The sequence below is a fragment of the Lipophrys pholis genome, assembly GCF_963383615.2.
Source record: "Lipophrys pholis genome assembly, chromosome: 20".
NCBI lineage: Eukaryota > Metazoa > Chordata > Actinopteri > Blenniiformes > Blenniidae > Lipophrys > Lipophrys pholis.
The window spans coordinates 5,049,703-5,171,598 of record NC_137648.1 but is presented as its reverse complement, the minus strand read 5'-3'; the positions used below and the strand labels follow the sequence as shown (position 1 = coordinate 5,171,598).

General features: G+C 41.3%; 6 protein-coding genes across 11 annotated transcripts; 4 read left to right on the top strand and 2 right to left on the bottom strand.

The window, feature by feature from the left end:
* Positions 1-6,224: 6,224 nt before the first annotated feature.
* Positions 6,225-27,234, top strand: cpa6 (carboxypeptidase A6). Its single transcript, XM_080489791.1, has 11 exons — positions 6,225-6,616; positions 10,472-10,547; positions 18,240-18,364; positions 20,815-20,929; positions 22,644-22,745; positions 22,854-22,958; positions 24,114-24,224; positions 24,725-24,815; positions 25,009-25,211; positions 26,004-26,088; positions 26,316-27,234. Exons 1-11 carry the CDS (start codon positions 6,507-6,509, stop codon positions 26,528-26,530), a joined length of 1,338 nt encoding a protein of 445 aa, XP_080345917.1. The 5' UTR covers positions 6,225-6,506; the 3' UTR covers positions 26,531-27,234.
* Positions 27,235-29,544: 2,310 nt separating this feature from the next.
* Positions 29,545-88,859, top strand: arfgef1 (ADP-ribosylation factor guanine nucleotide-exchange factor 1 (brefeldin A-inhibited)). Of its 3 annotated transcripts, none has more exons than XM_080489442.1 (40): positions 29,545-29,863; positions 51,368-51,398; positions 53,994-54,150; positions 54,591-54,737; positions 55,863-56,042; positions 56,712-56,765; positions 58,832-59,189; positions 59,743-59,883; positions 61,355-61,602; positions 61,907-62,040; positions 66,049-66,283; positions 66,959-67,058; positions 67,240-67,379; positions 67,466-67,574; positions 70,259-70,460; positions 70,549-70,660; positions 72,183-72,388; positions 72,470-72,554; positions 72,682-72,847; positions 73,190-73,341; positions 73,782-73,910; positions 74,016-74,174; positions 74,388-74,493; positions 74,676-74,766; positions 75,482-75,522; positions 75,674-75,843; positions 76,750-76,901; positions 78,636-78,808; positions 78,941-79,101; positions 79,536-79,666; positions 80,170-80,299; positions 80,422-80,557; positions 81,399-81,537; positions 81,862-81,934; positions 83,277-83,436; positions 83,681-83,820; positions 83,907-84,081; positions 85,732-85,870; positions 87,282-87,399; positions 87,490-88,859. In XM_080489442.1, the coding sequence occupies exons 1-40, from the start codon at positions 29,740-29,742 to the stop codon at positions 87,727-87,729; spliced, it is 5,844 nt and encodes a 1,947-aa protein (XP_080345568.1). In that variant the 5' UTR covers positions 29,545-29,739; the 3' UTR covers positions 87,730-88,859. The 3 variants fall into 3 exon arrangements, with proteins under 3 accessions (XP_080345568.1, XP_080345567.1, XP_080345569.1); XM_080489441.1 differs by having other exon boundaries at positions 74,388-74,532; XM_080489443.1 differs by lacking the exon at positions 56,712-56,765 and having other exon boundaries at positions 74,388-74,532.
* Positions 88,860-91,836: 2,977 nt separating this feature from the next.
* Positions 91,837-100,551, bottom strand: tm9sf1 (transmembrane 9 superfamily member 1). 2 transcript variants are annotated; one of them, XM_080489366.1, is made up of 10 exons: positions 100,079-100,547; positions 97,899-98,091; positions 96,523-96,724; positions 96,090-96,221; positions 95,410-95,532; positions 94,945-95,303; positions 94,530-94,684; positions 94,231-94,416; positions 93,870-94,143; positions 91,837-93,038 (listed from the first exon to the last, which is right to left on the bottom strand). In XM_080489366.1, the coding sequence occupies exons 3-10, from the start codon at positions 96,682-96,684 to the stop codon at positions 92,645-92,647; spliced, it is 1,785 nt and encodes a 594-aa protein (XP_080345492.1). In that variant the 5' UTR covers positions 96,685-96,724; positions 97,899-98,091; positions 100,079-100,547; the 3' UTR covers positions 91,837-92,644. The 2 variants fall into 2 exon arrangements, with proteins under 2 accessions (XP_080345492.1, XP_080345491.1); XM_080489365.1 differs by lacking the exon at positions 97,899-98,091 and having other exon boundaries at positions 100,079-100,551.
* fen1 (flap structure-specific endonuclease 1) lies at positions 100,258-107,841 on the top strand. 3 transcript variants are annotated; one of them, XM_080489367.1, is made up of 12 exons: positions 100,258-101,049; positions 102,183-102,277; positions 103,301-103,403; positions 103,636-103,738; positions 103,848-103,911; positions 104,358-104,467; positions 105,122-105,258; positions 105,348-105,414; positions 105,780-105,911; positions 105,998-106,149; positions 107,167-107,281; positions 107,351-107,841. In XM_080489367.1, exons 2-12 carry the CDS (start codon positions 102,196-102,198, stop codon positions 107,426-107,428), a joined length of 1,143 nt encoding a protein of 380 aa, XP_080345493.1. In that variant the 5' UTR covers positions 100,258-101,049; positions 102,183-102,195; the 3' UTR covers positions 107,429-107,841. The 3 variants fall into 3 exon arrangements, with proteins under 3 accessions (XP_080345493.1, XP_080345495.1, XP_080345494.1); XM_080489369.1 differs by having other exon boundaries at positions 100,985-101,033; XM_080489368.1 differs by having other exon boundaries at positions 101,022-101,246.
* A 453-nt stretch (positions 107,842-108,294) lies between these two features.
* LOC308125605 (sialic acid-binding Ig-like lectin 6) lies at positions 108,295-113,509 on the top strand. The gene is made up of 9 exons (XM_080489486.1): positions 108,295-108,419; positions 108,660-108,744; positions 108,868-109,245; positions 110,022-110,336; positions 110,417-110,674; positions 110,893-110,977; positions 111,205-111,244; positions 112,170-112,396; positions 112,710-113,509. The coding sequence occupies exons 2-8, from the start codon at positions 108,690-108,692 to the stop codon at positions 112,389-112,391; spliced, it is 1,353 nt and encodes a 450-aa protein (XP_080345612.1). The 5' UTR covers positions 108,295-108,419; positions 108,660-108,689; the 3' UTR covers positions 112,392-112,396; positions 112,710-113,509.
* Positions 113,510-113,909: 400 nt separating this feature from the next.
* Positions 113,910-118,516, bottom strand: LOC308125603 (sialic acid-binding Ig-like lectin 13). Its single transcript, XM_080489484.1, has 8 exons — positions 118,415-118,516; positions 117,920-118,001; positions 117,300-117,677; positions 116,619-116,933; positions 116,275-116,538; positions 116,027-116,105; positions 115,590-115,647; positions 113,910-115,364 (listed from the first exon to the last, which is right to left on the bottom strand). The coding sequence occupies exons 2-8, from the start codon at positions 117,999-118,001 to the stop codon at positions 115,110-115,112; spliced, it is 1,431 nt and encodes a 476-aa protein (XP_080345610.1). The 5' UTR covers positions 118,415-118,516; the 3' UTR covers positions 113,910-115,109.
* Between the last annotated feature and the right edge of the window lie 3,380 nt (positions 118,517-121,896).

Genomic DNA, 121,896 nt, shown 5'->3' with positions numbered 1-121,896 from the left:
TACATATAATATATAAGCTATACGATTGAAAAGAGTCAAACACTCATGGACAAGCCCATTCTCTCAAATCATACATTCGGGAGTCTTTTAAAATGAAAGACCAGTTTCTCAGGTTTCCTCTGGATTCTAGAAAGTGTCTCATTGGGATTTCCTCAGACGGGCAAATCTAATCTTGACAACGTGGACCCCCTGTGAACTCTGGTAACCCACAGATTGAGTCATTACGACAATATGATTCATATAATCATGTTCGGTTATCGAGGATAACAGACACACACACACACACACACACACACACACACACACACACACACACACACACACACACACACACACACACACACACACACACACATACACACACACACACACGCACACACACACACACACACACATGCCATGTGAAAATTTCCCATTCAACTTTATCCACTTACTCTTATTTTCACAAAAGTATTTTTTCTTTTCCTTTGTTTAATCCTTTCATTCTTGCTAAGTCAAAACAAATTCCAAGTGCTTCTGGGAGCTCTGGTCCACAGTCATCTGCATGTTCCTGAGCGTTTCTTTCCAAGGTTACAAACCACTGGCATAACCTGGTAATCCAGGGTGCTCCTGACAGCTTTTCCATTTCCATGCTCTGTAATGTAAGCAGACTTAATGGCTCTCCCAACGAGCGGCACTCTCCAGAAATCCTCTCGCGATCAGGAGACACCTCCCCTGTTCTTTAACCACTCCACTCTTCTGCCAAGGTCCCCGGTAAAGCAAACTGATTTCTATGACTGTGAGCGAGTCTTTGTGCTTTGTAATCAGACAGATGGGAGTCTGTGTGCTGCTGATGGATGCGAGCAAAGCTGCTTGTAACTCGTGCTTCATCTGCGGGTTTGTCTCGGTGAGTGAAGCAGCATCAGTAGGCCAAGATCATTAATTAAAAGTACGTTCTTGTCATTGAGAGGATCTTCTTCTAAATTCATTGTTCATTGTGTGAGTGACAAATTTCTCAGGCTGCCAAATGGCCCATTTTGTGCTGCTTCACGGAGCGTCTTCAACCCCGGCCAAACTCCCTCTTTCACTTCTTCCCTCGGGGGTCAAATGGTCATGGATGTGCACTCACAGCTCCGCTCGGGGTCAGCTTGAAATCTTTCTGATCCTGAAGAGGCCCCATACTCTGTCCAGACCCCCAGACCGCACGCTCATCAAAGAGCTCTTTCACGCGACTCGCTGTATTTTGAGACTCGGGGAGAAAAATGGTGATTTACTGGCCCGGAGTGCCATTCTGAAACGGTCCAGCTTTAGACCTTGAATCGAAAAAAAAAAAAAAAAAGACGCCGGGTCCTTCACCTCCCCGCAGACCGCAGCCCAAAGCAGAACCGCACACACAGAAACCTGCGTTCCTCAGCATTAAAAACAACACCGACTCCTGATGATGATTTTAACTTATATCTCACTACCCGACATGTCGCGCCTGAATTACCAGCCAATGTACCTAACTTTGCTTGGCAATGTTTTTACTTTCCCTACGAGTCCCTGAATATGATATACTAGGATGTGAAGCATGGCTTTTTATGAATATGCTTCTGTGTGCAGCCGTCGAGGTGCTCAGACACACTTCAGCTTCATGGTTTTATGTTATTTCTGAAAAATCACTCTTTCAGAAAAACTCCCTTTTTAACCTTGGCACACTCAATTCAAGACTTGTTGAAATTTTCCAGTGAAGAAGAGGTTTTTTTTATATAACATTTATTTCAAAGAGGTATTCATTCCCTGCATTAAGTTTGACATGTTGACAACACGCTCCTTACACCGAGTCAGAAAAGACTCTGAAATGGAATTAAAGAGTAAATAAGTAATCCATCTTCTATAAATCTTTATTCAGCTCAGGGTCGTCGAGGCTGAAAATGGACATTTACAAAAATATACATTGACACCTGGAGGCAATTGAGAGTCATCATTTAATCTTAAATGTCCCATATTATACAGGTTTCCAACAATTTCAACAATGTTGTATTCAAAGTGTAAATTGTAAGCGTAAATCCAGCCTTTGTCCTGAATTTCAGCCAGTCTAAAAGTCTGTCTAGCGAGTGCTGTTGAGAACAGGTTGTTTCTGTGTCTGTACCTTTAAATGCTAATAAGCTGTGTCTGCCTATGTCAACCCTTTCTGGTAGCATTTGCAGGGAGAAAAAATGGTGTCTGATCATAATTTTAGAGGGCAGAGCTCATCTACGAAAGGGAGTTTCGACCGCTGGAGGGAGTGGTTATTTTCCCGCATGACATCATGAAGGGAAAATCGCCGATTTGCTTGGATGAGCACACGTCCGTGAAAAAGTGGAGAAAGCCAGTGAGTGAGATGACAGACTTTCTTCTCTTCTGGAGCCTCATACACAGGCTAAGATGACACATATTACTGTTAGAAAACCATTACAAAGTGAATTTTGCATATTATGGGACCTTTACATGCATGTTTTTGTCGGGTGAAAAGATACTGGAGGCGTGGAGAAGGAAGATGCTGAACTCCAACGGGCCCAAGATTGAAACTGGTGTGTTTTTTTGGAACTTACACCATTTTGGTGAACCATATTCTGCAGCTGGCGAGATTCTGTTCTCTATAAATGAACTTTTGGAAACATCTCATGACTACGAACTCATGAGTCATGACAATCGCTGCAAAATGAGGAGGAAAAAAAAAAAGCAATAACGGTTTGAAGGATGAGTGTGGGACACCAAACAAAGCGTGAGGTTGAGGAGGAAGTGACATAGCATGTCCAGATGTTAACAGTATGTGGACACCATTTGGTAGAAAACTGGTCGCTGAGAAACAAACAATATCAACAATACAATAAAGCAGGGGTTTTCAGCGTGTGGGAGGATGAGTCTCTCAGCCACATTGCAATCCTACCCCCGCCCAAACTCCCAGACTGTAAATACAGAGTCTCACGCCAAGTAGTAATTAATTTGTTTCACAGCAAGCTGATGGCTGGGATCCATAGGAAATCAAAACGTACATTTCCCCATGATAATAACAGTTGTTTAATTTGAAATATCTGGTCTTTATGGATGACTCTCATGAAGCTTTAATTAGCATGTCCAAGTCCTTTTTGTACAAAAACAACTTTTAATGAATACTATTCTATATTTTCAATCACGAGAAATAAATGTACTGTTCGAATAAATTTCATAATTCGATAATCCATCTTCTATTCCACTCCATCACGGGGGCAAATACACAACCACACACAGTCACTTTCACATCTCGGGGCAATTTAAGGTCATCAATTAACCTCCAATGCATGTTTTGTGACTGTGAGAAGATGAAAACATGCAAAATCCACGACGAAAAGCTCCGGCTGGTATTCCAGCCCAGACCTTGTTTTGAGGCCAGAGCGAACCACAGCTCCACTGTGTGGTTGATTTAATTATAATTTTTATAATCATTTAACAAGTTATATGATCAATACTCATAACTTAAATGTGTCCTGATCCCTTTACTTTTCATTTCAATTCCACTAAGAGTCCTTTTCAGATTAAAAGTAAACAAAAACAAAAGGCCAGTATTGTGTACAAATGCGTGTATTTATATAGAAGTGGTTTCTATGCTGTTTAATAAAATAGAATAATAATAATATAACTCTCTTTTTTCATATTGTGAAAAACTGGATTGTCGATTTTTTGGGTTGTTTGAGTGTGTGAGAACAACGCTTATAAATATTTTGCAACGGTTACACTCATGTAACAAAAGTTAAAGCTTCCAATTTGTAAATAATTAACAATTTTACCCTTTGAATTTTTTCTTTTTATCCTAATTTCTTCTGTGCCTGGAAAAGGCATCCCCCTGACCCCGAGATTGCCCCGCCATAGGCCCACCAAACACTTTAAAACCACAGCAGACTATCTTTAACCTTAAATCCAGGTCTTTGTACTTACTTTATCTCACCGATCGTGAGCAATCGTAGCACAATGCAAGACGAGCAAATCCTTCATGTTTATGGCTCTGTTGTGTGAGAGCAGTTAAGTATCACTCCGTCGACTCATGGCTTCAACCAAAATACACAAAGAGGTCTTTATCTTCCACCTGGTGATTAATCTCAAGTGTGAAACCTTTATGGCTCTGCTCGAGCGCCAATCTGAACGCTTTAAGTGTCACCTGATTCCACCTTTTTTCACATCTCTTGTGTAATGAAGTAAGTGAACACTACTGTACTGTTTGGAGGGAGAGAGGACTGAAGGCCAGCAGGGTGTGTTTCGGGTCTGTTGTACAGTAATTTGTGTAAAACAGGTGGCGCAGTGTTGACGCTGAAGACAAGTATGTGAAAAATGTGCTGCTGCCATGCAATCACAAAGGAAAAAAGGCCGGCGGTTGACTTAGACATTTAATCACTGTGTTGGGTGATCAGCAGAGGATCAAACGGAGGCACGGAAAGCCTAGAATAACAGTGAGAGAGAGAGAGAGAGAGAGAGAGAGAGAGCGAGAGAGAGAAAGAGAGAGAGCGAGCCATCCACAGCTTCACAGAGAATATGTCTGGTGGATTCAGGCCAAGACACTGACAGAGCTGGTAGCGGTAATAAGAGATTCGCAAACTGGAAGCGCAAGATTCAAAGTCTCAGTGGGATCTTAATTTGTCAATGAACAAAGCACCTGTATTGTTTTCTTTTTTGATTTATCACTTCCCTCTTCTCCTGTGGAAACATGTCTTTTACACTTACTGATCAAATTTCACCCAGAGCTGCTTTGAATGGTTCACAATACCACAGCGGATTCTATATGTCCTATTCTAAATATCAGCTTTTTGACTACATTGAACCAGATTATGACTTTTTTGAAAACCTTCATAATGAAAATAGCCTAATGAATGAATTTTAATGATTTTATGAAGAGGTACCAGGTGGAAATAACTAAAGTTGTGGAGTTCTTTCAAAGATGCATACATTTGAACATTTTACACATTTTCAAATATTATGAACATGCATACCAAATCGCTTTGTGTTTGACACTCCTGCCTCAGATAAGCATTTCTTTGCACTGAAGAATGGTTGTCTTATGAGGTTGATTAGATGTATTATATTCCTCTCTACACTCATATCATTTACCCAGTTTAGAAGCTCAACTCAACATTTGTTTACGTTACATCTTTTACAGAATATGCTATATGAATATTGAATAACTCCCTTTTTTGAGATAACTACTGTCACCAAACTTTATTCACTCAGACAAAAACTGGTTAAACTACAATGTTATTTGGGAAATATTTACTTTAATGCGGTGAACTACAACAGTGTAAGCTCGTGGGGCAATAACACAATGAAAATGTGCGCTTTGTGGTTTAATGGATAACTATTGTTAAATATGTTTAATATGACCTAAAATAAATAAGTCAGAAAAGTTTATTTACTAAGCGATGGCTGTCAATCAAATTCCTTACACCAGATTTTCTTGTTTCTATATCGTACATATAGGGTACACGGATAAATCATACAAGTCCCACTGTAAATGTAGATAGAACATAGAGTGTGTTATAAATGTCCCGGGACTACAGTTTGTATCAGTGGAGATATTAATATTTTGTCTTTTTACAAGTTGGTCAGAGATATTGAAAATTACAATACATAAAAGCAAAAGAACATAATTTCTTCCATCCATCTTCTAGACTACTTTTTTTTCTTCTACTTTTGACTGAGTTGATCTCATCTGACTGAGCGAAGACAGGGTCCATCCAGGAGAGGTGGTAATCCATAACAGGTCAAACACAGCATGACCGACACACTCATATTTACACTTACAGCCAATTTGTAAGTCAGAACTTCCAAAGTCCACACAGAAAGGCCAAACAGAGGATATTTAAATGCTCTTCCTCAGCACACCAACGTGTCGCTTAACAATTTAATTTTACACTACCTCCTTAACTTATCTGCCCAGCAATTACATTATTTTTTTCTTAGTATTTCTTTCCCGTGGCAATTTTGGGGGATCGACAAATTCTATATTTGGGCTTTCATTTCATGCTTTTGTCATTTTCGTACTTTATTGACGCTCCCTGCGCCTCCTCTTCCCTGCGTGAACATCGCTATAACTAAGTCGGGTTCAGAAATGTCAGAATAGTTATGTTTCAAAGTAATATTGATGAGAGAAAGTTGTATTTTCTGTATTCCACTCAGACGTTCCCACTCTGGCGCGCATTGGAGGGATCCAGTTACCAACTTCGCCCACACCGGGCCACGTGACTCAGGTCCTCCTTATTTCAAAAAAGAGAGAGCTGCTGCTGCTCCCCTGCAATTTCCCTCCACGGCTTTCAAGTGGTGGTAAATGTCTCTCCTGTGCCAGCTGACCAACTTGGGCACGTTTTCCGGACCAGCATTCCATAAAGCGCAGCGCGTCATAATGACTGTATCCATCTGCTGATGGTCCTGGACCGGCAGACCCTCAAAACTTTACTCTCTCACTTTTTTTTTTTCTTTTTTTTTTAAATTTTCATCTTTCAACGTGTTTCCAGTCTTTGATCTGCTGGCCAAGTTTGGCGATGGACATTAGGAGGACATTTCACGCCTCCGTCTTACTGACTTGTGTGATAATCTGCAATAACGTGCGATGTCCAGTCAGTGCGTATCTGTACAACAACCGCTACGCAGGGTGAGTAGAAAGACCCCCCCCAACCCCCCCAACTTCTCATTGGACTGCTGCTCAGACTCCACTGCACAGACAGAGAGAGGGATGCATGAAAGGTTCACTTATTGTCTGCAGTGCTGTTTGTTTTATGATGAACAAGAAACTCCTTGTTCTTACAATCTTCACCGATGTTGCGCACAGATTTCCCCTCTGAGACGAAACACCGCGCGCAGTTTGCTCTGTGGTCCTGCCAGACTCTGTTTGTTTGCGGATCAAATATGGATAAGATGGTATCTGTTGTGTTTTGCTGCAGAGAAGCATGTAGATTACTCATGATGGGCACAGATGACACGGGGGATGCTTTGCAGTATCAATATTTCACCAACTGTTGTTGGTTGGCAGTAACTCTCAGTCTCTCTCTCTCTGAAGTGACTTTTTCCTCGAAGTCCTGCTTTTATATTCTCAATGAACGCGAGGCAAAGTCCTTCCACTCAGGATTTGACCTTGCCTGCGAAATTTTGGGAGCAATTGAGCAAACAGACCTTTTCCACAGCGGGCTGTCTGATGCTGGGCAAATACTGTATGCAGTAGTAATTTGGGCAAATATGTAGAAGGCATGACAGGGCCATGTAAAGATATTTATAGCCTCTTTCAAAAGAGCGTTTGATGGGGTAGAAGAGGAAGGCCATACCTGCTGGAAAGCCCCCTCCTCTTCTGTCTCCAATGACATATATTTTGGGTTTATTCCAAACATTGAGTTGCAGTGCTCAGTGTGCGCGCTTTGTTTTTCACAGTATGGCTTGTATATTATACATTCCTGACGTAAAGCAGAAGTTCTCAAAGTGCAGAAGGATGGTCCCACCCTCACAGAGACTCCACAAGCTTTTTAATATAACTCTTCATACACAATCTGCAGCTGGTTATGAATCAGTCACACCTATGTAATGGTTTATCTTCCTTTCATGACAAGAAAATCTGTTTGAAAAAAAGTGTTTATTTTTTCTTTTGCTTGGAAAAATGAAAGGAAAAATGATGATGGGACAAGGCTTCCCCCTGACCCCCATGTTTGTCCTCTTTTTCCACCACCTTGAAAAGCTCTTAGAGACAAACTCATGTAATTAAGAGCACCTTCATATATAAAACTTACTCACACAGACCGTGCTTACAAATAAAAGATGAGAGTACAGCACAAATGAAAACGCCAGAAAAACTCAGCTTTCCATCCCGGAGAGAGTGCTGCTGTGAGAATCGCCAGATTGACAACTTAATGTCACGTTTAAATGAGAAAGTAGATGGTGGATGGAGAGTGACATTGAAACAAAGCAATCATCAAGAATCAGTAACGGATGAAGAAATCATTTAGCCTGTGTTGTTCCGTGACATAGAATATGTCAGAAAACTGCTGCTGCTACTTGAAGCTTTCACATGTCTGGAGAAAGGTAATTGTTTACTTCTGTCTGAATCAGCCTACAGGCGTATATTATGAAACTGCTTTGAAACTTGGATTTTGACGGGTTTTAACCTTGTTCAGGAGTTATTAAAACTAATTTCAGGGTTGAATCTATTCAATTGTTTATTAGTGTTATTATATCAGTGTTTAAAAAGGTAATTAAGATTCTTTCAAGTTGTTTTTAAACTCGTTTTTATGTGGTTTTGAGGCAAATTCAGACTCGAGGTTTTTATGTAATAAAACCACCTATGCGAGCACACAGAGAGCAGTCGACATTGATGCTTCGTTAAACTGTCTTTCTTTATCCTTTCAGCCCACTCAGCATCTGCTTGTAAGAATTAGAATCTGTGTTCACATGAGATCGAGAAGATAGTGGAGTAAATGTACACTTTATTAGAGATGTGCTGTTAAATTCAAGAGTGGACGGGGTACTCCGCATTTATTGTTGTTAATAAATCCTTGTGCATGTGCAGAACGTTTCAGAAAGCTTCTGTCTACAAGGAGATGGAGTCAGGGAGTTTTCAAAAAGTTGCGTTTTCAGTGGCTCCAACCACCATTGTCTTGTAAACCGAAGCCCCAAAGCACAAAAAAAAAAAAGTTTTCACTTCTGGGCTGGTTTGAAAATGGTTTCAGATTAGTTTTAGACCAATTCTAGAGTGGTTTTGATAGGTTTTAAAAGATTAAACTCCGTTTTAAATGTTCCAAACTAGTTTCAGGATGATTCTGAAGCGGTCTCAGATGGTGGTGATTGCACGAGGATATTCTCAGATCGGCTTTGAAATTTGAAATTTGACTATTTACACCATTTTAAAATAGTTTTAAATGACATCTTGGGTGGTTTTCAAGTTGTTTCAATGAGTGTTTCGTTTGATTTGTCGTATTTACTAGTTCTTAACTGGTTCAGACTATGTTTTAACCACTTTGGTGCTGTTCAGTTTTAACATTGTAATGTTCACACCTTGTTCAGATGGTTTTAAACTCTTGCTTGGCGAGTTTAAAGTGGCAGGTTGTTATTTGCTTGTTCTGGACATGTTTAAACTACTTTGGACTGGGTTTTTTTTTTGGTGTGGTTTTCACGCTTGTTTTAAACCAGTTTTGGTTGTGTTTTAACTGTTTGTCACTGGTCTAAACTCATTTCTAAATGTTTTAAACTTCTTATATTTTTTCTGAAGCCTCCAAGGATGGAACACATGTGTTTTTCTGATGTTTTATGGAGAGTACCTGAAAGTATTTCTGTTAGTTTCTCTCATCGCCTTTATTCTTCTACCTCCTAAAAGTACTCCCTTTCATTTTCTTTGAAGTCCATCTGTCGCCATAAAAATAGAGGTTTCTGCTTTTTTTTTTTTTTTTTTTTTTGTTATCTGGGTGACTGAAATGAGGTGGCCACTCATGTGGGACACCCGGACCCCTTTTGTTCCTCAAACCTCAGTGTGGCCTTCTGCCACCTTTGTTTAGGGGGGCCCAACTTCCTGTGTTACAGACTGTAAAAAAAAAAAAAAAAAAGAAAAGCCTTTTGGAAGAAGTGAAATGTGCCAGAGAAAGAAAAAGTGGACACAGAGAGAATCTGGAAGACTGGAAGAGAATGTATATAAAAGCAACATGATGAGGATAAATGATGGTCTTTTTTTTTTTTATAAAGGATCCATATAAAGGATTTATTCCTGGTGAGACAATAAATAAATCGGTGCACATGTGAAGAAATTAACTCATTTTCCCCTGCAGACAGCTTGAGTTGTAATATTCTGAAAGTACCTTAATATTGTTTTTTTTTTTTTTTACTATTATCACACATGGCAAGATAAAACTTACAACAAACCATCTGTCTGTGCTGTGATCTGCCCAAACAGACTGCGGCACACCTCATATATTTCACTCCATTCAGTATCTGAATAAAAATGAAACGCCAGTGAGTCACATCTGTAATTTGTCAACCATAATTATTCATTTTTTGCTAATTGATTCACGCCATGTGTAAACGCGTCACATTAGCACACATCTACATTTAGTACTGATTTGCGGTTTGGAAAATGTCAACCAGCTGCAGCTACCGTGTCGACCATCGCCGTGCTCCAGGTGCTACCTGCAGAGCTGGAAAACGATGAAATATAATCCTTTAATGACGTCTCCGGCTGATTGTTTGACTGGGGTTTGACCCTGTCATCTAAGAGCCTCAGAAAGAGGAACCGCCCATTTCGCCAGCAGAACATCTGCTATTAGAAGTGTCGCCTTCAGTTGACACCAAAGACAGTTTCATCACGTGACTCCGTGGCCCAGATGTTTGTGAAATAATGTGCACTTAGCAAAAAAAAAATAAAAAATGGATCAAAGCCATGTCGCGGTGAACTTTGGTTGTTGTAAAAAGCCCCTTTGGCACACCTCAGCTCCGGTTGTAACCCGACTCTCACAAAAGCTCTGTGTTGTTTCTGCAGCGATCAAGTCTTCAGGATAACTCCGGGTAATGAGGAAGAGGTCCAAGCCCTCAAGAGAATTCTGGGACGTATCAAGGTTGGCTGTATTTATTTATTTTTTTCATTTATTGCGTCATTATCCTCCAACACATGCTTACTATTATGTATTGTCTGTATTAAACATATTCGAAGTGGACTATTTTGTCTTTAGCAATGAATCGAAATCCAAACAGTCTGCACACCCCTTCCACCTTCATCCATCTTCAATTAACTTTATTGAGCTTTAGGGTCAAGCTGACCCAAGACAGCTTGCAGGTCCATCAGAGGACAAACATTAACAAACGCACACTCACATCTACGGAAAATGCAGAGACACCAGGCATATGTTTTTTTCCCTGCTGGAAGAGAAAACATGTGAAAAAAGGCCCAACCAGGCATGAACTCTATGAGACGAGACAACCAACCACTACAGCATTGTGTGCATCCCTCTTTCAGGCATTTACACCACCTTTTAAAGTGAAAATGGTGAACTTTGGTTGTGTTTTTTTGTGTCCGTTTACGCGACTACAGCGCTCGGAGCAACTGAAAACACAACTTTTCGAAAACAGCCTTAAACGTTTCTGTCGTTTACGTATAAATGGACATTGCGTTTTAATCTTGAAAAGTTGCCCTGCAAAGGGGAGCCTTATTAGGCTTGAGTTCAATATTGCCTCAAATGTGTACACACAATGAACAATAACTCCAAAATTAAACAAAAAAATTTAAATGCTATTTTATTTAGGGAGTACTTATCTGAACACATACACAAGTAATCCTTGGTGTGCACCGTTGACAAAAAAAGATTCTTTAAAGGTGTTTCAAGGAAAGAATTTTTTCTTTCGGGCAAGCTCCTTCAGGTTGGATGTGGAGGAAGTTTGGTACTGAGGCCAAAAACTTTAATTTAGCTTTTTTTTATGACCAGAAAGTCTTAGTTCTCATCCTCGGAGAGTCCTCAAGGTGCATTTTGGCAAATTCATTGGTTTCCATCTGGCGACATTATCCTCTATCCATCCTCTTTCCCATCCAGCTTTATCCAATTGAAGGTGTTGGACCTGATCCCAGCTGACTATGGGAGACGGCAGGATACACCCTGGACAGGATGTCATTTAACCTCACATTCATGAAACCGGCTCACACAAGGAGAACAACCAAAGTTCACACAAAAAGCATGAATCACTACACCACCATGTTGTCCATCTTGCTTGGATTTATCGTCTCATGAAACGTTCTCCCCTTTCTCCATGGATACCTTGGTGGTCTGTCTTAGAGAACCTCGGGTTTCTCCTGTCTTACCTAATTGTCCACTTCAACCAGGAAATCTTATTTATGAGTTCTTTATATTTATTTTGCTCCTCGTGGCTTAGATTTTGCTCTGGGATGCACTTTTAATGTTTGGACCCTACACGGGTTCATGTTGCCACAGGACAACACCGGTTAAGTTGTACAAACTTCTCAAGCAGTACCCATAAAACAAAATGCACCGTTAATGTAATAATGGACAATAATGTAATAAATAAAATAGTCAGAGGGCTACTTAGCATTTATCCCAAATATGTGAGTGGATCTACTATCCCATCCACTGCACCCATTTGCATAGGCAAACTCTCCCCCCAAACAATTTTCGAAGACGTACTGTCATATTTGTGTATTATTAAAATATAAACTGCCGTTATAAGATTTTAAAAGAGATTTCTGAAATCTTGCTCTCTAAAGTAATAACAATGGCTCAAACATCCTATTGCACTATTGATAAGTTATTACACTATTGACTTTATTTAAAATGTTTAAAATTGTTATGTTATTGACCATTAATAACTTGTTGATTGTTACATCCTCCAGCTCATGTTTGCAGTATCTGTAAAGTAATCAAAGTGTGTAGTCTGTATCGGTTGTTATTCGGCTCGGAGCAGCTCGTGGTCCCGTCGTCTGTCCGTGACACTCGAGCCGGAGTGAAGCCTGATGCTGAGCGGGAAGCGATTCCACACAGCTCCGGGGACAGCGATAGACAAAACAGAGAGACAGCGAGCAGCCGAGTGTGGTCATCCGTCACAGTCAGGACGTATTTCCTGTCTGAGAGGCCGGGATACTGTCGCTTCGGATCTCACTAATCATTTCAATAAGGAACGCCGAGAGAAATATGGTGGAAAACACAAAGGATTGTCTTCTTTTTTTTTCTTTTTTTCTTTTTTCATTATGAGGCTGAATGCTTGGACCTCTTACAATTTACAAACTGTACGACTATTTGTTTTAAACAGACTGAGATCACAGGGGAAACTCCCAGAGGACACAAAGACTTGTTTTTTTTCCCCACACACTCATTTGGAAGTAATTACCAATCACTGTCTGGAGTATCCATGGCCTTCCATTTACATCGGTTTGGTTGTCTAATAGACAGCATGAATTGATTTATTAAATCAGAAAACATATGTAACATGATGTCACTGGAAGGACTGTCCTAAACTAAACATTTTATACAGAAAAAGTTCATGGAAAACTCACTAAACTGTTGATTTAATTTGAGAAAATTGTCTTTTAGGTATCATTGAGAATTAGATATATTCAATTTGGATTTTCTAATATATTTCTACAATATACATATTTTTTACCAAGAAGAATCAAAGTTAAAATTCCTTCGAACAGTCTGTATTCACTCTTTTAATTATTTTTAACAGTTTTTTTTACAGTTTACTCAAAATGCTAGTTATAGAAGTCCAAGCTCATGTTTGTGATGTAGTTATTTAAGTGAAATTGCTTGAATTTATCACAATCAAAAGAATCAGAATCACCTTTATTGTCTTTGTTAAAACAAGGAATTTGTAAATGTGCCACATTAATATCAGTAGAAAATGTAAAAGATGCATTAAAAACTGCATGTGCCACAGCATGCGTCTTTAAAAGGAGGTAGAAGGTTTAAAAGAAAACAATAAAATGCACAAAACACAGACATACAAGATAAAATAGCCAGTTATTGCAATTTAAATTTCAGTGTGAGATTATGTATGTTTTTTATATTTTGATGAGTTTTCTGCAACAGGCTGCTTAGAATAAATAAAGCACACAAAATAATAATGAATAATATTTGATAGAAAATAATCTGATCAAATTGGTTGACGAAGTCCAATATTTCTAAAATACTGCATACAGAGATGGAAGAAGTACCATATCCTTTACGTAAGTGGTACACGAGCATTTCTATTTAAAACTAAAGCTTTCAATCGTTATTGATGTAACTTGATAAGTATTATATTAATAAACTTCTGCAGCTCCAGTGTAAATAATTGTAACCCATCAGCTATCCTTTCTCTGTAACTCATAAATACTCATGCAAAGTACCAATTCCTGAAGTAGAAATACTTAATACTTACTTTCCACTTCTGGTGGCATTCAGTGTGGCAGCTCTCTGAATGAAGCTCCGCTTCAGGTCAAGTGATCCAGGCACAACAAATCAGCGGCCCTCAAAGCATTAAAACGACAGAAGTGACTCCAGAGGATTAAATACATGTTTATGTTTTATAATGAGCGATGCCAGCGGAGAGCCTTGGCCTGGGGTCAATGTTATGGGAGGTGAGTTGACATTGTGCGGCTGTTTGGACAGCTGTGGACGTGTGTTTTCACATGTTTAGTCACACTGCTCTGCCTCCACTATCTGAGTCAAAGCCTCCAGCTTCAGGTTTGGCTTGAGGTCAAACATCACCGTCTATACAGCTCAAACTAAAGCAGGTGAATCAAGAGTCAAATCCATCTTTAGCCACTCATATCCCCAAAGAGAAATCCGTCTGGAGTCTGTGATGATGTATGATGTGAAAACACATAAGCTCTAACCTTATGGGCCCACTTTCTAGGGTTTGTCATTGTATGAGATTGTAAAACCTTGTAAGACATTTAAAATGTTTTTCCACTTTGCGTTTAAGCTGCACGGTGGTAGTAGTTTGCTCTCGCCTCATAGCGAGAGGGTTGTGGGATAGAATCTGAGCCAGGCCTTTCTAAGTATGGGCTTTCTCTGGGTTCTCTGGTTTCCTCCAGTAGTCCAAAAAACATGCACGGCGAGTTAATTGATGAGAATGAGCCGGGATCAGTGGCAGTGCATCGCAAACCCAAACAGAATAAAATGGTGCAGAAGATGGATGGACATGGTGTTCAATAGAGCATCAAGATTTCTGTATCTTGTTTGTCTTTTCGTTGAAATCACTTCGCCTCTGTTTACACAACATTTTCAAGTGAAAACAGTGAACTTTTATTGTGTTTTGGGTATTTGTTTACGCGACAAAGGTGCTTACGTGCACGAGTAGATGTACAATAACAATTGTTTTGTTTTTGAGAAAAAAAAAGTCAATAACAAAAAGAAAGACGAATGGTAAGAACACTTTATGGTTCCCTTCACAGGAACTAAATACTATGGTTACTTTAATAGGGGTTCTTTACGTACATATAAACATATACCTACATATAAAGACTTACAAGATGTTTCATATTGAAAGTATTTAACGAGCAGGATAAGACCTTTGCTTTTAAATGTTTATGGATCACAACAGTCCTTTACAGTTACATCTGTTAAAGTGAAAGCAATTATAAAGCCCAGCACTCAACCGAATATTATTAGACATCAAATGAAACCAAACAAAAAAACCACGGCATCAACATGAGGATCAAGCTTCAGAGAGGGTTCAAGGATTCAAGCTCAGATGTAGTTGTAACTCTGAAAGTTTTACTGTTTTCTGTTAGAATCACCTGGTGTTTGGCAGGTTGTTCCCATGAACCCTGTGGGTAAGTTGATAAAAGAAGTGGGCTTGCGCTCCCAGGAGCAGTTAGCCTAATTGAAATAAAAAAAAAAGCATTTTGCAATTGTGTCATCTCCAGAAACTATCAATAAAACATTGCAGGTTTAAGCAGATGTACTTCATGGGTGCATTAATAAATTGCATTGTCATGTTTTTATGCATTGTTAAGATCATTTGCAGGTTTTTCTTCAGGAAAATCTTGTATTATTTCTTCTCTTCTATGCCTAGCTGTCTCTTAATGTCAACTATTATCACTACTTCAGCTTTTTGCATGACCCGATTGGAGTTCATATCCACGATGGAAATAATGGACAGGATCCGATCAGAAGGTACTGACATCCTTCTCTGGAATCAGTCATTTGTTTTTACTGAGGCTGCACTGGAATGAACTGAAACACCAAGTATTAGTGGCAGCCCGCCCTCACATAAATGTTTAAGATAGTTGAGGGGTTGATTTTTAGGAAACAGATGTGCTCATATCCGAGTTATTGAAGCAGCTTCAGCATTTTACCTCTTCCCTCCACATCCTCCCTCATTACTTGAGTGAAAGTTCTCGCAAAGGGTCGATTTCATTAATTTCTGGCAAACAAAAAAAAACAAAAAACGATATAAAGCAATAAAAATGCAACGTAGCCTTAGTCACTGTACACATGTTGACGAAATAGCTCGACCTTCCTGCTATTTTAATGCTATTGTTTTCATTCGCTGGACATAAACACTGAGACGCAGCTTCACCTCATCTGCTCCGAGGAAGCCCGGCTTTTTATTGAACCGTAACTTTTCCTTTCTTGTACTGCCTGCGCCAGCACCGCATCAACTGAAACAACACAAATTAAATTTATTGCTGCCTTGCATACACAGACACATATTAACAGTCGGGAGATAAAAAGTGCCTTTTAGGCAGAGGTGTTCTGGATTTGTTTGCCTCGGAGGGGAGCGGTGCTGAAACATTTGGGATGCTTAACCATTTGGAAATGCCATAAAAGTGCAGCAGTAGAGAGGCGCTTCGCATTTGAAGGCACCAAACATTCCAGCTGGGGGTTTTGGACCCCTTCGGCACCAAACAAAGTTGAATGAAACTGGTATGCATTCTGTAAACCATTAAACCAATTGACACAAAAACAAGCATGTGTGCAGGCCTGCATGGTTTCTGCAACAAATCGCAGCCGCGTGAGGACATTGCAGACGTGTCTGCAAACATCAAATGTGGATCAGTAAAACCTGATTTGTGACTATTGTGTGGATCGTTTATTCGATGCTGCCCTTCATTGTTGAAGAAAAGAATATTCCATCTGCTCCTCTTCTTTCTTCAGTTGCCGTCACAAAAAAAATGTTTATCTGCGTTTGCAGATTGTGTCTGTGTTTATTTGGTTTGGACTTAAACTGGAACTAACTGCCTCAGTTATCACAGCCTGATAACGAGTGCGGAGATATAACATATTTGTCACCATCAATAGGCGGTCACACGATAGAGAAGAAACCTGAGGGAGAATCATTTATCTGGGACTGTTAATGGGATCCGTCACTGTGTGATTTGCTCCATTAAAGCTGCAGAGTCATTAACATTCCCCACACTGACCTCATCATTCAGGTAAGAGACCGGAGGAACGTGAAACTCTGCAGGTCTCGCCAAGACAATTTAATCATTATCACCAAGTGTTGCACCAACGCTTCCCTTCCTGTAGATAAAGTATTAAGGTCTTTCTTTGAGTTCCGCAATGTTAAATCCAAGGCGTTATGAAAGTCAGTGTTTCCACTATTCCTAACCATAACAGAAATATCCACGGCTCCTCCACCCAACGATTTCATCCTCCTTACTCACGGTGGACCAATGAGGAGATACAATACATGTAATGTGATGCTAAACAAAGCAATGCCACGCAATGCACAACAATTCTGTCGAACCAAATGTCACTTGATGAAAAAACAATACTATGTGATATATTATGATGACATTTAGTTCAATGCTGTTCTAGATCGTGCAAAGTGATTCATTATAACGTGACACTACAATATGATGCAATGCAATGCATTGTGTTTCCACTTAACAAAATGTGGTGGACTACATTACAATATAATGCCATACGATACAATACAGTTCCAATACAGTGCCATATTTTATACTGTGATTCAGTCAGGGGGGACAATGCATTGTGATGCATTCCTGTATGAGACAGTAGTATGATATGAGCTGATACAATGCAACATGGTTAAATACAATACGTTGTCAATCTATCGTCTCTACTGCGGCTTTCTCTAACTCAGGGTGGCAGGTGGATGGAGCTGATCCAAGCTTTCTTTGAGTGTAGGCAAACAGAGAGACTTACACTCATTTTCACACCTAATGGATTTAGATTGACCAATTAATTGTCAGCGCATGTTTTTACAGAAGTTGACAGAAAGTACTCAAATAAAACCCACGCTTCGTAGAAAAAGGCCAAAGTAATGACCTGAACCAGGGATATTCTCACTGTGAGGCAGGAGTGCTAACCACTACACACTAAACAACCCACTGTACAATATTATACGGTACCTTACATACGATGCAATTTGATATGCTGTGATAAAATACAGTATAATACCGTATCAAGTGATCTAACATATTGCGAATATACAGTCTGACACAATCATCATCATGAATCAATGCAACGACATACTGTTTGATAAATACTAGACAATAAAATACGTTTCATATTACAGTACAATATCATACAGATATGATTTGTCTTATGTTCATAGAATACCATATTCTACACTGAGATCTTTATTCTGATAAAAAAAATGTTTGTATAAATTGATGACAGAACTTATTTGTCATCTAACGCTCAGAAAAGCCCTCGTAAAGTGAACCATGAACGAACAGCACAACACACCTACATACAAAACGTAAATCTGTATGTATATAAATATATATAAAGCTTTGGTTTTTGGTGTCATTGTCATCTTTGATTATCTTGATGTGACTCATTTAGGTGGACTTCTGGCAGCCAAACAGTGCTTCTCTGGTCCATCAAAATGCCACCGTGGACGTTCATGTCAGGCGTAATGATACCCAAGGTTTACACGTACGCCTGAAGCAGCAGCGTATCGATTATCGGTAAGTACGAACAATTGCAGCACACTTACATTCTCATATGTACTCCAAAGCATCTTTGCAGAGTTTTTACACTCTGTTAACCGACAGTCAATCACCCCGCCTGTCTCAGACAGCATATATGATTCGCACATGTCGTGGCTGGTAATAGTTTGCATGCAGAAGCCTTCATACTTGCTCAAAGCCAGGACACATGCAGACACACACACAGTACATCAGAGCCCGCGCTCCCAATCTGTTCCAAACAGCAAGTCTTTCATCTCCCAGCACCATCCCTCTTCAAAATTAACGCTGAAATGATGGCATTCTATCAAAGCAACCACAGTCAGCGCCAGAGAGAATTCCATTGTCATCTCGGTCCTCAGGGAGAAATTGTAGTTCTGAGGATGAGAGGTTTTTTTTTTCTACTCTCTGTTGCCTGATTAAGTTTTTTTTTTTTTTTTTGTCATAAATGGTTCACACTGCAGGGGACAGTCTTTGGTCGGTGGTTGAGGTTTTGACAGAGCAATGTGTCAAAAAAAATCTCATTTTAGTCGCAGAGAGATAATCCAGCTTTTTAGTGTCACTGAACAGGATGTGGATAAAAATGGTTTATAAAGGAGCCTTACAATGATGATGAATGTTTTACTGTGACTGTCAATATCGCTGCTTCAAACACTGATCACTTCATCTGTTTTAGTTCATGGTAGAAAGTAAGGGAGCTGATCAGACAAGAGAGGAGGCTATAGTAACACGACGGCGACGGTAATTATGGCTATGTCTGGGGTTTATCTCAGCAGTAGCATAAACACTATAATTTGTGCTGCCAAACATGTGGCGAACTGATATGGAAAAGATGGTACGGATACTGTAAGAGATATCGAGTGAGAGCAGTTGTGTAGTTGGTGTCTGATTTACCACTGTGGTGCGTACAGTAGTAATACAGCTGCATTGGAGTTTGTAGCATCCTACTGTGAACAATAATTGAACAAATTACATGTTGTGTTCCTACACCAAGTAAAACTCGTGGGAGAAAATAGCCAGGATTACTGAGATGTCACAACTGTAGTTTTATTAACTCTGTGAAATATAACCCAACAGTCTCAGTCTTTCCTTGAAGCCAAACCCTGAGTGGACAAGCTCTTTCTCACAAACATTTACAGTACATTCAGGAGTCTTCCGCATGAAAACCACCTTCTATAATGTGTTTTCGTAATTTTCTCAGATGTGTAAATCGAATCTTGACAACTCCAGAGCTGGCAAAGCCTCAGACCCCCCTGTGATCTCTGGTAACACACAGATTGGGTGTCACAGCTGCTACGATATTATTTATACAAACATTTTGAGTTATCAAGGATAGTACATAGGACACACACACACACACACACACACACACTGAGAGAATTTGCAAACTCCACATAGAAAGCCAAGAATCGAACTGAGGATTACGCCACTGTGCTGGTGATGCAATATGATATGACATGAAAGTTGATGCATTCACCATGATACAATAATTAAGGTCCACAGAGAAAGCTCAGTCCAGTGCAAACATACAATATACAACTGCTCCATCTGATATTGGGCTTTTCAAGATGTGGGAGGATGAGTCCTCCCTGACAGGGCTTGAATTACATTCATTTTACCTCCCCTCCTTAAAACATATCATATTTTCTGTTGTGAAATGTGTGTTTTCATCAGATAATTTGCTGTTTTAAGCTTTTCATTAAGATTCTTTCTCAAAAAAAGAAGAGAGACAGATCACGCTAGGAAAAGGCCTCCCCCTGACCGCCAGATGTTCCCTGCTGCCGAAGCTGTCTGGCGCCACCCAGGGGAGGCTGGAGTCACAGTCTGAAAAGCATTGGTGTAACACAGTCGTTCTACTGCTGGGGAGATCTCACATCGTTGTTTAAAATGCGGTCCTTGTAGATGTTGAACTTGTCGTATATGCTGCTAAAATTTAAATGATAAACTTAAAAACAAAATGCAGTCAGCAACTCACGGAGCCAACCAATGGCACAGGATACTATCGGTGCTTGTATCACAGCGTCCCTGCCTGTTGCCTGGTTACTTTCATCCGTCTGTTCTGGGTAAACAGAATTAGTCTTCAGACTAAGGAAACAAAATTAATTCAACATCAGTGCGAACATGTAAATGAATGAAGAAAAACTTTGTAGATGAAACAAATTGTAAACATAGAGGAGTGAGTTGAAATGAAATTGCAGATAAACACTTTTTTTTATTTGAAATCAAGGTTTAAGACATAATTTTAATCATAACATGACATATTCAGTTCCATTTGCTAAACAAAGGCTGATTCACTGTTTACAGCTCATAGGAATTGTGAGATGATGTTTGTGCTTAGATGAATGTCTTCCTGTCACCCGTCAATGACATGTTGAAATGTATTGAGGATGTAACAGTGTCATGTGAGTCATGTGTGTCTGCCCCCCCCCCCCCCCCCCCCCCCCCCACAGGGTGTTTATCTCCAATCTACAGAAGGAAATTGAAAAGCAGACAGGATATCGCTCCTCTCGCAGGCGGAGGTCAGAGTCTCAGTATGACTACGAGGTTTACCACTCTCTGGAAGAGGTAGATGTGAAGCCCCCCATCTACCCACCTGTCTCTCTCTCTCTCTCTCTCTCCCTCCTCCTCCTCCTCCTCCTCTCGCTGGTCTGACTGCACTCACACAAAGTAAACGAGCACAACTCTCTGAGGTGCTCTCGTACTCCCAATTAGTTAGTTCCACAGGTCTCTTTCCCACAGCCTCGTGCTTTCAGACACGTTGCCTCACACTTCACAGCTTCACAGTGTTTATTTTTTTCTGGGTTGATCAGGTTCAGGAATCTGTCAGGCCCTGTAAAGCATCATGAGCTCCACACTCAGCATACGCAAATCATCACTCTGCTCAGCTTTGATCGTCATCTTCACCACCCAATACACACTTAAAGGTTTTCCCGACATGCTGTTAAATATTGTGTGATCGGTCATAAATGTGTGGTTAATGCAAACGTGTCACCTAGATTGACTCTTTTCATTGTCTCTCAGGTGTTGAGTTCCTTGTTTGGATCACAACTGTAGTTGTTCTTGTTTCGTCTCACAAAAAAAAAAACCCTCCTATTCTTGTATCCATCTTCATTCTTTATGGAGCACCCTCTGAGATTGACAGGAAACGAACAGAGGACAGAGTCAAGCAGGCAGGAGTCGAAGATAAGATCAGTCAACATCCAAACAGGAGAGGTTTGATCTCGAGATGTAGAAAGATGAACATGTAAGCCTGAGGGCGACACATGGGGGGTGGAAAGTTAATCAGACACGATCAGGAATTAGCATAGAGGAGCAAGATAGACACATTAAACAGAGATGTACACAGGCATAAAGGTGTGAAACGATAAGCGGTCAAGAGGATTTCTTTGATTGTGGTTTAAAATCTTATGTCTTATGTTGGAAAGTCGCGTTGTCGCAGTTGACTCACTGCGCCAAGATTCTTTCTCTCACCGAACTCCATTCTCAGTTAGGTTTGTTTATTTTAGAAAGACACTGGTGGCCTACATTCTCACAATTTATTCTTGTGTCTTGAGACACGTCGTAGTCATCTTCATCTCCAAATCAGCAGAGAAACACATCATGCAGACCAGCGGACTGTTTGGTCGATTTTAGGAATTCCACTTCACACAGTTTATTGTTAATACAGTTTACACTGCTTAAGTGTCCCTGAAACATAAACCTGACAAGAACCTGGAAACATGAACCATGACAATAAAGTAGAACTGAGGATTATACATGAAGATGTATTTCAACGATATTTCACACTACTTTTTTTTGTGGCTTCCTTGTTAAATATATATTATTATGTTGAAATCACACTCGATCTCACGAATTCCCTTTGTTACATACTATGTTCTTCTTCTACAGTTCTTTAAAAGCGTGTGTTTTAAGTAGAAGGTAAAATGACTTATTGAGTGTGTGCAAGCATTTGTTTGGACGTTATTTGTCTTGTGTGTACAGTGCAAGATCAAACGTGTTAAATTAAAAAACAGACTGTGAATAGCTCGTGTTACAAGAAGTGTAATGTCGAAACGTCCTGTATTTTTTTTTATATTTCAAATTCCCTATACAAGCTACACAGATCTCAATGTTTAGCATCAATATTAATTGACGTACTTGGTAATGACCTGCTATTGTGTAGTTTTAAGGGGTTGAAAATGTGTGCAAACATTTGTGTCCCTGCAAAGCAATTTTTAAAATGTTTGCAAATCCGATCCTCGAGTGAGATTCCTTCTCCTCCACTATTTTCTGCCCTCAGATTCAAAGCTGGATGTTTGAGATGAACAGAACTCAGCCTGACCTGGTTGACATGTTCTCCGTGGGGAAGTCCTATGAAGGAAGGCCGCTTTATGTGCTTCAGGTAGGAGAGAGTGCGTGAGACACGCGCGATAAAAACTAAGACGCGCCTCAGTGCATTCGCGCACGGTCTTGTCTAACTCTGCAACTGACAGCGTCTCTGTCCTGTCAGCTAGGAAAGAGAAGTCGTCCCCAGAAGAAAGCCGTGTGGATCGACTGCGGCGTTCACGCCAGGGAGTGGATCGGTCCTGCCTTTTGTCAGTGGTTTGTCAAAGAGGTATTCTCTTTCGGTGTTTGCATTTTTAAACAGCCCAGATTGTTTTTTGTTTGTTTTTTCTCTTGTGATTTTAGTACCGATGGGGGAAATGTGTAAAGAGAAATCTTGCTGATAGTTCTCATGGTGGCCTGCAGCAAGCAATCTGTGATCGCCTTTTTGGGCTTTTTTTTTTTTTTTTAGCAAAACACCAACATCTGTTCACTTGTCATGCACATTTAAGAAAATAGTCCAAAATATGTTTTGATGTTGGAAATAACCCAGATGCTTGTGCATGCCCCATCACACCTTTTAGGTCTTAGTTTCTGAGCTCTGAGGTGATGACAGATCCAGACCAGATCCACGCTTAAACTGCGAAAACATTTAACGGTTTGTTTTTTTACCACTTTGATACCAGATGAGATGGATTTGTAAACCTGGTCCAACACAATACGTGCCAGAATGTTTGCGACAATGAAGGAAGGTTTATATATGAAATCAGAGCATTAAGCCATTTTTAATGAGTTCCTATTTTATGGGACTTTAAGAAGTGTGGTTCAACAGATGTTCCTAAAAAAAATTGACATTGTAAACGTTTTCTCTGGTTTGGAGGACTGCGGCATTGACAGAACATGATTTGTTGTGCCCTGCAGTCACTCTGCCTGCAGACTCAGCTCACACTTTTCCATGTTTCCTCTATGAGACACGACTTCCTTATGCTGTTCTGCAAGGTTCGTCAAAGAAGCATAAATTACGGGTGGGAAGTAAACAAAGGTTGGAGAGGGAAGATAAACAGCAGCAGGAAATCAGAAACAGCCTGACATTAAACAGAAACAACAAGACGTTTAATGACAGGGGGTTTGAATATTCCGTGATGTAGTAACAGAGGAAGGCCACTGGAGGTCAGGGTGCTCTCTTTGTTCAAGGTCTAAGCACATTAACCTTGGCCTTCCCTGTGTCTGGGTGAAGAGCAGGTACACACAGTATTAGTGCTGCAACCAGATCTCCTCTGTTAAATCCCAGTCAGACGTATTAACCTACTATAGGTAGTGCTTTCAAAGAACTGAAATAATGACCCTGCAGGAAAGCATTGCATATAAACACATCATCAGGGTTTTATTTATTACTCTAAGAACATAAGATCATAGCCTATATTCACAGAGTATATTATTGTTCCAGGCCATCGGCTCCTACCAGTATGACTCTGTGATGACACGGCTACTCAACCAGCTCAACTTCTACATCATGCCTGTCTTCAATGTGGACGGTTACCGATTCAGCTGGACCACGGTACACGCCAGTTACCAGATGTTTTTTTTTTCTCCGCTTAATTGTACAAAATACTTACAGAATTTTCCTTTTTCCTAGTATTATTATGATTATTATGATTATTATGATTATTATTATTATTATTATTATTATTATTATTATTATTATTATTATTATTATTATTATTATTATTATCATGAGGGAAACGACCATATTTTCACATTTATTACATATAAACAAAATGTATATCTGAAAATATTTCATAGCTTCATATGTGTTGTTCCTTTTTTTTTTTTAAATGCATGATCATAACAAGCTTTTCTATTATATTCCTTTTTTTTTTTTTTTTTTAGATGCACATGAACTTCGAAGAAGATAATTCTTGTGATAAATGACCTAACTCACTTTTCTTTCCAGTCTGTAATAAACTCAGCACAGTTTAATGAAATCAGTGAATTATTAGGTTGAGTTTGATGGTCCGTGAACATGTAGTGACAATGTCTTTGTGTTTCCTGCTGCAGGATCGTTTCTGGCGGAAGACACGGTCCAAAAATCACAAGTTTCACTGCAGGGGAGTGGACGCCAACAGGAACTGGAAGGTGAAATGGTGTGGTGAGTTGGATAAGACTGGACTGCACCTAAATCTGCTGAGTCTGCTGCTTGAGAAGGTTTCCGCCCTCTCTTGCCTCAACAGGTGTGAGCTGAGAAAAATATCTGTGAGCTGTGATAGTTTAGTGTATTATATGTAATTTATAATGTGGTGCTTGAAGCATGTGGGGTATTTTTTTTCTCTCTCTTTCCCCAGATGAGGGTGCCTCGTCTCACCCTTGTGACGACACGTACTGCGGCCCCTTCCCCGAGTCAGAACCTGAGGTCAAAGCCGTGGCAAGGTTCCTGCGCAAGCACAAGAAGCGAATCAAAGCGTACATTTCCATTCACGCCTACGCACAAATGCTGCTTTACCCGTATTCCTACAAGTACGCCACAATCCCCAACTTCGACTGTGTGGTAAGACGTTCCGCTTGATATTTAACCAATAAGGAATATATTTAGTTATTTCCGTGTGTACTTTAACGTTTTATTCCCTCCAAGTTGATGCTGCCAACATTTCTTTGTTTTCATTAACACATGTTTCCACGTGAGGTGGGATGAAGTTAGAAACTGAGGTCTGGTTCAGCCCAAATACCAATAAAATACATTTAGAAATGTTTTTTAAAAGCATAAAATACTGTCAAAATGACACATACTACACATTACTGTATGTTTTTAATATTTTGTTGTGCTTTTAAAAATTTTAAGTTGTAACTTTATTAATAATAAAGTATATTTTCATGTAAAATACGACAATTGAAATTCTTTTTAAAAACAATATTTTGGGGAATATTTGTAGATAACATTATCCTCCACATCACTATACACTATCGCTGTTTTCAGGAAATAAATTCTCACCATCAGAACATGATCTCAGGCCGTTTATGGTCACAGCACTGTGGCAACGCCTGTTTACGAATTTAATCCAACTGTACGACATTTGTACTATTGTCATGACTGTTATGATATTTTGTGTCTGAGACAGGCAAAACCACATAATAAGCACACTTAAATACATAGTCACAACATCAAACATGAAAAAATAAACAAACATTAAACCTAAACCACAATATAAACCGTAACGGGGAATTAAACCAAGAACAGAAAAACACCAGAAACCACAGTGGAATACAATGAAAAGCAAGTAAAACAGGCTAAATACAATCCAAAATATGTGCAGTACATCACTGGTCTCTCTCTATGCTTCAGGAGTTGGCGGCTCAAAACGCAGTCACAGCCTTGTATTCTGCATATGGAGTGAGATATCGATATGGACCTGCCTCCACAACCCTGTGTGAGTGGTACTCTTACTTTTTATCATTTGTGTTCAAGGTTTAGAAGTAAACAGAACAGATTAGTTTTTATCGTTGTCAGTTCATTCCGTGTGCCGCCGAGATTTGCTCACCTCTATGTTGCACCTTTATGTTTTAGTCTCACCGAAACGTATCGTCTCAACGCAGAACGAGACGCGTCGCATAAACTCAAAGCTTTTCCTCTCCCCCGTTGTGTCTCGCTGGACAGACGTGAGCTCAGGCAGCTCCATCGACTGGGCTTACAGGAACGGGATCCCCTACGCCTTCGCCTTTGAGCTGAGGGATACGGGATACTTCGGCTTCCTCCTGCCTGAAACGCTCATCAGCCCGACGTGCACCGAGACGATGAGGGCCGTGAAAGCCATCGCATCAGGCCTTCTGAAGAAGTGTGAGACAGACAGGGAAACATTTCCATATATATGAATGCACCCTCGGAGTTACTTATCTTTACACCTAATATTCCTCCCAGATTTCATATTCCTCACAGATGTTATCGAGTGAAGAGCTGAAAAGGAGCATCATAGCCTGAATTTTAATGAGGTTCTTTTTTTTCTTTTTTTTTTCCCCCTTTTTCTTTTCGAGGGTGTCGACCTTATTCTGATGAGAAATGATGATGGCAGTTTTTACATGCAGGTTCATCATGTCTCCTGTGCAGATCCAGTGTTTTTTAGTTCAAACACTGATTCTTATCATCAAATAATTCTGAGGGGAAAAAACGAGAAACATGTACTTATAGCCTTCAATAATCTGTGGTCATGTGAGCACTTGTGATGCTACAGCAGCACTTTTTGTGATGAGCTTCCCGATATCTCAATGCCATCCAAACCCATTGTTATCTTAAACATCTTTTTTTTTTTTAAAGACAAGCTATAAGTGTATTAATGCCTTTATTACTGCAATTTTTGGTGTATATAAGCTATCAACTTAAATATTTCTTTTCTAGTTTCCTTTGAACTTAGGAGAGAACGACGCATCACTTCTGCAGTTCACTGTGTCATTACTCAGGTGTGAACAAATAAACCATGTCAGAAATGTTTACGTGTGACACATCGCGTGTTTAATGTGAGACTTTTAACGAATCGATCATGTTTGACACAAATAAATGGTGCTTTATACCAAGACAGTTTACATGCGTGTTTTTGCTTACTTCTAATGAATTGATTTTAATCTCTGCTGATGGTATCATCAGTCATTAATTTAGAACTTTACTGCAGTCATTATGTTTCCATTAATCTCCCGTTATGCTCTGTTAGAATTGGTACTGACTTTAGCAAGATAATCCAGTATCTCGTTTGTCCTCAGTCCAAGAAAAATATTAATAATTTGATGTGATTATTAATGTGGCCGGGGCTGCAGTTAGAAAATAAACTGGCAGAACTCTGAAACGCAAACTCGACTGAACACAAACTGTAGGTGGCGGTGTGTAATCTTAATGATAATTATTAAAAAAAAAAAAAAAGATCAATCGAATTATGTTTGTACCTTTCATACATAAAATGCAGCTCAAACCGCTTCACAATTGAGAAAGAGAAAGAAACTTTATTAAAATAACATCAGTTAGCAGGGGAAAGTTCAAGACTAGTTTAAAGCAAATAAGATTATAAAACAGGAATAATAAGCAAAACAAATCACAATTTAAAAAACAAAAAAAACTTAAATCTTTCATACTGCATCTTTAAAGAAAAAAGGCCAAATGTCTTCTTTTTTTATTACTAAACAAATTAACAGAACAAAAATAAGGGGTTTCATGGTATTTGTTAAAGCTATGTGGGTTCATGGTTTTGATTTAATAATAACCCAATGTCTGTTTTTATTCTCAATCTTTTAATGACAATTTAAAACAACTTCATGTCTTCCCTTCGCCCCGGTTGCCAGTTTGCAGATAGAGCATCTCTGCTCTTATTTATGGATTCAGAACTGACGAAGGCAACATGCAAGACGGTGCAAATGTGAACGTGAACTCTGCCGCCCACAACTGCCAAATCCGTGTTGTCAAATTGCCAGATTCCCTGCATGTGTTTTCTGTGGGACTGGACTAAATGTTGCTAGGAGCTGAGAAAGGCGGCGCTGGACATGGAGGTGAAGTCTTCAGCAAGGTCATTGTGACGGAGGACACGCAATGACCGACTGAACCTGGTGGAGGGTAATGGTTCGTTTATGAGTAACTAAAGTGGGGAAAAGCCACTTGTTGCCAGAGCATCTGTGCATCCACATAAAAAAAATAGAATTTCCTAATGATACACATGTATTAAAACAGACAAAACCTACCACAGTTCAGACGAAAGCATCCAGACTTCATTAGTATTACCGTAGTAGTGTGCAGAAATGACGATAATATTAATGGTCCAAGCATAATTTCATCAATGTGTTGGCTCATATGAGTGATTATTTCATTCTCATTTATCTGTGGGTATTATTGTGGGTTTATCTTTGAAGGGTGATCTAATAAGCCCTCACTTTGTTTTCATGTGAAATCACCCGATTGGGAAATCAGTCTTCACCAACGGGTAACTTTCCGAGTTCTTAGCTTCAGGAACTCATCATTCAAGAAATGTCTTCTACAAACACTGAAGCATGTCTTCCTGGTGATTTAGGATTCTTATGTATGAGTCAAATAAATCTGTGGGCTTGTACATTAATGTGTGGGGGAAAAATAGAGCTATAAAACCATCAATATGCTCCAGAAGATGTTAAAATACATCGTCTTTAACTGTTCTAATTTTAAAAAGGAAAAAGAATTCCCCTGATCCTAGTTTTAATTATTTTATTGAGGTACATAGATTGAAGAGACAGATGTTTTGTGCAAACAATGAAACTAATTTACATGGTAGTGTTGCATTAATAATAATAATAATAATAATAATAGTAATATTAATAATAATATAATTACTGTTATCATTATTATTTTAAAAAATGGATCTAGTGTTTAGCTTTAGATGTAAAAGGTTGTATTTTAAATTAAATATATTTTTTATCTTCCACTTTTTTTAAATGATCATTTCTGAGGGAACTTAGAAGGAAGAGAAAACGCATGCTGGGAACAGGCGTCCCTCAGACCTGCACTGCTTTATTTCAGATCGTTTTCTACGCTTCACACACATAGAAATAATAGAAATAGTAGTCGGTATTTCTTCGGGAATATCAAAGTTAGTTTGCGTACAAAAGAAAGTGGCATATTCATCCAGGGAGGGAAAAGAGACGCAAACTGAATGAGTTGAGCTTTACATTGTGGTATTTCATGGCTGTGATCAGGACTTTATGTGAGGCTCTAATAAGCTTGTGGGCTCATGTGCATATCCCCCCCCCCCCCCCCCCCCCTCCCTCCCTCTCTCTCTGACCCCCCCCCCCCCCCCCGCGCGCGCTGCCTCACTGCGGCCGTCCTCGAACGTACGTGACGTCGCTTCCTCTCTCCAACATGGCGCAGGAGGCAGGTCGTTAACGGCGTTCTGAGGGATTTACCCCACCTTCTGTGTTTATTTATGTTTGTCTGCTGAGGGTCTCCGCAGCTGACATTTCTGAAGGAATACATCTCCGTTCGAGGCGGCTCCAGCCCCCCCTCTCCCCCCCCCCTCCCACCCTCCTTCCCCCCGGGACCAGGCACATCTCGCTCCCTTTAAAAATTCCGGTGCGACATGTTTGAGGGCAAAAAGACGAAAAACATGTTCCTGACGCGAGCTCTGGAGAAGATCCTGGCCGACAAGGAGGTGAAGAAGGCTCACCACTCACAGCTGCGCAAAGCCTGCGAGGTGGCACTGGGTAAGTTGTGTTGTTTTGTCTCGCACTCATTGATTTAGACACGTCATGGAGCCTTTCACTTATTAAACCTGCAGCAATGTCGCAGCCTTCTTCTTCTTCTTTTTTTTTTTTTTAAAGCAGCACAGACTTTGTGTTTCGTCCACCTCGTGCTACTCTGTATCTCTGTGCCCGTTTAAAATTGACGTGGCACGAGCTCCGTGGAAAAAAAAGATCCCGAGTGAAACACGGAAATGGTGCAGCAGCAGCAGGAGGAGGAGGAGGAGGAGGAGGAGGAGGAGGAGGGTGGGTGTTTGCAACCCTGGCTGGACCGATGCTGCTGAGAGCAGGCCGAAACACCGCACGGAAAACTAAAGTTGCTCCGGTGGTGGTTTATTTTTTCCACACTGCTACACCCTGCACGCGCTTCACCCTCCAAGTGTCTTATCAGACGTGTTTATCCTCATTAGAAAGGTGTTTGCGTCTCTTCCTGGTACACATCAACCCTGCCCGGCCACAGCCGAGGACAGATCTGTGTTTTCCCGCATCTATTATTCATTGACCAGTTTAATCAGTGATTGCACAGGCCTGTCTTCTTCTCTGTTCTGTTGTCAGCTCGTAACAAACATGATAGTTGTCAGTAGCAGCCTCGAATGCTACAACTGAGCCATTGCTCACAGATGGCAAGGTGGAAGGGATGACTTCCGTTTAGAGGCTAAATAAGGCGACCAAACAATGAAGGAAATGAGGCTATTCGAACACAAAAACCAATGCAATCCGTTATTAAATCTCAAATGTCACGAACTAAAACACTTTTCTTTATTTATTACACGTTTTACAATATAAAACAATAGTTCTCCACTAGTAAGAATGCTTTTACCTTGAAATACATGTCACACTTCCGGTTTGAAGTGCCTTACAGGTGTGAGCTTCACACCACTTTGTTAGCAGGTGTATTCTTCAGAAGGAGCTATTGAGCAGCTGACTAGAGGGGTGTCAAACACTTTTTAGTTCAGGGGCCACATGCAGCTCTTGAGTGGGCCGGAAAGAAAAGTAGTGCCACAATAACCTTTAAATTTCAACTTTAACGTATTTCTTGCTTGTGGCACAGTGATGAAAGTGCCTATATTTTTGCAACACCTCACAATTACTTCAGAAAGTTACTACAATCTCAACATAAAGTCAATTTTAATGATACCTTCTGGTGCAATATGCAGTTAAATATCCAAAACACTTGTCCTATAGCTGTGCCATTATGTATATTTTTACAAACTCACCCTGACAACACAAATCATCGTTTTAAATTTGCTTGATGGTTTGGCAGGCCGGATTGGAGCCTCTTGCAGGCCAGTTTTGGCAAACTCACCTTATGTTTGACGCCTTTGGGTTAATAATAGTTCAGACTCCACTAAAAGCACAATTTGATAAGACTAGTATAATGATACAATGATAATCTAAAAGCAACCACACCTCCTGTTTTAATACTTGAGTGTTTTTATACTATTATTATTAATAGTGTGTGCTTGTGCAAATTAAATTCAAATTTTTAAAACCATTTCCTCTATTCATACTCATTATTTAAACTGAATTGTAAATAACTGTTATTTTGGCTCTCTGAATCGACAGAAATATCTAAAATCTGCTCTGCAACATTATTTCTCTTCAGGTTGATGATGGTAAACAGTTGATGCTTCTCAAGACACTCTTAGCGTGCATATTTCACAAATATGCATGCTTTTTTTAAGATTGTTAAAAGTTAAAAGTTAGGTTTTCGCTGTAGTATTTGTGCTGTGCTGTATGTCATCCTACAGGTCAGCTCAACTCCTACGTCTGGCCAGTTTTGGTCTGTGCGCCCTATGCTTGCCCCCACCTTCACTGAGCAACGATCTTTGTTTCTGCAATGCTTTGCGACTGATGAAAAAACTGGTTGCCATGTTTGTTCCAGAAAACCAGACAATTATCGTAATTGTGGCAAAAATATTGGAAGAGCTTGCCAGCCTCCGTGGATGCAGAGTTTACCTGTTTAAACAGTAAACATGGTTTTCTCTCTGTCCTGTGGGTTGGGGACAAGCACTTGGTTTTTATATCCTCAGGGGAGGTAATATGACCCTGCCAGAGGAACAATGAGTCGGTGTTGTTGAGCAGCCAGGCATCCTACCTGTTCCCACAGTGCCGCCTTTATCGATACACTCCACTGCTGCAAGCTTCTGCAATGGACTCGCAGGCTAAAAAACAGCAGCCATGTTTGCTGAGTCTTGCTCTGTTTTTGTGAAGTCAACCCACACGTGTAAATTAAAGATTCTTTATTGTGTTTCTGTCAATAGGTCAAGAGGGGTTAGCACTCATTGGATGAGGGCAACGTGTTGCGTGGGGTTAAAGGGGCAACACAGAATTTGCATACCCCCGTCCGTATGGCCGTCAAGTTATGCGTCTTTACCTTGAAAAAAGAGCTTGATGATATCATCAGATGGCACTGTCTTTCCGTCGTTGGGAATTAGTCACTCACATTGTGGGTTTTGTTGAAATGCAAAGCTCACGACAGTGTGAGGGAAAATAACCATAATTCGCTGACTACATGTACACCATGAGCCATAAAGCAGTCGAACCATCCTCGCTTGTATCTCCGTCGCCTCACCTTCTGTTACCCGCTGTTTTATGGAGCTGCTTCGTTTTTCTTTCTCTGGATAACATCAATCGAGTTTGTGTGTCTGCGCGGCTGATTAAAATTCTCTGGTTAATACAGAATTCTATTTTGGGTTGTCCTTTCTCTTCAAAAGGCACTATTAGTCACACAGTCAGTGGTGGAGGGTTTTTCAGACCAAAGAATTATATTCAGGTAGAACCTCGCAACGGTACAGTGCACAACAGAATTAGTGTAAGCTCAATGTAGGAATATTTTACAGTCTATGATGGTTTTGATATTACAACAGAGCAGAAATAGAATCTACAGAAGCTCTGCAATGAGCGCAATGGTGGTACAGTAGTAGTGCACATCAGAAACGACTGGGTGACCCAGTATACTGAGTGACTTACATAATCCCCTCAAGCTCGTGGGGCTCTGAGACATCTCAGAGAGTGCTTGTGCCGGAGTCTCTTCTATGCTGTCTCTCATTGTCTTTCCTGTTATGTATCAGGCGTCTTTAACAAGAATAAAACCTACTTGTTGTTTAACATTTTCCACCTACAAGGCATGTTGAGTCAGTTGGAAAAACTTTGACAAGGCTACCTTTTACCAGACAGTCCAGCCTCATAGCTCTCGAATTGACCTTCTCCTGCATTATCAAAATGTCACTGCGGTTCCACAAAAAGTACATCACCTCAGTTTCGCGCACACAACCCAAACTGTAGCAGCAGCAGCAGCTGGGCCCTATTATCTTTGGATCACACAGTCGGCTTCTTTTGAGAGGAACTGTCTGATAGCGGAGAACAGAAAGAGGGTAAGACTGACAGGTAACTCAAAATATCAAAAGCCCTCAGGCTGTATCTGCCCAACCACCTCTTTGAAGTACGCGTAGACTTTGGTTCATTGTCGTCACACACTGAGAGTTTCACATGATGCAGGATGTGGATGGCGTCGTCACTCCTAAACCGTCTCTCCAACTTGAGAAGTTCACGTGGTTGAAAAGGATTCAATTTTCAAAACGTGGCGATAGCATTTGTAGCTCTGCTGTACAAAGTACTGCGCTCACAGGATGGAGGACTCATTTCCTGGCTGGTACTTGGTCGAGGAGTTCAGTCAAGCTGAGCACCTCCCTCTCCTGGAGGGACAACCCGGAAACCCTCTGCAGCCGCATTCCTGCTGCCTCCCTTCACTTTTTGTTACTTGAGGTTATTTTGCTCTTTCAACTAAAACACAAAGTCTGCTATGTCTGGTGGCAGTCACTGGTTAGGATTATTGTGATGATAAATCAATCTGGAGGTTATATTCTGATTTACGTATTGGTTATTTTGATTTTCAGAATGTTTGAGGATGCGCAAGAAAGCTTGAACCACATTGAGTGTCCATCTCTCTCCACAACAAAACAGTCCAAAACATGAAGATATGCTGTTTATTATAAGGAAGGACTGAAAGAAACTGATCCATAGCCACAAAATTGACACCTGCTGAACATTTATTCCCACATATACACACACATTGCGTAAGTCGATTTAAAAAAACAAACAAAAACCCCCCCGATCAATTAAACAACATGCACTATTTCCAGCTCCACTTTGTCACCGCACATTAAAGTTACATACTTTTAGAAGTTATGTGGTTTGTACCAGTCTACAGATACACTGATGAAACAACACTTTGAGTTGTTTGGCAGCCTTTCATTGACACTCTTGTTACTTTCAGGCACACTGGCAAGTATTAGTTCATTAAAACAGTTTCAAGTGTGTATAAAATTGATAGTACTTGGATCTGTCATGGCATTAATCAAAAACTTGTGTCGGTCTGGTTGTTGACAGATAGCAAACACACACCCATGGCCACATTCAGTACACACACAGCCCTGACCCCTTACAAAAACCTGTCTTTCAGGAAATGTCGTTTGCTTGATTTCAGATTTGCTTTGTTCGCTTCCTAACTTCTCTATCAGGAACCTGTTGGGTCAATGTTATTATACTGAGCTGCTAAAGTAGCGTTGGCGTCTCTGAGGTTACAAACATGAGAAATCTGGGCTGCTTTTATAATACATTTGGTGAACAAGACCAACAGCATCACCAACGCCAACTAAACAGGAATATTGGGGTGAACCTGGAAATCCAGCAGAGGACACAGCTCATAGAACTACCTTTATGGAAACAATTTAATACATTTTAGAGTAATGTCAAACTATAAAAAAAATTATTCAAACGTAAATATTGTTTCTGCACGACAGCAACAATACACATTTGTCAATGAAAGCTGTGTATCATTCAATCTTCATTCGTAATTCAGCAAAATATAAACGTCCAAGAGAATAAGGACGCGTACTTGATAAAGTAAGTGATAAAATCATGCATGGTGGCTCCATGAGCCTGGCAACGTGCAACACTCGCATCCACAAATGATTCTGCTGAGAGCCCCCTGTCTTAACTGGCAGTGCCAGTAAATACAACATAATCCACTTGTATGTAATATGATGTGTCACAAGTGTAATTACCATTTTCAAGCTTTCCAGTCAAGTTTAACAGAGGCAGCATGCCACAATCAATCTGGTCCCTTCAAATCATTGGTCCCCTCAAAATGTTGTAGTGATTCTTTGGTTGGTTTGTTGAGCTGAGCACAGAAGCTGACTCCAGTTAAAAGACCCTATTTTAGACCCCTAGATTTGTGGCAGATAATCCATGAGCTTCTGTCCTCTCTGAACAAAGCTATGAAAGCTATCCAGTGTGGCGTGATGTATACTGTGTGGCCAGATCATGACTTTATATGCACCATAAGGCCTTTAACCCTCTAAATCCCCTATAAGTCAACACAGTCTTGCGCCATAACTTTGGAGTTTAAGAAAGTGTAAATGCAGAAAATGGTAGATGCAGAGTCTTCAGACACGGTTTAGGCAGTCCTTTCCTAGCATGTATAATGTATTCAATGTACAAGATTTTGAGTTAAACCAGCCTCAAACATCCGTGCCCTCAATACATTTCAAGTTTTGATGTTTAAAAAAAGAATATATTTTTCTGCTTATACCTCCAATATTTGCTCCACTGCAGGATTTAAATTAAACCAAATACAAGCCACATTACTTCAAAGGTTCAACTAATGCCCTTGCAATTGTAGCATTACCGTTGCAAAATATTTTCTTATCAAAGGTTAAAGAACCTTGGAAAGAAACTGTAAACACAAGACAAAATCTGCAGTTTGCGCGCTGTTTGTTTGCTCCGAACTCAGGGACCCTGCCTCCATGAGCCACCTTCTTTTTCAGATTTGGCAGAAAGGCTAACGCGACAAATGTAGCCCTGATCATTAAGGATGGTGAACACATGCTCCTCCACGATAAGCTGCGCCATGGCCACCACATGCTCACCCACGATAACAACCAGGTTATGAATGATCCCGGTTGTTAATTGAGGCTTTTGCCACGACTCCCCAAAGGCCCCACACAGCCTTCCCTGAAATGTGAGGGCTCAGATGTTCGGGCCGTTTCTGAACAATAACGGCCTCACTGATTTGTGTTCTGGACAACCTTTTACCAGCATCCTTCATGTTCCTGGCGGAAATTATGTAACCCACAAGCGCTTCTGATTTCCATGCAGGCGAGGCACTCCAGGTAAAAATCTGATGAGACTGGCAGGCATTGTTGAGGATGAGAAAGTGTAAATGAAGTAGGAGACAGCAGCTGTCAGCCACATAGACGTGTCACTTTTTTTTTAAGGATGTTGTAAGTGTTTATGGCACTGAAGGAGTTCTCCCACTAATGGATGTATATAGATGATCTTTATTTTAAAAGCAGAAATGCATTGTGACTGAACCCAGCTCCTTATAATATGAATACAGCTTGTTTTCGTTTAATGTTAAACTACAGCGGTGTCGTGGTTAACAGTCTTGCCTCACACTGAGACTCGTGATAATTGCGACTATGATTTGCAATAAATACTAATGCTGCGTTTCTTCACTGTGTTGAGCAGTTTCACTTAGTTGTTTTTATCCTAATTTTTGTGCTCCTGACTTCTGCTCTGCGGCCAACAAATATGGATTAAGATGTATTTTTTTGCCTATTTTTTGTAAATTTCCAACTGATTGTCCCGAGTTGTGAATGTGTGTGATTGTCTGTCTCTTGACCTGTGACAGACTAGAAACCCTTTCCATGGTGTAACCCTCCTTCTCTCATAGTTGGTTGGGATTGGCTCGAGCCCCCAGTGACCTTAAGTTGGGTCAAGCCGAATAGAAGATCGATGGATAAATAGACTGTTACCACCTTACATGTACTTAGTCGTTGTCTAACAAAGCCAAGCCCTCCTGCCTTTTGTAAAAAATAAAAAGCCTGACCTCATAACACAAATGATTGTACACAATCACCAAACATAAGTTATGAAAGTACAACCCAAAAGTAGTTGACGTACAAGTAAATCAGCTGATACAGAGTTTCGTTCTGCAGCGTACGTTATAAAACTGGTCACTATTTCAGCCGACTGCTTAAAATACCAGCTGAACCAAGCAAAATGGAGTTCTTAATCCCTTTGGTTCATTGTAACAACTATTTCTGAGATAACTCAATAGAGTAAGTGAAGTTTCACAGAGTATCTCTGTTTTCTGAGCGAAGAAATACTGGAGACGTCTTTTTTTATTTTGATTACACATGATTTTCAAAACATGCAGTCATTCACCCGTCTTCTCTAGTGCTTTATACTATAAGTCGATCCCAGTTCAGTAAGGGTGAAGCAGAGTACACCCTGGAGGAGTCGCCAGCCCAACATACAGACAATCACTCACATTCGCACTCACTCACATGGAGGTCATGCAAAGTCCACACAGAAACATAGGACTTGCACCAGGGATTTTCTTGCAGTGCAAACTGCTACGCCATTGTGTGGCCACATACTGTCATGGAGACTACTTTTGGCCGTTTTTGGCCCACGGGCGTTATGTTTGACACCACTGCTTTAGAGTAAATTAAGTGAAATTGCTGTAAATATGAACAAATAGTGGTTATGTCTAAGTTTTGTATTTTTATTATGAAAAGTAAAGTGAAGGTGTTGAGTTAAGCTCATGATCAAGTTTCATGCAGGTAAAGGAAAGAGAAATGAGAAGCTTCACGCCTGGTTTCTGTCTTCCAGAGGAGGTGCAGGCACTTAAGCTACTTGTAACCCCAAAGGTTGACTGGTATTCAGATAATGAGCAGTGGAGTAGTCAACACTGCACGTCCACTTCTTGCTTTGACAGCATAAATAATCCCTTTATCTGGACTGTGGAGACTGTTTAAAACTGAGAAGGAATAGTGTGTTGTGTTTTTCTTCCCGCTCATGCTTTTATATTTGCTTTCTTACAATGACACGTCCATACATAATACATTATTTCTCTCCACTGATGCCTCCACCAGTCCTGGGACAGGTGATAAATTAATTATACTGCAAACAGATGAGGCAAATGAAGAGAAACCCTCCTCTTGTGTCTGGCTCTCAGTTTCTGTTTCATCTCCTAGTGCTGGTGTTTATTTGTATTATCTATCTTGTATTGATCTATCATCTGTATTCATCTAAGGAAATTTGGTACAGAGCAAATAATACATCATAATTAGAGAGGGAAAGGGAGGGAGGAGGGATGCTTAAAAGACTGGAGGCTTGTGGGTGAGGGAGTGGTTTTTTTGTTGTTGTGAAAAAGCAGGGATTCAGAATTGAAATCCAAAATAATTTGGGATGTTCAGTGTCACTTCTCTTTGTCTTTTATCTCTGTATTTTGGTAAATTGACTTGTGCCGCATCTGTGTGTGTTTGTTGCTACTCCTAGATCACAATGGGGTGTCTGTTGAAGTTACAGAACTCCCTCTTGCTATGATTTAGTTGTAAGTATTTTAAAACTTTCCAAGCAATTTTTTCTGTCTTCAATACGTCTTTATCCAACTTATGAACTTGGTGCCAATCCCTCCCGAATCTTGGACTTGACTTGCAGAATGTTATAACAAAAGACCAAGTATAACAGCATATACAGGGAACATAAAGCTGCCAGAACTTCATGGCACAAATATGTTACTCAGGACACAGACATGAGGGAATACAAATGTGTCTTGGAAATCTGCAGCATCTGCCTGAATCACTCGGCTAACAAGGGTTAACAGTTCTGCTACATCTTCATCTTTTCCAAGAAGTAAGTCCATGTGTCTGTGTGACGGACTAGTTTAGTTTTGTATCGCCTCGTTCTTTTTAAGTGTTGTAATGTGCTGCGTGATGGCCAAGTGCCAAAATGCATTTGACATTTAACAAAGTAAGATTCACTTAAGGGGTTCCACGAGTTGGACCTCTTAATACCCCCGTAAGAGTGCGGCGCGTAAAGTTAACTGCAGCCCGTCCTCTTCATTGAGTGTGAAGCGCATGATGGATGATGTGGCGCGTCAGAAGCAGATTTTCAAGAATGATAACTATCCATCTTTCCACCCGTCTTCCTAATTGCTTTGGCCAAATAGGATCACAGCAGTGAAAGGGAAAGCAGAGAACGACAGCCAGGCTTTTACCTCACAACTTTCTGCTCATCCCTGAGGTTTGGACGACTCGCCCAGCCAACTCAAAGAGTCTGACCCAACATGGGAGGTCGTAGTCCTGTGGGCTGTGCCTCCTTCAACACAAAACAACCAAGTTCACCAACTACCTCAACTGGCTTCTCCGAAAGTCAAAAGAGGACCAACTCTACTTCAAACGACTGTCTCGTTGCTTTGGTTTTTACCTCTTTTTAGTCATTAGATTACAATTCATTAGAGAGTTTTACCCTTTAACCTATGGTGCACTCATGAAGCGAGGAACTGGGATAGTTATGAGGGTTGAAATTCCCCTTTAACCATTTTACAGCATTTGGAAGACAATAACAAACTAAGAGAGATAAAGCTCACATGGTTCCAATTTTAGTTTTTGGCAGATTTTCTGTGTTACGTTTGTTTGGTTTTTGCACGTCTAACAAGAATTATGTCTCTTGTAACAGTAACTATAATGCTTTACAGTAACACACGGAAGTCTGTTTCACTGAATTGGCAATTGGAATTTGTGTTATTCATGTCGATGAGCACAAGTAAAGCTTGTATAAAATAGCTCATTTGTGCAGAGATCGAGTACATTTCTTAACCTTCGACACAACCACTGCCATGTTGACTGCAGTGATTACATTACTGTTGCTGCTTTTCTCAGCATGAACTTGATCCCACAATAATTTCTCATTTGGAGATGTTGTTAGTGAATGAGTGCTAACTTGGCTTACGAATTGCTTTTGAGAGAAGCTCAGAACAGTTTAACCAGAATGACATTTCAAGGTGAAGCATTCAAGAGTCACAATGTTATGGGTTCGAACCCTAACCGGCTTCCCACATCGCCAGGAGCTGCTGCTCTTTACAGCCCATCCTGTTTTTAGTTTGTGAATTATCAGAAAGATGCTTTGGTTCCGTGAAGGTTTTCATGTATGAAAAAGTATGTAGCTGGAGTCTGCTGTACACAAAACATTGGCTGATTGTTCGACACTACATAAATCTTGCCAAGCTTTTTAAGATGGCCTGATTTGTGTTTGCAGATTTATTTAAGTGAACACATGTCAGAAATGTCTCGTCTTTGATTCGGAGGGAAAAGCTGTTTTTGTGCACTCCTAACTACATTTTCCGTCATGAAAAAAAATAAAACAAATGTTACACTATATGTTTATTTACCCTGTGGTAAAACCTAGTTTTTCTTGTTTTTGACAAATGAAGCTGCTTACGACCGTGTTGAATAGTTTTCTAGTAACATTACCTGTTGAAGAAAATGGTGTAACCAAGGGGACAACCGAGGATTGGAGCTGACAGTGTTGATGTTGGCTCTTCACAAAGACAACAACCGTCACCAACAAAACGGTGCAGTTTTGATAAAAAGCTGAAAAAAAGATGTCTGTGTATTAAAACGCTGTGCAGGACTATGCAGCGCTTGATTTGGTAGCAAGCTGAATGTCTTTTTGGGTTGACTCTCAAATGTCGGCAAATCTGAAGGGTTTCAGCTTTACAGGGTCAAAATGTGAAGAGAGCAGGTAACAAGGTCTCACGCGGAGCACTAGAGCGAAGTTATTACTCCTTTGTAGCTCGCTGCTGAGCATGCTCAGACCGGCCGAGAAAGTCAGGTATGATTAGAGGAGTGAACAAAGGTTAAATGAGTTGATATCGTATTTATCATCCACTGACTCGCTGTTTATCTCCAGAATTTGCAGCACAGCCCTGCACAATAATAACCTAATTTCACTGGACAAAAAGTGCAATTTATAACGTTCGAGCAGAAAAGCGCCAAATCATGTGTTCAGTGGAATTATTAAAGATGAATTCATTTGAGCCACAAAGCCAACAGCTGAGTAATCAAGGCCTTGTGGAGGCAGGGCGCTTTGTGACTTTTTATGGCTAGAAATAGAGAGGCTTGATTCAGCCATGGGAGTGAGACTAGTGATTAGACGAGGGCTTATGCAAGTGTGAGCAAGGGGGTTGGCCGGACACACACACACAATACAAGACATGGAGCGCACACACAGACATGCGCACACACACACACGAGTGCACACGCGATTAGGTAGCCCGGACAACCCCTGGCAGTGCGTCCTTCACCCCCCACCTCCAATTTAATTACTGCTGTGCAACCTTTCCTTTCATCGGGGACAATAGATATGTCAGGGGTCTGATTTTTCTCAGGCTCTCATCGGTGGTCGCCGCTGCCCCATGTTTATCTGTTTGTGTGGAGGCGGACACCTACACACTGCTTAATTCTCAGATCCGACAATCCTGGTGGTTTTGTGCGCTTCCAGTTAGTTGAGTTTGCTGACTTTATGTTATCATTAAAAAAAATGCTGTTGTTTGATTAATCAATACACCTGAGATGTAATCATGTTCACAGCCTGGATAATGGGGTCACCGTTGGACTCTGGATGGAGATAAAACTAGAGTTTTACACCTCGAACCATCGTAAAGCCACAATTTATATCTCTTTCAGCCCCAAGGCTCATTTTTGTGTCTCTTCACTTTTTTTTTTTTTTTTTTTTTTTTTTTTTTTTTTACTGCTTTTGTGCCACATTATATTTCTCCTCACCTGTGTGAGCACCCGGCTCCGTCTGTGGTTCTTATCTGGAGGCGCAGTCGCCGGCACCGCCATTGTTTTAAATTAGGAGCAGCCTGGCACTGAGCTGAATATTAGCTGATATCGGTGCATGGTGTGGTCGCTGCCAACCACAGGATCCGTGCCAAATGCAGATAGACGCTGAACTCTTTGAAATGGAAATGGTGCTGCGGGAGGCAGGTTGCCCTTTTTGAGTCTCCGGTTCATCTCACAGGTGATGGAAACTGAGTCAGAGAATGGCCTTTAACCTGAAGTGTGTGTGTGTGTGTGTGTGTGTGTGTGTGTGTGTGCGCAGAGAGAATTTTAGATGCAAATGAAACCAAACAAAACTGTCTTTTGTTATAATTTTGAAGATTATTTATCCAGCCACAGGTCAGAAATTGATTTTGGTGCATTAAAATTCTTTGCCTCCGCTTCTGTATATCTAATATGCTCTACTGAGACCAAACATACTTTTTGATATGAGCACAGGGGCTTGTATTGCACAAAGATGTTTGTGCTAACAGAGTACGCATGCATACGCCTTATTTCTTCTGCAGACGGCCTCACTGCTCTTTACCCCTTTCCTCTCATCGATCTGCATGTGAACCCGCCGTCCCCTCCCAGCGAGCTGTTTTCTTGCTGCTGGTCCTGTGACGTATTGCAGAGCGTCTCTAGAGTCGTCTGTTTATCTCTCTCCCTCCCGCCAGTGTAGCAGCCGTGTGCAGGCTCTGCGGTGTCTTAATTGATGACATGTTAGATGTGTGATTACATGTTTTTTTTGGAGGGGGTTTTGTCTGTACATGATTATAAAACATGTGTACAGTGACTATGTTTGCTTGTGACTTTGTGTGCGCACACCACTTTGATAGACTGTCCACTTATTGAATTAATGTTGATCCAGATTTAGTCAGCAAAAATAGTTGCCCAGGTGAATGCTGCTGCTCTGAAATGTCATTGCATGTTTGTTTTTTTTAATCTGCTGTACACATTCCTGCGGGCAACTCTGAACTGGCATACCTATATAATTTTCTTCACTGTAATTAAACAGAGGAGTTTTTACAATTCAAAAACTGTGAACCGTCTCTTGACGTGTCCACATTGACAGCATGCGTCAGACCCCCGGGGTTGAATGAGTGCTCGCTTTGCCCTAATTGCTGTAGCATTTAGCAGAAGCTTCGTTGTAAAATCTGGATTTGCTGTGGCCGGTAGGGAATTAGAAATCATCTCCTAACCTTTTTCCACAACAGCCCCACATTTCTCTCTTTATACACATTGTGGTAGCATTAGTAATTGGCGCAATGTTGCAGGCGACAATTTTCCTCATAAAGTTATGCTGTATAGCAGATCTCACTGAAATGAAGAGTTTTGATTTGTTATTGATGTGCACCAAATGATGGCGCATATGTCATTACGTGAAAGAACATTTTGAATCAAATCAACAAGACTTTAGAGCATTTTCCATGCAAACAGAATCCTCCACAAGTGATTCATGCAATAAGAGTAATACAACAATGCCCATCCCCTCCCACACAGGGAACAATGATGGACACTGTGCCATGAAATTAGAAGTGCATGCTACAATAGAAATAACATTAAAATGGATTATGTCAATAAAGCCAAAAACATAAAATTCAGTTGAAAATATTATTTTAAACATAGCTTTTCATTCTTCATAATATTAGCTTAGAATTCATTAAAAAAATAAAAATAAATATATATATATATTTTTATTTTTTTAATGAATTCTAAGCTAATATTATGAAGAATGAAAAGCTATGTTTAAAATTAAATATTCTGTTTTGACTATATATATATATATAGTCAAAACAGAATATTTAATAAGCTCAGCCATTTTCTGGTCTTTTAACCAAAAGCCCAATTTTATCACAATTGAAAAGTTAAAACTGCAACAAACATTTTAGTTAGTTCCTTATGGATTAATGACTTTTCAAAAATATTCAGGTTTTCTGTGATGCGCCTGTACAGTTTCAGTGTATGCATGTTTCTAAGTTTATTCAAGTAAAGATCAGACCTAATTTTGTGCGTGTGTCACATTATTTGGCAGCTCCTTCTGCAGCCTATTATCCCTCGCTGACAATGAAAGGGATGGACCCTCTCGGGAGCGACGGCTCCATTCCCCCACAGCCCACTCTTAAACCTTTTAAGCCTATCAACATTGGGTTTACATTCTGACAGTACTTAAAATGACATCTGTTATTTTCTAGACAGATCTTTCAACCCTCCTCATTACACACTCACAGCAGAAGTAACGGATGCTTTTGCTTAATGGGTTGTTGCACAACACACATTACATGAACCCAAACACACCCAAAGGAGGGCTCGGGACCTGTGATTGCAGTGGTAATGGTCCCGGCAAAATGTCGCCCCCGCGGCTGGCAGACACTCCCAGCAGGGCACGGCGCTGCGCTGCCAGCTGAGGAATGCTTTGTCACGGCACTCAGGAGTGGCGGTGCAAAAGGGAAGGAGGAGATTCAAGTTCATCTGCACACAGCTCTCGGCTGCAGTGGGCGACGGAGAGCAGCTCGTTTTCTGGTGCCACGTCTAGAAGCTGCTTGCCCCTGATGTGATGCATGATGAAAGCAGCTCGCACATGTTAATGGGTGTTGTATTTTACAGAACGCATCACCATGCATGGTTGAACCCTGTTACCACATACGGTGGAGTCTTCGCTTCGGACATGGTGGATTTATATGGTTAAAGTTTAATAACCATCAACTTTGTTTATCCAAATCCAGAAATTCGTACTTTGAATAAACACAGGATTTGTTCATTCAGTCTAAGCTCGGTATCATCCTGGTAACTAATTTCTTTGTCAATCAGCAATCTCGCATGGGAAAACATCAGACCAGTACATCAGAAACTCTACATCCAAATGTAGTTCCTCTGTGTGTAATAGTGCCTTATAGGCACCTGACAGCTTTGAATGGATTCAGACTGTGAAAGCAAGGCTCCACAATACTTCACATTTTTGGGGGTTTTAAGCAGGAGGTGTCAGAAAAGTTAGCACAGAGATAACAGGCTTGTGGCGGCCAAGCGTTCAGAGCCATGTCACTGTTTGATCCTTCGATGACGGTTCTTCCTGTCATTGTGAAGCAGAATTCACCAAGCATTGGATTTTTCACCCACTAATAGGGAACGTGGTCTGGGTTTAGATCAGTGTTAGGCATTTGCTATTGCAACAGTAAATAATAATACCAGCTGCATTACACTGTTGTGCCCTGATCTGTCCTCACTGTATCCAGCTAAACTATCTGATTGTAGCCATCTGGGTGCAAACTTACATTCACAAATCAGTCAAGTTATCATACAGAGAACTGACTTATTTGGCGAATACAATAACAATTTCACAACACCTTTCAACAATGTCATCGATCGAACAAATATTTTAATTATTATTAAGACTATTCCAGGAGTTTATAAAAGGAAAACACTCAAAATAGGCCAAATGTAGCACTTTGTATTCAGGCTCAATTTATTCCATTAACACTGCTACCGGGAAAGGAAGTGCGGTTTAGTAGCCCTGACTAGTGGTGGGACAGCTGTAGGATACAAGGCAGCTTTGTACATTATAAAAACACTAATTGGTTTGACCGACTTGTATTTCTGGTGCTGACTAGTGAGGAGGCAGACAAAATGCTTTTGTAGATTCCTACATTTCTATTTTCCGGCCTGTATGGGTGTTTTGAGCTGTTGACCCGACTACGATCCTGCTTCTAACCTTTAGCTCTGGTTTCCTAATACTTCCCTGGCTGACTCATCAGCCTTATCTATTGCAGCTGCATATTTGCATCCGAAGAGGCTGACGACACTATTGTGCAGCTGATATCTAAGCCGTGATCGGCTTTTGCTTCTGCTCAGTGTACGTGTGATTGAAGGGGATGACGGATAAGCCCCTTTTGAAACACATATTACATAAAGCATGCCAGGGACCTGTCTCCGCGCACCGTCAAGTTCAGCGATTGAGCGTGAAGCCGCCGTCTTTCCCTCTGGATCAGGCTGTGCTTATCATGAAATCTCAGGCCATGACACCTGAAGCTGGGAGGCTTTCATCCCTTTACGTCTCAGAATAATTATATGTTGTTTGATTTTTGTAGTATTTACCTGCACTCATGGCAAGCAGTCTCTATTGTTCGCATAAGTACGAACTGCTCTGGAGTGCTGCGTTGCGGCTGTGCCCTGGAAGGGCATTTGGCTGTTTTGCGTGAGCTGACTTCACACCAAGGTGCAAAAGCTTGTCGATGGACATTGCCATTGTCTCATGATCTCATGTATTTTTCACCAACAGACTTGTCATGGAGGTATCACATATCAGACTTTGTGCTGAGGGACCCAGCCTAAATACGTTTGCCTATTTGCCTTTTAACATACGGAACCTTTCCTGTTTTGTTTTTTTCTCACAAGACACAAAGAGCTACAGTTCTATATGTATGGTCATAAGAGGGATAGGTATCATCAATAAATCATGCCGTAATGGCTGCTCGCACTGACTCAGCAACTTGTGTGGGTGTCACTGTGTGTTAGATGATAGCCGAGGTTGTGAAAGGATCAGGGTGCAATCTTTGTATGGATTCCATTAAAATAACAAACTTTACAAGATCAACATTTTACTGGTGCATCGGTTGCAGAGACTTGGTGTCGCTTTCACTTTTGTTTGGAATATCAATACTGAGACATGGGATATATGTGTTCACGTCTTGCCATTAATTTCCCGTGGATCTGCAGTTGAGAACATTATTTTTCATATTTTATGCATAGATCCTCTTATCTCACCTTGTAAATAACACCCGGGAAGTGATGGAGTTCCCCATGAGGGAGCTGTTGATTTAATGGCTCTTAGTGTGGAACTTGTGAAGGGACACTCGTAGTAGGAAAGTACCACGCCAGAGTGTGAGTGTACCTGAGAGCTTTAACAAAGGTGTATTTTGTACTCTTGCCAGCTGTAAGACTTCCCCCACTCTGTCCACCTTTGCCTCTATAGTAGCCCGGAGACGACATTCACTCCAGATCGGAGTGGGGAAATGATTAGCCAACTCCTGACTGACCTTCTCTGCAGCAGAGACGGCTTCAGGGCAGCACTTGAATAGATGACAACCTCAGGGTATATGGGCTCACTCTCAAGTATTGGGAGTGACTGGGCTGGAGTAGGGGGGTTTAATCGAGCCTTTGCGGATCCTGCTGTCCAGACACAGGCAGCCCATCTTAAAAAAAAAAAAAAAGTCCTATGTAAGAATACAGAAGAGGACAAATGAAGTTCCTACATATAGTTGATTGACATATTTTCTGATGATGAAAGAAAAGTGCATTGCAAGCTGAAAAAGCTTGTCTCTATGTTGGAACAATGTCGTCCAGTCATCTAGTGCTGATCTGGGTCAACGTCGGAGTAAGAGGGAAAGAAATTACAGTGAGGACAAAACAAATTCAGGGCCTCAGCGCCTGCTCTCATATGCTTGAGCTCTCAGAAGCTTTCTGCCATAGCTGGTCTGGCCTGTAACTCATCGGAGAGCTCAATGGCTTCCTTTCATGTATTTTGTGTGTGAAAAAGGTGCCTTCTGAGGGCCAGAAGGGCTTGGCAGAGGGAGAAGTGTTTCGGTTTCAGAGTTTCTTCATGGGAGTTTCATGCAGCTTTAATCACAGGAATGCCTCAAAGATAAGATAATAGCTTTCACCAGCTTTGAAGTTACTCAAATGACGAAATTACCGGTACTTGCTAAGTCGAGTTGAATTACTTCATAGGTCACTAAAGCTAAAAACTTTGGAGATGTAACTCGTGTGCTACTTTTAATTTCTCTCAAGTTTTCAAACTTTTGCTTCTTGTTCAGTTGAAGGTGTGTTTCTCTCGTGGACTCATTAGATTTTATAGTGGTAAATCATTCAGTTTAATCTGGATCGCTTTTGTCCTGTTTGACAGCAGCGTGGTTGTGGTTTCTCTCACTTCACTGAACCACTACTACCGCCGATGTTTCTGCTTCGATTACAGCAGAGCCCTGGGACAAAGTAGGGCACGGAAACCGGCGTCCTTAAGGTCGGCCGTGTCTAGTGCTGCAGAGTGAAATTAAAGTGAAAGTTAGGTCGTGAAAATAAGTCACGAAAGGTGAGTCTTCCTGAGCTCAGATTAGCTTGACCAATTACTTTCAGTGAAAGTGAATCAACCCAAGCTGTTTGAAGAGCTTTGTATTTCTTACTGGCTTATCTATTTAAACTAGCCGACTCCCCTCATTCTATTATTGTACTTTACTTAGTGATAGAATCTTTTGTATTGCACTACTGGGCTTTTTTTTTTTTCAGGAAGTATGATTTATTGCTTGTAATCGCTTTGTGGCTCGAAGTGCAATAATAGATAAATATGAGTAATTCTTGCATGCTGTGTCGTGTAGTTAGGTGGTCAACCTCATTAACTTTTATTGATCGGAATATGTACATTCTATTGTAATTTAAAAATAATCGATATTTTATTTGCAGCACGGCACAATTGTTTGACGGATAGCTTGTTTCATCTCAGGAGGGGGCGGGACAGATGTAGTTTTGATTTAATGGCAGTTTAGCACCGTTTACCCAATGGCACATTACATTTGCATTAAATTATTCACCCCTTTGTGAGCTATGTGAACGCAGCTCTCGAGGGTCAAGTTGGGAGACTCCTTCAATATAAGATAATCCACCATGTGATCCTTTCGCAAGAAATAAAGATATAATTTAATGAAAGCAACGACGTAAGCAGGTGCAAACAATAAATTCAGCAGGTAAAATTGAGAAATTAAAAATAATTTAGAAACTTTTCCTCACTCATGCACCTGTTTTTCAAAACTGCCATCACGATGTTCCTCAGCTTTAATTTGCAGCTCACGTTTGCCGTTCTCATGGGGTGAGCGGTCTCCGGCAGTTAAAAAGCTGTTCCTCCTCATCACCGCCGCCCACTGTTGCCATGGTTTCCCCGTTCAAATCCTGGAGTGACAGTTCTTCATCAACGGTCCTGACGCACCAAGTTAATTATCTGACAGTTACTTTCTCAGTCAAATCGACAATCCTCATCCCTCCGATCAGGCCGTCTGCCGGTGTGCCCGCTGTCTGCCCCTGTGTTTCACTTGTGTGCCCATTTGCATCAAACTGATAAACCTCTCCCGCCGTCATATTACGGGAAGTTAGTATTGAAAGCGGTTCAGCCTGGTTTTCACGCATCCTTTGGATAGAAAGCCAAAGTTTGTCAGTAACTTTTATATTTTGGTTGAGCAGAGTTGCTCAGACAATCGGCTCATCTCCCGCCTGTGATGTCTGGCTCCGTCTAGCCCCAAAGTGAAGTGTTAAAAGAGTCAGACTGCAGCGATTCTTCACTCTAGAGAACAAATACACAGGAGATTTTTTTGTCAACAAACATTAATTGAAATCATTGAAATATGGTCAGAAATTGTGCTAGAATAACTTATCAACAGTATGATTGATAGAAAATGTTTATTGATTTAATGTCTTTACTAAAATTACATATTTGATTTTATTCATGTTTTTTTTTTCTGTCCCACAGTCCCTCAAAAAATACTGTAGACAACATTTGTGGTCTTCAATTTAATTAAAATATATTGTTGACCTCTAATTTTCTGATGATCTCTGGCTCTTTTAAATTCTTACACCTTTGATTTTGTCTGGACTTGGTACATTGCTGCTTACGTGAGTTTATTCACAAGATTGTAAATAATATATGCAATTGTATGGGTTTGTCCCAGTAATTTAGTAGTTGTGCATCCGAAATGAGACGACAAAGAAACGATATATTCTTCAAACAAAAAAAAAAAAACCATGACATCCCCAAGAACACAAACAAGGAGAAGCTGTAGTGAGGTTATAGGAGGTGCCTGGTATCACTCAGCACATCCGCTTCCATATCTCTCTCCATTTGTGTCCATCATCTCTTCATTCTGGTTTGTTCCTGTAATATCTGAGGCTTCATAAACACACACAGGATCAGTCGATCATCCTTAGAGGAGTACGCTTGTTATTGGCCATTATAGGCCAAATGGGGTCGAGCACTTCTTCCAACAAGGAGATGAACTTTTCTAAGTTTAGCAAATTGAAGCATGACTTTGAGGATTTTTTTAATGTTTGTGCCTCCTCCAATGTGAACATTATCATATTTGTTTCTGTTCAGTTGTTTCATTGAATCTTGTGTCTAAGAGATTTACCAAGTCAGAACAAGTGACTGTCAGTTTAGATTCTGGGGATTCTTGTGTTGGGCGGCTTTCTTTAATATTCTTGACATTTTCTGGGCAAACAGTGAGTCACATCATCAAGAGAATTAATAATAACCGACACAGATTTTTCACGTCATTGCTCATTTTAATCAGTTTGTGTTTGAGAGTGTTGCATAATAAAACTAGAATTATTCTTCATCAAAGTAAAAACATTTTGGACCTTACTTTTTACACTGTCGAGGGTGTAAACTTTACACCCTCGACAGTGTAAAGGTTCACCTCCCCTAAATTTAACAGCTATGATTTGGTACAATTTAATGCTTCTTTTTGTTTGCTTGGTTTTTTTGAAAGAAAACATCCCTTAAACTTCCAATTTCTCAGTTTTAAAACTGGAAAGTGCTATATGACAGTGAAGTGTAGGCGGATGGTTCATCATTAGCTTTGATTTACTTGGAAGAAAATGAGAATTTCTTTTTTTGAATCTCTTGTCCCAATTTGAAATCTTCTTTGCTGGTTGTGACTGCACCTATACGATTATATGAATAACCATATGACAGTTTGTAGAAACAGAAATGTCTGTTTTGCTTCTTCTCCGCTTCATCATGTATAGCAGTGAAATGTGGCTGAAACCAACTTTAATTTAATTCCACGGAGTGTTATGTGCTAAATATTGTGGCCAAATAGATTTCTTTGAAATGGTTGTTAGCCTTCCAGCAGTGAAATAATTGAGCTGTCATTGCGTTACTGGGGTTTTTCCCAACTATTGCTGGGTGGTGCTAATCAGGGAGGGCTTTGCAGATTGCCACTGTGTTTATAAAAGCTTCCTCATTGAAAGTTCCCCTTCAATGTCTAGTACCAATTGGCCTCTCTTTTGCACTCTATAGCTCTATTTCTGTCTCTGCCTCTCTCATCCCTCCCCCTTTATATGTCTGCCTCATTTTTTTTAATTCCTTCTCGTCTGTGTCAGCACTCGGCAAGTTCCTAATACCGCTCTCGTGCCTGGAGATATGTGAAATAAACACGAATGTTGGCCTGGCTCACGGACACAGAGGCAGTCAGGATTATATTTTTGGTGGCCCCGCCGCCCCGAGGCATTACACTAACCAGGCTCCTTTCTGCGTGGCATCAGGAGATGTAAACAAGTCCCATCGCCATGACGACACAGGGGCATTCATGCAACAAAAGCAAGCCGCACGATGAACACGTCAAGTCGAATACTTCTGATGTTAGAGTGTAAGAGTGCCTGCAAAAAGTGTGTGGTAACGTTTGTTGTAACTGCATGAAGCCCAATCCCTCGGGACTTGGGGGGGAAAAAAAAAAGTGGTGGCTGTGCACACAACTACATCAGGTTCCTAAAAGTCTCTGAGTAACACTGTCTGATCTGATGAAACACTCCAGTTGTGCATTCAGGAAGTTTTTTTTTTTTTCTTTTTTCCTGCACAGATTCTCTAAAAAGCGCCTTCATAAATAAGCGGAATTGTCTGTGTTGCCACCCGCAGATATGTGCTTTGCTCCCCATGGTGTCATTAGACGAGTAAAATACTGCAGAATTGACATTCCCTGAGGCACCTGCTCGACTAATTTAACATGTCCTCTCTTTCTTTCCTTTCTGCTTTCAGAGGAAATCAAGGAAGAATCAGAAAAGTTAAGGTAAGCAACCACCGTCTTCTGTAATCCAGTAATGTAACGACGGTCATTTTAATGTTTTTTTGTAGTAGGTGTTGCTCTGTGAAGGGGATTTTAGAGCATTGTGTGTGTTTTTCTTGACGTACACACATATGTATGCACACCCTCTAGTGTGTTTTTGTTTGTTTCTCTCGGCCTGGTCGGTTCCCAGTAGCCCCTTTTGCCATTCTCATTAATGGTTTTCTTCATGAACCCCGGCCCAGTGCTGAACTTGTGTGTGTGTGTGTGTGTGCGCGCACGCACTCATTGAACCGGCTGCCAAGTAACGTGGGCTTTGGCATGAAACGTGGCGTGAGTGGCACCTCTCCCCTTCCCCCCGTCCTTTCTTCCTCCAATCGGCTCGATTCTATTTCCCTCTCATATTTCTACCTCCCACCACCACACACACACACACACACACACACACACACACACACGCACACACGCACACATAATTTTCTCCCCTGGTTTTCTGCTCGCTCCAGGCGAGCATCAACAGTGACCAATTTCATCCAAATTTCGCCCTCGAGGTTAAGACTTGTAGATCAAAGAAGAATAGATGCGGAGGCTCTCCGCAGCCACACCCAGCTCACACAAATGCCCCTGCTTTGGGTTTCATCTCAGGTACTCCACAGCTCCAGCTCATTTTAAAGGCTTTATACATGCAGCACTTCTAGCTTTTCTTCTTACGAACACAAGTGCTCTCTTTTGTAGCTTGCAATGCTTTTTCAGTTGCATTCATTGTTGCATGTTATGCTATATCGTCTGTGGGAGATTAGTGCCGTCATATGCTGAATTAGGTGTCGCCTTTTATATTAATGCATTTTTTTTATTTTGTGTGTCGAGTCTACTTAAGCATTACAGCAAACATAGTCAATTCAAATAATAGATATACAATAGAAGAAACTCAATGAATTAAAACACCTGAAATAAACTTCAAACCTGCGGACAGCATCTAGAAAGCTAAGCTCCAGTTGAATCTGCAACACGTGACAAAGAATGTGCGAAAGAAGTTAGTTACACTCTGCTGTTGGAAAGTCTGAGTTAGTTCAGGAGTAATGATGCATTTGTTTCAGCAGAAAGAAGGTTTGGTTTGGAAGCGCCTCCACAACAGTTTTCAGAAGACGAAGAAACTAATGGAGACATCATTATCTTATTCATTTTACAACAGAAATTAGTTACTAGTGTAGCTGCTAAAAAAGACAGTTGATAGTGAATGAACTTTAGAATGGAGGATTTCAAAAAGGGAATAAACAAGGTAAAATGTTCAGTGATTTGACTAAACTATGTTGCTAGTTATTGTGGAAGCTCACTTTGATAACCCAGTTTTTAATGCTGCATTTCCTAAGTTCACTAAGTGTCACATGGGTCTGATTAAAAGGAAGGAGCAGGCGAGGTGACGCTGTCGAGGGAGCTCAGAAATAATCCAGAGCAGACGAGCTCCTTGCACATACACATGGTAATATAGGGACTGGAGCAGACGGATTGGATAGTCTTTGCTGAGTCACTTAAATGTAAAAAAACGCTTTTTAAAATGATCCAAGGATTCACATTTTTCTCTTTTTTTTAATTGAAAACATTTATGCAGCCATACATTTTTCCTTGTATAACTGTCTTTAATTTGTGACTCCTAAAATCTGTCCAGTTTGTTTCATGATCCTATTTCTTCGCTGCGTCCTCTCCTCCCAGCCTCCTCCCTTCTGTTTCCTTCTACAGTCTCTTGATCTCTCGAATCCCTCGTTAATTCATGTTCCTTCATGCTAGTTTTCTCCTGTTACGTGTATTTTCTTTTACACATTCTTCATATTATTTCTCCCCTTTCCCCTTACCCTTCCTCTCCTCTTCAGTTTTTCTCTCGTGATCCTGCACTGCTACACTCTGTGAGGTCGTCCCTTTAAAGGCAGAAAAACGCTGAAGTCATCCCTTTTCATTGCCAAGATATAAACAATGCAGCCCCCTCCTTCGCTATCCGTCTCCCTCCCTTCTTCCCTCCCTCCCTCTCTTGCTCTGTTATTCCTCCCTCTTCGCAAGTGCAGTCTGGGTGTGGTGGTTAGTGCTCAGGCATGCTGTAAAGACATGACCGCTGAAAGCGATGGTCCATATTTTATGTCCCCGGTCTTAAAAGATTCAGGAAAAAAATGGCTATATCGTTTGATTTCAGGTAGTCCAAGGCCAGGACATGCTTTGTCAGCATGAACACACGGCTGAGTCTGAGCCTGAATTACAAACCTCTGGCTTCCCGGGGAGAAGTCAAGTGAAAAATGTAAATCTGCCAGACTCCGCTATGTTAAATTCAGTGTAATAAAATTGTGTTGCTTTGCATTTCGTCCCCCCAAGGAACAGGATGCGTGGCAAGATGTTAGCAGCTTTAACATGTTTAACGTCTTGCATTGTAAACACACATTGCTCACACCCACTTCTTCCTGCCAGGATGTCGAGGGAAGTGTGAGTCCGTCGGGATGATTCTTAAACCTCGCTTCTCTTCTTTTGATTCCAGTTGACAGACCGGACCGCATGATCACAGTGTTTATCTCACAGTCTCTTATCTCTTTTTTTTGTTCCCTTCCTAAATTGTTCTAGTCCGCCCAGTGGGGACAGCAAATCGGGTTCCAGCACGTTACCGCCAATCAAATCAAAGACCAACTTTGTTGAAGCCGACAAGTACTTCTTGCCGTTTGAGCTGGCATGTCAGTCCAAATGTCCCCGCATCGTCATCACCTCGCTCGACTGTTTACAGGTCAGTGTCGGGACAAGTAAAACTGTGGACCCCTGAATGGTTTACAAGCATGCTTATTACATATTATAAGCGCCTTTGTCATAGAATTTATTTTAAAATGATAGGACTTTTTTAGCAAAAGTCCTGCAGATCACTGTAATTACTGTGCAAGTCTCTATTTCTCTACTTTCTGGTAGTTTTTGAATGTACCTGATAACATATCCATGTAGGAGGTATGTTTTTGCAAAGTACGCATCCTGGAGCTTGTCATTAGCAAGAGGATAGGAGTGTAACTGTTAAACTATTAAGCCAAATCCTGCTAAGAAGTTGCTTAAAAACATGTATATTTCTGTGCAGAAATCATCCCAACAGTAAAGACAACCAGGTTAGACTCCCATGCGCTGAAGGTTTTGTTTGTAAATGTTTGTTTACACGCGTTGTCGTCTGTATATGCCTTGCAGAAGCTGATAGCGTATGGCCACCTGACAGGCAGTGCCCCGGACAGCACGGCTCCGGGCAAGAAGCTCATTGACAGGATCATCGAGACCATCTGCGCTTGTTTCCAGGGTCCGCAGACTGATGAGGGCGTGCAGCTACAGATTATTAAGGTGTGCTGCTGCTCTCTGAAACATCAGCCCATTACACACATGCTGAGTCAATTCTCGGTTGAGTAATTAGCCTTCAGTTACAATCAGGCCCATTAATATTCGGCCGTTGGCACAACATGTACATCACCACAGGATGTTCAGGAAGTGGAAACTTTCAGATTTAGTTTGAAGGAATTTGCATCCAAATCAGGGATTACAATGCATCTTAAGCCCTATTTGCACGGGATTAGTATTCCCCAGGGACCAATGGTAACCACGTTGACAGATTGAGTTCCAAGTGCAGGCCCCTGGCATGGAGCCGGACGTGGGACCCACGCCGTGCCATCCTCTCCTGAGTGAGCACCCCGGCGTCCAATGGGAATCACCCAACCCGTGGCGGGGGAAGATGGCCAAGCGGGCTGGGGTTCAAAGACGGAGTTGCCTCGGGGCAGCGGGCACCCTCCGCCCGCGTCGGTCATGTGATTAAAAAACAAACAAACAACTGAAATAACCACCAATCACCAAGAAGCAGATTCACAAGACACTAGTATTATCACAGGACATCAGTGTTTGGCAATTTGCAGTGGAATCTTTACTTTACAAATTATAGACATAGCCCTTTCACATGGGATTATAATCACAGACATCCTGTGCAATTATTACAAATTACCAATGGTCCCTAGGGAATACTGATCCAGTGCGAATAGGGTGTCATTTCTTTTTGACCTACATCTTTTTGAATGGACAAACCATTCAAATAAAGTCTCATTAAGTGAATTAATGAGACTTTTGTTTTTTATATGAAAAACTAAACAAATATGGAAAATAAACAATTTCTTCAATAATGTCAGTATGATGATAATAATAGTAATAATAAATTATATTTGAAGGCGCCTTTCAGAACCCTCAACGTCACCTCACAAAATATAAAAACAACGTAAAATTATGTATTTATGATCGCACTTTGAATTACTGAGTTTGCACTCTGTAATCATAAGTACCCGTCTCATCTCCTCACTCCAAAAACTCATGTTTTAAACGTTTCTAAAGTAAAGCTTGTGTACATGCGAGTGAATATGTAACCTTTGGTGCAGAAGGTCAGTCTTTCGCTCTTTTGACACCCTCCTCCTTGACTTTTCCTGGCAGGCCCTGTTGACAGCGGTGACCTCTCAGCACATAGAGATTCATGAGGGCACCGTGCTGCAAGCCGTCCGCACGTGTTATAACATCTACCTGGCCAGCAAGAACCTCATTAACCAGACCACCGCCAAGGCCACGCTCACACAGATGCTCAACGTCATCTTTGCCCGCATGGAGAATCAAGCAGTATGTACAACCTTGTTGATATGTGGACAGACACAGAGGGCCGCTTGTCTGTGTCTGTCTTGCCTGTGAAACTATTTACATTGTTCAGGTGTTTGAGGATTCAGTTAAAAATTAGCCACAATGCTGTCGCAAATATTTTATTTTCTGCTATAAAGTCAGATCAATTACGATATACTGACTTTGACTTAAGTGGGAACTGCTTGATGGTTTTCTCAAACCACCTGATTTACATAAAGATACAGTATGTAAGATTACGTGATGCTACTCCTGTGCACTGGGTGGCAGTAGTGAGTCACTGGCAAGCGCGTTAAGGGCTTGTTGGATTTCTAGTACACCGATACAGAGCTGCTTTTTCTCTTCCTGGCCTAAATTAAAGTGACTCACTGCACCTTCATGTGGTACAAGGTAGTATTACAAGACTGACTAACAGCTTGTTAACTTTAGTAGATTTCCCCATCTAGATTATTTCTAAGTTCCTTTTGGCAAAAAAAAAAAGATTTGACATACTGTACTTTTAACTCTATTGTTTGCTTTGTGTCCAGAAGGACATTTTAGATGTTGCCTTCAGCAAATACAAAAGCTTGCTCTAATGTCATCTTTTTCTTTTTGAATGACACTTTTTCCCCCTCCTCCTCACCTGCTTCCCTCCCTTCCCTTTTGGACACATAGCTTACAAATCACAAGCTATCTTGGTCTCTGGCCTCCAGAAAGCGTGACCGCCAGGTAAAGCGCGCAGGACTGCGGTGACATGCCTGATCAGAACTCTTTAAACTCTTCTCTGTGTATCTGTGTTTGCGCATCGAGCTCGTTCCTCATCCATTCATGCACTCATCCGTTCTCTTCCTTTTGCTCCTACACTTGCACAGGAGCAGATATGTTGTGTACTTCTTCCACCGTGTGCTTGCTGTGGCTTCTGTTCACCTCTCGCTTTCCCCGCACCAGTTTACATTTGAGTTTCTGATCACAGCTGGGCGTGGTGAATGTTTTTATCGCAGGTCAGCCGCGCTCATCTCATCCCCGACAGCTCTCAGTTTTGTTTTGTTCCTCCAAAGGCCAAATATAGTTATTTCAGAACAATCAGGCTGGCGTCGAGTCAGACACCGACAAAGAAATCTAAGGCAGCAGTCAAGGGTAGAGATAGAGAGATGAGGCAGAGGCCTATTGTTTTGTTCTCACTGCCGCACAGGGAGATCCACTTTTTGTATTTGTGTGTAGCTGTGTGGTCCTGACTGCAGCTCAGCATGGTGCTCTCTCTCTCTCTCTCTCTCTCTCTCTCTCTCTCTCTCTCTGTCTCTGTCTCTGTCTCTGTCTCTGTCTCTTTCTCCCTCCCTCTCTCCCACAGCCTTCACTATCTGACTGAGGTGGCATTTAAATAATGAGCTTAGTTTGTTTGCGCTGCCTCGCTTGTCCCCTCCAGTGGAGGTGCGTTTGTCTGGCCCTGTTACCGTTACTCATATTCAATACTAATCATTTCATTCAGAGGGCTGCATCATTGAGTTCTTGTTGGTTACATTTAAATGTGACCCGAGCAGCAGTCTCATTTAATTAGAATTGAGCAGCAGTGGATGGAAGTGTGGGTCTTCAAATAGGCTTTAATAAAAGGGCTAAGTGCAGGTTTTGTTTTGCCTTCCGCAAACAGAATAGGCTTTTAGTGGAAAAATGTCATATAACACTGTATAATTGCATCTCGTGCCAAGGAATAGATATGAGACTACTTTCCTGAAAGAAATTACCATTGGTCATCAGTTTCTTTGCATTTTACTAATTTCCTTTTGTGATAGTCACAGCTGTGTTTTACAAAGCATATCTTGTGTTGTTAGAATTGCCATTTATCACCACTGTTTTGTAAATGTGTCACACTGTTTCATCTGTCCCCTCCAGCTACTCTGCCTTTTAGATTCCAGTCACTTCAACTCTAATTTGTTTTTTGTTGTAACCTTTAATTCTCAGCAAATCTACAAATGCACTTGGATACAAATGCATCTTGGGCTGTTGTTACTTTAGCTTGGTTGAGAGAATTTGCTCCGCTTGTAATTATTTGCTCTCCTCTTTGAAACTTGTGCTGGCGTTTGCTGTGACATAAGCAAGTGTCTAACAGTGCAGATAATTATTTTCCCTCGGCATCCACCAAATTATCGTCAATATTCGACCCCACAAACTAGATATTACCTTCTCTGGAAGATGCGATGTTGGAATTGACTCAGTATTTCAGAACCATGTGCGAATGTCTCTTGACCCACTTTTTACGGCCCCTGACCTGCCAAGCTAAAGCACAGAAAAACTTTCCAGCGTTTTCGATCAGAGGCAGTGTTAACACACGTCAGCCATGACACATCAGCCATCTTCCACTAAGAAATCCCTCCTGCCACCAGTGGATTGAAATACACCCGAGTTCACACGAGCCGGCATGAATTGATTCCACAGCCGTTTGTCTCATTGCTGGTTTTCAGACGCATGCTCTACTTCTCAGTGCGTGCATATTCATATACATCTCCATGAGGACGCACATCTGCTGTATGCTGATGCACTTACAGTCTTTAAGGGATAGTCAAACCTGAATTATGCCGTTTTCTGGGAGGTTGTAGACAGGATCATCAAAGCTTCTGATTGCTGAAGAGTCTGTTTACACCTTCTCAATATATCTCTATCTGTGTGTCTGTTTGTGTGTGTTGCATGTGGCTGTTCTCTCTGAATGCCTTTGCTCTCTATTGTTTTGCATGTCTGTGTTTCTCTGTGTGTGTGTGTGTGTGTGTGTGTGTGTGCGTGTGCGTGTAATGTCCTCGTCACAGTTGCAGGAAGCAAAACAGCAGGAGAGAGAGCGGCACCGGCAGCACTCTCCGGTCACCCAGCACACCGAGCCAGACTCCCCGCAGCTGCACACTAACATGCACCCGCAGGCCAAAGGGTTGCCCCAGGAGGCCAATGGGCCCGTCACCCCTCCCACCCCCAGCATCACCATCCCATCCACCCCATCCACGCCCTCCACGCCGGCCACAGAGCCCGGCAGCAGGTGTGTGTCCGGGGAGCAGGAGGAGCCGGGCGAGCAGGGGCCCCTCTACGAGAACCCCGACCCAGAAAACGGGTCGGATTTCTGCGTGGGTGAAAACGAACAGACTGAAGCAGACCAAGCCACCGCAGCAGCACAACGTAAGTATATTCACAGGAGAGAAGAAGAGGTGGCCATGACTGCATTATAATGCCAACACACCAGTCATTTTGACAAATATACAAAAATGATAGACTTAAGTAAAGAAATTGAATCACTTCTTGTGTGCATGATCCCTCGGGTCTATTTATCCTCTTGTCTGCTCAATTATTGGGGGATTAACTCCAACCCACCGGCCAGAGGTGACAGCTTCTCCACCACCAAACCAAACAACGCAAATAAATACCTTAAAAAATCAAAGTAAAGCAGAGCTTATCACCTCACACACACTAAATCCACACCCACACTCGCTCTGCACAGTGTTTACCTCACACCACCACTTCATTTTAAAAAGAAATGACATTGTTATTAAAAGCTTTTCCGCCGTCTACAGCTAGATATTTACTACTTTGTTTGCTTTTGAAAACTCCTTCAATGAGAGTAACAGCAAGTTGAACCAATGCATTTTAATGACATTGTAACTTCAAATGTTTTGGAACAGAAAACAAAACAAAAAAAAACCTGTCTTATTAAAGCTATACATGTGTGGTTTAGATGCGGCAGCTCAGCACCGTGCAGAGGCGGTTGAGGAGGAGGAAGAGGAGGAGGAAGAGGCTGACACCCCAAACTATGAGGAGAAAGCCCAGGAAATAGTCCAGAGCATTCTGCAGGAGGTGGTCAATACTGTCGCGGGAGGTGAGGCCATTTTTATTTTAATTTCATTTCATTGTGGTTTCGGATGGAGCAGTTTGTTTCCAGCATGTGGTGCTGGATATTTAAACATTCAGAAGATGCACTTTTCCACAAAGTTGGTAAGGTTTTAGAAAAACATTTCAGTTTGTTTTTTTTTTCCTATACTTGGGTTTTATTTAAATTTGATTGTGTGCGATGTCTGTGGTTGCATGAACTCGGAATGCTTATTTGTCTCCGACTTACACAAATGTTGAACTCATTGAGGAGTCACTCCCTGCAGCGTTCTCTGTAATTTGTCCTGGGCTGCACATTTCAGTTTGCTCACAGTTTCAGTTTGCTGAAGAAGAGATCTCAAAACGCTCATTTCCACGCTAAATACCTGTGCATATTTGCATCTGCTTGAGCCAGCCAACAATCTTTTAATACCTGGCTGACCCCTCCAGGTTTAGTGACCCAGCAGAATGTGGCTCAGTCAAAGAATCTCCCTATTATTTATTATTTTTTGCTCTGAATACTCACACAATCTTTTCTTGCGTGCATATTGGAAAGCAGCGAGGTGCACTTTACTTATTCTGCACATTGCATTCCACATGGCGTGTAGCGCATGCTCCTAGGCTGTTTTATAAACATTGTTGTTGGACGATGCTGTATGATTTCAGACTCCCTGATGTTGCTGACATAAAGAAGGCACAGCACTCGCTCTTTGTGTTAAGCAGCCACTATTTTTCTGTGGCAGCACAAAAAGAGTGTTATTCACTTGTGCACTAAAAAAGAACGGGCTTTTTTTTCCTCCCCCAAATGCACTTGTACCCTGTGGGCACTGATTTTGCTAAATAGACGTTAAAGGTTGGAAGTAAGACTGAGCAGAAATACAGTCTAGTATACTTTTATAACCTAAGACATCAATCTAATTTGATATGTTTTCAATATTCAATCTCAATAAAGCTGCATCAGAAAAAAAATTTTTCCTTAAATTTGGAATTCAGACAGTGTTTATTGCAATATTTTTGTGTGTTGTTCTTCATAATATCATAAGTCCTGGGATTCAAATTATGAGAATGCATCATGATCAATGTTTTTCTTCTTTTTTTTTTTTTTTTTTTTAAATCAACTGGTCTACATCTATGTGTACATGAACTTAATCATGAGCAATGAAAGAGGTCATGCTTGATCTTGTAGCATAGTTCCAAATAACTGCAGCTTCATGATGAACAATTGCTTTCGTCAGCTGCGTTGGTCTTTTTTACTGTCATTTTTGAAGCATCTTCAAAAAGTTATGAAAAGAAAAGAGCTGGTATGAAAGAGAAAATGATTGCTTTTTAAAAATGTAGCGAGTAAAAGTAGTGATTCTCTCCCAAAAGCACAAAAACCTGAAAAATCAACTGAAGTACAGCTGTGAAGTACAGATTTACTTGCCGCCCGTAGAAAGCAGTGACCTGTCCGTCACCTCCTCGCTGCTCCATCCTCACTACAGGCCACTGCCTGGACCCAGCAAACCTCTGCTCTGACACCAAGGAGTCGGGCGGCGAGGGCGAGCAGGTCGAGTCGGAGCCGGCCGAAGCGGTGACAGAGGGCACACAGAGCTCCCTGGAGGATGAGGGCAACCTGGGGAGTGATGGCGAGCACGTCCACGCCAACGGCATTCCCGGCACACCTATTTCTGCCAGCTTCACTCCCTCGCTGCCTGATGACAGGCTGTCGGTCTCATCCAACGACACTCAGGTGAGGCGTGGACCAGAGCTGCAAATGTCTCCTCTTCTGCATAACATATTCGTTTTGTATCCAAAGGGTTCACTATTTGTATTGTGGGATTTCACTTTGGTCTTAAATATATTCAATTGAACTCTTTGATGTGGAAAAACATAATCACCTCTCTAAAAGTCTCATATGATCATCGATTCTCTGACTGTTTATGACCTCTTTATTATGTTTGAATGCACTCAATGGCACACACGCCTTATAATCAACAGTGGTGTGAAATGACACGAAATGCATGTTTTTACTTGGCTTGTTTTTGTTTCTGCAGGAATCCGGAGCAGCACCGGGTCAGCCGCCGGCTGCTAAATTCTCCCACATCCTCCAGAAAGATGCCTTTCTTGTTTTTCGCTCACTCTGCAAGCTGTCGATGAAGCCACTGTCAGATGGGCCACCAGATCCAAAGTAAGATTTGCATCCCTATTGATTTCTTTGTTGTTAAAATACAGTTTTTGTCTTGATATGCTTATTCTAAGACATCCCTGTTGTACAGTAAAAATGAAGGGAATGTTGCAGAGGACAATCACAACCGCAGGCGCATCTAAAATTAGAGCGTCGTCAAAAAAGTTTCGTTTTTTGGTTTTTTGAGAGTCAACTGAAAGGGTTGAACACATTTTTCTGTTTTTAATTGTGTTAATTACAGCATTTTGTTAAGAGAAAGAGGGTACCAAACAAAAAACCATCTAATCTCATAATACAGAGTTTTTTTTATTTTTCAGAACAACAAAGCATAAAATAATTACATTTATAAAATTCTGGAAAGTTTTCTGTTATTTGTCATACAATTAAAAATAACTGACAAAACAATTAACTGTATGCACCACTTGGGTTCGGCGTCTGTTACTCTCCTGTGTTTGTGTATGAAGAACAAACATGCGTCTTCTCCATCTTTCGGCTGATGATGTGCCTCCATCTCACCCTGCTTCCTCTACTTTTAAACCAACCATCTTCATGTGCTCATTCATTACACCATTTTTCTTCCTCTTTTCCTCCTGCCGGGCAGCTCCATTTCCCCTATCCTTTGTCTTCTCATCAGCACATGTCCAAACTTACTCAGCTTGGCCTCTTCAGCTTTATCTCTGAACTGCTCGAGCCCGGCCGTCCCTCTGATCCGTTCATTTTTAATCCTCTCCATCCGTTCACTCAAATATAAATTTCAGCAACTTCTCCTTTAGACATTGCCACTATCAAACCATACAACATAGCAGGTGTGCCTTCTGTCTTCTAAGCCTTCCTTTCAATGCTTGCTGTTGTCCTTCAGCCACTCCATCCTGCCTCTTCACCTGTTTTGTTGTTCTGTCCATTGATCCTGGTGTTTGACCTCAGGCACTTGAACGCCTCTCCTCTGGTCCACCAGCTTCCTGCTTATTCACACACATGTATTCTGTCTGGTCTATTAATGACCTTCATTCCCGTTCGCTCCACTGCAGACCTCCACCTCTCTGGGCTCTTTAAGAATATACCTGAGTCATGTTTTAAAAGGAGAGTTCACTCCAGATCACGGTGGTGTTTTCTTGGTGATAAAGGAGACAATGAGGCCTCACTCTGCTTTTTGTGAATCACTTAGTGATTTTATGAGCCACAGAATCACCCCACCCCCCCACCTCTTTTTTCTTTTATTGTAGCTTCCCTCTTTGTAAGAGAGCCAGAAAAGGAGAACTAATCAGATTTTCTTCTTTCATTTGATATATATCTTCTGACCACGCTCTGGTTCATCCAAACGGAGGCATCTGATTGGCTTGTCCTGGTATCTGGTGAAACGGGATTTCCTGTGTCTGCTTCCTGTCAGTTCAGTGTCGGCTGTGGCAGCTGTGATATTTGATGTTTTTAAACTCATCTTTGGCCCATTTATAATGCGATCTTTCTTCTTTTTGTAGCTTTTGTAATGAGCGAGTTCAATGGAGGTGTTTGCGTGTGTTGTGTGTGTGATGAAGGCCACGTCAATTACCCCGGCACTGATGTGTCATGTCAGTGTCAGACAATAAACCTTTTTAACAAGGCTCTCCTGCCTGATGTTTCACTCTCTGGCATACTCGCACAACTCAGCGTGCACACTAAACCGTCATGTTCAAATGCTCACTCTGCAACAGAATTAAAGCGTTTTCCTCATTTTCTTTTACATCAGTATTGTCTCATTGCGTTTCCTCAGTGATTGTACAATAGTAGTATATAATATTTCGTGATATTTCTTTGCTTTCTGGTAGTTTTAGAATTTTTCAAATATCATAAACGGTCTCCGAGTTACAGTTATACAAAGTACACATGCCAAACCCTGTCAGCAATGATGGGAAGGGAACAGAAAGGTTAAAGACATCCATATTTCCCTGCAAACGTTTTGTTTTCTGTTGTCCCACATAAATCCTACTTTGTCTGCTTGCCAGAGATGGAACACAATGCAGACGAGCAGCCAAACTCGGCATATAAAGTAGCTGAAAAGTATGAATTTTCAAATCTGTTTTTCTCTGCCCTGCTGCTGCAGAGAAACATTTGGGACAAGTCGAGGCTCCACGGGCTGAGGCACTTTGAGTTAGTCGCCGAAGCATTTCTTTGAAGGCTGGTGGAGATTTTAAGGCTCCCAATACAGAGATCTCTTCTCACTGTGTGTTTCCTCTGGGTGTAGCTCAGCTTGAAGAACATTATAATTTCAGTCATTCATATTGCTGATTGTATTGTGCAAATGAAATGGTAATCTTCATAAAATAGAAGGGGCTGTTTGAGGAGTTCTTGAGCAGATTGCTGTGGAAGAAAATCAAAACCCTTGAGTTGTTTCACGCAGCATTCGGGCTCGTTCTAAAGAGTCAGGCTCCACACTTCAATACGAGTGCTGAAGACATGAATATACACAGAGACAGTCTTTTCATTCCTAATCTTTTAGTTTCAGCATAATCATCTTATTTGGTGTGAAATAATTATGATTAAAGTCCTATTGTGTATCTGCTTCTTGTCTTAAATACAGTTGAAATGTCACCTCTTCTGAACGCCTTCATTAGTCCTGACGATCCTGAAATCTATACCGTGGAAACCTAGTTCTTGTGTTTTCACTCCTATTTCTGTTTTATATCGTTGACATTCATGGTCATGCATGAGCGATTAAGCTCACCCCATTTGTTTTAGATATGCACAAGTTTGGATACTTACATTTGGATGCTTGATTAAATGGAGTGCAGTATTCAATTCAAGTACTGTACTAATATTTAAAAAAAAAATTGCATCTCTCAAGATATTTCATTTGCTGACACTAACAATTGAAAGTACGCTGTGTTCTTCTAACACATGGCATTGACACACCACTAAAACTCCCAGAAACATAAACACACTGCCCAAACAATCGACTTCTGGGATGTTGCCCCCAGGTGTGGTGCAATAGTCAATAAATGAAGTGAAATGAACGCTTTCAACTTGAGATATTTCACGTTTTAAATGGCCAAGCTTAATACTACCACTGTGTGGGAACCTTCTGTCTGGCCCCGTCTTCTCTGTACAACTTGACACAGATTTAGTCAAAAATACACCTGCTGTGGAGTAAAGAACCAAGCGGCAACAGTCGGTTATCCATGCCTTCAATAATTAATATACAGTCAGACCACCAGTTGGCACAATCCCAGTGCGTAATATGTAGTCAGCTTTGCTTTTGTTGCTGTTTATCCTAAAATATAATCTCCACCCAGCTGACATTGCTCCTCCTTCGCTGTCTGTCACTTCCTTTGAAAAATAAGAATTGTAGCGTGTAATTTTTCATTTTGTTTAAAATAAGAAAAGAGTTGCTCATGTGCCAATGCTTTTTGAGTGTAAACATTGTCGCAGAACTGTTTGTTTGAGGTTGTGAAATGGTTGAGAAACTCATGTGTGCTGTAAAAACAACCGTTGAAAACATGTTGCATTGTATGCTGCTGTCTTGGGGAAAAAAAACAAAAACCTTGGCGTCCTCAAAGTTGTCTCAAAGTTTAAACTTAATGCAGAGTTATTAAAATGAGATCAGAAATTTGTCAAATTAAATTTGACTTAAATGTTCCTTTTATCACGTATTTAACTTAGTATTGATCTATATGCGCTCTTAATTTTATTTTTTTAACTTCTAGAAACTAGTCTCACTCGACTTCTTTGCGGCGACCTTTAGAAAAAGGCATTGAAACTTCAGTAAATGGCAACTGTGGTCAAGTTAAGAGGTGACCTTTAGGCAAGTCAGACTTATTTATGGAGTGCATTTCATACACAGGGCAACGGAGTGTGCTCAACGACAATAGAACTGCACAGGCATTAACACAACAAAGTGTAGGAAAATAATAAAAAAGGTATAAATAAAACCAGCATTAAAAGTGTTTTAAAAGATCTCAATAAGATTTGAGACGTTGGTAGTCCTTTATTACACACAGATTTTTCTGTTCTCATAACTTTTCTCTGTGCCTCCTTCAGGTCCCACGAGCTGCGATCCAAGGTCTTGTCCCTCCAGCTGCTGCTGTCAATCCTACAGAACGCAGGGCCCATCTTCAAGACCAACGAGATGTTCATCAACGCCATCAAGCAGTACCTATGCGTCGCCCTGTCCAAGAACGGCGTCTCCTCTGTGCCTGAGGTCTTTGACCTCTCGCTCTCCATTTTCCTCACGCTGCTCTCCCACTTCAAGACGCACCTCAAGATGCAAATCGAGGTATTTCCTTTCTCTCGGAAACCTTCAAATATTCAAGACTTGCTGTATAAAGCAACTTTTCCTTTAATAAGATATGCTGGGAAAGCCTAAACAAGTTGGCTGGAAACAGTAGCTATATTTATCTCTATATATTTGCACTCCTCTTGTTGATTGTAGATGTTGCAGAGAAAGTCTCTCACACCTTCTCTGACATCTGATGGTCTGTCAGGGAAACAGGAAATTAAGTGAGATGAAGCTGAACGCAAGTGAGAACAAGAAGAATAGTTGTGACGTATCATTGCACCAGCTCCTAAAAAAGAAAATGTTATTTGTGTGTTTCTGGCACTTATTTTCACAACAGAAGTGGCTGTCAACATCAATCCGTTTCTCTTCTAAGCACCGCATAGTGTAATCTCTGATGCTGACACTATTTGTCAGTGTAGCAGGCAGCTGACACAAATGATAAATGGGATTTTTCTCGCAGAGTGCTGTGAGAACCTCAGTCGAGCCGCGTCCATTTACCTACAGTTTGTCGTTCTGTCTGAGGTGGTTCAAACCTTTTAGCGCTCGGCTTCCCACTCCTATGTTTGTTGTCGACTCAGCGTATCTCATGAGGGCTTCTGTTGATGTTCACGTTACGCAGGTAGTTCCTGGTGTTTGTGTTTCCTGCTGTTTACACGTGAACTTTCTGCACAGGTGTTTTTCAAAGAGATTTTCCTGTATATCCTTGAAACCTCCACAAGTTCCTATGACCACAAGTGGATGGTCATTAAGACCCTCACCAGAATATGTGCAGGTCTGTTTCTCTATTTTCAATTTAGATTAGTAGTGTCTCTTCACATTTGTGGTAAAATTACAACAATGTATTTGATACTTGTAATTATCCCTTGAACTTAAGATTTCTATCTGACTGCATGGAAGAGATGTGCACTGTTTGTGTTTTATATTTCCGCTGACCCTCAGTCTGCCTGTTCCAGATGCCCAGAGTGTTGTGGACATCTACGTGAACTATGATTGTGACTTGAATGCTGCTAACATATTTGAGCGGTTGGTCAACGACCTCTCTAAAATTGCACAGGGTCGTGCAGGACATGAGCTCGGCACAACACCCCTGCAGGTAACTTAGTTTCACATTCATTCAGTCATTGATTCATTCATTCATTTGCATGTATTGAATTCTGCATTGGAACAACCTTTTTCCAGGAGCTGACTCTGAGAAAGAAAGGCCTTGAATGTCTCGTGTCCATCCTGAAGTGTATGGTCGAGTGGAGTAAAGACCAATACGTCAACCCCAATTCTCAGACCAGCCTAGGTGAGCCACTGATGCAATTTGTTAACCTGTCTGACAGTCCGCATACCTGATCTGAATACAAAATCCTAAATAAGGACCTTTCCCATCATTCAAAGTCTCCACAGTAAGAAAATGGTGGATCCCTAGACGTGTCATTGCCAGAATTAATGATTGTCCCACCGAGCAAGCCATGTGTGATTGTCCATGTTCTGGAAGTTCATTGATGGCCAACATTCGACAATTCCCTAATCCGTAATTTGGATGTGCTTTGACCAATACTGTCGACAGAAGACATTAGTGTTAACAGTTTTAAGATAAATGTCCTCTGACAGCCGGAAATACTTAAGAATATTCAGTCAGGCCATCATTTAAGCACGCTTTCATGCCCAGCGTTCACTTGACAGACGACATACAGCAAAGCTGATGTGCACTGTTAGAATCAGTTGAGCAAACATACTAGGCTATAATTTGTGATATCATTTGATTTGTGAGTCATGTTTTGGTCTTCAAGGTATTGAGCTTGATCGTGTCCTGGATGTCCACTGACGTTTAGAGTTTGCTTACAGAAGATGTCTGGCCTGTCTTGATTTGAGATATTCATTGATGGGAAACATCAGCCAAGGAATGTCCGCAGCTTGGCATCATTTGGACATGAGTGGACGTCCAGGAAAAGACATTTCGATTAGTCATAATAGGAATAGCCAGTGACAGTCAGAGTTGAAGCTCATTTATGTTACGTGTATGCTCGAAAATAAATTGGCAGTTTCAAATGTTATCATTTCTGACATTAACTTCTACATGTGCTTTACGTTGCAATTTAACAAGTATTCTAATCATTGCTGCTTCAAATCAAAATTTCAAGTGAAGTGATGGGATGGGAACATTCTTCTGATTATCTCTCCTTTTCTAAAATGTATTGGATCTTTATTTACAGTTTAAATGGAAATTATACTTACTACAACTGCTTATGTCTCTGCTGTTCTATGCTTTTTTTTGCTCTTTCCCCCCATATAAGATCTCTTTTGTTGCTTTCTCTGTCGTCTGTGTGTGAAACAGTCAAGGTTATAAGTAATCTTTCCTTTATCGGGCAGGTTTTGGCAGCAGTTAATCATTGGGGTTAACCAGGTTTTGTGATAAAGCTCGTCTCCACTGCAGTCAGTTGTACGACTGACGGCTGCCATACATCAGCGCAGCTGCTGCTTTAAGATGGAAAGTGTGCATCCATCAGCTTGGCACTAGCCAGAGGAGGCAGCGAGATAACACCCAGGGGCCAGGTAGAGGAGCTAATCCAGGAGGTTTAGTCCTAAAAGGAGCGATACCTCAGGCCCAACTGGGATGAAGCCCCCCATCTAAAACACACAGAGCACATCCTGTGTGTGAGGCTGTCCCCCGGGCCTTCTCCGTTCAGCGGGGTTTTTGTTGTTTGCCGAAGGAGGAGCTCAAACTGAGGAGAAGGGCAACTTTGTGAAAGGTCTAGAAAGAGTTCCCTCAATGCCCCTGGAACTACCCACAAACCAGCCTCAGGCTAAGCTGTCAAGGCTAACCAGCAGAGGCAGCTGTGTTCACTCACTGGGAAGTAATTTTGCCAAAACTCATAACAACTGATTAGCAGTCCAGCAGCAGCTTGGAGCTTCCCATTTCTATTCTGAATGTTATATTTTCACCGCTGGCTGCCGGAGATTTCGGATGACGACTTTTCTCTCACCATCATATTGACGAGCAGCTGATAATTTGTGGCTACAAAGCATTAAATTGTTTTTTGTTTCGCACCATTCAATTCTTGCTTATTGTGTTATTTTCTTCCCTGTCTGTGGATGACTTCGAAGCACGAGCAGGTAATGGTAAAGAATATGGAGTGTTGACTTAGATGGTGCTGTGTTAATGTAAATTGCTTGTTTAAAACCTGTTGTGTCCATAGCTTTAGGCAGTTTTGCACTAGTGTTGCATTATACAACTTGTGTTTGTAGGGTTTCGTGTTACACACTCACCCCCATTGTTGGCAACCATGTTTGGATTGGCTTGAACTAATGAAAGAAGGTTTGCATTTCTAAACTAAATGGAATGAAATGGGTAAAATTCCTTATTTATCTTAACAGAAATGTTATAAACTGATCGTCACTCACCTGTCCTGCATCTCTACTTCTCCTTTTTAAGTCAGACAGTGGGAAGTTCATTACCAGCTCACATTACTGTGACACAGTCCTGAATGTTTTAAAGAGTTTCCAGTGGGTAATTAGATGCCGGGCTGCAGCACAGGGTTACAAGGTGGATTCATTCGAGCACCAGTGGCAGATCCCAAAGTTCCCCTGAGTAGTCTCGCCAAACGTTTTCGTTTTTCACTTCCTGGAGCATTCGAGATAACCCACATTTAATATTACCACCCTGCCTTGCCTTTACTTATTACATCTGTGTGAATAAGTGCCTGGCATTAATTCAGCTGCATCATGTATGCACGTGACAAATGGCAAAATTCTTCTGAAGGCGTCTTTTATTCAGTTACTGAAATTCATCTCACACTGCACTGGCTTAACGCTCATTGTTCAAGCCCCCGGGTTAAAGTTGTTGCTGAGTTTCAGTTAAACCCCTCACATACATGACGGTTTCAAGGGGGTGTCTTCTTGCAGTAGCAAATGAATACAAGGTTAAACCCCCCTCATCTAACTACCCTTCTTGGTTGCCTTATCTTTTCTTCTCTCCTTCCTTAGGCCAAGAGAAACCATCAGAGCAGGAGAGCACAGAGACCAAGGCGCCGGAGACCATAAACCGCTACGGGAGTATTAACTCTCTGGACTCCACAGCTTCATCAGGCATCGGAAGCTACAGCACACAGATGTCAGGCACTGACAACCCGGAGCAATTTGAAGTCCTGAAACAGCAGAAAGAGATCATCGAGCAGGGCATCGACCTGTAAGCTTTGCTGGAAACCAATCCGTTCATCCTCTGATTATGACAGTGTCTACACATTGTTTTTCTTTCATATGCCGTTTATCTACAGGTTCAACAAGAAACCAAAGAGAGGAATCCAGTACCTTCAAGAGCAAGGCATGCTGGGTACAACCCCAGAGGACCTCGCTCAGTTCTTGCACCAGGAGGAGAGGCTTGATTCGGTTAGATATTGTTCTGTTGTTCTTCTGTTTCACACTGTCACAGGAGATGCTGCACAGCTCGAACCACGACACTAATTCTGTTACAGACTGACTGCACGTTGATGTGAAAGCACACAAACTACAGATTTGGTCTCAGATCAGGTGTCATGATCACAGAATTATTCTAAAACTGCATCAGATTAAAGTAAAATGACACAACGATATCTGTGCAACTGTTGGGGCCTTTACACCAGCAACAAGGAAGGTTATAGCAAGGAATAAACATCTTCATTAATCCATCAATTTTTATGCTGAAATTCAACATTTTACATTCTGGACTCAATCCTAAATGATAACTGTAAATCATTTGTTCTAAAGGTTCACAATGTTTTTTTTTGCATTATAAGACATTATCATTAACAGCTGTTGAATCCATAAGCTATAAAATAATACATTTTCTCCTTGCTAGATGAGATGTATTTTGATATAATCTGGTAGTATCACAAATGTTACACTTGGAATAGATTCTGCTTAAGAAAATGCACATTTTAATAAAATCTGTTGTCTTTATTATGATTTCCTCTCAAGATCACAAGGAGAAACAATATTCTGGGACAAACATCCATATTCTACCTGCTGCTGCATGAATCTGTTCAGCCCAGTTCACACCGTTAAAACCACTTAGTTAGGTTTGTAGAAATTAATATTTAATGTTCTCTAGGTTTTCTATTCAAAGGCAGCCTAATAAATTGTATATAAATAAATTCAGATCCAGATTGGAAGGACTCCTTCTGCCTCGACTCTAAATCCAAAGTAAATAAGTCACTCACATCTGTCACAATTATTAGTTTTTAGATATCATGCTCAGCAAGAAATTCACAAATAACCTAAAGGCCAATCCTCGTTGCCAAATCTGCACACTTCCTCATTCATTATTACAATTCAGATATATACGCCACCAAAAGCAGCACATTTATCTCAAGGCACTTTTACAGGGAAAAACCCAATTATTATAAGCATCAGCAATAATGGAAAGAAAAAAATCTCTTACTAAGAAGTCTACAGAACTGGGCTCAGAGGCCACACCATGATGACATATTTGTCTACCGAGCATTAAAACAGCGACCCAACCACTCTAACCTCGAGTCCTACACGCAGCGAAAGTGTTGACTAATGAGGAGCACACTCTGCCTTGATTTGGAGCCTCTGGGGTGTTTCTGCATGGCGGTAATCAGCATTTAAGAGTGTTCATAACATCTGGTTAGAAACAAGGGCCCTTAGCTGCAGTGGCCCCATAGAAGTGAAGAGCAGAGTGGATAAATGTGCAACAGTAACACGTAGTTATCTAATCCACACTGAGTGGATGGTGCTGCTTTAGAGAGAGGAAACCGTCGCACGATCGTAAGAAGCCAGACGAGTACTGCCTCCCTTTGGAAATATTGGCTGAAGACGAGCTGGCAGCCATGCTTGTAGTGAGAAGAGTTCAGAACGTCTTTTTCTGTTTCGTACCTAACTGTGTTGGGATTGACCTCTGTCTCCTCAGACTCAAGTGGGAGAATTCCTCGGGGATAATGACCGATTTAATAAAGAGGTGATGTACGCCTATGTGGATCAGATGGACTTCCAGGGCAAAGACTTTGTATCTGCGCTGAGGATATTCCTGGAGGGCTTCCGGCTCCCTGGAGAGGCCCAGAAGATTGATCGGCTCATGGAGAAATTTGCTGCAAGATATCTCGAATGCAATCAGGGGTGAGATCTCCGGATGAATGTCCTAACTTGATTTTCTGTGGCCCGCCAACAAGTGGCACTAATCTGCCTTCACTTTTTCAGGCAAACCCTCTTTGCCAGCGCTGACACTGCGTACGTCCTCGCCTACTCCATCATTATGCTGACAACAGACCTTCATAGTCCACAGGTGAGCACTCAGTCTGTCGGGGATGTGTTCAGACTGCATCTGAGTCCCTCCAGCATCAGTAGAACATGAATCAAAGAGGTTCCATAAGCATCTTTCTGACCTGCTTGCTTGCTTGTAACCTGCACAGGTGAAGAATAAAATGACAAAGGAGCAATATATCAAAATGAACCGCGGCATCAATGACAGTAAGGACTTGCCCGAGGAATACCTCTCGGCCATCTACGACGAGATTGCAGGAAAGAAGATTGCCATGAAGGAGACAAAAGAGCTCACCATGAAATCAAACAAGCAAAGTGAGTGTTTATACCACAAGAAGTCTTGGGATGTAATGAATGCTCACATTGGCTATACTATCAAGTGCCATTTACTTCATATCTTTGTTGCTGTGAAGGATTTGGAGACCTGCAGCTATTTGCTGTCAATGAAAAGCCACTTATAACTTAAGGAGGCATGACGAGTCGTATTGTCACAGAAATTTTTATTTTTTTTTCTTTGGCACCTTGCAGCACTTGTTAAACGAGAAGCAGGAGTGTTTGTCATTACCGGAGTGTTTTTAGTTTGCTGACAAAAGCTCGTGATGAGATGTTTTTTTGTCTTTCTGTATCCGTGACTCTTCAGTGTTGATTCTCTCATAGGTGTGGCCAGTGAGAAGCAGAGGCGTCTGCTTTACAACGTGGAAATGGAGCAGATGGCCAAGACGGCCAAAGCTCTGATGGAGGCCGTCAGCCACGTTCAGGCTCCCTTCACTAGCGCCACACATCTTGAGCACGTCAGGCCCATGTTTAAGGTACAAAAAACAACCCAGCAGAGGTATATCTTTAGGGGGAGGGGGGGGGGATTGCAGTCGTAGTAGATCCTGTATTGTTGGGTTTTAATACTTAGAAGCTAAAATATGGCTTGTTAGGTTTCCAGGAAGAACTGATGTTGTTTTGGGGGCACAGGTTGGTCATACTAAATACTGCTTCTTTCTCTCTTCGTTCAATTTGCATTTTGTTAAGTGATAAAAAATAAATATTAACACTTCCATTTTTAAAGTTTTCTTACTTTGCATATTTTATTCACTTTTGCCTGAAACCTTTTTCACAGTATTATTCAAATTAGTATCTTGTATTTTTCCCTACATTTATGGCCTTGACTTGCTTCACTTGTTATACACACACACACACACACACACACACACACACACACACACACACTGACTGCATCGTGCCTGTTGTTCTTCCTCAGCTGGCCTGGACACCGTTCTTGGCTGCCTTCAGCGTGGGTCTTCAGGACTGTGACGACACTGAAGTGGCCTCGCTGTGCCTTGAAGGAATCCGCTACGCCATCAGAATAGCATGCATCTTCTGCATACAGGTACTGCAGTCTCAAACGGGAGAGACGTTTCTGTCTGTGTGTGTGTGTGTCTCTTCCTTGGTTGAGTTCTGAACCAGGGTCTTTTTTGTGTCTTTGTGTTAACAGTTGGAGAGAGATGCGTATGTGCAGGCCTTGGCAAGATTCACCCTGCTGACAGCCAGCTCTGGGATTGCAGAAATGAAGCAGAAGAACATTGACACCATTAAGACCCTTATCACTGTGGCCCACACGGATGGCAACTACCTGGGCAACTCCTGGCATGAGGTCTGCTCTTCTCATTCCAGTTAAAACTGATTTTTACTCTTGTCATTTCTGTACAGGAGTCTTGTTTTTTCTTACCCAATGTCTTACCTTTCTTTCATCATTTTACTAATTTGCTCTTTTAACCCATCTTTCCCATTTCTCCACAGTCTTTTCCATTTCCCCTGCAGCCATCACTGTTTCTATTAAATATGCCACTCTTGTGTTTTTCCCCAGATCATGAAGTGCATCAGTCAGTTGGAGCTGGCTCAGCTGATTGGCACAGGGGTGAAGGCACGCTACATCTCAGGGACGGTGCGGGGAAAAGAGGGCTTCATTGCAAGTACGAAGGAGCAGAGCAACGACGAGTACTTGGGTCTAGGTCAGCGGGAATGTCCATATTAATCCTTCCCTCCCTCTCTTATCTTTTCCACTTGAGCTGTGGTTATAATACATCGGTCAAAAGATATATATTTTCCAACAGTAAATAGTTTTGTTGAGACGTCACGGTTCTTTCTTCTGTAGTTGGAGGGACGGTGGATCGTAAGCAGATCGCCAGCATTCAGGAGTCCATCGGCGAGACCAGCTCTCAGAGTGTGGTGGTGGCTGTGGACAGGTACTCTATCTTTAAACTACTATCTTTAAAGCAGAGTTTTTCAAACTGTAGGAGGACAAGCCTCCTTCTCCCAGCAGATCTTTCCCATCATAAGAAATTTGTCAGTCAAGTTTTTATTCCAGAAAACTTTTTAAAAAAAATGCGTAAATAAATAAAACATTTCCAGTCATTGCACCAAAAATAGTTTACAACACTTTACAAGCACTCCACAATCTAACCTCTATGTAACAAGGCATTTTGTATAAATATCTGTCAATATCTAACTCGTAAAGTTTCCCTGCAGTAGCACAGATGCATTTTTATATTTTATGTACAATTAATTCAGTTAAAAAATGTATTTCTTGATAAAATAATCAATTAATTCTACCCTCCAAATATTTGTGATCACAATAATTATTTGGATAGTACTGTGCATACTATTTAGTCGCCTTTTTGTAGTCTGAACCTGTTGAATAAGTCACGCTGTGAAAAGGCCCAGATCCTCACATTTATCCTGTTTCTGCCCTCTTTTGAAGCTCAGTGGCGCCCCCCAGGGGAGCTCCGCCAACACACTTTGAAATCCTCCGCATTAAACCGAATAAAAAGTGTTCATATTCATTATTCAGTTGCTGGGTTCATTTCTCCACATACACAAGTCACAATTATTTTTCTTTCATGCTCAAATGCTTCAAATGATTACTTCTCTCCATCTTCATCCTGCACTTTTCCTCTCCAGGATATTCACTGGTTCCACCAGGCTGGACGGTAACGCAATAGGTGAGTCTGGCTGATGCAGCCACACTCTGGTTTTATCTTTCCACCAAGGACGGGTACAGTCGAGCTATTTTTCGATTGAAGTGACTCACCCTGTTTGTAAGAAAAACAACTTTCTTCACTCATTTGCCAACATGTTGTGCCCATTTGTCAGTCGATTTCGTACGCTGGCTGTGTGCTGTGTCCATGGATGAGCTGGCCTCGCCCACGCACCCACGTATGTTCAGCCTGCAGAAAATAGTGGAGATCTCCTACTACAACATGGGCCGCATCAGGCTGCAGTGGTCCAGGATCTGGGAAGTGATTGGAGACCACTTCAACAAGGTAAAAGATGCACATTTTCACAATGTAAATGTGTTTATTTTGTAGAAGTGCAATATATTTAGTTTGCATATTTTTGCATAAATTGTTGGGTTTTTTTTTTTCAAATTGGTTTGATATTATCATTAACACAGAAAAACCTGACATATGTTTTTCAATATAAACCAACTTAAACTAGAGTTGATGAAAACGTGTGTTTTTGCTAAATAGCTGGTGTTAATTAATGATAACTTGGATGGCAGCAGCTCTTTTTTTTTTTTTTTTTTTATAATTCCCCTTCTGGGAAGAAACAACTTGAGCCGTACAAGATTGTTTTCCTTCTCCACCTTCTGTTTTACAGTATGATTTCAGTCACTATAAAAACACAACTTATTGCCAAATAGACAGTTTGGTATTCAAGGACACATCTATTGCCAAGCTTGTTCTCACTGAGCAGCTGCAAGCTGGGTTTGGAGTGTGTGAGAAGTCCTCTGAGAAGTTATTTTTCGTGGAAAGTTTCTTTCAAGAGACATTCTTTACCTCCTGGAGGATGAACTGTTTCTCCACGGCACTGAGACGTTTGTTTTTGTTGTTGTTATTCTGAGATATCCTTGAATTTCAGACAAAGACAAAGGCAAGAGTCCAAAACCAGAACAGTAACGAGTGCCACAATTAGAGAAATATTGTACATAGTGAGATGTTTTTCCTTTCTTTTATTGCAAATATCTTTATATGTGAGCAAAGAGTTTTACTTTGAGAAATTCGTTGTACTGTACAGATGTGAAATGTTGCTACCAATAGTCTTTCAATTTGAAATTATAATAATATAGGAGGAAGTCAGAGGGATGCACAATGACGTTAGTGTTGTTCACACTTTTGCCCCGTAACGAGAATGTTTTCAGTGTTTACAGGTTGCATTTGTCTTCATAGGTTGGCTGCAATTCCAATGAAGATGTGGCCATTTTTGCCGTGGACTCCCTCAGACAGCTGTCCATGAAGTTTCTGGAGAAGGGGGAGTTGGCCAACTTCAGGTTTCAGAAAGACTTTCTGAGGCCGTTTGAGCACATCATGAAAAAGAACAGGTAAAGAAACGGCAACATTCTGTCTGTGAGCGAGCGCTCGCACTGCTGCGTCCATGTAAATCCGTCCCGGGCAATGCAAAGACATGTTATGCATTGTAGTCGTGAGTGGTTACTATTTCTGGGCTGCGTCTCACACACTGACTGAAGTTACACTCCCGATCCTCGCTTTAACTTCTGTAGCAGCTCTGTGCCTCGTCTCTCTCGCTCTCTCTCCCCCTCAGCAGCGAGTGAGCATATTGTTTGCTTTTTCACTCAGAGACAAGCAGCAAGCCAACATTCAGCTGACCCACTTCAGTCTCTTTGCGTTACCTGTTCAGTGGATTCACATGAAAAGCCCTTCCTTCTATCTTTCTTTTTTTTTATTTTATTATTATTATTATTTTTTGTTTTGTTTGCTCCAGATCTGTCCTGAAATAGAATTGAAACAGCTCTTGTTTGTAAATGAGACAGATTCTTATAAACACTGCGATGGAGTGTGACACCTCAAAAAGGCAAGCTGTTTCGCTGCAGCACACTTTTCATTGATAGGAACTGGGAGTAGCAGTGTAAGTCTGAATCCACCCACAGATTGAACAGGCTGAGAGGAGATGGCAAGCGGCCATGTAAACCCTGCAGCGCTCTGTGTCCATTAGGCTCACTCACTGCCTTCCCCCGTGCTGGTGTGTGTGTAATGGTAAGTGGAAGTGGAGGGTTTGTTTTTTTTCCTCATTCATAACTACAGAGCAATTAGGAATGCTCTTTACTATGGCAACAGTCCCTGTTAAAAAAAAAGAGAAAGAAAGAAACCATTCATGCCGACAGAAGCCGGAGCCAAAAAAATCACTCTGCCTCAAAAAAGGGCATGAGGGTGTTATCCAGAGTATTAAAGGATAATTGACATCAATAAAGAGATTCATTTTCCTCTCTTTAATGCAGGGGTGTCAAACAGGAGGCTTGTGGGCCAAAACCAGCGTGCAACCGGCTCCAGTCTGGCCAAGACAAGTGAATTATAAACATTTCAATGAAAACATTGATATTTTTACCAAATTTCTTAAGACTAGTGGACACCTTACAATACTGAGACCAAGCATAGATATCGGTGATGCTGCCATGAAAACTAGCATTAGCCTCAAAGCCATGCTGTCAGGGTGAGTTTGTAAAAACACCCATGATGCAACAGCTGCAGGAGAAATTTTTGGCGCATTTCACTTTATTTAGCACCAGAATGTTTAAAAAATTTAATTAAATTGGCTTTATGATGAGATTGGAGTCATGTTCCACAGTATTAGTTTGGTTTTGGAAACAAATAGACATTTTCATCACGTATAATCGGAGTCACAACAAAGAAAAACTTTACATTTAAATGTTATTGTTTTACTCGTCTGGTCCACTCAAGATAAAATTAGACTGTAGATGGCCCCTGAACTAAAATATGTTTGATAACCCTGCTTTAATGGATTAACTGTTTTGCTGACTACTTATCTCCACACACATCGTATCTTTAACCTTATAATAGCTGGAATTATATTCAAGGCGCCTGATTTAATGCAGCCGCCTCCATGTGAATGGGTGAAAGTGATTAACAATGTAAAGTGCTTTGATACTGCTCAAGCGTTTGAAAGGGCAATTTTTGAATCCTCTCAGTATCACAAATTATTCTTTCATCTTCTTCTCTCCTTCCGAGGACATGAGCCGCCACCCGGATGTTCCCTCTATTTCTTCCTCCTCACTTCTAACTCCATGTCCCCTCTCCAGGTCTCCCACCATCAGAGACATGGTCGTGCGCTGTATAGCCCAGATGGTAAACTCGCAGGCTGCCAACATCCGATCCGGCTGGAAGAACATCTTCTCCGTCTTCCACCTGGCCGCCTCCGACCAGGACGAGAGCATCGTGGAGCTGGCCTTCCAGACCACGGGCCATATCGTCAGTGAGTCCAACAAACACAGCACTTCTTGATTTATATTGTTCACCAGTCACTTCATTGATTACTCTTGGAATGTTGTCTCACGCTTGCCGTCTTCTGCCCTCCTTTGTTGTTGTCCCTCTGTCTGTCCCCCAGCGAATGTATTTGAAAAGCACTTTGCAGCCACAATCGACTCCTTCCAGGACGCCGTTAAGTGTCTATCAGAGTTTGCCTGCAACGCCTCTTTCCCAGACACCAGCATGGAAGCCATCCGCCTCATCCGACACTGCGCCAAATACGTCTCGGAGAGGCCACAGGTCAATATCAACCCAATAACCTATTGGCCAACCTAATTCTGTACTGTGAGATCTAACCATTTTCATTGATTATGAGGAAATTATTAAATACAAAATGCTCACAATTTTCGATTATGTAAAATCTAATTTCTGTCGATGAGTTTTGATGTTGTAGTTTGTTGCGTTTACATTGCAACCTGGAAAATACAGAATAAAAGACATTGTATTGTTCCTCCTGCCTTTAATAGCATTACATGCGATTTAATGCCATGTACCTTATGAACATGTGCTGCAATGCCCTTTTCTTATCCCTCACATTAAAACAAGGCAGAGAGCTTAGTGCCTGTCATGGGCACAAGCTGCATGTATGGGAATGTGCATTTGTGTGGGAGGGTTAATTCTCTCCCGTGGCAGAGATCGTACGCTGGTGATCACGGCTCTTGTTTCGCTGGCAGGCCTTCAAAGACTACACCAGTGACGATATGAATGTAGCGCCTGAGGACCGAGTGTGGGTGCGGGGGTGGTTCCCCATCTTATTCGAGCTCTCCTGCATCATCAACAGGTGTAAATTGGATGTCAGGACCAGGTAGGCGGGCTTCACCTTTAGCTTTCCATTTCAGCGCTCGGTGTCACCATTAAAGATGAAGAATCTATTCATATTCTCTCTCATTGAAAATTTTATGATAAAGAGAAGATCTATGCAGTGCTGTTGAAACATTCAGGGTGCTTTCACACCTGTGAGTGCAGAACGATGTATAAACATTGTAGGTGGTTAGGGTTCCCATTGATGACTACAAGACGTACGCCATGTCTACGTGTGCTTCTGACTTAACGAAAGAAGCTCTGAAGAGACGTTGGGAATAGTTAACAGTTGAGTCATGTGTCCTATTGTCAGACATTTCTCCAGAACTTTAAACACACAAAGTTCCTGTGATGGTTATTCGTTTTTCCTGTGGTCACATTCAGGCTCGGTGACAAAGTCTGAGAGCATCTTTAATCTTGGAAAGTTTTATCTTTTGAGATAGTAAAGACTCTTGTTCCTGAAAATATATGTCGGACACGCCATTGAGAAGTGTTTGCATCTTTCAGGGGGCTGACGGTAATGTTCGAAGTGATGAAAACCTACGGGCACACCTTTGAAAAACACTGGTGGCAGGACCTGTTCAGAATCGTCTTCAGGATCTTTGACAACATGAAGCTGCCGGAGCAGCAGACTGAAGTATGTGAGAATTGTTGTTACCGTCTGCAGCCTCAGAATTCAATCTCTGATCTTCCTCTGTCGAGTTGTTTTGTTTGCTTGTTGGTGCAATTGTTCTCACTGAGGCTGTGTCGCGCCCTCAGAAAGCAGAGTGGATGACCACCACCTGCAACCATGCACTTTACGCCATCTGCGACGTGTTCACCCAATACTTTGAGTCTCTCAACGCCGTCCTGTTGGATGACATCCTGGCTCAGCTCTACTGGTGTGTGCAGCAAGGTGAGCGTGAAGCCAAAGACTTCCCTGACACTTACCTGGCACCACATTAAAATCAAATATTACACCAGGATTAAATGCACTACTGAGTGGAAATACATCTATACTTAATAAAAGATGAAAAACTATATGAATGAAATACACCATATGAGATTAAATCAATTGAAATTGGTGTATGAATGTGATCAACGATGTAAAACGCTTTGAGATAACTCAAGCAGTTGAAAAGCGCTATATAAGTGAAATCCATTTGCCATTTACACTTTTGCCAATATGGACAGACTAAATGAATGGAAATGAACACAGATTTACCTTTTATAATAAAGAAATATGTACCAATATATAATCGTTTTAAACATTTCTCACCATATACAGGTAGAAACCAAAAAACATGTATATTATAAAGACTAAACGCAGTAAATAGCATCAACATATTTACAGTATGTCTAAAAAAGAACAGAGTTACTATTGTACCGTATACAGAAAGAATACATGCAACAAATATCAATATATACAGTGTAGATGACCTGAAATGACTACATTCAGTGGAAAGAAGGGTAAATGCTCAGTGAGGATGGAGAGAAGAAAGAGGGAGAGAAAGTTTCCTCCATGCAGGTTTAGGAATCCAGAGCAGCTCCAGACAACAGAGCAGTGACTGGCATGAGCCTCAGCTGCTGGCGATTGCCTCTGAGCTTTGTTCATGTTGCATCAATCGTTTGCAGAAGACATTTAATCTCAGCAGACACAATTAACGCATATTAACACTGTTCTTCTCCTTTTTAATTTTCTCCTCCTCCTCCTCCTCCTCCTCCTCCTCCTCCTCCTCCTCTCTGTGTGTGTGTAGATAATGAGCAGCTCGCCCGTTCAGGCACCAACTGTCTGGAGAACGTGGTCATCCTGAATGGAGAGAAGTTTTCCCCGGAGACCTGGGATAAGACGTGTAACTGCATGCTGGACATCTTCAAGACCACGATCCCTCACGCGTAAGCCGCCGCTCTGAATCTCAAGCAGCCCCTAAACACACGAATCACCGGTAGAATCATGAGATGCTGCTCTCGCTGTGGTTGTTCAGTAATTACAGATGCATCAGTTAATGAGTGTGGTGGATAAAAATTACAAGAGAATCCAAGTTATAATTGTGTTTTTCCATCATCCACGTTATTCTTTGAAACAAAAGGAATGATTACTCACTGACTTCACATAATTTGTTTTCACCTTAATCATTTATCTTTGGTAATTGCCTCACTCTGAAGCTGGTATCCATTTGTCACTTGGTATTGGAAAAAGATTTATATTTTTTTTCTCAGGCTTTTAACCTGGAGACCTGCAGGATCAGAGGGAGAAAACCTGACGACACAGAGCCTGTCTGACAAACAGCTGGTGAGAAAATACACGGTTTTATAAAAGAAGGGCAGCTGGAAAGTTTTCAGAAATCAAAAAGGAAATAACTTAAGTTTTTTTTAAGACGAACGTCGACCCGGATTATTCTAGAGAGTTAGAAGATGTGATCCAAATAATGAGTAAAGCATGTGACTACGAAATATACGAATAGTATCATCACTTTATAAAGGACTGAAATTATGCGCAAACACAAAATTAAATATATTAAAGGAAAATGAGCTTCAAGTAATAATTACAGATGAGGATTGGCCGAGGATAGGATGTGGGAAATGGAACATTCGACCACCAACTCACAAATTCTCCTGGAAGAATCTGATTCACTTCTTTATGCAGAATAAATAAAAACAAGTAAACCAAGTATGCTGGTGAGACTGGACATTGTGATCTGGATCATTCTCACATTTTTTTGGAAATGTAAAATACCAGTGTTTTGGGAAAGTGTGAGTGAAGAACTAATGTAAATATTCAGATATGAAAATGGATTTTAAACAAGACTGAAAATGACAGTACAGGATGATGAACAATGACAAATTGATCAATCTTTCTAAGGCTAGAACAATATTAAGATATTTTCCAAGTGGTTTTGGTTGTATTTTAGTTCACCATTTAGAAAATGTGTTCTTTTTTCAATCAGTATATAAAAGGCTTTATTTGAACGTTTGCATTGGGGTCAGAAACAGGACACGTTTGACCCGAACCCAATTTCATATGTTATGTGTGAGGCATGGTCTTGCTCAGCTTTGAATGGTTTCGGCAGTGTAGGAGGACGAGCCCACTCTCTTCCAATTATTACCCCGGGCATGCTTTGTCCAGCACCAAGGAGAAATGTATGAGACTTCCTTATATTTCTCATAACGTAGGACGTTAACGTAACGTACTTTATGCATTAAAGCCGAATAGTTTTACTCTTTACCTATTTCATGCCATCATTTCTTCTCAATAATTAAGGAATGCTGACAAAGGGCATCGCCTTTAATACACAATAGCTCTCTTTATAATTCTATGTTATTATGATCCTATTGAGCCTTGACACATGAGCGTTACAAATAATGAAGCCTATTATCCTCTGTTCTGAAATGAACCATACTTGACTGGATTTCTTTTCTTTTTTCTTCCGTTTTTCTTTAAAGAAGAAAAAAACCCTTTAATAACACATTTTTGTGGTGGAAAAAAGCCAAAATTGTTATAATTAAATAAAAAAAAATAGTCTCACTTTCCTTGTTATGAAGTAACTTATGAAAACCTTTTAATGATATTCCACCACAAAATAAGCCGCTTCCGCCATATAATGTTGTAGTAACTCTGCCCTGTTTGCTCTCAGGACTCAATTTCCCAGAAGTCCGTGGACATTCAGTCCCGCTCCGACGACCAGAACTCCGTCAGCAGCGCCGACAGGGCCGCGCTGGAGAACCGCCGGCAGAGTCAGTACAGCACGGCTTCAGGGGTGAACGAGGACGGCGCCCGAGGCCGCATGCCCACAAGTGAGCGGGACTCTCAACTCTCTCTCCAGAGTGTCAACACTTTCTGGTTCTTCAAGTTTGCTTCACACTTTAGTGTTTTATAATGCTCCAAACTGTGATCCTGAGACATTTCCTCTATATGGTCTCAAAGATAACTCCCAACAATATTCCTTCCTGGTCTTATCTTGAGATTTTTACCTCAGAAAACCTTTTTTTTTTTTCCAGCTGAACTTTAAATGATCCCATTTACCGTTGCTTTCCACAGAGGTGCAGGAGCAGCGCTTGTTCTCGGCTCTGCTGATAAAGTGCGTGGTGCAGCTGGAGCTGATCCAGACCATCGATAACATCGTGTTCTTTCCCGCCACCAGTAAGAAGGAAGACGCTGAGAACTTTGCAGCCGCGCAGGTACAAACAGCTGTGGTTTGTTGACAGCGCAGGTCATTAATCGGCGCTTTAAAGTCGGTGGTAATTCAGAGTTTATTTGTCTGCAGCGGGACGGAGCGTTTGCAGCAGACGTCCCCGTGGAGACCCAGGACCACCAGGGCATGTATCGCTACCTGACCTCTGAGCAGCTCTTCAAGCTGCTGGACTGCCTGTTGGAGTCGCACGGCTTCGCCAAGGCGTTCAACTCCAACAATGAGCAGAGGACCTTACTATGGAAAGCAGGTAGGGCAAGAAGCCCAGCATCTCATCTGATCCGAGATAACTAGATATAAACCTTATTGTCCTCATGTGGGAAGTTCATTCTTAGATGTGAACAAATCAATGTTTGATGCAAGTCTTCAAGCTTTGTCAGCAAATCATTTTAAAACATTATAAAATAGATTAAACTGTTGCTGATCCTAAAAATAAGGATATTTTTTTTTTACATTTTAAGCTGTTATTTATATATGAAATACGTAATGTAATATAGCAATAATTAATGAACAAAATGATCAGTTTTATACTTTTTGGAGTCTTTTTTTGACAACTGAGCTGTAAAACCCAGATCCGATGGTCGTGCTTCCATTGCGTCTCGTTCTTTGCGTCTATATTTCAAGGCTTCTGCAGTTACGAGCATGCGTTCTCCTGCTGCCCGCTGTTGCCAAGCAAACTGTTGGCGTTTGTGCACGACAACCAGCACATTTACTGTACGAGCTTGAAAATTGTGTTTGTGATCGGATTTTTGATTTGTTCGAAATCCAACTTTAGACTGTCGATGAAAGTGGAAAAACCGAAATGGCGAAATGCTCTTGATACATTAAAATGCAGCCGACAGCACAACCGATAATGGCTTCAAGAGCCACTGATGCAGATGCTTTTTAAATGAGTTCAGAACTCTGCATCGTCTTCCTGAAGTCAACAACTCGTGCTGTACAAGGATGTGAGATGGATCATTCAGAATTTGGCCAAACAGAGACTAGAAATCATAATTGTTATGTTTTTGTTGACCAATGGCTCCGGTGTATACATTTTTATATTGATTAAAATTCACAAACCAGCTCTCTAAATCAAGAGTGTCAAACTCATTTACTTTAGGGGGCTTCGGGGGCGACATTCAACACAGTGAGTTCTCAAGTGGGTCAGACCAGTAAATACTAACATTTTAATATATACATAACTAGAACTCCAATATATCATTAAGAAGTTCACATTTAATGAAATATCTTCTTACAACACCTGACAAACCTGAAATTTGAATAACAGAACAGCAACTTCAGTTCACCCATTGCCTTACACGTTACAGATCACAGTGGATTTCTTTATATAATATTTACATCTTCAAAGTCATAAAACATCAGGCCACATGGAGCTGGAACTCACAGATGTATTAGACTACTTCAGAATAACTTGTGTAATTGTAAAAATGATCATTAATGTCGACACATTCCTACATCTGTGTATTAAACCTGATCACCTGAACTGATTCACCACATAACCGTGTGCGCCCCTGGTGGTGAGTAAATGTATCGCAGTCAGTGTCATATTTTCTCATATCTGAAAAATGTTATCTTGTGGGCTGGATTGGGCTACTTATCTACAAATCTTTGAAAGATCTTTGGCCCAAATACGTCTCCGATTTGCAAGTAGAATATGAACCATCCAGACCCCTGAGGCCCTCAGGAAGAAGTTTATTAAAAGTTCGTAGAGTTAAAAGAAACAAGATGAAGCAGCTTTTAGTTCCCACGCTCCTCACCTGTGGAACAAACTTCCTCACGCTCTCACTTTTTGTAAGTCAGACCTTAGAATAATAGACCCGAGTGCTGCTATATAAATAAACTTCTCTTGTGATCGACATGAGTAAATGGTTTTGTGTCTGTGTTTGTACGTTCACAGGATTTAAAGGAAAGTCGAAGCCCAACTTGCTGAAGCAGGAGACCAGCAGTCTGGCGTGCGGGCTGCGCATCCTCTTCCGCATGTACACAGACGAGAGCCGGCAGGACGCCTGGGAGGAGGTCCAGAGACGACTCCTCAAGTAAGCACCGCATGCCGAACGCGCTGCATCACCGAGTAGCTGCGCCTCCATTCACCACACTGAGCCTTCGGGTTGAACTCTTGATCCTCGTCATGGTTTTCTATTGTCCCGCATCATTTGTAAGCGGGACGCGACTGCTGAACGTCTTTTTCCACGACGGCTTGAAACGACACATTTACATGTGCAGATGCTGCGAGTTTCTCTCGCAATCCATCATCTTAATGCTGCAGTTTGTTGTTGGGAATTGGCGGTGAAAACATCCAATATTTATCTTTCTGCAGATGGTCTGCTTGTTTAACGAGGCTCAGTAGTTTGATTACTGTGTGCATGCGACACATTCTCTTCATACCCAACGTTTAAGCCTTTATTGGCCAAGTCGTTTCCTCATTTCTTCACGTTTCTTCCAAACTAACAGCAGTAAGTCGATACCAATCGATACATGATCAGTCTTAACGATTGTGGAACTTCTGCTTTAAAACTTCTCACGATCACACAAGCACTGTCAGAGTTCAGCTCTTTTCAATATTTGGTTTTAAAATATGGACGAATGTCGAATCATCCTGTGTATCGTGAAACCAGTCTTTGTGAATTATACATCGGATTGTTGGAGTTTGCTTCACAATAACACAAAGAACCTGATGCATTGCCTGACTTTTTTTTTATTTATTTTTTTTAGCTATAAATTCAGAAATGGTTCGGTTGCTTCTCTGAATAGAACTCCAACCTCTCAGCGACTTTCTTAGTTTCCTCAGTTTGTGTATACGTAATATATATATATATATACCATGTTGTTTCTCAGATCACAGTTCATGACTCCTCATTAACCTCATCTAGTACCAGAGCAGTTTAAATACGATGCTGGAGTCAAAATATTCCACATCAAGCAAGAAGGTAAATTTTTCCCATGATTTGATTCAAGCTTCCATACCCTTTAAATTCAATACACATAAGATGAATTCTTTCTGTTGTACATTATATTTTGTAGAATTTCATCTTAAATATCATGACTGTCAGAAATATAATTTCTCAAAATAGTAATTTTTATTAAATTCACATTTTTTGAACCTGAAAAGTGGAGTTTGAGAGCTGGACATGATGCGAGGAAACAAATGGAGATGATATCCAGACGATTGCAGGGTGAGAAGAAAGGTCAGAGGTCGTGCACCAGTTCTCTTCGAGCTTCAGCTGTGGGGAATAAAGTCTAATTGTTTTCATATGAGACCCAGTCGGCGGCTTTAATTAGCTTTTACCGAGCAGAAACAATCTGTGTCACCCTCCTCCTCCTCCTCCTCCTCCTCCTCCTCTTCTTCATGTGATCAGTGAGGCGGAGCAGCAGATGCCGTCTCCTTGTGGTGTTACACAACAGCACAGCGACAGTTCACCATAGCCACTCCTGTTTTTCTGTGTGTAGTGTGTGCAGTGAGGCCGTAGCATATTTCTTGGCTCTGACGTCAGAAAGCCACCGAGAAGCCTGGACCAACCTGCTGCTCCTCTTCCTCACCAAGGTGTTGAAGATCAGCGACGAGAGGGTGAGGACGCCAGAAGCTGACGGCACAAGAACCGTACTTCAAACGTTTGTTAAAACTCGTGTGTCTTTGTTTTGTTTCTGTCGTGGTCAGTTCAAGGCCCACGCGTCCAGGTACTACCCCCTGCTGTGTGAGATCATGCAGTTCGACCTGATTCCCGAGCTGCGAGCCGTCCTCAGGAAGTTCTACCTGCGGATCGGCCTCGTCTTTCACATCGCGCAGCCGCCCGCGGCGGCGGTGGCGGCGGCGACGCCGCCCGACCCCCAGGAGGAGCGCGCCGAGCCAGAGACGGACACGGAGGTGGGGGAGGAGGCCGGCGAGGAGGCGCAGTGATGCCGCTCGCTGCTTCAGGGCCGCGACTGCCAGCGACTGAACACTTGACTTATCGACACACACACACACACACGGAGTACTGGATAAAGTCTTGTAGCAGGTGTAGCGATGCCTCTACTGGAGAAAACTACTGATAAATCGACAGTTACCATATCTGATCTGCTCAGAAGGACTATATTAAAAAAAAAACAACACGTGTGCTTCTTACTGTATATTTAAAAATTGTAAATGGTTTCAGCAACCTGCAAAAAGTCATATTCAGCAACTATGAAATGTGACCCGTCACACATTGATAGTAACGGTCGTTCTAACATTAGTACTGATAGCCTCTTGGATGAAACTAGTTGTACAGATCCGCCACTCTGTAATATAATCTCATAACACTAGATTTCATTTATTTTTCTTTGTTTTTCTTTCCTTCTCTGCATTTGCTGCACTTGATCTCACTTCTTTTTTTTTTTCTTTGAATGCACTGGAGATTTTACTTTTGTGATAATTTATTTGACTCTACCATCTCCTGCAGATTGTCCTCCGCCGTACGATTTGTATTGAGACGACACCACGGAAAGTGAAGGGTTTAAATTATTCCATTTTATATTTACTTAGGTTTTTAATGAGAATCGACGCTAACTGGGCTTCTTCAACTGGAGGACAAGAGAGCAAACTGACGCGAGCTGCTTTTGAGTCACTAGTCCGTTTTCATGTGAGTTTAGATTTCACTTGTGTACAAAATCAAAAGTTAATAATATATTTAACGTTTTCGTTTTGGGTTTTGTTTTGTTTTTGTTTTGGTTTTTTTGGTTTGGGGGAAAGGTGATCTGTATAGAGAAAATGAGAAATGATAGCTGTGCTTTAAGTATGAATGGGATGCATTCCTGCTCATGGATGTAGAAAACAAAATGTATATGATACAGCAATGTAAAGTTTTCTATGTTGCAAAAGATTATGTACAACTTTCTGTACAAAATACATCATCTGGCATTCTAATCAGGTTCTAGGTCAATAAAGTTTTTGAACTTAAGTGGACGCGAGATGCTGAATCGCTCACGTTGAATCCCGGTTTGCATGTTCTCCCTGCGCATGGTTCCCTGAAAACGGGCATCAGAGCAATGATGATGGTTCTACTGGAGTGCCTCAAAAAAAAAAAAAAAAAGGAATACAAAGAAAAAAGGTTGTTTTTCCTCAAACTCATTCGAACATCAATGTATTTAAATTCTGAGGCGATTTTCCTTTTAGTTTTGTGTTTAATTTCACCTCACGGAAATCAATAATCGTCTTATAATACCTGTTTTAGGTCAAGTAACGAAGTGCGGGTACTTTTTTCAGGCTTCTTCTACCTGAATTTTTATAATAGCTTTTTGATGTTAACCGTGTCTGGACACAAATATACTTTTTTTTATTGTGGATAACACAAAAATAGCATTCGGATGAATTTTCCATTATTTTCTTTTTCTTCCCTATCCCACATCGTCACAGCAACACAAACACAAAGGCCAGACGGCTCAGAAATACAAACGTGGGTACTTAAGACAAAACACAGTATATATTTGGACAGATAAACAAAATATACAGATATATGTACACACGTGCAGGATCATTCTTCTGGCTGGGACGGTACAGAAAGCTATCGAATTAGTCTTTCGCACCTCTAAATTCCTTGCCGTCACTCCAAATATGGCAATAGATGGACACGGTTTTACTGTCGTGTTATTATTGGACAAGGTGTTAAACATTGATTCCCAGAAGCTGTTCAACTTTGGACATGTCCAGAACGTGTATCGGGGTGGCTGGTTCTGGTTGGCATCGGTCACATGTGGGCGCAAGGTCAGTTCTGCTTTAGACCAATGAAGGCGGTGCACAACTCTGAGGCATGGAGAGGATGAAAAAAGTTCTACGTATCATCTGTTGCCAGAGCAACCCCACAGTTAAAGTATGACAGATTGAGGAGACTTCAGGGGCGGGGGGGGGGGATATGTGATTTTGGCCTCCTTGGGGGAGCAGCAGGTCCAGCGGGAAGCCAGCGTCCTGCTGTTTGGCCTCTCGGTGTTCCACAGCGTCCGGTGATCCGGGCCGTGGCCTCGTGGCCCCGCAGCCTTCCTGGAGAAGACGAAATGTTTCTTACCATCGATTCATCATCTTATTTGTTACTCCGAATGAACAAGTTGCACCCGTTTAGAAGAACCGACTTTTGTACCGGATTATAATTCAGGTCAAACTGTTTCATAATCCGCCTGATCGTTCGTAATGGTTGTTTGATAAAAACAGACAAAATAGTCATAGACTGAACAGAATTTTCATTTAACTGAATCTTTTAGTAAAAATGTCCAAAAACAATATATTGAAGGTAAAACATGTTACAGGTGTGTAAATAGATGAGTTACTTTCTACTTAAAAATAAGTAAAATATCTGGATCAGCCATTAACAACAATATATTCTGGATTGAATTTACAGGAAATCTTTAACTCAACCGGGTTTTATCTTCCTCATCCCATCAATAGTTAAACTGCAGCACATAGACACTGGTAACTAAGATACAAGTGAACAATAGAAACGATCATCTTTATTTTGAAAGTTAGAAAACTGCAGTGTTTGACATGAGACTGGTGGCTTTGTGCTGAGTCATCGTGCCGCTGCTGCTGATTCATGCGTCTGATATGGAGCTGTTGGGGTTGGAGGAGAGCCTGCTGCTGGATGTCAGGAGTTTGAGCATCAGTGGGGGGGGGGGCATCGCTTTGACCTCCTCACGAGAATCTGTGACTGACAAATGAAGACAAGGTAGGTGTCTGAGTCTCTCAGTGGTGATGTGACGATTACCGCTTCATTCGTGAAACAACTAAAGAGTAACTCCTAACTAGTCCCTCTTCGTGATCTCTGTCATCTCTGTTTGGATGTTGCTTGACAGTGACTCAGCAGATCTACAGCCTGGCCTCTTCGTCCCACGAAGGACTGGATTTCTGAATTTCCACAGTAATCTTTTCCAAACCTCCTGATCAGGAAGATTTCCACATGAACTCAGACATGATAACATGACGTTACCTGCTGGATTCTTTGTGGTGTGTTCAGCTGACTGGATGACATCCGCCTCGGATGGTTCATTCTTGTCCGGATTAAATCCTCTGGTATTCTGATACATGTTTGGGGGTCCTGCTGTGCTCCCTGTCCCGACCATTCTCAAGGTCCACATCATAACATTTGAGGCTGTGGTTTGTGAAAATATAATTCCTTAAACTACCTCCTCCTCCTACCAATAGGTGGTGCTATGGCTATAAAAAAAAAGACATTAGCGACCCCAGTTTATTACCTGGCTGCCACATTACCTGTGACTGTTTCACCAGAGTTGCTTTACAAATGTAAACGTGTGTGAATCATCCTCAGGTGTGTGTCGGCTCCAGGCGGGACTTTCTCCTCACACATCTCATTCTGCAGATACTAATGGAAGCTGAAGATCATGCTCTTGCACAAAGTGTGTTTCATTTATATTTAATTAAATTACATGACCTTTTCCTTGTGTTTTACATATAGAGGTGTGGAGGATTGTTGTTTTCCTTGTGTGATACTGTTTTGTTTTGTTTTCTATCCGTTTAACTTGCCTGAGTGGGTCAATATGATTTGATTTTAATCTGAGGTTATCAAGAGAAAAATAGAAAATAGAATGAAACCGTTCTGCCCATTCATATCAAGAGGGCTTTATGACCCCATAAATCTTTGGATTTGTTCTTGCATGTGACGGGAATACTTTGAGGCATTATTGCTGACTCTGCAGTGGTTGATGGAAATGATTCACAGCAAAGTTGGACTGCAGTCATCTATTCATTGATCGGGCATTTCCTGCTTGATGATTTTTCTATTTGATTTGTGTGTTCATAGAAAAAAAAAAAAGTAAATACTGTATATGTATTTCATTAGCTTTTGTTAAGTAACTGGAGGAGCTGAGGTCACCTAATGGACGAATACTACGAAGAACAATTATGGACCTTCAAAATTACAGGTTAAGCATAATTACTGAAGTGATTATGCTATTAAACATTTAAAAACAAAGTAAGTTGGATGAAGCACATTCTATAACTGTTATTTTTTATAGGAGAGAAAAAAAGACCACAGGTTTTGCTTTTGCTGGCAATGTTGTATTAAAAAGCATTTTTACTGAAAAGACTATATTTACATCAGAACCAAAATCACAGTCCGTGGTGACCAAAGAGTACAATTACAATATTGCTCCCATCACCAGTATCTTGCAACAGGTATTCAATGTACAAGGCATCATTCGTCTAATCCACTGCAGATCTACATGGAGGCTTACAGGGCCAGTGCAAAACAAGGTTTCTGTTGAATCGGAACGGGCCGCCGTGAGACTGCAAGTCATGGCACTCCTCGCACTGCTGCGTTCAATCATCTCAACTACAGCATGAGTCAGCGGTCTGAGTCGGTAAAGTGGAACATGTTGAATATGAAGCTCCTGTGCAGCCTTGACAGACCATTGAGTAGAACCCAGAGTAAATGATGCGCCCCCCCCCCCCCACCACCACACACACACACACACACACACCGTCATAACACGAGCTGCATCCATTCACACGTGCACCGTATCACACATCTAAATCATTCATCATTAATTGAAAGTTAAGTCATCCCTTTGTATTGAAATCCCATTTTTTATCACGATGACCTCACCCCCCACATCAATCTTCATCTGCCCTCAGTCAACTATTCCTTCTCCAGTGACGGCTGGAATTACTAACTCCCTTCTAATCCAGGTAAAGGCCCCCGTTTCTTCTCCCTGATGCAGCAGGCGGTGCTGACGCAGTGCTTGTGAGTGAAAGAGCAGGCGGGGAGAATGAAGACTGTCCGTGTGTGCCGTCGTGTAAATGTTTGTGTTGGGCGTTGTTGGCGAGCGGGCACACACGCGGTTCATATCTAGTCCATCTTGAGGCTACGATAGATGTAGCGGATAAATGCCAGCGAGGACCAGAACGACACGCTGCCCAGCATCAGCGAGAAGACCAGCGCCGTGAGCAGGGAGTAGCCGAAGAACTCCGTGCTCTGCACCAGGCCACTCATGGACGACCGGTTCCTGAAGTAGAACACGGAGTAGACGAAGATGAAGAGGCCGGTGGAGCCGGTGCTCAGCACGCTCCGCCACCACCAGCGGTAGTCCTCGCCCGACAGCAGGAAGTAGGTCAGCGCCACGGAGATGCAGGCGCCCACGGAGAGGAGGATGGCGAAGACGCACAGCAGGATGCCATAGAGGGTGTAGTGCTCTCTGCCCCAGACAGTGGCAAAGATGTAGTACAGCTCCACCGAGATGGCACTGGAAGGGGGAGGGGAGGGGGGGACAGTCCATGAATAATAATAGAATAAAGTAAAATAAAAAGGTTTAAAATTATTATTACCTTTTAATCATTCTTTGGCTGATTTTTTGCTTCCATAACTATTTAGTGTAAGAACCAGTTCCATTATTCTCCCACACTATAGTGTTTTTTTGACGAGGTGATTTAATGGACACTGAAAGCTCTTTGGACTTCATATTAAAAGTTCATCAGATTTGACTTATTAAAAACAAATAAACAACATTTGAAATGAGCTCTGAACTTTTCATTTCCTCCCTATAAACTAAATAATGACTGAACACCTCAGAAGATCTCTTGTAATTCCTACATTACTGACTTGATTTGGACGTAAATTCTCAAACGCTTCAACTAAAACTGGACGTTTGCACCCGATCCCGTTTGTTTGAATCTAATTTATGTCATTGTTCATAGGGTTGTGAACGTGTCGGTATTTGCTTTTAATGATAATCTTTACAGTCCTTGTGGCCATATCTTTTACATTTAATTCAAAACTAATTATTGCAAACCGATGGTCATAAAATTCCTATTTACAGAGTCATGATAAAGCAGAATATAATTTTTTTGGGGGGGGGGGGCAGTGTCTCATTCTTCCAGCTTGAGCACTTTGTTGATGAATTTATAATAAAAAATATGAATACAAGAATTTAAGTGTCGCCATCGGACCATTAAACAGAGAGGAATAGAGAAACTTTGAGTAAATGTTGATATACAAGTACGTTCATCTCCACTAAGAGATTTTAAATTTACAAAGATTTCCCCGACTTCAACAACATTCTCTGCCTCCAGCTCACCTGAAGGGCAGGAATCCCCCGATGGCCATGTGTACGACCGCGTGTTTGTACCACGGCTGCGTGGGGATCTGCCGGGCGATGTTGCGCGTGCGGCACGGCGCCTGGAAGCTGCCGGCTCGGTTCTTCCCCACGATGCCGCCGATGACGGTGAGGGGGAAGCCCACCAGAACCCAGGCGCCCAGCAGGAGCAGCACGGTGGTGGCCGGCAGAGCCTGCGTGGAGCCGCTGTACCAGTGGACGGAGTTCACCACGCTCCACGTGAGGAAGAGAGGAGCTGCGGGAACCAAAAGAAAGAACCTCTCAATACTGTGTGGTGTCTCCTCGGTCTGTTGGGAAGGAGCTCGGCCGCTTCATCTCTCACCGGAGAAGAGAGAGGACGTGAGGATGATGTTCCACACCCAGCGCTGGCCGTTGATCTGCGTGTAGAAGCTGCACGAGACGTATCCGGACACGCAGCTGGTCAGAGCGTACAGGACAATGGCGGCCGAGTTGATGGCGCCGTGGCGGTGCACGTTAAACATTCCCAGCAACGCCATGAAGATGATCCCTGAAGGAATGAGGATGTATTAGAAGGAGGGAGAGAGAGAGAGAGGGAATAGTGGACAGAGGATGGAGGAGAAGACCTGAGACAAGATTGAGAGAATGAGTGAATGAGCTCACCTGTAGCAAGCGTGAGGAACTGAGCTCCGACTCCCAGCACGGCACACAGCAGGCTTTTCAGAGGAGGAAACCTGAAGACGTCGGTGTGGATGATTTTCCAGCCGTTGTCTCCTTGGTCCAGATCGTCGCAGCCGCCCTCCTCCTCCACATTGTACCTGCAGGTGTTGCAACGTCATTTTAGCCTGAGATGTTTGAATTCAACAAACAAGCGGCAAAAACAGCAACATGAACGTTTCCCCCGTGGAACGAGAGCTCCGTCCTGACTTAATATTTATCACTCTTTAATATCCTTATTGTCGTATCTCTTGTACAACGTGGAGCCGATGTGAGCGAATACATATCGACTGATATCTGGAGTCTGTGGCGTGTACTTTTGACTTATTATTTCGTTCACGCCGACTTCATACTGACTTACCTGGCAAAGTCGTTCTTCAGGACTCGCATGAGGATGATGATGACGAAGCCCAGCAGCAGCACCACCAGCACCAGCGAGTTGATGATGGACAGCCAGTGGATCTCCAGCGTCTTGGGGAAGAAGGAGTAGTCGCGCAGGCGCTCGCTCCGCCGCGCGTGAGGCAGCGTGGACTCGAACCAGTGCACGCTGTACGTGTGGGTGACCTTCAGGCTGCCTCCGCCCACCCCGACCCCGCCGACCGCCGAGCCCGCCCCCTCCTCCAGCGGCACGGGCTTCACGTCCTTCACGGAGACGTTGGCGAAGATCACCGAGTCGCCGTTGTACTCGATGTTGAAGTCTAAGTGCGTCCACAGACCCACCTGGGGGGCAGAGGAGAGAGGTTCACACCCAGCGCAGCACATCAGTGGAAGAACAAACAAGCAAACAAACAAGCAGAAAAACATATGAATACAGCACTGCGTTCACCTTGTGGCTGTGAGGCAGGAAGCCGCTCTCCTCGATGTAGCCCACAAACCCCCAGATCGGAATTTCATCCAGGGTGAACTCAAAGTAGTAGAGCTCCTCGATGGCCTCACGAAGCTCGTCCACCTGATGCAGAACGAACACGTTTTCATGTCGATACGACAGCGATCCAGAAGTAGATTGTAGGGAGATAGATGTTTTTTTCAAAGTTAGAAGCGATTAGAGGATGGAGGTTTTATTTCCTGCTCGTTGGTGAAGCTCCTGCTTCCATGTATGATCAGTGATGCAAACAGAAATGTCTAAATGCCCCACATATGCTGGAGTTTAAGATTATCATCTCAAAGACTGAGATAGAAGAAAATAGTATCAGATTTGGTATCGGATGAGAAAGGAGATAATCATTAATCATCAGTTATTTTCATTGGCATCTCTAAAGCTGCGTGGCCGCACTCTCGTGGACCATTATTTTTAAAACCTCCAGTAAAAAACACAAACCTGGATGAGTTGAGAAAAATTAACAAAGTTTTATTCACCATTTCGCCTGACGCTGGTGTTCTGTGTTTAACTTACACGGTGGCCTAGATACTCATCGTCACAAAGCTGCAAAACTCTAAATTAGAAATTGAAGTCAAATGTGCTGGTTTACTTCCTTTGTGAGAAACTGCGTTTGGACCCGACTGTACCTGTTTCTCCGAGAGTGTCAGATGACAGAGGAGTTTCTTCTCCACGTTCTCTCTGAAGCGGATGTGATACAGCGACTCGGCCATTCTGTCGCCGTCCAGCACCTCCCCCAGACTCAGCGACTTGTGATGCACCTGAGACGCACAGGACGACCTTATGATCCTCCCCCAATAGAAGCCAATCAGGACAGGGCGCTCGGGAATACAAGGCTGAGCAACAGCAGCGGGAGCTGGATACACGTGTTTCCAGCGGGACGGTTCCTGAGCTACATCCTCATAGCCGTGCGTCGTGAATCAAACTTTGATTAAACTTAAATTAACTTTCCGTCCAGATGGAAAAACAAGCATTTCTAATAGGGAATATCCACACGTTTGTGTCGGCACAGAAACACTGTCCAGCTCCTCTAAAACAAACAGTGACAGTTCAGACACTGACCTTCTCCGGCCTGCACACAGGCAAGGTGTAGTAGTGATACGTCTCGTGGGGGTTGTGATAAGGCCCCACTTTGTTGACATACAGAGTCACATTGTCCCCCTGCTTGTAGCCCGCCGCCCAGCCCGAGAACAAGCACAGGACCAAGACACGGAGCGGCGCCATCGTCCTTCCGACAGGCGTCCTATTCCACGAGGCAGTGACCCTGCCGCAAAACAAACAAACAAAAAGAAAAGGACAGGTCATCATCAGCTCATGTTAGAGGTCAGTCAGTCCCGAGAACGAAGCTCAATCTGCTGCCCGTTAAAGGCCAAAAGTTAAAGCTGCGGTTTCCTGCCGCGCCACTCCAGACTGCAGAGGATTACAACGCATTTCATCAGTCGTATCAGTCCACAGGGGCTTCTTCTTCTTCTTCTTCTTATTTTACAGGAATGAAATGAGCTGAGTCAACCTTCTGTTACAAGGACGGGAGATCAGTACCGTTGCTCAGAGATGCTGCTGTCAGACTTTATACAGCAGCAGACTCCCCACAAGCGCCGAGCAAAACGTTGCTTTCTGTTTCCAGAGTAACAATAAGCAACATCCCGAAGACGCAACGTGCGAACAACAACTTCCAAAAGAATGCAGAACGGAACTACACCGTTTCAATTTGCACTCCGGCTTCTCTAGGATTTCTGGTAGCGCGGCTTTGTTAATAAGCACAATAGTTATCAGGGGAACTAAAACTGCTGAAGCACACTCTGCGCTGAAGTAACCATACTCGCAGCATCGCGTCTGGATGTTGGAGATATGACGTATTTCCCCCACGAGTTCATTTGAGGTTAGAAGTTTCTTTCATAAATTTAAGTTGCTTTCCTGGTTACTGCAAAACAAAGCATCTCTTTTCACTTAGAAAACGATCGCTTAGTTGGGGGCTCATGTGAAGAAGCAGTCTGTTGCACTGCGGTTCATAATTTGTCCACTAGGGGTCACATTATTTCCCGAAGAAGCGAGCTCGTCGAACCTCCACGCCCAAGAGTTTCTATGCTGATGAGCCCTGGGGGCCAGAGGACGACCCGTCAATCCTGTCTGTTCATGATGCCTGAGGGCTTTGCGGTCACATGAGGTCAAACGGGGTTCAAAGGTCACCTGGTAGTGACCACGACCCTCTGGAGCTGAATCAGGGAGTCCGCTTGGCAATGCAGAACATTGGGGAGAGACTGTGGCGTCTTCCCACTTTCACATGCATGGTTTCTTCTGCTCCTCTCAAACATCCAGCTGCCTGTCCAGATGTGGACGCTGCCGTCTTCCAAGGAATGCGACTGTTCCTTGATGTGTGCGTAGACAGTCGAGTCACAGCCGTGTTTGCTTTGCATTCCCCGCTGCATTATATGTCATACCTTAATCTCTGGTATGTGGTCCTTGATGTACCAGTTTCTGACTTGGTGTTCTCTTCCCTCCCCCTCCACAGAGTCTGCCTGCTGTTCGCTTCCTCAGTCTATCTGGGGAGGCCACTAGTTTTAGGTGCTTCCATAAGATCCCCAGGTTTGAGCAAACACTCTGAAGACGGCTCAACGAGGTTCAGTCGACAGTCTGAGGAGGGAGGGCTTCAGGTTACACATTCAAAGTTGCTTTATTAAAGAAAAAAACATAAGATTCTGAATATATTTGCAGAAAAATACAATAACAGTCAAAGCCTAAAGCAGCACAATAACTTCAACTGATACAAATATTCACTTTCATTGGTTCATCAGTGTCTGGGAAGCTGAATTCAACTTGTATTCAAACCACTAATTTCTCTGACCATATCACACACATTCGTCAAAGATTTCCAAGATCTAAGAAATGTAATCTATCCTCGACATGGTGACTTATCGTCTCTCCCCGGACACTAATGGGAGGACGATGTTGTCAAGCTGAATTTGCACCTAATAACTGGACTAAGGTTGCTGTATACACAACTTTACACATCTATCCATTCATCTTCTGCAGCGTTTATCCCCCTGAGGTTTGCAGATGTGCTGGAGACGACTGCGTACGAGGACAGAGACTCTCCGGCACAGACCGGATGCAGAAAGACAGACACCCACATTGATGAGACTGTTAGAGGAAAAATTTGATTTTGATTTTTTATTTTTATTTTATAAAATGTCAATTCTGAGCTTTATTTATGACTCTGCAAATGATAGAAGTATACTTTTGATACTTTGCTTTGTTGCTGGTTTTTTTTTTTTAATGTTTTGAAGAATTTCATTTATTCCCTCATGTCCAACATAAACTTTTTCCAATTCAATTCATTTCAAATTTATTCAAGAGTTTTTTAGAGGCTTTGACTCAGAGACCATCTTTTTAAAAAAAAAAAAAAAACAACAACCCTATAGCAATGATCAAGGGTAATTTAACTACATTGATGAATTTTGTGGGGCAAATCTGGCCTGCAAGAGGCTCTAATGAGACTCGCCAAACCAACAAGAAAATTGTAAAAAAAATAATGTAAAAAAAAACAAACAACATACTTATATATTTTTAACAAATTTCTTTACGGTAATGACACAACACTGAGACCCAAGCTGATATTTCGCCACGAAACCTCGCCAGCAAAAAACATTTCTAACAAACAGGAATCAACACATCTGATGTGCAATATGTTTTATAAAGGATCAGCGGAACGCCACAATGGCTGGAAGCACGTTTGGCTGCGAGTATCGACCGTCTGCTTCGGGTTTCCTACTTTTTGTTCCGTGCTTTTAGTCGATTTTATGGAAGGATGTACAGATTGGATGACACTTGTAAATTTGGTTGTACTTGTTACAATGAAGATATCTATCTATCTATCTATCTATCTATTAAAAGCCATGTTATCAGAGTAAGATTGTGAAAAACTTCATGAGAGTTCACTATTTTGCACAAGGTTTCATTAAAATGGGATTTTTGTTGGAATATAGACATTTTCACCACGTATACTCTTACTGTAAAGTTTAAATTTAAGAGTTCTAATGGAACTATTTTACCAGTGTGACCGATTCAGGATGAAATTAGGCTGAATGTCGCCCCAAACTAGAAGTTGGGTCAAAATGGTTTACATGGTGAGTTTTTCTTCATATCAGCACAAGTAAACTAAAGAAAATAGATCTCTGATTAGCAAAGCGATTCCTTGTGGTGACACTAGTGATTATAAATTCCTTGTTAAGCACATGTGAAACCTGCTTCTGTCACTTCCTCATACCAATCCCTACCTGGCAACCTTTCATGGAGTCCCTGGGGAAAGAAAAAAAACAAACTACTTCCACCTTTACGTGGTATATCTGGTGTCCTTTTTCTTTTTACTTTCTTCTATTTTAAGCCATTCACGCTTTCAGCGGAGCGATTCTCTGCACAGCCCATGCACTGATCAATTATTCTGATCCACGCTAAGATCAATGGAACAAGGTCAAACTCTGGCCACATCATGTGTGTCTGTGATGAAGAGGATGAGGCCTTCAGACATTACCGCAGAGCGAACAGCAGATCAACGCTTCCTCTTTAACCTGAACACAGATGTCTGCATCAGGAGCTCGAGATGTAAGAGAAGTCACTGTACCAGTCTCTCTGCTGTGTCACTTCTGTGCTGATGCTGCAGATCCAACCAAACCAGAGCAGCCTGGATTCCTCTCACTTCAGGCCTCTTCCTCCTCTTCTTCCTCCTCCTCCTCCTCCTCCTCTACACAAATCCAGTCTTACGACCAAACATCTCGGCGATCCTCGCTGCAGGCTCTCGGTGGATCCACTACGGTCATATCCGGGTACACCGAGTCCTGCAGGACGGGAGGTCCGAGGCGAGTCCACGTCACCTCGGAAAGTAAAAAATAACGACGAGTTATTCCGGAGTGGGCGGAGAGACGCTCACACACCTGCAGGCCTGCCCGCCGCCTCGCAGCTTCCCCCCTCGGCTTGGAAGTCACACCGACGGCCGGCTACACGAAGGGTTTATTAAGGAAGTCTGTCATAATGTTGTCTGTTTGAGCTCGAAGCTAAAGGACCGTGTTATGTTTCAGCGCAGACCGGATTTCCTCCGACAGCGACCAATAGGAAGCCCCGAGTTACCACTCAGGCACGATCGGTCGATCTGCACCATCGATCGACAGGTCTACCCGGGTGGATGTAGACAAACACGCATAGACTTCATCAGCCCTTCTATAGACAAACTCACATATAGTCAGTCATTATTCTATGGACAAACACACATATTAATATACTCCATATCTCCTTCTAAAGATAAAAGAAAACATAGAGTCCTTCTATATACAAACACACATAGACTCTAAAGTTCTAACACACATAGACTCCATCACTCCTTTTATAGATAAACAGATTCCAAACTAACGTTCAATTCTTTTTTCTATGTTCTGTCTGTATCAGTACCTCCATTCATTCCGATGTGGAGTCGTTCTACGTGTATGTCTTCGATCAGTGAGCCCTGCTCGACAGTTTGATAGGTAATGCCTGCCATTTGATTTCCCGCGGAACAGCCAGCACTTCGCGCCACGGGCTCTGGGGTGCGTGCACAAACCGGTGAGCGAACCATAAAACGTTAAATTGGAACATTAATACCGTGTGTAGATGCTCTTTGGATAAACCGGCTGACAGTTCCATTGAATTAGACTTTGTTTATGTTTTAGTTGTTGATCTAACTGCAGCCTGGAACTTGCCCAGGCAGGACTCCTCCTGCACACCAGACTCCATCAAGAAAACGTTTCATTTAACCTGCTGTGGGTTGACTCGTGACACACATTGTTGTCATTCAGATTATTTTTTACATATTTTGAATTGCAAGGTTTGAATGTTTAAACCGGCGTGCATAAGCAGAATATTAGTGTGTGTGAAATGATCTTGTTTAAAATTGTTTCTGTTGAAAACATCCTGCAAGGAGCAGCAAGAGAAATCTACTGCTTTTATAATGACTATGTAAATATAAACAGTATTAGTTTTAATTAGAGATGGTTCCAACTTTACTGTAACATCCTTATGATGGATTATTCGCCCTAAGCAATAATTAGACAATTTAATTTTAAAGTATGATTACTTTAAGGATTAAAGTCCAGTATTTGACAGTTTTCAGTTTCTCATTAAAAGTTGAAAGATAAGTAAACATTACATGACAGATAGTTTATCCCAGAGGTTTTCAAAGTGTTTGGATGGGCATCGCTTTCAGCTGGAGCAGCAGGGAAAATCTCTTTGTTTTCTCATACAGGATCATATGTATTCCTGTAATATTGCTCTAATATTTTATGATAACTATTGAATAGGTGGAGGGTGAAGCCAATTTCTTTCATATTAATTCAATAATGTAACTGTGGTGCCTGTCGCAGACAGTGTAGGCAGAATTTTTTTAGATTATTCTTATTGTCTATGGGTCTCAATAGCCATTGTTAATGTTTCTAGTGTATTGTTCTCTGTGCGCTTGTGTGGTTTCATTACAAAAACAACAGCACCTGTTAGTGGGCCAACATCAAAACTATATTGGTTTCAGCATCTCTGCCATTACCGTGTAAACAGCCATTGTTTTCAAAACGATGCTGTGTAAAAGTGAAAAACGTGCAATAATGATGCGTTTCCCTTGAAATGTCCTTGTTGTGTCCAACAGAAAATATCATTTGAAGAGGTTTGACAACAGAATCCATGTTGATAAATTCTTTGTATTCCAGATTTCTTGCCACAATGGGAATACACGGACTCGCCAAGCTGATTGCTGACCACGCCCCCGGCGCCATTAAAGAGCAAGAAATCAAGAACTACTTTGGTAACTAATTAGGACTTGAAATAGACACAAGTGAGGGATATATCTGCCGTAACTTCAGGAAAAATGCTTGAAGATTTGATTTTTGAGTCACTTTTGATTGATTGGCTAAAGATGTGTTGAGAGCAGAGATTTAGAGGGACGCCTGGTTACAGAAAAATGGCCACTGAACACTAACAGTTCATAAACAAAACTGATTAAAACATTCTGATGATATAAAATACTTCACTATAGCTAATATGGGTACGTGAAACACTTCTAGAAAACTAACATGTAAGCGTGAGTTCATAAAAGGTTTTAAATGTTCAATTTTGTTCAGTTTCTAATTAGTAAGAATGCAGATTTTGATTAAACGTTATTGTGGTTTTTTTTTTTTTTACTTTTTTACTTGGTTTCCCATTGGCAGCTGCACAACTCAATGACTCTACACTTCACCTTGTGTCTGGAAGGAAACACATTTCAATAGACTTTATATCTGATGTGTTTTTCACCTTCGACTGTGCGCCATGCCCAATAATCATTGTGTTTCAGGGAACTTCTTATTTCCACATTTTGATCAGATTGTGGATATTACGGCCGGCTGGGCCTCAGAAGACTTTATGATTCCTAAGCAAGCTGTGGCTTTCTGGAGTTTTGGAATGGCTGCCCTAAGGCACGAGGAGTATATTTGAATGGAGTTACCAGCTTTCCGGGTTCTATTTTTCTTGGGCGAGTGAAGCACATTTTCTGCATTTAGCGCCTGCTCAACTTGACGAAGCTGTTTTTGGAACTCTACTAAATCATGTCGCAGAACCTCGAGTCATGAGAAGGTGCAGCACAGTAAACAACAGTGTCGTCATCATAGAAGGGCCGTTTTGAATGCAGATTTTACAAAAAAAGATGATTTCAGGCTGTTAATGTTTAAATGATAACGGGCCTAAGAGTGAACCTTGATGAACGCCGTTATTCTTGTGACTGTTGAGTTGCCGCTGTCAGTTTTGTTTTAAACTCTGTTTACAATCACTTTATTTATTTATTTTTTCGCAGGCAGAAAAATTGCCATCGATGCCTCCATGTGCATCTATCAGTTCCTGATCGCAGTGCGACAGGATGGGAACGTTCTGCAGAATGAAGACGGAGAAACGACAAGGTACAGTCGCACTGATCGACTCACCTCGGACTGTCCGTAGTGCTTTAGAGCAGACGTGAGGATTTCTGGTTTAGGTTGGGGTTTTCTTTTTTCCCCCCGCTCCAGCACACCTCAGTTTCCAATATCAAGCGTCATCATGAAACCAAGCGTATGACAACAGACTTTGATATTGGCGCCAATATCACAAGCCCATACGGAGCACAAGAAAATAAGTTTTTTTTTTTTTTTGCAGCCACCTCATGGGAATGTTTTACCGCACAATCCGCATGCTGGAAAGTGGAATCAAGCCGGTGTACGTGTTCGACGGGAAGCCCCCGCAGCTCAAATCGGCAGAGGTTCGTATGAGTTTGGATATTTCTCTTCTCTTTTCTTGCCCTGCGGTTTGCACGTCTTGTGCATCTGGACTCCGCCGGTCGGTGTTGACGTGTTACACAAACGTTTCAGCTGGAGAAGAGAGGCGAGAGGAGGGCAGAGGCTGAGAAGATGCTGGTCGAAGCCCAAGAAAAAGGTAAAGACTCCTTCTCGCCAAACCAACAACACCCAATGTTTGTTTGATTTTCATTATTGTATTTTATTCCGTTTTTTTATTTGTAATTAAGTTTCACATAGTGACATTAGACTTATCCTGTCATTACAATGATGGTAACTAGATTAATGAAGTCGGTTTGTTTATTAAATTATGTAAAGGGACAATGTGTAGTTCTCTGCTGAGTTTATGAGTCTTAAAATGGTCTAAAATGAACATATTGTGAGTTTCTCGCTCGTGAATATTCCGAGTTTTCTCGCCTCAATGGCTTTTGGTTGAAATGCGTCAGTGTTTGTTTTTCTCTTTTTTACAGCTGAGAACAAATGAAAACTCCAATGAATTCAGACTTTGATTGAAATGCGATTTTTTTTTTTACCGTCGCTTCCACCACAGCGTTGGCTCTGATGTGTCGTTTTGCGGTCCCTCAGGTGAACAGGAAAACATCGACAAGTTCACCAAACGTCTGGTTAAGGTCACCAGGCAGCACAACGACGAGTGCAAGAAGCTGCTGACTCTGATGGGAGTGCCGTACGTCGAGGTGAGAGCGTCCTGCTGTCCTGCCGCCACCGACTGGATTTAGTTGAATTTGCTGAATTTCCAAAACTACTAAAATGCTTTTTTTTTTTTTTTAAAACAACTAAATTATAAGGAATATTTAGTTCCTGTGCTCTATGCGCTTGTGTTGTGAGATCAAATCCTCATGTTGGGGCTCGAGTTCAATCTTGTGAATGCATCACTAAAGCATGTTTGTAGTTTGATGTCATCATTGAATATTTTTTCAAAATTACAGAACCAGGATAAAATGATTATTTATTCAGGGGTACAGGATGCATGCGCTGGGGTATATTATTCTGAGTAAGCTTTTATACACGAAGAGTTTGTTTTAATAATGTTTTAAGTATTAGTAGTTAGTAGATAGTTATATTAAGACATTGGATTTAAGTTAAGATATAGATTATGTTCAACGTTTAATACCTGAAAACAAGCTATGCACTGTGGATAATTGTTACTCACCATGAATTGTTCTCTGGAAATCATTTTTTTTTCAAAGGATAACATTTTCTAGCTGACACAAAATCGATGGCTTTCTGCTCCCTTTAAAAGAAAGAAAGAAAAGAGAGCATGTGCTGCATGTATTTCTAGTTTTTAAACTAAATGATGTGTTGTTGTGCGTTCCTTGTTTGGGCTGCAGGCTCCCTGCGAGGCCGAGGCGAGCTGCGCTGCTCTGGTTAAAGCAGGGAAGGTGTTCGCCACAGCCACGGAGGACATGGACGGCCTGACGTTCGGGACGAATGTCCTGCTCAGACACCTCACGGCCAGTGAAGCCAAGTACGCGCCGAGTCATCGAATGCTTCAGTCGACGAAAAGACAACAAAAAATTGTTTTAATTTTTCATTTTTTTATCTATTTTATTTCAGAAAACTTCCAATTCAAGAGTTCCATTTCAGCCGCATCCTGCAGGACATCGGCCTCTCTAATGAACAGGTACAAACTGCTTTTAAAGGTGAGCTTCTTGAGGGTGTGGCTCCCTGCCGAGGTCTCGGTGATTTAACTTTTGTAACGAGCACTGGAGGTGTTTGCGGGTCTTTCTGGCCTGATTCACAAGATAGCCGTGATCACCCTCTGGATTTGTATTTGTATTTATTTTGATCTCCATTACCTGCAACAAGTACAGCTCCTCTTCCTGGAGTCGACTGTTTTTACATCTGAGAAGCTTCCGGCCTCCTGTTTTCTCGATGATTCTTATGCCACAGCGACGCTGCCGGCCCGAACCCATAACATCGCATTTTTCCTCGCAGGCGGTTTCACCAATTCTCGTGTTAACGCCTGGTCTCTGTGTCCCGTGGTAGTTCATAGACCTGTGCATCCTGCTGGGCTGCGACTACTGCGGCACCATCAAGGGGATCGGCCCCAAGAGAGCCATCGACCTGATCAAGCAGCACGGCACCATCGAGGAGATCCTGGAGAACATCGACCCCAGCGTGAGCCCACCTTTCCTCTCCTGCACACGCCCACTTTTAGACACAGCCGTGGTGCTGACGGTGTGTGGTGTCGATCCTCCGTGCAGAAGCACCCGTCCCCCGAGGACTGGCTGTACAGGGAGGCCCGGCGCTTGTTTCTGGAGCCGGAGGTGGTGGACTGCACGTCGGTGGAGCTGAAGTGGACCGAGCCCGACGAGGAGGCGCTGATCCAGTTCATGTGTGCCGAGAAACAGTTCAGGTGAAATTAATACTTCTCGCTCTCTCCCTCTTATTTTTTTAAACAAATGAACAACGACTGCAAAATATCTGACCACTTGGCTGCAGTGTTGGCCATGTTGATGTTGAGTTTATGCTTCTGGCATCAGGTTTATAGAAGCAAAATGACTTGTGAGAGGCGTTTTCTGTATCTTGAGTTTTGTGAATCTCTTGACATGTTTGCATGTAATCAGATTAGTTTGTTTCTGTAATTCAATCTAATTTGTACGTGTGTGTGACCACCAGGACCTTTAATTACTCTTATCTTTACCTCCATGTCAGGGTGGCCCCTCAGTGGCTTTAATTTGTGCTTAACGATGGGTTCTTTTGCCCTTATTTTGGTCTTGCAGGCTCAGTGACCTTACGATCTGCACTACATCGCTTCACAGTGCATACATAGTGTTAAGAAGCTCTGTTGTAGTTTGAAATATTGACTAAAGTGGGCCTGCAAGTCTAGACTCAGGGCAACTAAATATGATAGAAGTAACCCTCTGATTTGCAGGCTTAATTTTGTCTTGCAGTTTGCCTTTTGTTCTGCACAAAGTCCCCATTTTAATAATAACATTAATTAATCATGAGAGATTCATGAGTCACTGAGCAGCGACTGCCGTTAAAGAGACTCAACGCAAACCACGACATACAGCAAAGAGCCTGCAAGTCTAAACTGAGGACATAGAAAACCTGTGATAAGGACAAATCTCTCTTATGGTAGATTAACATGTTTTATTCGTAAGAAAACATGGCTGCCTTGAAGTGGAAGTGAATTTCACTCGACCCTGTAGGACAGGGGAATTAAACATAAGGCCCGTGGCCCAAAACCGGCCCACTGGAGGGTCCAGCTCGGTCTGTGGGATAACCCTGCAAAGTATTTTAGTCTTCAAAAAGGGAAAAGCTGAGTGATTTCTTCTATTTGTAGCTGCATATAATTTAAGCAAGATAATGATTTGAGACAATTTTGTCTGTTTTTTTAACGAGAGTATTTGTGTTCAATGTTGCGTAGTGAGGACAGGATCCGTAACGGCTGTAAGAAGATCACGAAGAGCAGACAGGGCAGCACACAGGGACGACTGGACTCTTTCTTCACCGTCACTGGATCTCTGTCCTCCAAACGAAAGGTGCGGTCCAATCCATTTCATGTTGTTGCCCCTTTTTCCAATATTTATACTGTGTTCTGTCTCACTCAGGAACCGGAGATTAAAGGATCGGCCAAGAAAAAGCAGAAGACTGGAGCCACACCGGGCAAATTTAAGAAAGGCAAATAAGATGAACTAGTTATTAACCTGAATTACACTCGGTAAATAAAGACCAAATCTTCAGTGAAGGTGTGAGGAAGTTCCAAGAGCAGGTTCAGTGTAGTGAATAGATGGTCAAAGTGTTTTAATGTGTTTGAAATGAATAAAGATGTTTTGTTTGGAGAGCATCTCGTCTGCGGCCTTTTAATCCACTTTGTCAACATTAAGTAAACATTGCCGCATATTTCTTTAAGTGCCAAATGACCTATTTTTTATGTCGTAGTGGAGCTACATTAATGTTGCCTGAATTGTATTTATTTACATTTAAACATTAACTTGAGTGAAAGTACAAACTTGTAAGCGCACGAGTTAAACTACCTTTAATTGTATTCTATGAAATGCATTTAAATTGGATTTTTGTGGTATAAAATTGACATTTTAGTGGAATAACAATGGTCCTGAATATCATCTTGTTAATATGTTAACACATTTAGACACAAAGAAGGAATTTTATCCGTTAAAAGAAAAATTGTTAAATTGATGAAAAAGCCTTTTTTGTCAAATCAGTTATGAGTAGGACACAGTTGATAGTTGGGCAGAACGTCATTGGTCTATACTACATTAGAGTTATTATTGACATTACTGAATTTCATTACTAAAGAAAATTTAAATAAAGGATTTTTTTAAAAAACATTTTTTTTTTTTTACATCAAACCCAAGTATGCATCAATAAAATTAACACTGGGTTGTGTTTGTGGCTGAATTTGCATTTCGCCCGAGAAACAAAAACGCTGGTCGAATCTGGGCCATAATGAAGTGAAACTGGATTATTTTGGACGTGTCGTAATATGTCAGTTTTGTGTCACAGGAAGGAAAAGCAGTTGCTATTTCTGGTCACTCACGAGGACTCATGATTTTCAGCAGCTTTGTGAGTTACAGCAGTCGGTGTGCCGTGTGGTCCTTCCGATAAAGAAACGTTTACTTGTACTGTAAAACCACAAGGCTTCATGTGGTCTCATTGGTAAGGAAAATATTTACCACTTCTATTAATATAACTTGGTTAGTTTTTTTCTAAAGACGATTATTCAACTGTATTTGAGTTTTATTTACTATTTATTTACTATTCAAACCTAATTTGACGTTTTTGTGAGAAGATAGAACTCTTCTTACCGGGCGAAGTTAAAGTGTAAATTTGAACTGAAGAAGTTGCTTTAATGTCGAGGAATATATTGCAGGAAGTGAAATGTTGTTTTTTTTCTAGTCTGAAAAATCAAGGAGACAAGTTCCTGACATGTGGTACAAAATGGTACAAATAGACACTTTACTGATTGTCCTCTGTGTTTCTGGTGAGTTTGAATTATTTTTGATTCACATAATCTGAAAGGTTCACAAAAAAGTAGCTGAAAATTCACATTTTCCTGACAATAGCAGGTTTTTTTTTTAGTTTAACCAGACGATTGGCTTTCCAGGAGCTCTGGCTGGCTGTCCTCCCAAAGCGTCTCTTTTTATTTCTGCACCGAAGACAATGACGGCGCTGACTGGATCATGTCTGCAAATCCCATGCAGCATCGACAGCACGAACCCCCAGGATGCCACGGGCAATATTTACGGGCTGTGGATCAAAAATGACTCCAGGTTCGGCCAAAATATAGATAATGTGATTTTCAACAGCAGCAAGGCAGTGAACACTTATCCAATGGAGTTTGTGGGAAATCTGAGAGAGAAGAACTGCACAACTCGGTTTTCTAATCTAATCGGACGATACACAGACACGTATTTCTTCAGAGTCGAGACGAACTCTTACAGAGGAACGGCTTCCTGTGATGGTCTTCGAATAATAGTCAGAGGTAAGGGCGGTTATTTTAACGTTCAGTTTGATCGTCAGTCATCTGTTGAGGTTGAATGTGACAAAGGAGTGACACGGACACTCGATGTCTAAGCTGGATACAAAAATGATTTCATATTTCTATAACTGTGGTGGACAGGTGATTGGCTAAGACATCTGCCGGTTTGAGTCCCACTGGTGATGGCTCATGACTGGACCCCCAACAACACTGTAAAATATAATAAGTGAACTTTACTTGATTTTTGTAAGGCAAAAATTGTCCCTATTTTCTTTAAAAAAGTTTTGTAAACTTATTATGACACGTCATGATAATTTGATTATTCTAAAAAAAAAAGCATCGCTCTAAAATAATTTAGTCCCTAAGTGATACTATGAGCTCACACATATTAAAAGTAATGCTTTGTGGTAACTTGTATTTTTTTTGGTAATTCATGTTTACTACTCGACTTTAAAAAAAACATTACTTGCATTAAATAAGCAATGACAACTTGATTGATCTAAATACGAAGTACTTGAGACTATCTAGAGCAATCAACAATACAATTGTTCAGCATTTGAAAAGATAATTACAGAGACATTTTAAGGCGACTTTTGCAGATTCTGGTTCACATTGACAAATTGTTGTACACACTGATAAATCTCACTTTCGACACACAGACTGAAACACAGACAGGCTCCTCTCCATACCCATTTCTCATGTTCTACAGTTTTACCCAGTGTCTCTTAAAAAAATACCTGTCCAAACCCGTGTAAATTGTGTTTCATTTGAACCTGCAGATTCTCCTCCGAGGCCCACATTAGAAGTCTCAGGTGACCTGACTGACCTGAAGGAGACGGAGTCTGTCACCATCACCTGCTCAGCTCCCACTCCCTGTCCACTCTCCCCTCCTCGACTCACCTGGAGCCTCCAACAAGACGCTCACAGCCAAACAGAGGAAAACACAGAGCGAACCGTCACCACTAAGATCCAGCAGAGCGTCACTCTGTCAGACCGACATGATGGATTCAACCTCAGCTGCTCTGCTGTGTATCCTGTTGATGGAGGAGAACGTGTGAAAACAGCAGTGGCAGAGTTAACTCTCAGTGTTTCTTGTAAGCGATCCTGTCAGCACATCAGAGTTCAGATGTTTCTGATGATTAAAGTTAATACGAGACGTATTTCTCTCCCTCAGATGCTCCTAAAGACACGTCAGCCTCCATCAGTCCATCAGGTTTGGTGTCAGCAGGGAGCTGGGTGAACCTGACCTGCTCCAGCAGAGCCAGACCTGCTGTCAGCTACACCTGGTTCAAGACCAGCGACCGTGGAGGCGTCAAAGTGTCTGAAGGAGACTTTTACAGCTTTAATGTGACCGAAGGAGGAGATTATTACTGTGTGGCTGCAAACGTTCTGGGAAGTCAGACTTCAGAACGGCTTCGTCTCACTGTTGAGGGTAAATGAGGAACCAAACAAAATCTGCTCTCTCACGTTGTATTGATCATGGGACTTGATGTAAACCTATTAAAATGTGTTTATACTATCTAAGATGTTTTTAAAAATGTTTTTAAAAAAAAAAGTCATGTAAAAATTCAATCTTCCAGCACCATGGATTTACCATCATGATTTATATTAAGTCGACAAAGTCACTCAATATGTTTGTGTGATTTGTAGGGATGGAGCAGGCCTTGTCATGGGCGCCCATTGTGGGAGGAATCCTTGGGATCATCACATTCATCTGTGTTGTGTTCTTCCTCCGGTAAGAATCTTCTCCAAGTTATTCCACCCTTGAAATATTGTAATTCCTATAATATGTTTTGTTTGTCATTACATGTGATTTGCTTGTATATCTTATCGCTCATCAAAATGTTCCAGTCAGGGGACTTTGTGCGAATGCCCCTGAAAACATTTTATTTTACTCAGATTTTCAAAATCTTCTGATATTCAGAATGATGATGATGATGGTGATCATTTGGTTTCCTGTAGGTGGTTGAAATCGTCTCGTTCGACTTCCCATCAGACACGGGTGAGAAAACTGCTTTGACTTCGTTCCTGTTTTAATGAATGAAGTGAAGAAATCAGAGGGCAGATTTTTTTTACTTGACGTCTGCAAGATAATTCCATATAAAGCAAATTAATTTGTGGACTTTAAAACTATTATTGAAATCACAATTTTGTTCCGACACACATTTTTCTCAAAAACGTTTTTCTTCAAACACCACTCAACAGACGACACAGATTACTCGCTGAATATCAGAATGTATTCATGAACAAAACAGGTCAACAGGTCGTATCATCGATGTAGCGCGACTGGTGAAACGAGCCTTACGGCTCTGGTGACTGCATTACTGCAGCTGCGTGCATTTTCATGCTATGTTCAAAAAGTATTTGGATTATTGAAAAAGTTGAGATTGTATTTTAAAGACAGTGGCTATACGTGCACCGAGGTAAAGATTTTCGATGTGTGTGTGTGTGTGTGTTGTAAAAATATGGAATGGTTTGAAAATAAAACAGGTTAATATAAAAAGGAGAAAGAGAAGCGGTTACATTTATTTAATGTGTGTAAGAATTAGTAGCTGCACTGTAAATGAAACAGTTCTGCATATATGTATGTATATGAGTGTATATGTACATTTAAACACATATTAAAATGATTAATCATGTTGGCCTAATAATGATTAAAAAACAGACTTGTTTTATAAAAGGCATTTTTGTTAGTGTGAATGTATCTTCAAGCCATCACTCAATTTATTTACACAGTAAATATCCGTTCTTCTTCTGATGATAGTATCTAATAGCACCAAAAAGGATAAAGTCAAGGACAGAGGACGTGGGCCAAATCTGAATTAAAGCACATTATCTATTACTCTTAGCATTAATTGCCGGACTTACCAAAGGCTGAATTTGACCGTTTGCTTTAAGCTCCTCGTAACGTTTCACGTCTGTGTCAGTTTTCCCAGAGTTCAGCTCTTCAAGAGTCCGTCGCAACAGCCAGCAAAGAAGAAATCCATTATGGAGAGATCGACTTCTCCAAGCTGAGGCCTGAGCCCTCGTCCAGCTCGCCGCAGCCGCACGTCGAGTATTCACTGATAAAAACGTGCCAAGGTGGAAATATATCAGAACAGACTGGTGAAGGGCCCGAGACTCTTTACGCTGAAGTAGTGAAATATTAAACGAGGTATTGTTGCACAGAAAGACATTCATCTCAGGCAATATTGAAGAGTTTCAAGTTCAAGTGATGAACGTTCTCTTGTATTTACTGTATTTACTGCACCCTGTGTTGAGCCTGATGCCAAAATGTAGTAAAAACAGTCTGTATGTAAAGACTTTGATTTGAATAGAAGTTGTTGTGTTTTCTATTGTGAAAAACAAACAAACCATAATGTGGGTATTTGTAAGTGCTGATGTGTGGGTATGTTTTCTTCATGTCTTTCTATATTAGATAGTAGTCAGATGTATTTTTCCTTACGCATGTTTATTTCCTCATGCAGGAATCAAGTGATTAAATTGAATTCAAAAGCAAGGTAGGGATGGAGCAGGCCTTGTCATGGGCGCCCATTGTGGGAGGAATCCTTGGGATCATCACATTCATCTGTGTTGTGTTCTTCCTCCGGTAAGGATCTTCTCCAAGTTATTCCACCCTTGAAATATTGTAATTCCTATAATATGTTTTGTTTGTCATTACATGTGATTTGCTTGTGTATCTTATTGCTCATCAAAATGTTCCAGTCAGTGGACTTTATGCGAATGCCCCTGAAAACATTTTATTTTACTCAGATTTTCAAATCAAATGAATTTGTGGAAATTTTCAGGTATTTACTGCATACCATAAAAAAAAAAAAAAGTTGTTTATCAGCCAAACCTCTCCTGATATTCAGAATGATGATGATGGTGATCATTTGGATCTCGGTTTCCATTGAGCCTGTTGTTCAAATAATAAACGAGGTATTGTTGCACAGAAATACATTCATCTCAGGCAATATTGAAGAGTTTCAAGTGATGAACGTTCTCTTGTATTTACTGTATTTACTGCACACTGTGTTGAGCCTGATGCCGAAATGTAGTAAAAACAGTCTGTATGTAAAGACTTTGATTTGAAAAGAAGTTGTTGTGTTTTCTAATGTAAAAAAAAAACCAAAAACATAATGTGGGTATTTGTAAGCGCTGATGTGTGGGTATGTTTTCTTCATGTCTTTCTATATTAGATAGTAGTCAGATGTATTTTTCCTTACGCATGTTTATTTCCTCATGCAGGAATCAAGTGATTAAATTGAATTCAAAAGCAAGTTTTCTATGGGCTGTGGTTGACCAATTTGTAGCGTATAATGACAGCATTTATATTCTGTCTTTTGGTGGTATATTGTGAGTGCGTATATACTGTATCTATATATATATATATATATATATATATATATATATATATTTTTTATTTTTTTTTTTTTTTTTTACATACTGTATATTTTCAGAAACCAACAATCAAGACGCCATATCAGGTTGGTTAAAGTGAAGAGGCAGGGCGACGCTCCAACAAGAGAAATCTGTCGTAAAAACACATTTGGCATTTCACATAGTGTGTTTTGCTGTTTTAGATTAGGAAAACAATAAGTAAAGAAAAATAAAATCCTATTAGCAGACAAGGAAAAGAAAGCCTCTCTAATGGAGAACATGCAAACCACATGGAAACGCCACGGGTCCTTCTGCTCAGAGGTGGAGGGAAAGTTTATTTGGAATACATGTGTAGATTTTTACATACAATCAAACAACAGCGGACGTCATCAAAGTATATAGCATATTTAACGTTAGAAAAGAAAGAAAAATAAAACTAATGAAAAAGCTTAATGTCACAAACTGGACATGGTAACAGGATTGGAACAGATTTTTCTCGTCCCCAAAAACTTCAGTATGACGATATCAAAGCTTCCTTACATGCAAACAAGAAATGAGCTGAAAACTGCTTCACCAAATCAACACAGACGTCTGAACCAGACACTGAGCGACATACAGGAAACCTTAAGTTCCTCTTTAGAAAAAAGTTCGGACATTCACTGCTTCAGCAGATGTAGAGATACAGGTTATAAAAGATTAAAAAGTACAAGCACATTTTTTTTAAATTTTTTTTTTAACTAAGAAGATTTTGGTCCTGACATACGGAGAAAAGTAAAAAAAAAAAAAAAAAGCAACTGTGCTGATAGGGTGGAGATAGGTGCTGGATATCTCTAATAATATAACGGCTGCCCGCAGAGTCTGGAGTTTTGAGTAATGAGGAAATGGAAATAATAAATATTCTTAATATTAACAAAAACCTATTTTTAGAACCGAGACGAGGCACAAGCAATGAAATAGTCGGTGACAAGACCATTTTAAGACGAAAACACAGAATTACTTATGCTTTTAAAGTACATGACGACGATAACTTTAATACTTTCACACCCAGCCTGAATAGTTCTGAAAAACAGGAAGTTATTTTATGTAGCTGCCAGCGATTGTGACGCAGATCTCGACGACATTCAAAATGCTGCCTGTGGGCTGGACCGGACTGGGAGGCCTCTTTCCATCCACTACACAAGTCGGGGGCCTCCCATCAAGTTGTCGTTGATATGAACCAACGTCGGCCACGTCTGGGGGCCATTTTGCAGCTTTGAGGATCAGGTAAATGCTCACTTGCCTCGCTCATCTCAGAAAGACATGCCACGTTGCCATGGCAATGGTTTATATTAGAAACAAGCCAATTCTCATAATGTGAGGAGTAGAAAGTGCAGATATTTGCATTTGACTGTTGTGGAAGAAGAGCAAATAATTACTCAAATGAAGTACTGCAATCTCTCTCAAGTACAGAAGTAATGTATTTGTATTTCATTACTTCGCTCCTTTATAAATCCCTCAGGATGTTCTCATTTTTTCTTCACTTCAGCGTAAAGACAGTAGAGATCTTGGGGGTCGTCGGCAGTGTGTATGGAGCTGTTTGCCCGCTGAGAGGCTTTGACCTCTGCGTACACCGTGTCCTCCTGCGTCCTGCTCTCCTCTGACTCGCAGGACGGTTCAGGTTTGTGCTTGGAGAAGTTGATCTCTCCATAGTGGATGTTTTCTCCCTCGTCCTCGGCTCGTCCTGCAGGCTCGTCACCAGCCAGAACCTCACCTGACGAACTCTGCAACAACACAAGAACCTCTTATTCAGTAGATATTTTTCATTATTATTATTATTATTATTATTATTATTATTATTTCATATATTTTAATACATTTGAAAGACATTGCTAAATAGACTTGGATGAGTTAAAGGCGATGCTTCGTAATGAATTGCTTAGGGCCACAAGTCGTTCAGTGAATTTATTCAAAGGCGTTTTGGCATATTTGTTGTTGTATTTTTTCACCTGACCCACTTGTACAGTTGAATTAGTGTTCTTTGTTCTCCTCCAACGTATGACGGTGCTATAAAACAAGTCATGATATTCAAGATTACAATTCGACTCCCAGAAAAAGGCTGATTACAGATGTGAAACCTTTATATTTTGTTCTCTTCATATTCAGAATCTCTTTATGCCAACTCTGTTTATATTATAGGCACATCTTTTGTACAATTTCTTCCCACATATTTAAGAAGCTTAATCACCCCTGCTCTTTAAATGGCTCAGTTATTCAAAACGTCTCACTCATGACCGATCATCAGCTCATCATTCAAGTGCAACTTTTTGAACAGGATCTATTCCTCCCAGACTGAAAGTGGAACAATCTGTCTTAGAGTTAGTCTTGAATGTTAAGTTGGCTGTTCACCGAAGCAAGATGGACCGCCGTGATAAAAGATACTCACCAGATACAGATAGTCAGGCAGATGAGCACAATGATCCCAATAAGCAGCCCGGCAATGGTGTTCAGATGCAGAGGAGAATCTCACAGAAAAAGTCAAATCTGGTGTCAGTATCAGTGAAGTAGGTACAATTTGTTCTGACTTAAATATTAGGAAAGATTCACAAGAACATCTCAATACAGAGGATACTTAATCCAGAAGATAATGCTCCTATACGTGGATTTTGTAATATAGCAACTGGCTGTCATTACCTGTCGTTGGAACAGTGAGACGAAGCCGTTCTGAAGTCTGATTTCCCAGAACGTTTTCAGCCACACAGTAATAATCTCCTCCTTCGGTCACATTAAAGCTGTAAAAGTCTCCTTCAGACACTTTGACGCCTCCATGGTCGCTGGTCTTGAACCAGGTGTAGCTGACAGCAGGTCTGGCTCTGCTGGAGCAGGTCAGGTTCACCCAGCTCCCTGCTGACACCAAACCTGATGGACTGATGGAGGCTGACGTGTCTTTAGGAGCATCTGAGGGAGAGAAATACGTCTCGTATTAACTTTAATCATCAGAAACATCTGAACTCTGATGTACTGACAGGATCACATACAAGAAACACTGAGAGTTAACTCTGCCACTGCTGTTTTCACACGTTCTCCTCCATCAACAGGATACACAGCAGAGCAGCTGAGGTTGAATCCATCATGTCGGTCTGACAGAGTGACGTTCTGCTGGATCTTAGTGGTGACGGTTCGCTCTGTGTTTTCCTCTGTTTGGCTGTGAGCGTCTTGTTGGAGGCTCCAGGTGAGTCGAGGAGGGGAGAGTGGACAGGGAGTGGGAGCTGAGCAGGTGATGGTGACAGACTCCGTCTCCTTCAGGTCAGTCAGGTTACCTGAGACTTCTAATGTGGGCCTCGGAGGAGAATCTGCACCAAACACACATTTTACACCAACGAAACCAATGAGACTTAGTGTTGACATGAAGGTGGTCGCTGTTTAAACCACCAAGCGACTACAAATCTCCAACTCTTGCTGTAATTCAGAGCAATTTAAAAGCACTTTGTGACTTTGGAAACCGGTGACAGTGTAATTACTCTAATAACACATTTGCTTGTTAATTGTTCTTCAGTTTTAATCATTCTATTTGAACATGTTTATAAAATAACCAGATGTAATCATTCACATGAAACTTTGCTTCTTCGTTCATCTCGGGACCCTGAGATATCTTTACCCAACATGATATCTCCGTCTACAAGAGTTTTTAAACTGTAGAATAATAAAAACATTCTTACCTGTAACGTTGATGTCAACAGGACTACAAGCAGCTGTTGCTCTAAATCCAGAGTTGATGATCCTGAAGTAGTATTTGTGTGTGTAAAGTGTGGTTAAATTAAAAAACTCAGTGGTGCAGTTTTTCTCCCGCAGGTTTCCTGTAATATTCATCGGATACTTGTTATCTGCCTTTTCACTTTTGTAAAGCACATAGTCAGGGTTGTTAAACCCAAAAGGGTGATCTCTGAGCCACATTGCAGAAGTTCTTCCTGTGCTGTTAAAGCGCGGTTCATCGGTAAAGGTACATGGGATTCTTAAACAAGATCCACTCAGTGCCTCCATCTTCTGTGGTGTAGTAATTGTAATATCTGATGGGTATGTACAAGCATCCAAAGCACCTGTAGAATGAAAACGTACTTCAGCCACAATGTGATGTTCACTTTTCACTGACGTGCAACAAGCAGATGACGAGCTCCCGTCCCCCCCCCCCCCCCCCCCCCCCGCAAAAACAATTACTGACCAAAGCCACATGCACTGAAGGAAACAATCACAAATAATGACACAATCAGCATTCCAGACACACGAGCCCTGATGTTGTGAAGACGCTTCTAAAGTGGAGCTGTTGATGATTCGAGCTCACCACAGAGAAAGAGGAGACTCAGAAACATGTCGACGGTCTTCATGTTCACACACAGAGCCTGCATGACGCTCAGCACCAGCATCTGCAAACACACAACATGTTATTTCCTCCTCACACTCACTTCTGTCACAAGGCAATAAATGATAAAGTCTGCAGGTCTGAACACAACAACATATTATACGATACAGAGCAGAGTTTTAAAAGTGTGAAGCAGATCTCCGATCGGAGAGAACAGAGAGGAACATGTACCGTCTGATCTTTTAATATTGTTTTTAAAAGTTGTTGGTAAAACTATCAGTATGGAGAAGTATACAAAAGAATGTATTGTAAGTGTAACGGAAACATAAAAATATTAAAATCTCAAACAAATTTGTCTCATTAATCAAATTAATTTTGAAAAATCTGCAGAAAGGGTGGATCATTTTCCTCCTTAAATTAAACATCAAGTTGAATTCTTTTAATAAACTAACAAATAAATTGGTCCTCTCTTCTTACCAGACACGTGACTCGACCTATACAAACACTTTCTTCATATCTCACAGAGTGACGTGCCTCGGGCCAGGAGTTTGACTTTGCCAGAGACAACAACCAGGTGCTTTAGTCTATTTAAAAAGATTAGGTGGTTTACTAACACTTCAGGTTTCAGATTGCTCTTCTTCAGAAGGAGCTTTCAGCTGTTTTGAAGGCAGAAGGGAAGAAACCCGTCTGAAGAGAGCAAGGCACATCGTTTAAAAGCTCAACCTCAGAGGATTGACAAAACCTCTTTCAGAAGCAGAGTGGGAATTGAGTGTAAATGCAGGGGGTTGGATTTACTTGGGAGAAGAAATAAACCCCTAAATGATTGAATATCATACTATTTACATGGTTGTGCAGATCATGAAACAGTAAGATTAAGTGTCAAAATGACAAAAAAATCCTTTAAGTCAAAACAAAACTTTGCGCTGCTCATACAAACGTTAAAGCAGTTTTCTCACTTCTTTACTGTAATATTCACCAAATTAACAACCTAACATGAAATATTATTAAGGTACACATTTATTCGTCTGGTTTAATAAAAGTCAAATATTTTACAACTTTCTGCATTAACATGTCTCGAAGTGGCATGGATAAATATAACGTCTTACCAGACACGCTCGCAGCAGTCTTGTGTTTTACACACCAGCCCAAAACTTCTCTTTTCTCATGTGTCGTTTCTTCCCTTTTTCGTAGACTTGTCAGCTTAGAGCACTTTCATGCTCCAAAAAGTTCCAACTAAATGCAGCACAACCTGTCGTTTTGACAAGCAGCATCGTCTTTTGAATTCATCACAGATGTTTAACAGAACAGGATGCACATATCTTTTCATCGTCAGTGTTTTCCTGACCACATGCATGTCCCAACAAGCATCGTCACACTGGTGACATAAGTGCAAATGCAAGCTGCTGAGCTTCCTCTGTCTTTATTTAAACTATAACAAGTTTTTTCATAGAACAAATTCAATAGATTAACAGAGATTTGTTCTTTACAGAATGAAGTTTGCTCCTTTTGTAGTTTGATCAGATATTCAATAAGAGAAATATATTAGACAATGAGCCCTCAAATTGTTTATCGGAGTGCAAATAGCTGAATTGTATTTTCACAGTTTTGTTTTACCTGGCTATTGGTCAAAGACAGATTCCACAAGGCTTAAAGTATTTCCTCTTCTTCTTGTACTTCATTTTCATTTCAAAGGGAAATTATCTGCCGCTCTACAATTATTTAGCAGCTACAATTTGTTTTTAGACAAAAGGATTGTCTTCAACAATAAAACCAAATGTTTCCAACACGTTTGAGTTTGATGTCGTCTGCAACTTCATCTGCAGTCTGGATGTAACACATCAAATAAATGTATTTAGAAATGTAAAGAAAGCAGAATTGTCTCCTTTAATGCATTGAGGTTTATTTTCTTGTTCTTTTATCTGATGCGATCATGATAAAAAATATCTTTTCTTCTGCTTTTATCTCATTTAAATTGCACGCTCCACTGCGCATCAGAAAAAGCATTGCCAACAAGAGCCTCTTCCTCTTCCTATCATCACCCATTGTGAGCGCTGGTAAATTATGCAGCATGAAAATGGCCCAGTTGTTCTGTAAATACATGGTTATTCTGCTTTGCATGACTTCGTCGTGTTCCGCATGTCTGGAATGGCCTTTGCCACTTTTTTAACAGAAATGACACACACACACACACACACACACACACACACACACACACACACACACACACACACACACACACACACATGTCCACAGAATTCAGGATGTCCTTACAATACAGTGGTGAACCCTTTACTGGACAGTCGCAAAGCAGATTAGAGTGGAAAGTCTGAATCGTACGTACTATTTGAAGGGTAATTCAACGGTCACATTTTCTACAAGTCACAAAGGTTGAATGCAACGGAATTTTGTGCCATTCATTTTCTGTTTGAAAAGATGTCAAACTGACCAAAATAAAAACTTGTTTATTTTTTTTTAAATGTGTAAAAAAGTGTTCAAATGGATATACTTCACTCTCACAGCCATGAAATTGTGTTATTACGTCGTAATCAGTAATACTGTCCTACAATGTGACGTGTCAAGGGTTTCTAAACATGCTCCTAATTTCTGTTGTGTTGCTTGTTTACCTGTTGAAGGCATTAATCCGGGTTTGTTTTGCATCATACCTGGGAGTAAGAGGTGTTAGTTCAGAGCAAAGGGACAAAACACGTCAGTCTTCCCCTGAATAAACGAGAAGTTCAGAAGTGACAACAGAAGATAACAGAAGATAACAGAAGATAACAGAAGATAACAGAAGTGTCGTGCTGCTTCATTCCCTGTACACATTTTGCAAATCCGACTCTAACAGATCCTGTTTCAGTGAGAAATATGGTGAAAATGGCATCACTTGCCTGACAGAGGGTTTAAAATGACATTTACAAGGGAGGGATTGAGAAAGTACAGATTTGATCCTCCATGCATGTTTTACTGCTTTTATTTTCAATAAAAGTGTTTAATCTTGTGTGCTGCTGTGCTGAAGGACTCGGTCAACAACTTATTCATGATCGAACCCAATATTCACTAAATAACCCTCAACGCATCGCTAAATGTTTATTTCTTATTAGAATTTAAAACTCTGCTAACGTTCTTTAAGGCCGACTGAGAAAACTGCTCTCAGCTGAACACTTCTTTATTGGTACACAGGAAATTACATACTAGTAACGCCATTGACTTGGTGTGTTTTTCTGTTAGTTTTTTTCTCAAATTAGAACAAGCTCTCGTTGATATTTCAGTGCGAACAAACTGCACCAATTTCCTCTTGAGAAAAGGTTTTACACTATGTCATTTGGACGATTGTTACCACAGAGCAGAAGAAACCCAACAACTGGAGTCACTATCAATCTTGAAACAAAGGAAGTCAAGAGTTTTTTTGTTGGGTTTTTTGTCAAATTACAACATTTAAAAGAGGGAAGTCAGTCAAGGCTGTCTGCAATTCGATCCAATGGTCCGGTCATGAAACGTTACTGACAGTTTAATCTATTAGGTTGTTTCTTTAACACTTCACTGTACAGTATGACATGTTCCTGAAGGGCTTAATATTCCCAGATTTTACCAATATTTTATTGACTGAGAAGTTCATTTACAGTTTCTTCATTAAACATTGAAAAGAGACGCATCTGTTTTTGTTCATGTATTTTTAATACTTAAATTATTATGATTATGGCCTCTATTGGGAAAAAATTTAAAAACCCCAGCTGAGCCTATATATTGATGCTTTGAGAGACTGCATTTTTCTATTTAAACATTTATCAGCTAAAGTTTCAAAGACTAACATATAAAAAAAAAAATTATAATATATAATTGTTATTAGCTGTTGTGACATATGAACAGCTTAGTGTTGGATGCATATATAATTATTGATGTATATGTGCAGAATCTTTGTAAGTAGTCTGTGATACATATGGGGTTCACGGTTCAACATT

Excerpts from the sequence above, each read along its gene's own strand:
- cpa6 (XM_080489791.1), top strand. The coding sequence starts at position 6,507 with ATGGACATTAGGAGGACATTTCACGCCTCCGTCTTACTGACTTGTGTG. Across the intron at positions 20,930-22,643 it reads TTTACCACTCTCTGGAAGAG|ATTCAAAGCTGGATGTTTGA; the intron begins GTAGATGTGAAG and ends TTCTGCCCTCAG. Across the intron at positions 26,089-26,315 it reads ACCTGCCTCCACAACCCTGT|ACGTGAGCTCAGGCAGCTCC; the intron begins GTGAGTGGTACT and ends CTCGCTGGACAG.
- arfgef1 (XM_080489441.1), top strand. The coding sequence starts at position 29,740 with ATGTTTGAGGGCAAAAAGACGAAAAACATGTTCCTGACGCGAGCTCTG. Across the intron at positions 51,399-53,993 it reads GAAGAATCAGAAAAGTTAAG|TCCGCCCAGTGGGGACAGCA; the intron begins GTAAGCAACCAC and ends AAATTGTTCTAG. Across the intron at positions 62,041-66,048 it reads GATGGGCCACCAGATCCAAA|GTCCCACGAGCTGCGATCCA; the intron begins GTAAGATTTGCA and ends TGCCTCCTTCAG.
- tm9sf1 (XM_080489365.1), bottom strand. The coding sequence starts at position 96,684 with ATGGCGCCGCTCCGTGTCTTGGTCCTGTGCTTGTTCTCGGGCTGGGCG. Across the intron at positions 95,533-96,089 it reads TGACACTCTCGGAGAAACAG|GTGGACGAGCTTCGTGAGGC; the intron begins GTACAGTCGGGT and ends GTTCTGCATCAG. Across the intron at positions 94,144-94,230 it reads CACGTCCTCTCTCTTCTCCG|CTCCTCTCTTCCTCACGTGG; the intron begins GTGAGAGATGAA and ends TGGTTCCCGCAG.
- fen1 (XM_080489367.1), top strand. The coding sequence starts at position 102,196 with ATGGGAATACACGGACTCGCCAAGCTGATTGCTGACCACGCCCCCGGC. Across the intron at positions 102,278-103,300 it reads AGAAATCAAGAACTACTTTG|GCAGAAAAATTGCCATCGAT; the intron begins GTAACTAATTAG and ends ATTTTTTCGCAG. Across the intron at positions 105,259-105,347 it reads CTCACGGCCAGTGAAGCCAA|AAAACTTCCAATTCAAGAGT; the intron begins GTACGCGCCGAG and ends ATTTTATTTCAG.
- LOC308125605 (XM_080489486.1), top strand. The coding sequence starts at position 108,690 with ATGTGGTACAAAATGGTACAAATAGACACTTTACTGATTGTCCTCTGT. Across the intron at positions 110,675-110,892 it reads GCTTCGTCTCACTGTTGAGG|GGATGGAGCAGGCCTTGTCA; the intron begins GTAAATGAGGAA and ends TGTGATTTGTAG. Across the intron at positions 110,978-111,204 it reads TGTGTTGTGTTCTTCCTCCG|GTGGTTGAAATCGTCTCGTT; the intron begins GTAAGAATCTTC and ends GGTTTCCTGTAG.
- LOC308125603 (XM_080489484.1), bottom strand. The coding sequence starts at position 118,001 with ATGCTGGTGCTGAGCGTCATGCAGGCTCTGTGTGTGAACATGAAGACC. Across the intron at positions 117,678-117,919 it reads GAGTCTCCTCTTTCTCTGTG|GTGCTTTGGATGCTTGTACA; the intron begins GTGAGCTCGAAT and ends TTCATTCTACAG. Across the intron at positions 115,648-116,026 it reads TGCCTGACTATCTGTATCTG|CACCGTCATACGTTGGAGGA; the intron begins GTGAGTATCTTT and ends CTTGTTTTATAG.